This window comes from Ischnura elegans, chromosome 3 (assembly GCF_921293095.1).
Source record: "Ischnura elegans chromosome 3, ioIscEleg1.1, whole genome shotgun sequence".
Taxonomy (NCBI): Eukaryota; Metazoa; Arthropoda; class Insecta; order Odonata; family Coenagrionidae; genus Ischnura; species Ischnura elegans.
Window position 1 is genome coordinate 114,209,159 of NC_060248.1, and position 144,179 is coordinate 114,353,337.

Below are 144,179 nucleotides of genomic sequence, written 5' to 3' on the forward strand. Positions count from 1 at the left end.
CAACATTGTCAAAAAACATTACCATAGTTCGTAACAACAAAACGCGTTGTGTTAAAATAGAACCCAGTGGAATTATTGTAATTATTGCAAGTCTAATTTTACGAGTATGTGTAGTAGTAATTTATAAATTAAATTAGTAGACAATATGGCATTATTTTATATATTTTCGCGACGATTTTCAACGATATAATAAATATCACATCTTCATAGAAAGAAGCACTGCGCACATGGGAATCACTTCAATGAAGATTTTTATTTTTTAATAAACTCAGTCGGTAAAATTTCCGCTTTTCAAATGCTTCTAAAACGTCCATATTACTATATATTGCTCCCCTCCTTCTGTCTCCATTTCCTTCGCTATGCCCCCTCTCCTTCCCTCCTTCCGTATCTCCTCCTATCATATCGCCCTCACCTTTCTCGTCCGTGTATATTTATCTCAAATCGGCATTTCTCTCGAAGACTCGGCGACCGTCTTCCTGTCGTGATTTTAAGGGCCATTCGAGTGTGCGGTAAAGATAGTGCGCGTTGGACGGGAAAACAAGAGAATTAATCAGAAAAGCGAAATTCGTCAGTCGTGGTTTTCTCCCACTTTGTGTCACTTCACTCACATATTAAGAAATATTTGATTATTATTTTTTCTCTAATAAAATATACCATTTAATTATGACTGGCATACGAGAATAATGATGAGGATGAAATGGATCGACCGAGTAAGTAATGAGGAAGTCCTATTAAGAGTAATAGAGAAGAGAAGCCTTATGAAAACCTAGATAAGATGACGGAACGACCTTATAGACCAATCATGAGACATGATGGACTGATGAAAACAACGGTCGAGGGACAAGTAAAAGGAAGACCTCGAACAATATATAAGGAACACAATGGTGGATGCAGGATAGGGACAAGGGGGGGGGGGCTAAGAGGGAGGTAAAATTCCAGCAGTAGTGGGGATCGGAAAAATTACCATTCTATCTAGAGTAAATTGGATCGCCAAGGGGGGGCTATAGACCCCTTGCCCCCCCTCCCCATAGATCCGCCACTGATTGGAACATGTAAAGAAGGATGTGTAAGAGAAAGAAGATCAGAAAAGATTTCCTGATAAAAAGAACTGAGTGGAGAGCTACTTCAAAGCAATACTAGGATTGTCGACCAGTGATGATGACTAACGTAATATCTTCTTTATATATATAAAAGAAAGTCGAAAATCGTGTTAGTTAGAACACTTATAACTCGAGAACGGCTGCACCGATTTTAGTGACATTAGGCTCTTTGGATTCGTCTCAGCCCCGGATAACATATAGGACATTAAAAAAGTAGTTTTATGTCTTGCCCCGTACTTAGGTCAAGTTTACGCAACGCTACAACGATGTTTGACTGACGCTCAATATCTCGTGAAAATAGTCCCTAGAGGGCAACATTTACATGCCATGTCTTGTGGCGCGCTAGTTATCACTCGGTTCGGGAAAGTGCCCTGCGTAAACATGCCCCAGTTCCCAATGCATAAACGTGTCCCGGTCTACCCTACACCCTAATGAAAATATTTTCTTTCTCGCTGGAGCCTTGCAAGATTTCGTGAGGAAGACAAGAGGACAAGGGATTAACAATGAAACACTGTTAAACAGATACTATCCAGTATCTTCAGAAGCTTTAAAATGTGATCAGGGGATTATAAATTATAATGCACTTTAGAAATACGAACTTGGATTACTTGATACGATGAAGTGGTTCCGACCAATGTATCGTCCTTGAATCTGGGGGTAGTAAATGCGGTTATCAACTGGCTTAATAATAACTTCGGTGAAAGTCGATAGAAATGATTGTAAATCCTCAATTGCAATTAATTATTTCGTATTTTTATCATTCATGTGGATTTTTACATAAATCATCGCCTTATTTTCATGAGCAATTTATGTTTATATGTAGAAGGGGAACAAAATTGTCTCTTCGGAAGCATTAAAGACGGAATGATATTCTCCGTTAATAATGACAACTAAGGGTATGTAATGGGCCGGAAGTGAAGATATTTCAGGTTTCACAGCGGGGAAGAATTTCTATATCTCATTCATGGAAGGCTTTATTCAGTTGTTATTGTGTCTAATATCAATTTTCGAGTAAACATTTCGGTCGCAAAGTTTAGGGAGGTCATAACAGACAGGGAACTTAATTTTTGAGATCTTAGCCATAATTAATATTAGTATTATTTGTAGTTGTAGGTACACATTATTAGCGGTATCATACTGCAATCTTCGGGCTTGGTGTTTATTATTACTATCTTCTTACTTAAGAAAAGTTTTTAAAACATGCTTCTCCTTTTCGTTCCTAAAATTATTTAGGCCGATAAAATCGGGTGCTCACTGATATGTTATGATGCCAACTGATTCGCGGGAACTCTATTTTCTCAATGAAAAATTATATCAAATTGCTTACACGTATAATGATTTGAGTATAAGGGGTTATAAATTCCAGCATGTAAAATCAATGTTACAAGCATTGCGAAATTTGCTGTCACCGGAAGACGAGTTACATTAATTATCGGATTAATCATCGGGCTTAAACAACGTTCATGTTTGAGGCCAATAGTGGGGACTCGAACTTAATCTGAGCAAATGGTACATTTTTTCTGCGAGTGTCCAACTATAACCAAGTTTATGCTGTGAATGGTATAAACATAAAGGAAACAGACGAAGTGAAGTTTCTGGGAGTTACGATTACCTCGAACCTCACGTGGAGAACACATAATGAAGAATATTTGCGGCATAGCCCTAAAGAAATTCGGATTCGTAAAGCGTATTGTGGGAAGATTTTATGATGAGAAAGTGAAAGAAAGGTGCTGTTTCGCACTCGTCCGACCGCACCTTGAATATGCAGCGAGCGTATGGGATCCGGTAAGGAGAGACTTAATCCGCGAACTGAATAAAATACAAAGGAAGGCTGCGCGTTTCGTCAAAAACTGTTACGGGCGTAGCGTTACGCAGATGTTGAGCGAATTAGGCTGGGAGCCGTTGGAGACTCGGAGGCTGCGCGCTAGGCTTAGATTGTTTGAACAATTGAGAATGGATATCATTAAGAGCGACACGGAGAACGTTTTAAAGCCGCACTATATTTCCAGGTCCGAAAGAAGCGATAAATTAAGAGGGATGTTTTGCCGAATGGATAGATATGAGAATTCGTTTTCCCCCCGAACCACAAAGGAATTTAATAAATTCTAGTCATTATTTCGTTAGAGCATTTCCTTTTATGTGTAAACGGCTGGTCTCCTAGCACCTCCTGCCACACGCCTTTTTGGAGGCTTGCGGGGTAGTATTTAGATGTAGATGAACCATATGTGATTTGGTGACAAAGTTTAACCATTGTAAGAAGAAAATGACGCAGAAAGTGTTGCTTTTATGCAAAAGAAGTAGGCACTTATTGCGAATGCACGACAGTGGAAGGTTATGTACCGTACGATTTGCCACTGAAACCGCAAGCCACTGACCGCGCTTATCTGAGCGAAAGACTTCGACGATTTCCTCCTTTGACGCAGCCCAGGATTAGCATGGCTTTTGGCTCCGCATCATCATCTCTGGATTCCGCAGAGCGTAGGTAAACATTTTCCCGAAAACCCCCGAAAAGGAAAGAGCTCGGGAAATCTTTCAAGAGCAGAGAGAACAATCCGGAGGTGGGGAAGCTTTGAGGAAAGTCGATTACTTTCGGTCGGTTTATTATTCACGGGTTCGAGGAATTCGAAGAAGTTGGTTTCGAGATACGAACTATGCGTCATTCTCATGAAAATTTCAGATCATTCTCTTTTAAATGCCAGTTTTACAATGTCTAGTAAGCGTTGAAAGGAGAATGATACTGCCGTTAATTATGCATTTGAGAATTTTTCAATTTTACAGTTGAGCAAAATAGTTCCGAGTACTTACCGCTCCGTTTTACTTGGCAACCTCAAGTGTTAGAACTAGTTTACTCCGGTTTTCATTCTCGCCAAAATTTTGGCTGTACAGAAACAAACCAGACGGATTTAGTTGCTCTTCATTGACTGGCAGCCAAAAAATACTTTCCTAGCTGAATTTCTCTAGTAGTTGCTTTTAAAAAACACCATTTTTATACAGATTCTGATGTCGTATCATCCAAGTGTAAGTTTACTGTCGGTTAATGCTATTTAATACATCCAAATTCGACCAAAACCCTATATCCTGTTTGCCATGCCTTAGGTATCATGAAGAAAATCAGACTCATTTCTTTTACCTTGGTCGAGATTGGATCCGGGAAAGTGGGAGGCAAATTTGCCGTTATTTAAATTTAAAATTATTAGAGAATGTTTTCGCGAGGAATATTTTTTACGGCATTACTTTTCTTCAACTCTCTTATATCGAGTAATTTTTCTGAGTTAAAATACGGGTCTGTGTGAACTGCTCTCCTATTTCGTGTATAAGATAGCGATTTCTTCAAAAATTGAATGAGTCCCTCAACCCCTTAGCAACCGCCGCAGATCCTCCGAAGTAAACATAGCATCTACTGATGCTATAAATTTTTTATCTGAATTTTCGTGACATTTTGAAATTTAGGGCACGGGAACTAGTGTTTTATATGAGGCAAGTGTTGAATTTTCGGATGCATTGAATTCTGAAGTGACGTACACTTTATACTGAAAAGAAAACATTACTTTCATCGGAGCGTCTCATAAAGTGGCCGATTTAGCAGCTTCTTCTACTTCCCAAGATTTCAAGAGACGCTTCTTCTCTCCTAGAGGAATCCAAATACTTCCGCATCAATCACATGATGTATTCACTTGATTTTCATCATCAAAATCATTTCATCATCATTTTTATCGTAGAAGTAAAAGCAGGGTCTATAACCTTTTCTTAATCTATTTAATCTATTATTTTTCCTTGGAAAATAAAAGAGTCTCGCTTAGCAATCAGAGGATAATTGAGTTAAATTAATGAAAATGGCTTTCGCTTTCAACCATGGGCCAATCAATACTGGACTTTTAAAATAAATTTTCCCTCAAGGATAGCCTCAAGGTTGGGATTTAAGATTTGGAACAGAAATTTTTAATCGGAAATTGGCATTAGTCACATTAACTATTTACATAAATAAAAGATCGTAGCACTTATCCACAAAATTATTTCAATATGTCATATTTATATTATTTATAAAAATATTTTTATTATTTATAATTTATTTACTTATTTTTTAAAATGTTATTATTATTATTTATTCTTATACTTTATTTTATTTATAGATATTTTTAGTTTATTTAAATATGTCTAACTTCCACCAATTGAAGCCTGAATCTGTTGAACTTACACATTAACTATATTTGAAGGCTTCCAATCACATTTTATAAAGATTCCAATCCTACCTTCTCTGCTGCTGTTGTTTCCCATGGTGCAACTCAATGATATCATCGGAGTTTTGTAAAATTTCGCATCTCCGAAGGTGATATCAGCCCTCAAATTTTCCGCACAATCCGGAGAAACGTCATTTTTGGTCCCATAGTTTCGAATTCGGCTTAAAGCTCTCTTCCCTCCTACCAATCCCCGTATATTTTCCCATAAAGCCCCTAAGTGGGGGGGAATCACAAATCACAGAGTGTAGGGGAGAGGCGATGTGTCTCTCTCACGGCGCGGCCAACCTCTTCAGCCCATTTGTGTGGCCCCACTCGGGGAGGCCCCGGATGCGCCTCATGGCTAGCCGCAGAGCAGCTTCCTCTGCGTGTGCACGGGGGGAAAAAATACACACGCCCGTCGCCGTATTTACGAACCATCCACGCCGTCTTCTCACGCACAGGAGCCGTTTCTCCTCCCCATCCCACTCTCGTTGTCAGTGCGGGGAGACGAAGGCTCGAATATTTCTACATATACATCTACATAATACCCTGAAAGTACCAATTACTCGACTCGAAATTACCATTTGCAGTGTATATTTTACCATGGATATAACGCATTATCACAAAGGCAAGCCTATAACGATTTTATTCTTTATTCATTATTTTTTTTATTTATTCCTATACCACCGAAGAGAAATGGATTTTTAGATAATAGAATGGAAAGGATTAGGCCTTATTGTGATTTGAAGAGGGAAATCCATAAAGAGAGGGGGGACTGCCAGAATAATTCCTAAGTACTCCATGAAAAACTACCTTAATCGGTAGAATACTTAGTTAAATGAATAAATACTACCAAAATATCTCACACTGGTATTTTACATCAGCGTTTTCAACAAGATAACATTTACTCGTGTACGAGCAGCCATGTCCTAGGTGGTGGCAACCTACCCAGGCGGAATTCGAACCCGTGACAACTTGTTTAGTAGGCGAGGACTTTACCTCACCACCAACGAGGCCGGCAATAATGTGATCTGCTGCTTTGACGATTTTTTATCATTAAATCATTCTACCAATTAATATAGTAATATTCTGGCGGTTTCTGTTAAAATAATAGAGTTAACACAAGTGGAATAAGTTTACTCTAAGAGCTTAGTCCCGCTACAACAATACGTGAAAAAAGTAAATTCATTTCATGATACAAGTTGTCATGTAAACATAACAACAACAAAAAAAACTGGAGAAAAGATAGAATATTGAAAGTTGTTAGATTACAAATTCAACAGTTTCCCCTTCCTGCAATGATTCCCTTCTTCAATTCACAATAGGGCCTACTTACTTTCATTCCATCTAAAAAAAAGTTTTTCTTCCTTCCTCTCCCTCGTTTACTCAACATTCTACTCACTAACACTGTTTTCAGAATACTTTTCCCGCTTAGTACTCAATCTATCCATACCTTCTATCTCCTTTGTTTCTCATCTAGAAGCTGCCTCTCCTCACCCATCATGTCCAGCACTTCGTCGTTCCTCCTCCTCTCCGTCCACTTCACCTTCTCCATTCATCTCCACACCCACATCTCGAACGCCTACAGTTTTCTCTCTTCCTCCTTAAGATTCCATAAAGTGCTACACTCCAGACCAACCTTTTCTTTACATATTTCCCATAAGGATGCTCTCATAAGCTCCTTCCTATTCATGAACGCCTCCTTTGCTGACGCAATTCGCATCCAGATATCCTTACGTTCTCTTCTAATGTGCTGCCCAAATAGTTGCTCTAACTGCTCAAGTTTTTCCCTTCCTACTTTTACATTGAGTCTCACATTCCTAGCTCGCTATGCTTCACACAACCACATAGCCTTGGTCTTCTCTCTAACATAATATTTTCGAAGATGCCTATTGAGTGTTCCGAAGTGCGTTGAGATATTCAGGGAAGGGTAGGCAGACGAAATGGAATTGAGCAAGTTAGGAAGTCTGCTAAGAAAGTGATCCCTGGGAGAGTGAAAGCTGGAATTTTGGTTGGTGTGGTAGGTGATTGTTACAAATGGTGCGTGTGGGAATGTGAATGGAAAAGAAGACCCGAGGATTGGTACTTACCAAACCAGGCATGCATTGAAACTCATGTTTACTAAATAAAACGGAGAAAGACACTTCGATTTACGATTCTTTCTGCAGCCTGTATGGTATGGTATTTGGAGGCGGTGACCGGCTTTTGAGTTCATTTGCGTCAAACAGGTAGGTTAGGTAAGGAAGGGTGGAGAGAAACCCGATGAGCCCAATCTTAACGTAAGGCACCAAGGAGACCACGGCTTCATGTCCCATCCGACGGACGGAGTATTGCGCTTGAAAAGTCCCCAACACAACATTCAAGCAAGAATCGGGCAGTCCATGGAAATTCTCTGCAATCGCGGTGATTTTAACTTGGGCTCACGGACTGGGAATCCGACAAACTGCACCATCGCGATCCCCTAGGCAATCTGTGTAGGTAGAGCAACGAAAATGGGTTTATGCGGAAAATGAAACACTGCACGCTACTCTCATAATCTTCCATAATATGTATAACATTTTGCTCGCAGTTGAACATTGGCGCCGCTATAATTAGTCATATTTAGGTCGAAAATTAGTTCCGATCTATTGAGAATTTTTTTCAATTTCTCTTAATTACCTGTCGGAAGAACTCTAAGTTCTCCTCTTCCTCCAAAGAAAAAAGTCTAAAAGGCATTTTGTGTGAAAATAATGACTCTTTTCAATAAAATATATAAAAATATTGTGACTGAGCCATCTAAGATGTTGCATAAACTCCGCGTCCTAACAAATATATCATTTTGAAGAAAGGAGATACAGTTCTTGGGCCAAATTTCTCTCGCACCGTAACGGTTGCTACCATGTAGAAGAAACTGTCGTAATAAACATGTATAAATTTTTGTTCACAACCGAATGCACGAAAAAATGAGGATAGTGTAAAAAATCGCATATAATGTACCCAGTTAGCAAAAATCTCACTCCGAGCAAGCTTCAAGACATTCAATGTTTATTTTTTGCGCCTTTTTCCACAATATAGCAGTAGCTTTGGCCTGTTTCAGTATGGCTTATAACAATATTTAATAATTTATAATTTTAACTATATATGAGTTGTTTTATAAAAATGCATCGGTATGGTTTTCGTCGCTGCGGCATGAGGTACACAGAATATTTATTTTTTGACGTCAGTCGATGAGGAACATTTTGAAAGTCATAATTTGAAATTTTCATAAAAATGGCACGTACTTTGTTTCTTGCACCAACCTCCTTAACGCCTGTTCAGGGAAAGCATGTGAGCATCCCATTATCACCCCATTGTGTCACTCAGAATTCCCTTCCCCTCAATTTACCTAAAGGACACCCACCCCATTGCAAGCAACTCTGTTGGGAGAGCGGGGTGGGAGAAGTAGGGAGGGTAATGTGGAGGGGGGATATGGAGGCCCTGTTTTAATCCGAGGAAACCCCGCCTTCCGGGGGGAGATGGAGTGGCCAATTGGAAGAGAGGGAAGGAGGGGGGAGCAGGACGGGAGAAGGGGGCCCTTGTTTACTCTTTGCGCACGGGCGAGGGGAGGGAGGAGAAAAGTGGGCGTGGCCACTGTCGGCCCCTCCCCCGTGTGGGCGGAGTCTCACCCACTCCTTTTTGAAGCGGGGGACTGGGAAGCGTGTTCATAATACCTATCCTTCGAGTGGAGAAAATATTTTCGGCGATGGAGTGGGGGATCGAAGCTCTATTGCCACACCTGTCCGGATTGGCTCTTATGCTTCAACTGCCTCGTCCTCTCTGTGCTCCGCGGTGGATAAAATGTGCTGATTCTCTTTTTTTGGAAGGCGTGGGAACGATTTAATTATCTCGGTCGCATGAGATCGTCAGCTTTTCAACATTGGGACAAGTGAATAGGGTTGAGAATGTTGAGAGGTTTGAGGCTCGTGATCAGAGCATTATTAACTCCCGGCATTCAGGCACGCAGCCATAAATTCGCTTCGGGGGGAGGTTGGGTGGAATGCAGTATGCTTGCACGAATGTTTTGTTTTCAATGCGCACGCATCGGAAAACCATACATATCCTTACATCAGCAATATATTTTTCGTTTGAATAATGATAAAAGTTAAACTCATACTTTTCATTTGCACACATTATGAAATGTTACTATTTATAAAAGAATTTAAATTCCCTAATTCGGTGCTCTTTGCTGGGCAATAAAGGGGATAGGAAGGGAAGGATCAGTAGAGGTAGGGGTTTGGGAAGTTAGAAAGGATGTCAGTGAGTGAAATACAACAATTTAAACTGAAAACGCAATAAAAACACTCCTGAGTGATTGCGTGATTGATACCAACGGGGAAATTTGTTCCCTTGGCATATCTGTTGGATGAGTGAGTGAGCTTTCACGTAAGAGGGTAGTATTGCGTTTTCAGTTTAAATAGCATTGTATATCACCCCAATGACATCCTTCTTGACTAAGCAAAGCCTTAAAAGGCCCCCCTTAATCCTTGTCCTTCCTGTCCCCTCTTTTTTGTCCAGAAAAGAGTATGGCCTTGGGGAATTTATTTCTTTTAACTGTTAAACGGCCTTAGGACGCTCATTTATATGAAATTATGTAAATGTAACTATATAAAAAAATGTAGTGTCAGAGGATAGGATCTCCCAGGCTGTTGGGTAGTCGCAGCAAGGGAAAAAAACATTCGGGGGGATTAGGGTGAAGGGCTGAAGACCCCCTGGCTACGTGGCTAACAGCATGTTTCCCATTCTTCCTAAGAAATCGAAGTGGGTCCACTTCGTGACTCAATAAAACAGAACCCATTTCATCAGTAACTTATGAAACTGCCTCATTATGATGACAACAGCGGAAATGGCTCCTTCAGCAATTTTCTTATATTTTATGGTCGTGACAGTTTGGAAAATGAGGAAATATGTCTTCTCCGTTTTCGATCCGACGTCTCTTCTCGAGTTGTTCGTCACGAAATACCGAAGGTCTTTATACCCCTTTGCAGATAAGTTTATGACGTCTCGAACTCTTACCTAGCGTGCCATTGCGCCCATGCTGCGCGTAGCCCATCTACATCTACATAATACCCTGCGAGCCACCTCTAGGGTGTTTGGCAGGGGGTGAGATCAATCACCAGCATTCAGCATGCATTTGGACTCCCACATGCACACCACACCGTCCAAAAAACGTCCCGTATAATAACAAACTATACTACTATATACTGTTAGAAATAGAATATAGAATAGAAATTCAGAAACATGCATTAAGTTTTACATAGGTTAGTAGGCTACACTACAAGTCATGCAATCTATTTACGAGTTCTATTGCTGCCGTTATAATCTCTTATTGATCGTGGAAAAAATGACATTCGGAATCTGTCTGTTCTACAATCTATCTCTCTTATTTTATTTATATGATCTTATTTTCCGTAGTACGTTGGCGTCCGCAAGATATGGTTAACTTCGTCAGAAAAGACACTGCTCTTGAATTTATCTAAAAGGTTTAATCTATTTTTCAATCTGCGGTCCGACAGAGATTCCCATCCGAGTTTATCTAAGAGGTCAGTTACACTAACAAGACTATCGTAACGACCTTTCACATACCTGGCAGCTCTTCTTTGCACGAGTTCTAACTCTGTTATTAAGCCTTTTTCATGAGGGTCCCAAACACTGGCAGCGTGTTCCAAATGGGGTCCATCGAGGGAGAAGTAGCTAATTTCTCTCACTTTGTCGTCGCACTTTCTTAATATTCTTTTAACAAAACCCATTTTACGATTAGCTTGACCGGTTATTTCTCGAATATGTTTATTCCACGATAGATCATTATTGAGTCTAACGCCTAGATATTTCACGGATTCAACTGCATTTAATTGGGTGCCTCGAATGATATAGTTACGCTGTAGGGAGTTATTCTTCTTCCAGAAATTCATTACGACGCATTTTTCCAAATTTAATTCCAACTGCCAAGCATCGCACCAAGCTTGGATAGCAGCAAGGTCATTCGTTAGTTCATCCATATCTTTGCTGGAACGGATTTTGGGTCTTGGAGAAGCAGAGACTGTTCCAGGGCAAGGGTCTTGTGCGGGTTGTTGTTGTTTAAGCTCTTACTTCCAATTCCTTTTTTCATTGAAAGATACTTCCTGATCGTAAAAATGACCCAAACATAAAATATCTCGTATCATGTTTTTTTCAATTTGGAAATGGCGTAGTTTGTCGATAAATGGGTCGGTTAATAAAATTGTATGGACCATACAAACGATGGTGAGTGATTATGTTATCTGTGACGGTTACCTTTGACGCCCGCAAATTTACTACGTCCAACCCTTTCTTTGGCCAGCCTGCACTGTGTCACTACCAGCCCCTATGAAACTGTAAGCTAACGTTTTACAGTGTGAAATAGAGGCTATAGTTTTCGAGCTTCACAAAGGTATTCCAAAGGTTAAGAAAGATTTACATGGAGTATTTTCCGAATCTCGATTCCTTCATCCTCAAATTATACTTCTCTCTGCAGTTTCCAGTTGGGGATATTCCCATTCATTCTGTTTATCAATCATATTCTCTCCCCAATTTTCCTCTTATCTTACATTATTCCCTCTCACACGATTATTAACAGTTATATCCGCTTAGTATCAGCTCCATCTTAACCATCTGTTAACCATCTGTCTCCTCAGTATCCAATCTAGAGGTTTCTTCTCCTCACCCACCATGTCCAGCACTTAGTCGATCCTCTTCCCTCTCGTACACTTCACCTTCGTCATACTCCAATGCCTTCTCATCTCGAACGACTCCAGTATTCTATCGTCTTTTTTCATCAACGTCCACATTTTCCTTAAAGCTCTATAACGCGGATCAGACTCTTCAATAGCCTTTCCTTTACACTTTCGTATAACGATCCTCTCATTGTCTCTTATAAGCCTACTCCATTCCTGTTCGCTTAAGCCTACTTTTCCAGTAGTTTTCTTTCTTGTTGTACAGAGCAATTTCTCTTAATTTAAGTGCAATGTAATCGTTTGCATTTTGTTTATTTTTTGTTATTCCGTTGTTTATCTTTTTTTCTTAACGTATTGTTGAAGTGTTGATTGATGTCTTCCTTTAAGAAGGACATTCTCCATCTTGTTTCTGATTAAGAATTATTAAAATTGATCAACTTGAATATCCTGTCGTCTTATTAAACCTAAGGAAATCAAGATTTCTGCTATCCTTACTACTGTCCTCAAATTTCTCTAATGCGCCGTCAAAGTAGTTTTATTTCTCCACCTGCTCTACAGATACGAGAAAATTAGAGAAGCGCATTTTCGGGCGGGTGGGTGTGGATCAATGAAAGGCCATAATAAAGATTCGGCTATGGTCAAAACACTTCATCGTGCCTCTATAAGTTCATCATTATTTATTTACCCACTTAGGGACCTTTTTTTGGGCCTTAGGAGTCCGAGCTCCATTCAGACTTCCGCTATACACTGTACAATAGATCTGGTTGTTTGATTGCTTAATAAATATTAAATATAGTTGCTCTAGTAAGTATTTTGCTTCCAAATAGTTTTGATAAATTCCAATAGCATTCCCTTTCTAATTCTGACCTCCTTCAAATTCCTCAATCCCGCACTAATATATTTTTTAACTATTTTCAACTTAACGAATCTAGATTCTGGAATTCCCTACCACCGTATATGGCAATCGGGAGATCCGGGTTCGAATCCCGGCTAAGTCAAGTATTCTTTCATGGCGAACTTCATCCGTTGGTGATTGATTGAAGATTAAAATTTCTTTGAAAATTCATGAAGATTTCGGATATAAACGTCTTTGGAGACCAAACAATAATAAGAGCGCCCGTTTCGGTAGAAAAAATGATGATTTTAAATTTCAGCTCTAAGCAAACGTAATATATAGCTAAATCAATGGTTATCCGATGCATGCGAATCGACAAAAAATAACCAGTGTGCGCAACCCGCATATCACCCAAGCTCTCCCCGAAGGAAATTTATGTCTACGTATGAGGCCAACTTATTCGGAAGAGATACCGTAGAACAGCGTGGTGGAGAGATGCACAAATATATCTTATTGTCTACTTATTTTAATTTCAAAACTCCGCAACACGTGTATCAACTGGTTTGCAACCATCATCTGGTACAAAGATATTTTTTACCCCTGTTATCACCCAAAAAGTAGAGACTGAGACAGTTTTATAGATGGAAAATTTGGTGTATCTATAGTTTTTCCTAGGGTTTCAGATGATTTTAAGGGGGTCGATTATTAGACTTTTTGTCGTATCTCCTCTCGATCACCCCAAACATTTGTATGAGTCAGTGGTCTGAAGTGAAGTTTTATAGTCAGTTTCATAGTATACGTAGATATTTGTGTGTATCTGCTCCCGAATATGACTGCGAGCAAGTAGAAACACGAGTTTTGAAGTTAAAATAAGCAGACAGTACGATATCTTTGTGTAAGTATATATGACCTCTGGGTATTACTGTTATGTGTGAATTATGAACTCACATGAATGAATGCGGTGCTGAAAATATTTTTTATGCAAAAATATATGATAAATCATTGCTAATATTATTCAAACATTGCCTTTGCTAATCATTGCTAATTCCATTAAAAGATTCATCAAAATCTACATAGTAAAATCCTCCTGCGAGCCACCTCTAGGGTATCTAGTAGGGTACCTCTAATGTGACCAAACATCAGCATACAGCATGTAAGGCAATCGCTACTTGCACTCCAAACGGTCATGGAAACCTTACGCATAATAATTATTATTAAAGTATTCTACCGATCATTGAGTACTCAAGAAGAATTCCGGGAGCCTCCCCTTCCATCACGCAATTCCCTATTCCATTCACAATAAGATCTACTCCCTTTCATTCTATCTAAAAATCGTATTCTTTTCCTTCCTCTCGTTTACCTAACATTCTTCCCTCTAACACTATTTTCAACATCCCCTAACCGCTAAATACTCTTTCCATCCATACCTTCTGTCTCCTCAGTATCTCATCTAAAAGCTCCCTCTCCTCACCCACCATGTTCAGCACTTCGTCGTTCCTCCTCCTCTTCGTTCATTTCACCTTCTCCATCCTTCTCCATAGCCACATCTCGAATGTCTCCAGTCTTCTCTCGTCCTCCTTCCTCAGTGTCCACGTTTCTGCACCGTAAAGCGCTACACCCCAGATCAGACTCTTCACTAACCTTTTCTTTAAATTCTCACATAGCGAACCTCTCAGATGCTCCTTCCTGTTCAATTACGCATAATGTAAGAAAAAATATGCGCACATTCATGCATAGTCAAAAGGCTATTAATACTTAAGTATACAGAATCCATGCAAGGTTAGAACAATGGAAAAATATAAATGGAAATATCAATGGCTAATAAGTTCTAACAACACGTACCTCAAATTCGGCCGGTTTGAGACAGGTATCTTAAACAAAGGGTAATAAAATTAAAAAATAAAATACTAGCAAAGAACAACTCTTTATTTGCAAATGAACGCTTCTTTTTCGGTTTTATGAACTTTTGGTTTTCAATTTCAGTGTGCAAGTAAAAGAAATTAATCGTTTTTTTTGCTCTCCTGAAAAGTTGCTATTTTTGAGATAGGTGTTGCTAGAACTTAACCATCGAAATGGAAAATGATAAATGGAATGGAAACATGCAATGAGTCGTCCTAGCGTGTGATGCCATTAATATTTAGACACGAGACACCGTTGCTATTACTTACAGTACAGATAAATGGAGACGTTTTAAATCTCTCTGTTTCAAAATTCCTCTTCTCCAAGGTAGTGCGCTCCCTTAAGCTGCACCCTTTAAGGAGAGCCATAATTCCCCCACCTCATTACACCCCAAATTAGCCCATGTCGACGCCCTCCGAAGAGTCTCTTCTCTGCGGACACAATCTTAATTATGGTCGAGGATGAATTGGGCAACAGGAGAGGGTTCTTTGGGAAGGGTGGAGAGAACCCCGTCGCTAGGAAGAGGGCGAAGCGGGGAGGGGAGCTTGATGAATGGCAGTTAAGAAAGTCGCCCTACTCGACTAGAGGGCCAAAGACAGTAAAGAGAGCCACGTGCTACGTCACTGTTCTCCCGATTCTTTTTTCTCTCCCCCAATGAAAAAATTGTATAAACCTGTGTAAAATTTGTATACATTCTTATATAATTGTCATTACAATGTATATGAATGTATACAAATTTTATACAGGTTTATAAAATTTTTTCATAGGGGCCATTCCCATCCTGAGACGCGTTCTCAGCGCGCGCATTTTGTTAAAAGAATATTAGGAAAGTGCGACGACAGAGTGAGAGAAATTAGCTCCTTCTCCCTCGTTAGACCCCATTTGGAACACGCTGCCAGTGTTTGGGACCCTCATGAAAAAGGCTTAATAACAGAGATAGAACGCGTGCAAAGATGAGCTGCCAGGTATGTGAAAAGTCGTTAAGATAGTCTTGTTAGTGTAACTGACCCCTTAGATAAACTCGGATGGGAATCTCTGTCAGACCGTGGGTTGAAAAATAGACTAAACCTTTTAGATAAATTCAAGAGCAGTGTCTTTTCTAACGAAGTTAGGCGGCGTTAGAACTCATAAATAGATTAGATGACTTGTAGTGTGGCCTACTAACTTATTTATAACTGAATGCATGTTTCTGAATTTTATTATTATTTCTAACAGCATGTGGTAGTATGATTTGTTAGAATGGGTGACGTTTTTTGTACTGTGTGGTGTGCATGTTGGAGTCCAATTGCATGCTGCATGCTGGTGATTGATCACCCCTGCCAAACACCCTATAGGTGGCTCGCAGGGTATTATGTAGATGTAAGACAACAGAATGGATGTTATGGTATTTGGGGGAGGCGACCGACAGCTGAGGTCATTAGCGCCATGAGGGAAGGGTTTGGATGGAAGGATGGGGAGAAACCCGGCGTTGGCATTAGCCCGCTCCTAACGAAAGGCGCCAAGGGGACCGCGGCTTAACGCCTCATTCGACGGACGGAGTGCGGTACTTGGAGTGCCCTCCGCAAGCTACTCAAGTAGGGATCGGGCAGCCTCGGAAAAATATCTCTGCCACCGACGGGATTTGAACCCGGACCGACTGGGTGGGAAGCCAGCAATATAGCCACCCGATCCCCATCAGAATGGACTGGGAACTGGAAAGGAATAGGATCGCTTTCTATTTTGATTTCGACCAGAAAGTAATTATTGGCTACTGTCACATAGACATGAAAAAATATAAGTAACGCACATTTTGAGTTTTGTCGATAATACCGGGTAAAAAATCAGCAACAAATCTCGACAGATTCGCAAGAATTTAAATTTTTTAATAAAAATAAACTTTTTATTCATAAATATAGTCATCCATGCTGTTTAAATTCAAATTCTATTTTATGCGACGATAAAAGACTAATATTTGAGGCTAATACATGATCTTTGATCAAAATTTCAAGAATATATGTTGTAAAAATGGTGAAAAACGTTACTTTTTACTCTAATTTTCCCTCAACTGCAACCCTGAAATGACCAACTTCTCGAAATTACTACAAAAATTCATCCCTACCTTAGAAGGTAATGAAAAAATTAATTGCACCCGGGCAAAGGTAAAGGAACGAAATGGGAAATCATGATGGTCTACATAGAAACTTTACGCTGAGGTAATGAGCCCCTTTAACGACTGAGCACTGAAACGCGCTGAGAACGATTTATCCATTCCTTGCACATGTAAAAAGCCTTAACACTCGTGTGCATTTACAGAGAAAGTAATATTATTATTAAATTACTGATTTAAGTGGGCTTACTTGGAGCGTTTTACGAGTTAGTTGAGCCAGCTCAGATCGGTCCCCTCTCAGCTCACGATAAGGCCTTTAAAGAAGTTCCAGACACCTGGCTGGCAAAAGCCGAAGCTTTGGTAGGTGATCGCGTGGATGAAGCGCATGTAGTTTTTTTCTTGGTTTGTTGACTGTGTCCACGTAGATTGTGATTAATTTAATTGATATTTTATTAGATGGATATCAAGGAATATGCTTATGGAAATTAATTTTGACCGAAATAAATTTGTATCGATCAAAATTACGCCTGAATAACATTCTGTAGGTGCGTGTGCACGTCGGGATAGGATAATTGAGTTTGAAGAGTGCAGTTTAAGGACAGAGCAAGGTCGGAAGTGAAGTGATTACTTCACTTTTGACCTTGGGTTGGAAATGCTTTTTCCTTCAGCTCGCTAAGGAGGACCACTTTGCGTGATGGAATACGTATACGACTGTTCCTTGTCCTCTTCTGACCATCGACTTAGCTCTTCTTGGAGATAATTCCTCCTGGAGTAGTGAAGGCATCCTTGTGTCAGTGAATCTGAGTGTGACAATTTTTCCAGGTGATTGCGTGAGTACCTCCACCAACAATTAGGCATCCTTAGCAGGGTCTTTCTAGCCTTGCGAAGAATCCCAGGTTGGTACACCATAGCATTGATTCATTCTTGCAAGGTGGACGAGCGCTGGGAGATTGAGGTTTTCACTTCATAGTTCATTGAGTACTTATCATACCCGGAATCGTGCGAAAAATTTGGTTCGGAAGAATATTTGTAAATTATTTCATGTTTGACAGTTGCATTGACTAGTAACGATGGATGTCGTTTGAGGGTGTGCCTTTATGTTTGCGAATGGAAAAATTCCTTTTTAAATACAGTGCTTGCATGTCGAGTTTTGACGCGTAATTACAAAAAAATACTTGAGCTTTCGGATAAGCGGAAAAATGAGGGAAGCTGTGAAATCATTACCTTTTATGGCCAGAAATTCTCGTTTTACTTCTCCTTACATCGTCTTCAAATTGTTGCGGTATTGCGTGTAAGGAAATGGCTTACTGATGTTGGCAGGAATGTATCATGTCACAACTGTCGTTCTGGTATGTACGAATAGGCAAGGGAAATACACGATTATTTTTTAAACGAAGAATTGAATGCATGATCAAAGCTGATAATAAACACTTCTTTATCATTTTCGGAAATTTTTTTGGTAAACATTAGCAGCAAATGATCTTTCGCTGTTTTGCATGCGTATGAATCAATTTTCCTATCTGAATTTGCGATCCCCTGTCAATTTTATCGTTCGCTCTGGAAAATAATAGGTGAAATTAAACTGGAAGGACACATTTTTACCAAAATTTCAGACGAATGTAACTGTCATGTTGCCTTAATACGGAGATAGATTATTTGATTTTGTCGGAGATAAGGAACGTTTATTGCGGTGCGAATTCAATACGGAGAGTGTCTGGCGAATGACAAATGTGGGACGATAGTAGCCGTTGTATTTTTATTTTTAGAAATGAGACAAAATTATGAGTATATATTCGAAAAAATATATGCTTCGAAATGACACCCCTGTCCTTGGAATAATTGGTCTCGTCCGATCTCTTCCCCGGAGTTAAAGTAGTGGGTCATAAAATAATCATCGTTGGCGAAGCACAGCCATTTGAAGAAATAAAATTGATCCACCGGGAAAATATTGTTTCCCAACAAATTATTGGCCTTAAGTGGCCATTCCCACCTGCCATTAATAATCTCACTGCATCCTGTTTGATAGTGGATTATTTATTAAATTCACCGATGGAAGAGGTAATCTGTGGATAGATAGTTAATTACGCTTATCCACTCTTACTACAGAAAATGGCAGAGGAAAAGACGGATATTCGAAAGAAACTATGATATTGTGTGAGCGATAAAAATTGCTTGGTAATCAGTAGAGTCTTTAAAAGCTCTCTGGAGGGCATCGGGTTCAAATCTCTGGTGAAACCTTTTGACACACCACGAAAAAATGCTCCTAGTGACGTAGAGAAAGTAATTTTCCCCTGTATCCTGAATGCGTAAAATTCTCACCTCTGTAGCTCACTCTAGGTCATATATCCAAATGAAACATTGGGTTTACGCTTTAAGTTGTAACAATATATGCATCGGATAAAGTTATATCAGAAAATTTGTTTCATGAAACAATTATTTTGATTATGTAAATATGAATTGGATAACTAATGGGACAGTGGGGTGGAGATTTGCGTCTAATTAATTTAGTTTTGTTGACCTGTGATAAGGATAAATCTTCATTATTATTTTTTTATTATTTGATAAATTATTACTTTCTTCGTTCGATAAGGACCTGATTGTGTCTGGATCTAACACTCACTTTTGCGTTTCATTGATCTGAAACTCATTTATGTGGGGCTTCATTTAGGCCTTTAAGTGGGGTTTGATGCACTAATTTCTCCCTATAATCGCCTCTCATCACTCGCTACCACGGGGCATTCATTATCAAGGAACTATCCTTACCGGCAGATCACAACTATGAGGAAATAATGATATATTGTGCGTGTTTACATTTAAAAATACTGAATACCTCACGCCTTGGAGAAAATTAGTTGACTATTAAGAGTGAATAAATTTTAAAAATATTACCATAAAAATGCAATTTCATTGTTTGAAAATATTAAAAAAAATTGTGAGGAGTCAGCAATTTAAAAAAATGTAGCAGTGTATCCAACCTGAGGCTGAATAATTTCCCCATGTTTGAGGATCGAGAAAATTTGGCAAGACAAAATCATCGGTGGAAGCCTGTTAAAAACGTGATGCGATTAATGAACACCCTTAAAAGAAGGACCAATCTTCCGAAATTACCTCGAGGGTCGTTAACACACAGCTGGGTTATAGTCATCAGAAATCGAGAATGATTAAGATAATAAATTTTTTTGGACTCCATTGGCGGTTAACTGCAATAAACGAAGTCCACCAAAATTTTTATGAAGAGCTGTCCAACCTTTACGCCCAAAAACTGTTGTTCAAACATATCAAATAAGCATCTGAGAACGCGTCGTAAAATTGACTTCTCGAAGTGCTGACTTTTTCTGGCTACCGAAGTATTTTTGTACATTTTAATTGTTAATACCTGCAAATTAGATAGGTTATATTGATGATGGATGGGCTTTATTATTTTTAATGTATAGTGATTCAGGCACTTAATTTCATACCTAATCCTTAATTTTAGCCCATCACCAGAACATAGTTACGGTGGGAAGGCCCGCCCCGTAAGTTAACCCAATCCAGGGAATGGTCGTTTGTGATTTTAAAGTTGTTAAATGGAGATAACCGCTGGTATAAAGATAATTATGTGCCGTTTTCAGGGCTCCTAAAAATAAATAATTATCAATTGAAAATTTCTATATTTTTCATTGAGTTTTCCGCGAAAAAACTCAAGATATCCTATAATAAATTCAATACTACGTATTTTTTTCTAAGCCCGCAGTTTTTTTTAGTGTCATCACGAAAAAAAACAGATGATCAATCGCTGCAATCACATTTTGTGCGTAAGGGCCTGCTTACACGGTAGGACTCGTACGAGTCTACATGCATGAAAGCGATAATGAACGCCAAAATTCACCGTGTAATCCCACCGCAACTTGTAGGAATGTATGGTCAGGAAATGAAACCTGTGATAATGTGGCTCTTACATTCGCACGTGATCCGCTCCAGTGAAATCCTTCATGCAATCAGACCCACGAGGTGTGTATATGCAAAGTAACGGGAGTTATTTTTTTATATTTTCCACGAGTTTAGAGAACCGATTGTAAACATTTTTATTGTTTTTATTCATGCCCCTGAAGTCAGTTACGCCACTGCACGAAACCGATAATGGAGCCATGATACATCATGAAATTTTACAAGCTGTGAAATCATAACTTTAATAGCGTTTTTTCTCTTCAGGTTCGACCTGAAGACGCCGGTTGGAATACCGGAGAAACTGTCGCCACAAAGAAAATCCACGCGGTGAAACCCAGAAACATGGAGACACGATCGAATTCGAAGTCGTAATATCACGCTTGGATCGAAACTCGAATCATGACTCTATCTCGATTTACTCTATCTTTGACAGTTAAAACTCTATTTTCGATTTCAATCGAAATCTATTGCTTCGTCACTAAGGCGGTGTGGCGATCTCCAACATCACGAAATTTGCAATAAATGGATTCTCAAGTCTGCTTCATAATGTGCTGTCGCCCACCGCGCATTTAAATAGGTTTACAGAAGTCGCTACTCGCGACTCTAACGGACAAATTTATTCGAGTATCACGGGGAAATACGGTATAATTAGTTGTGTCAACCGAAATTTACATTCATGATACTGTTATTGATCAAATTCATAACTACTCCTCGCAATAGGGTGGTTTCCTGTAATTTTTTTATTGCCTAAATCGAAAGATTATTACTCCTGGAGTACGTATTTCACGCTTTTAGATTTTTAAATGACGATATCTATTTTTCGCGATTAAATGAAAAGTGAAAAATTTCAAGCGCGCGAAAACGCGACGCGTAAGTAGGAATGATGGGAAAAAGTCCGTGCGACGCATTTCTGGTACCCCTTCCCGCCTTGTGAGGTGACCTTGATCGAGGCTCTGAGCGCTGATAGGACGCAGGATGCTAGCAGGTAGCTGACTACCATGCTGGCTGGTAGCGCTTGGCTTAAAAAAGGTTTATTAATACCTTATCAAACGAAGAAAACTTTCCGACCTTAGCAAGTTTTAATAGGTGATTATTAAGACATGTTTCCCTGAGCTATGTGCCTCATGCAAGCATTGGTAATCTGAGATGATGTAAAACTCCTCTCTACTCGTATAGAAACTAGGTCCCTGTGACGTCATGTGGAGTGGCATCGTATGGGCGCCAATCTGGCCTTTTTCAAAAGGAGGTTAAAATTGACCATTACCATTCGTCTAAAATGGGATATCTAAAACGAAATAATTTGTATATTATGAATACACTAATGGTGGGTAACGAATCGCAATCAATGCCTTTCGTTTTCTTTGATGAAGGAAACTACCCTAGTACGAATTTTATACTGCAATATATGGGAAAAAAGTGGATTGCATTTGCACTCATCACCGCGTCGCGGACACTTTTGAAAACCGATTAAGGTGGGATGGAATTGGGCATCCTCTATGCAGTGCCATTATCTAAGACGTTGAGGTGTATGAGATGATTGGGCAGGTGAATAATCGGTCGACTAGCGAGGAAAAAAGTTGACGTTCTCTAAAGAGAGATCCCACGAATTCCTTCCTTATTTCACCCCCTCCCCCCCCCCCACCTCCTACCCCATCCCTGCCTTCCGCCCCGCCCCCTCCCCTCCTTCCCCCACCTACTACTTCCCCCCTCCCCTTCCGCCCTCCCTCCTCTGTGGCTTGGCACCGCCCCGTTACACGAGCGAGAGGTGGGGAAAGGATGAGGGAGGGGAAGGGACTGGCCAGCACAGTGTGCGGGGTTGGAGAGGGAATGTGGTGGGCCCTCTTGCAGTCAGTTTGGGTCCGAAGGGTGTTAGGGCTTGGAACGCTTTCTGCCGCCGTCAGACTCGATGCTGAGATCATCGCGGACAGTCAAGATTGACCCTTCCTCCCGTCGTATTTAGTTGTGCCACGAGACTTGCTCTTCCGTATCTTGAGTCGCTCCCGTCCAGGCGCGTGTTCTACGGGTGCATTATTAACCCTGAAATTGCTCGGATTGACCCATGCGGATGGCAAATGAAGACCTATTGGAATGAACGTTTGGAAGTGATTGACTTTTCGAATTGTCTTCACCGATTGGACTTGTTGACAAGCTCAGCTTTGTGTTTTGAAACCGGACTTCTAAGTGCACCTTGGACAGAAGTTTTCGGATCATTGCAATGAAGACTTGGTGGTTTTCGAGTCGCTGAAGATGATGTAGAGACGGTGTTAGCGGACTGATTTTTGGTTATCAACCTGGACTCAAGGTTTTCTACAGTGTCTTCTGAAATTTATATTCGTGCTCTATTTTTTTGTCCGTGTGTCTGATCAAATCAATCAGTCAAGATGCACCAGCAGACTCCGACACTGCTTAGCTACCCGGCCGCGTCCCTCCTCTCCTCTCACCACCACGGCCTCCTGCACCAGCACCACGGCAGCGGGCACCTCCAGCACTCGGGACAGCACCCGCCCGGGGCCCACTTGTCGCCCCTCATGTTCGACTTCCACTACGCGTGCCCGGCGGGAGTTCCGCCCTCGGCCGCCGCCGGCCTCGTCGCCGCCGCGCGGGAAACTTCCCTCTCGGCCTCCCTGCTGGCATCGTCGGGCTCGCCCCCTTCCCGCAGACGGGGCAGCTCCAGCGGGGGCAGCGGCCCTCCCTCGCCCCTCAACCCCCCACCGCCCCCGCCGCCACCGGCGCACTCCCCGCACCACCACGGCACCAACACCCGCCTGCACCACCACTTTCTCTACGGGCACCACCACAATTCGGGGGTGGTGGTCGGGCGACTTCCCCACGTGGTATCGCCCACCACGCCCCCGCCGACGCCGACGGCGGTGACCACCACGTCCGTGGTCATCCCCGGCACGAGGGGGCTGCACTTTGGTGGCGGACACGGAGGTACCGGAGGCCATCCTAGACCGGGGGTTGGTGGTGGTGGTTGCCGGAACAAGTCCTTCACGATAGACGCCATCCTGGGGCTGAGAGGGGGCAGTTCCGAGGGCGAGAAGGGGGCTGAGGAGGAGTCTGAGGCCCCCGCGGCCGTCCCCAGCGTCCACGAGGAAGAGGAGGAGGACGAGGAGGAGATGGCGGAGGTGTCTTCGGAGGAGGCCTCGGCCCACCAACAGCAACAGCAGCGTCGGAGGCTGCTCCAGCAGGCGGCGGCGGCCGCGGCGGCGTCCCAGCAACAGGCGGACAGGACCACCTCCATCCTGGCTGGCTACGTGCCATCCTCGGCAACGCCCAGGAGGTCTTCTTCTGGTGAGTCCCTCCTCATTTGCTTTCATTCGTATTCAGAGAGCGCTGCTTTGTGATAGGCACATCCTCGGTCTCCCGATGGGAGAGCCAAAGCGTGTGATGTCACGCCATACAATTTTGCGTGCCCACTTAAGCCTGAGATATTTATTGATACAGTAATTTTAAGATTCGAGCCACTTGATGCGTTACTCCATCACGCGTCTCGAAATTTATTGTGAAGTGCCGTGTGAATGAGTGCCAGAAATCTCTGAGAAAGCTCTCAGAGATTGGTCATTTATCCATTTCATGTCGTGACAAAAATGCGGTGTCGCGCCAGTCGATTGGCGTCTATGTAACGTAAAGAAATGTTTTAGTAGCTTTCTAAGATTCCAGTCGGTTGATCCAATTATACAATCCGTACATTGAAATATACTGAGTTGTGGCTTAAATCAGTACTGAATATACGGACAGGAATATTCACATAGCGATCTAAGAGTTTTGTTAGTTGATACATTGCTCCACCTCGTTAAATTAAATTTATTAAAAATTAGCTCAAATATTTGTCGATATTTTGGCTCCAGGTGTTATTTCATTCGTCCATTTTAAGTCAAATCAAGTACGTGATACACGACTGACTATTTGGAATAAGATCATTGTAAAGAATATGGCCCAATTATTCTAAAATGTCCACCAATTATTCCGCTGCTCCATCTTGGGTCTCAAAATTTATTTACCATGAAGAGTTGACTAAATGACAGACGAAAGTACAGCTGCATCTATCTGAATACTTATTTGTTTGATGCCTGATAGGAATATTACATACATATCTCTGTATGAAAGGCACACAACATTATGCTCCCTCGTCTCTCCTATTGATACAGGCTTCAAATGATGCTTCAGGTAATGAAAACAAAGGTATCAAATTTCTATTGTTATAAGAGGTGAAACGTTTCTACATGAAAATTTTCACGTAGAAACAACCAAAAATTTTCATTCAACTCCAAAGTATATATACCTATATCATGGTAGTTTAACACCACGTCTTACGACCTTGATATCCGTGAATTTACCTGCCTCTTAATTATGCATTGTTCAGCACTTATTCGTTAGTGGTCGCAACACATTTAATTTTCAATTGGAATTAATGCTCATGGTTATAATTTTCTCATCCTTCAGCTAACGACGGCTCATTGAGGTGTCAATTGTAGTAATTCGTGATGTTCTTATTTCGGGAGATATATGCATTGGCCGCAACCACTCCTCGGGTGGATATTCTCGTGGTAATGCTGTCATTCTCCTTTAGTATGATATATCTTGCGGAGATATAAATGTGTAAATAAGTCAAAATAATCATAATGATAATTATTTTGAAACTTTTGATGGAGTAATAAAATTGATAAATTTCACTGTCGAGTTTGCATCACGTAAGTATGCACAATGGATTCACGGGTTGTGTTTCCCTTCCGCGGAGTTTCAGCGGCTCTCTAAAGATGTCCGTTCCTGTAATGACTAAATTGTCTCGTATATCCTCTCGCGCACTGTCCCGTCCCGGAGAGCGTGAAGTTTTGAGTGACAGCGGCTGATTAAGCGCCCGTCCACGCCGCAGGTCACGTAATCGCGCGTCGAGGGCTCTGGGCAGACCGCCGGCCGCCGACGAAGGCCGCGGGACCGCCGGGAAATCTGCCAGGCGTAATCGGCGCGGTCTTTATGAAGCCAACCATCCGGATCATAGTACACAAACGTATGATTTTAAATATTTACACAGTGGTTGAAATTAGGAAGCGTATGAGCATATTATCGAGTTTGCAAATCTCTCTATTAGTTGTTTTCATTTGAGTTTTCAGTTTGGTTACGTAGCATGTTCGGTGACGTGAGGAACTCGCTTGTGGTAAGTTTCAAGTTTCAGTGTACATATAGGCCCGCTTTAGTTTAGTGAGTTATACGATCACTTTCTATGCTATACTGCTAATGAAATCTGCGGCTGTTATCATAAATAAACTGAACCTTTTTCTGTGATTTTCCTTTACTGTATAACAACCGGTGCCTATCGATTTCTTTCCCTTTGCAGTGCACTGTATTAGTTTTATGCACTGACGCTTTGAAAGTATTAATTTATCGGAATCTATTCAAACAAGCTTGTTTGATTTTCTTTTAGATAAGAGAACTTCGATCCATAAATGGATATTCACATGTTTTATAGCTAATTAACTACTTTAACTGATTATTAAGATTTATCAAAGATACTCAAATGCTTGATTTCACTGGAATAATTAGAGTGGATACATTTGGCTGCATATGAATAAGTTATTTAAATGAAGTTGATGAATATTTTTTACGATTTATTTTTTTACTACAATTAATGGAAATTTTACTTTCGTGCTATGACCTCAGCCTGAGTTTTAATATTACTAACCGACTTCATGATGGTTTCTGCGAACTGATGGTTCTTTGAATCACGTTATCAAATTTTTGTGGCAGTATATTTGATTGATTGGTCACGTCAAGGAATGGCTGAGTCATTCTATTTTATAGTCACTGTGACAGAGATGTCCAAGTGATTGTTAAATTAATTTACTATCGTAAGCTTGAAATCAGCCTTTCCGGAAATGGATTTAAAAAAATCAAGCTTGGCAACAGCGATTACAATCATTTCCTATTTTCTTAGAAATGGTAAACATATAATTAACATATCTTGTTAAGAAGATTATTGTACCACAACTTCTGAGTTTCCGATAGGATTGCATGAAGTCGTAATTCTTAAAATTTTCAGACCCATTTTCCTCAGCTATACCTATCTATTTTTAGCTTAATGGATAGAATCCACATAGACAGCGTAGTTAAAATAGGCAACATGGAAATAGGTGCTCCTAATTATGCCATTACGGTTGATAATGACAACCAACCTTCATTTTAGACTTCAGTTTTTCATCAAGAGGTCTCCTCGAGAGCATTGCTCGGATTGAGCAAGTACGTCTTCGTCGACGATTTTAATGCATCCACATGTATTCACTGAAATTGCATACTTATAAAAACACGCGCAAATACGAAAGAGCACTTTCTCCAGACGAAGGAATAACAATTTGGTTTTTTCTTTTTCATTTTTACGAGTCCGTATGAAGCAGCATGCGGGTGACATCATATGCGGGCTTTATTACACCCCGATGACCTTTTGTAAACTGGTCGTGCTAATGAGTTCTGCAAGGCATTGGGTTTGCTCGTTTTCGATATAGAGAGGATGGTCGTGCCTCGGTCGGAATTGTCTAAGTCAGTATTTCATGGACAGATTGGCAGTTGGTTCCCACGAGTCGCTGATTTACAACCTAATTCATGAATAAAACAACTGGAAGGCGGTGGCTCTGGTTTTTTTAAGACTGCGATTTGTGTGCTCTGCGAATTTTTTAATCGGCGGAATGGCAGGCGGGGTTATTATCGTGGGAAACGTATCATTCATCAAATATCACCCACAGTGAGGGATTCCAAGGAGTGACTAGAGAAATACTTATATTCCAGTTACATAAGTGATATCCCGCGCCAGCACTAGACATTCACATTTTTATAATTTACAAATGTTGGGCCGATTATTTTTCAAATCCAAAGACAGTGTTTAAAAATTTGAAAAATGTGGTGTAGTGTATATGCTAATGTGTAACTCAGAAGACTTCAATGCTTCTATGTTGGAGAAAGGGGATGTAGTTTTAGTGCTAGGGATGCAGAAAATTAACACTGATGCCGAAGCCCGAGTTTACCTCGGGATGTATATTATCAAATAGGAGTCTGTTTTGAATTATTAAGCCTCTGTCTTTAACTATCTGGTCTTTTTGCAAGGTAATGTCATGTAGTGGCTCTCAAACGTACTTTTTCGCATTAGGAAATGATTTAAAAACAAAAAGCCTGGGTTTCTCGCAACCTTGACACGATAATACCTCGGGCTTCAAAGTGGTAAATGTTTTATTACACGTGTAAACTTGTGAATATAAATCAATGATTCATCCTTTTGCGAGCCTTATATGCGTGGCAATGCGCGCGTTGTTTGCAAGTCGTTTTTCACTGATCTACTGTATGCGAATTTGACATAGATTGCTGCGTGCTGTATACATCTACATAATACCCTGCGAGCCACCACTAGGGAGTTTGTGTTGATGAAATTGCGTTGGGAATGTTAATTATGTGGCATTCATTATAATAAGTAATTAATATTTTAAATGATTAATTAATATAATGAATAATTAACTTTAATAAATAAAGTAAATTAGTACCAACCGGGTTAAGTGAGGTTGATAAATTTCTAGCATGTACGTTATACATCTATTACGTTCCAGAATTTCGAAAAAGGTTACTGCCTGGAGTGGATTTATCCCGGGGATTTTTTTGGAAATGAATCCAGATTAATAATTGGTTTTTATTTCCCAGAGGTCTAGTATGCTAAAAATATCGGTGTCATTGATAGTTTTCCCTGATATTTCATGTGATCAAATTGTTGAATCAACGTTAAGAAGTCCTGCTTGTGTATGAGGCTGAGGAATTTATATTAACATATTGGTTCATGCAAATGGATGCGATATGAAAAAAAACACCGCATAGTGTCCTTAGCACCAGAAGGTTCTCTCGTTTTAATTATAATTTTTTAGACCTGCAGGTGCTCATGAAACTGTTAAATATCCTATAAATGCGAGACGATACGTGAACAGGTCGATAGACTCTTATGATAGACGATGAGGTAAATGGGAGATGGAAAAATTCCACAAAAATAGGTATATCTGCGGTAGTGCGGATTTGTTCGATAAGACACATCAAATGGTTATCCGCACTGAACAGGATTTTATTGAGTAAAAATAGCTGTTATCAAATTTTGGATTTTTCCTGCCATCACGTGATTTCTTCTCTTCCGTTAGTCGCCTTATCTACATAAATTTACAAATTCACGCTTACTGAAACTACCACATTTTTCACTGACGACTTAGTAATTGTCGTCAAGGCCGACGAATGTGGATGTGGTCCGTAAGATCTTGATTTCTGTTGAATGAGTGACGGATTTCGTCAATGAGTTCGAGTAGCCTCTTTTAACCTCCTGTTTATGTACGCTGACGCGAATGCTAAATTCTTTATAATCACCGCTATTTCAAAATTTGAAGTTATTTTCACAAGTAGCCTAGATCATTCGGTAAACACGGCAATATATCGAACGAACTTTTCTCTTGGGTTTCCGCGCGGGTGAGAAAAATTAAGACAGACGACGTCTCGGATTCCGTCTCGTTACAGTTGCATGCTATTTCTGTTATATATTTTTATGGCCAAGTAGTACGCATGTGGGGAAACAATAGCAAGCGGACCACCTACTGCCAAACACCCTGGAGGTGATTCGCTGATATGTTGGAGATTTAGATCGGTGATGCACTCCGAAGTACATACGTTTTCCGCCTCATGGATATGAGGAACCGATCCTCTCATTTACCCGAACTTCGGAAGCACGAACATTACGGAAGATGATCCTTAAATCGGCCTCTAAATGTGTTGTCACCCTCCGAGAATTTAAATGTGTTTACAGAAGTCGCCACTCGCGTCGCTGACGGAAAAATTGATCGACTTTCACTGGGAAATAAGGTATAATTAGGGGTGTCTACCGAAATTTACATTCACAGTGATGTGATTTATCAAATTCATTAATCTTCAATGTTATTCCTCGCATTTTCAGAGACCATACTGTAAAATATTGGAAAAAAGTGGATCGTATAGCACTCATCACCGCGCCGCGGACATTTTTGAAAGCCGATGAAATAGCGACCGGAGTGGCAACAGAAGTTATCCTTTCAAGGGATAGAATTGGGCCTCCTCTATGCAGTCCCCTTTGTCTGAGGCCTTCATTTTTCTTACCTGCGCGGATATTCGACATAAGTTTATTCATTCTTTTCGCCGGGAAAGCGTAAAATCCTGTACGGCAATAAGTCATTTTTCAGTTACTTTCTTACTCTATTTAGATAAACCATTCTCAGTTTTCCGAAAATATTAATTACACCTGCCTTGTAAATTTGGCCAGGAATGACAATTTTATTTCACAATAATCCGCGCGTGTCCCCAGTGGTGGAGAAATTATTATTATTGAATGAAGATCAGTTTATAGGCATTTCCAATCACAAGGGGGTGTCTTTCTAAATTTACGATATTGATGTCGTTTTTCTCAGTCTATCTATTCACCCCCTTAATAAGACATTGAGTTACATTTCAAAGGCTTTATTGGAAACATGTCACAGGTGTTCTTAAATTTGTGAACCGTCCACCAGCTAGATTCTCATTATGCGCATGGTTGCAATTGTTTTATCTTTTCCTGCTCCCTACTGTTTATTTATCTTCTTGAAAAATTATCTGAGGCAACTTCACGAAATGCCGTCATTATTCACTGAAAACATGGTGGTCCACACAGCCGACCAAATGGAACAGCCATGTAAAAAAGAACGTCACACCATTTCTACCATATCACTGTGGCATTACCTAACCCATATCCGTGAGGTGGCAAACGCGTAGGCATATAGCTTTTCTTAGGAGAGTATAATCGATCTAAAACTGTTGGCATTAAAGTTCACCTTTCTACTTCTCAGGACGTTAACCATCATCCTTTTCACAGTTAACTAGTTATCTTAAATTGGGACCTGCAATCTAGCTTAATTTTGAGTAAGCACACGATTCCCCAACCCGGCAAGGGTTTGTATCGCTTCTTAGCCTTGTTAACGATCATGATCCCTTCTCTATCGTGCTTTATTACGTGCCAAGGATTTAAATTACGTACTAAACATGTAATTTGACTCTGTTTTATGCTAAACAAAGCGCAGAAAAGCAGTAACAGCTTACTTTACTTACTGAACGATTTACCATACGTTCTACAGGGAGCCATAATGATTTCATCCCTTTTGCCCCCGAGATTTGACATTGGTCGTTTTCTCGGTGTCTCGCGCGACTTCATAGTCAACTTTTTTTAATTACCGCTGTCAGGGGGGTTCAGAGGAGCTTGAGCTATCAAATCGAATTCTACCGTGCCGTGGATATTAACATTAAGACGCTTTTCCGTCTCCATGCAAGAACTCAATTTTACTGTATACCTTCGGAATGATTAGTGCTATTTGAGTTTGGTTATGAAAAAGCAATATTCTCCGAACTAGCCACCTACCTTATGCATGTCTTCTACGGTTGAGATTTTATAATCCACCGTTGGAATCGATTTAACTTTATATTTGTGAAGTAAAATTCAGTTAATGTCATGTACTGTGAATGGATGAGTCTCTCGTTCAATCTATTTTGAGGTGACAAGCACAACGAATTGTATTTGCGCAAATAAAAGCAGCTACGGTTCTGAGAAAAAAAAATTACCATAGCCATTATGCCCGTTCATGAATTGCTTCCTATCACGGTATATCCTTGTCATCACAGTCTTCCGATCTTGGGAAGAGGAACCATCGACAAATACGCATGTGACTATGGGAAAAGGAGATGACCATAACAACGCAAAGAGGTGACCAACAATGGTTTTTAGCGACACATTGTTGTATTGAATGGAGGGCGTCATTATTACGGCTTGGTCTCCAAAGGCGTTTGTTCCCGAAATCCGGCCTGTTTTTCGCAAAAAGTTTCACCTTTTGGGTAAGATTTACACTATGGCTGGATATTTAAAAAAAAGTAATTTGGCGACAGATTTGATGAAAATGATTTACAATAAAAGATGTGGCGTGGGAGGAGAGGTTCTCCTTATGTTAATGGGCTCCTTGGCAGTCGTGCGAGTGAATGAAAGTTTTATTCATGCTCTGGAAGGTAACCCATATGAGCAGAGAGAAGAAATTACTTTATAGTATTGTTCACAGAAACGATGAAATATCGTAAGTATAAGTACATAAAATATTCAATATAAGCAATAAAAAACGTTTAAGTTTTAAGTTTTTAAAGAAACCGTGAAGAACTCAGAACATATCACGGGTAGTCACCTGTAGGGTCCACATCAAATTTCGGGGGAGCTGAACTTCAGTCCTAACCGAGATTTGCAACTGCCTATTCACATTCTATTCAGCCGCTGATGGCCCATACCTCCCCCATCCTCCCGCAGCTACGTGCTTGCCTTGAAACCTCTAAACTAACTGCATCTACATTATAACCCTGCGACTGTGAACCACCTCCAGGGTGAGTGGCAGGGGATGACCTATAATTTGCATGAAGAATATCCCCATGTTCAAACTACACGGTCATTAAATATTACGTATAGTAACAAAAAATACGTACATATTCATGAAAAGCTGAGGCTTGCAAACGGTTCGTAATTCCTATGGTGAATCCATGCAAGATTAGAACAATTTTACTGCTCAATTCACTGTTGTTACCCATAGTAGTGCGACGAAGGAATGATATTTTAAATATTTGTTTAGCCATTATCAGGAATAAGAAAAATGCACCCAGGCGAAAGGTTGGGATGCCGAGAAGAGTCTAAAGGGAGGACAGGGGTGGTATTCCGCTGGAACTATGGCCTGAACTTACCCGAAAGATAGGCATCCTTCCTCCCGTTATCCACGCGTCTTTCAAACATCTTTTGTTCTCCCAAATGGGTCGCTTAATGCCATCACCACAACAGGATAGGAACCCTACTGTGCCTTCAATGGAGAGGTTACCCCCTGGTTCTTGCATCTGACCCAGGGATTCGTCTTTGGTCGCCAGACTGACTTTCCCCAAGTTTGCTGACTTAGTCAGCCTCTTTGTGTGAAACATATCCTTTTCCAATGGCCACCTGCGTATTTTTCAAAGCTACCGTTTTCCGAGAACTAAAGAGTGTGTTGACGGGGATCTATTGTTATTGGAAGCAATTGTCGAAGAGACACAGTGGGGAATGGTAAAAATAGCTTCACATTCAGATTCATGCATGTTTTCCCTGGATTTTAGTAAGATTTTAGCGGTTATTTGCCTAATCAATGCTGTAAAATGTATGGGGATTTTTTAAATCAGAAGTATATCTACTTGTAATCGTGCAAATGTTCTTTACCGTGCTAGTCACCTCAAAATAGTGTGAGCTAGTAATCCACACGTCCACAGGGATTCAACTTGGCATTAAATGCATGCTACCACACAAATATACTTAATGAATAAAATTCCTTAGCTTTGCGCGCGGGTCTTGGCAAATTAAGGCTCCCTTGATTTTTCTGACCCGCACGCAAACCTGAGAGAGGTTTATTCGATGTATTCACCGGGAAAGTCAAGCATGCAAATATGACTAGAAACGCATAATGTGTAGAATCATCATCGTTGGTCAAAAAGTCGAAGGTTGCATTGAGGAAGTCTCCTCTCGCTATTGAGCAATTATTTACACACACATGAAGTTTTTATCTATCATATTATTATTTCTTTTAATAGTCTCATTTACAGTCACCTGTTCAGAATATATTACGTGCTGTAGATATGCATTATTCATTATAAATTATTTCATATATTTTTCTCCCACCTAATTCGACCACTTCCTTAGTATATTGACGAATCTCTGTCTGTCTGTTAAGTCTGCTTGATCATTTTCTATTCGATGTGATTTCACTGCTTTTATTCGGACATAAATTCAATCTTCCACGGGCTATCCCACAGACTAATGACCATTTCAATTTATGTAACGGCATTCCGGAGTAATTAATTTCTTGGTGGATGTGCGTCAAAGATATAAAATACGGACGGCCATGCCCTAAAGATACTCAAATTTCTTCCACTTAAATGTTTTCGCAATAAATCGAACTTCACCTTGCTTATACGGGCGGGACAATTGTTTAATTGAACCTAAAAATAAAAAAATTATCACTGTTTGTTTTCGCTGCTTGGGCAATTATATCCCATTGCTGAGGAGAGTTTCATTTTTTGGAGGTAGCTGTTCGTGTGTTGCGCTCTGAATCGCTAAATTGTCCGAAGACTTGATTGAAATACTCCGAATAGCAGGAAATCCATTAAGGCCGCTATACACGGTGAATGATCATGCGAATGAACACGTGATCACTCACAGGATCATGCGAGCAAACTAGAACATATTCTAATTTTCACTGAATGATCATGCGTATGCCAGTTCATTATGGAATTTTCCGTTATGCACGGCGAATGATTTAATTCGCATGACCACTCGAATGACCATTCGCATGATCATTCATTATAGCGGCCTTTAGTGCCTGTAATATTCATGTGCAAGGATTTGCGCGTTAGGAATTACTTTTCCCCATTTACTATTACTGTCATTTTGCCTCCATTAATTTTAAAGGCAGTAGAATTGCTTAAAATACATTTTTCTGCATTGCTTGCATTATTAATTATGCTTATAATCCAAGCAGGGTTTTTTAAATATTTGAACTCGTACTTTTTGGACATTTAAGTAGATAGCATTGTGACTTATCAACTTCTCAGATCAAATTAATCTCTACATAAGGACAGTTAAAACAGAATTATTTTTGGCTTTTACCGAGTCCAATGTAAAAAAAAGGTGCCACCGTTTCATAGCCTCTGAAGGATACTACGTCAGGGCTAATAGTTTCGCATATTACACGTTAATATTCACATGGATGTGGAATTGTATTTTGAAATTCATTGGAATCCAAGTTGTACCTGTTTAATTCCGGAAATATACTGGAAAACATGTCACTGTTTTATTTCTAGATGCAACCTTCGTCAATGTGGTAACGATCAATAGAAAGTTGCGTATAATGCGCTAAGAAATATGTTACCTCTAAGTCCACCTTATTTGCGATGTACACAAATATCAATTTTGAGTGTCAAATAAAATTCCCGTCATTCCATCTTGAGTCGGACTCACATTATTACTTTTTTAGTGTAAAAACCATGAATGGGTTCATTATAAGGGCATTAATGCATCATTTAACTTCTTTTTAACGCTTGCTTACACAATGTATTAGCACAATGTCAAAATTGTACTCTTTAAATCTAAATTACTAATATTAGGGTCTGACTTCAGAGCAGTTGATGGTTTTATAATATTTTACAGGTACGCCTCTATTACTGAAAGGAAAAATTTAAAAATAATTCTTGCTATCAAAAAATTCCAAAATTGATCCTGCCTCTGTCATTTTTTTGATTACCCATTCTTTCCGCTCTCAATGTCGATGCCTTAAACTGCATGTGGGTGAATTACTGACATGGCATTGAGTTGCACTCGAAAAAAAGCGAAAGCATAGAGGCCACCTATTTAGCCCTTAAGTGATGTGGATGACGTACACTAAAAGACCAGAAACCGAATTATTGAGCACAAGTTCAGAATATAATTTAAACTGCATTTCAGTACGTTAAGGGAATAATCAGGTCACGACACGCATAAAATTTCGATAATTTCGTGAAGTGATTTATGAGAGCTTAAATCGATGTTGACGTTACTGAAGTCATGAAAAACGTGACGTAAATATTTTTATCCTTAAACAGCATTTCTATGTTCAAGTTTGTCAACCCCGAAAAAACCCTTCAATTCCCAACCTTTTTACCTCCTCCGGTTTTTTTCCACCCTCCCCTCCCCCCCCTCCCCTCCCCCCCCCCTCCCCTCCCCCCTCCCCTCCACGCCTGGCACCCCTATCCATTCCAACCAGCTCCTTGAGGACCTTCCACCCCATTTCTCCTCTCTCAGTTGTTACTTGAAAATGATGTAGTATCATCGAAACTTAAGTCGTAGTAAAAATTTTATTTTTGTGGAAAATTGCAAGTAAGTGTTTCATTAGCAATGAATAATGGCTATTTATATAGATAAATGGAACCGAATATTTTATTTGAAATTGACTTCCATTTGGTGAGGGCTCTTAGACTTGTTGCGATTAGTACAATACGCCTATTGTCAAAATGTTAGGGCTATGTAATGCCAAATTCTTTATATTATCCTGGATGATTTGACTGCTATGTTCACTCCTGAAAGATTTAGGGCCGGTTTTATAATGTCTGGTTAAACTGGAGTTTAAGCTAAGCGTCGGTTAAGTCCCAGAATTCTGTTTTATAATCGATGGTTAAGCCAAATCTGAGCGTTAAAGTGGTAGTCAAGCTAAACCATGGATTTCCCTCGGGTAAAAAGTTAACGTGAAGTTTAAATTGTTGAAAATGGCGGATGTTTTGAAATGCTGAAGAACCCTACGATAATATACGGAAGAAATAATCGACCAAGCGCAGCATCCTCCGTTTTTATCCGTATCTACGATATCAGCAATCAATTTCCAATATTTTTAGCACCACAATAGCAATGTAATAAGTGAAATATTTCCATAATACCGGTGATATATCCGGAACGGACCACTATTCTACGGTATTCGCTACGAAATCCTTACAAACATCTCAAGTTTGATAATAATCACCATCCAATAAATAATATTGTCTATTCTATGGACTGCAGTCGGAGATCGTGTGCTAAACCCCTGAAAATGTTGAAGTTATGCAATATTTGTGCCGGCGTAGGAGTTTGTTATGATTTGTGCCAGCCAAGTGAGTTGATGAAAAATACTAGAATTACATATCGGAGGGAAGGAAGGAGGTGTAACAGGAGTGTAGGTATAGAAATCTGTTATTACCTGGTTTTGCTGACTTCATCAACGATTTCAAAATGTGTCTGTGTTTACAAAGACAGTTTGAATTAGAAGAACAGCCAAGTTTCGTATTTGGCAATCGAAAGAGAGAAAAAGATCGTATCTACTGATTGCATTCTGATTTACTAGCATGTGATGTCACTATAGAATTCATAATTACTTCTGAGGATATATGTAATGAGGTGAAAGTATTTTCGTATTTCCTTTTCCAAAGGATGTTTGTCAAAGTACTACTATAAAAATTGTAGGTAAGTCCATTAACAATATTTGGTGTTCGGCTTGGTATTTCTTGGAGATAAATATATAGGAATAAGTGAGGCAAGTGAAATATTGCGTGAAAAAGAAAGTATTTAGCACGTTTCGTACGTAATGTATACAAGATACTGTTTGAGTTTTCTTTGGAAGCTGAGAAAGGCAAATTGATACAACCAATACAGCTCGTGTGGGTATAAAATTAGAATGACTGATTTGCTCATAAGATGGTATGATATATCAATGAATTTGTGAGGCAAATGAGCCTTTGGAGTGTGGAAGTTTACTAATTATTGTACGTTTTGTGACTAAAGTAATGACCTCTTATCCTTTTGATAGAAAAAGATTTGGAAAGGCACCTTAAGCAAGAAAAGTCTTCTCTTCTCTGAGCGTTCTAATGTGTAGCCTTCAACGGAAAAAATTGCGACTTTATTGCCTAAGTGCTGTTCGTAGCCAAACACAGGTTATGTACTATTAAAACCTCCTAGCAAATTATCTACCATCGAAAGTAGCTGCAGAGCTATAGAATCAGTGGTGCATCTGCCATCAAAAGTAGCTTCAGAGCCATAGAATCAGTGTTGCCCATCTAGATATCTCATGTTAAAATATAAGAGTGCCAATTTGGTTACCAATACTTATCTTATTTCAGGCTTGAATGTTTTAATATGGTGAAAATAAACAATTCGATACTTATCCTGAAAAAGTTTAATTTTATTCCATACATTTGAGCCTTAATTCAAGAGAATTTGGACCCTTGTACCTGAAGACTCATGGAAAATATGGAATATATGATATCAAAGCCAGATCAATCAAATAAATATTATTTTAAGGTTATTAAGCATTGTCTGCTAAGGGAATATATTTATTGAGGTTCTCAAGCATTGTCTGCTAAGGGAATGTTTGAAACAATCAGAGTCAGTTGTATTTCTTACAATATTGAGCCAGCTGGGCTACTCTTGCTTGCTATTGGGGAAAGCTGTTGTCTGTGTACATATGTATTTGCTCATGAGGATGAATTTACAGGAAATGACTGCATTCACCACCATTCCATTCATTATTTTCTATGCTTATCAGTGACCACTGAAATTTTTTCATCGATAAGCTCTTTCAAAGTACCTTGTATGATATTGAGCAAGATATGGTGGAAGTTCTTCATATTAGTAAAATAAAACATTGCAGTATTTCCACTGATTTTTATTATAATAAAATCAGTGGAAGTATTGCAATGTCTAATTTTACTAATGACTCTATCAAAGTCTTAAGTGGGATCCTTGGTATGGTTTCTTCCTAAAATATTAACCCTTACTACTACTTGTCGACGTTTAATTAACTAATATGTTTAATAAGTCTTCAAAGGATAAGTGAAGACATATATTCCTATAACAGCCAATTTACATCACATATCTGGTACACTCGTTAGTTTCTTGGGATTTCAATCCCATACGTAGCTTTTATTAATTTTTTCATGCTCCATCCATTGAACTGTCACTAATGAGTACATACGTTCAAAAAATCGATTAGGTATAACATCATCAACACTTATAATCATGCATGACTTGATATCTCATTCCATTCCTTACTGTTATAAGTGATTTACTCATTAAGGTTGACATATTTCTTAGTAACATACATGGTTATTCCATTTATTCCAGAACCATTGTCTCCCTGCCCTTGCTGGTTACTCAAAATCCTTACCTTAATCCCCGTTGTCGGCATTTCAAGCTTGATGAACACTTCAAATTCATCTCCTGCATTAATTCCCTTGCCTCATTTATCTTGTCTAGCACTTCCTACTTCCTTTTCCTCTGTCAATCTTATCTATACATTCCTGTATCTATACATTCTTATCCTCCTTCTGGGTCAAAAATACCAGTTCCATAGCAAACCTTACTCCATATATCTTAACCAGACTTCTATTTGCACTTTGGTCCTGTGATTTTCCCATTAATTCTCCTCTTTTTATTTATTCCAAGGATTATCTCTGTCTCATCTGTCTCGCTGCGATCTGCATCACTAAAGATATATTTTAACATGCATAGCTGCAACGTATGTAATGAGAAACAGTCTATGTTCATGTCACATAGGCAAATTTTCTTAATAGATTTATGGAAGTGGAGTGGATGTAAGGGAAATTGCTTCTATGATCACTTCATAAATAGAACATGGTACGGTAAAATTCTGTGAGGAAGTCATACTATTGCATTTATGATAGTGGAAGCACATACATTAATTATAAGTGAGTGATGTCAGTGTGGTGAATTCAGAGATGACTTGGTACAGCAATCAAAAGGATTACCCCAGAAGTAGGTAGTAAAAAAAATTACTTACTGTGACTACATGTAACAACATAATTCTATTGAAAACTCATATCCCAAAAGACAGTTGCAATGAAGGAGTCATCATGATGGAGTCCTTATGCTTTGCATTTGATACAAATAAATTCTTTAAATGCTGTATAAATAACTGTATCTTTGTACCGTGACGGATCAATGGAGGGGGGGGGGCTAAGGAGGGTATCCAATTTACTCCCCTTGGGTATCCACTTTACACTAGATAGAATGGTGGTTTATTTCCGACTCCCACTACAGCTGGAATTTTAACCTCACCTAGCCCACCCCCTTGTCCCTATCCTGGATCCACTACTGTCTTTGTATAATTTAGTAATCTGCTAAATATTTAAAACATGTTCAATGAAAGCTTCATATTTTGTGGGCTGAGAATAAAAGAAAATATCTATCACATATATAGTATAGTATTCATAAACACCACTGAGAGTTGAAAATTAATGCTTTCATTCTGATTAGATATGTTTTTTGACAGATTTTTTATAAATTGAACCCAGAAACTTTAATATCTTTGCACCCCATCTCTTTCCCTTGAATCTTAAATACAACACAAGCCTTTGCTGTTGATTAGATATGAAGTTAGTTATGTTAGCACTTAAAACTTATTCTTACACAAGGTTTGCAAAAATAGTACATATTAACATAAAGAATAGATCCCCCATCCCAAGCTATGAGCCAAAAAGAGTTGCAATATTTGTTACAGATGCATATTTTTATAACAACATGCAGCCTACTTGTAAAGTATGAAAGGTTTGCTGCAAACTATACATTTATTTAATAATTGGATAGCAGGAGCCCTTGAAGTAACTGTGGTAGGGTTATGCATAAGTTATTCAAGCTTTATTCATTCTTCTCTAATTATAATTTTTGACTGTGAAGCTATGTTCATAATCAGTGATTTCTGAACATCCATTCAATTTAAAATGGCAATGAATACATTCTCAATGGCATTACCATAAAGACTCACAGTCATCCCTATTACAATATCAACTACACTATTGACAGCCAGTATCAAAATATGTTTCACTTTATACTTCAATGGTAAGGGCTACTTGGTGTCATGCAATAGATTTTGGTATCTCTAATGAAGAAATTTAAACATAGTTCTGTCCCTTATTGAAAATTTATTTGCCAGAGATTATGGATTTCATGAAACATATTGCTTCTTAACAGTATATGTATATATATAATCATAAAAAAGATGAGATAATTTAAAGTTATGAAATATCTGCTGCCAGCTGACAATTATATGGCTCAATTCTTTTCGTGTCTGTAACACGAGTGGCACATGGCTGAATATACCTCCTCATTGTGAAAATTTTAATAAAACTGAAAATGCTCTATAAAAACACAAAAATCATCAAAGGAATTACCATGAATTGATCATAACAATGACATCATTGTGACAGAAGCCTCGTTATCGTTTTAATGAACACTGGTGAATTTTTCTATTAGACGGTGGTTGGTTATAAATTCTGTTATTTAAATTATGGCCATGGTGAGTACTTTGAAAACGGGAAAGGCTTTGATTATTCACAACTTGCAGGCTGTTCCTAATTCCGTAGGGAACGCAGAGATGATAATAAATTAGCGTAACGGCCATACTAACGCTAAGAAGATATATCTTACTGCAAAAGTATGATTAAAATTTATCGTCATTATGATTAAATTGTAGCCTCAAAATGTTCCTAAAATCGCTCTGGTGGCGTACTCAATAGAAAACCATTTCAATTGGTTTCACAATGTGTGAATGTGAATGAGAATCTTCGTTCTCGAATAATAAGCACAAACAAGGTTAATCTACCACTATTTCTTGCAAAGGGACTCCACCTTGATTCAATCCATTAACAAATAGTAATTCATTATCTCCGTGTAATTTATGGTTTACACCATTAACACTTGTACATGCCAAATATTCACAGATCGAGGCGAGTATTTTTATTTTAACGACACACTGATGATTGACCATAAGATCGTCAACGATTAAAACCGAAAATATTGGCGTCATCTTCGTTTTCAAAGCTAACCATCACTTCAAAACAAACGTAAACAATTCTTTCACCACTCTCCAACTCGATTTTTTTCAATTTTGACTTTCGTCTGTTTCACTTTTCGCGATCAATTGTTGGTATGAGAATTACAGTAGCTGCGCTTTCCTCTCGTTAAAGTTCCCATCAGCCAACCGGCGGTAGGATTTGCTTTATAAAACACAACCTCTCGTTAAACTCCACGTTATCGTAATCTCCACGTCAACTTAACGTGAGGTTTAACCAGACATTATAAAACCGGCCCTTAGATGTTTAAACTGTGGTATTTTCTCCGTTCGGCCTCCTGAAGGCTCATCTACGCGGTATATTAGCAAGTATGAATACATGTTTGAACGCATGAAGGAATTCGGTGGAACGGAAAATGTAGGAATGTACGTCCCGCATTAGAACAAGTTCTATCTTATGACCATACATTCGCACAAGTGGAGTTGTTGCGTTGCATATTTGCGTGCATTTTTGAGTCTATAAATTTTGACAATAACTCATACGTGCCAACATATATGTTTTTATAACCAGTCCTTAACCCCTGACGAAGACAAACATAAATATGATGAAAAAGCCATGCTTAACCAGATTGCTTTGAAAAAGCGACCAGTATCGGTCGGAATACGTTGGAAAAATCGCAGCGCGAAGATGAATCCCAACATTTTTATCGGTAGTGACGAACACCCGCGAAATTTTTAACGTAGGATCAGGTTGACATACCCCCACGCTGAAAATCTTCGTGTTGGACTACTTGTTTGACGTGTGTGGGGCCAATTAATTAACATAACTGCCGGGGCACAGCTAGGAATTAATGCTAGGGAGGGTTTCAGGCGCAACCAATATTGGGGTGTCTGGGGGCATGGCATACCCGGCAGGGTAACCGGGAGGTGCGGAGGCCTTCCGCCGGAAAAAAAGTCAAGATAAATGGTTCAAAATAATGAGTTTTATGGCCTTCTGAGGGATATTTTATTGATCCTCACTCTATTCTATAAGTAATGTTAATCCAATTAAGTTAAATAGATTTACCTTAGAAACATTTTTGAGCTGTTCGGGGGGGGGGGGGGTATTATATCCTTCAAAACCACCCCTCGCAACACCACTGCATAACTGAATGGGGTAATACATATTAATTCGCATGAGTTAACTTGTCGTGTAAACAGGCCTTTACAACCATTTAAAATTCAAAGCAAACATAGCGATTGTATCGATCAGCAAATTATTTTAGGTTGGTTTGAAATTTTCGCGCTTAACAGCGATTGCATTTTCTTCGGGCGTGTAGGCGGCTCGTCGATAGCTTTGTGGGATGAATATGTGGGCCACGGACGTCTCAAATGGTTTGCTTTGGTTTCCGTCTCCTTCTACTCCATCGCGAGGTCTCGAATTGCATCAAGGTCCTTGCGCAAGAGCGCAGTCCAACATAAGTGCCCTCCCCATTAACCGCGTGCCCACGTACCCCTCTTGGCGCCATTTGAATCCCTTGACTCATCACCACCCTTACTCACGTACCACCCACCCATCCACACACAAAATCCTTCTCATTTCGTCCTTCACCCAACAACCCATTCGGAATTCCCCATAGAAACCATTGTTTACATACACTACCTCATTCAATTAGTGATTTACACACCCACATTCCCAATGTCCTTCATCATGTCTCAGAGATATTCAAGAAGATTGAAAATGAACCCATCACACTACATCTCTATAGGCCCATGATATGGAGTCCCGATGTTTATTGTAGGTATGAATCTGAAGATAGCTAATTAACTAACGAATCTTCCCACTCTTTTTATGAGAAACTGATTTTAGCTGAAGAAAAAAATTAGCGATGAAAGAATCAAGCTAAGAAGTACAAATAACTCATCATAATGGTTATATAATGCAAGTTAATATATTTTTCGAGTAACAATCTTTAAATCCACATGTAAACGCAGTCTTATCAGCGAGAGCCTAGCCACAATTATTTGAGAAATATTCTATATTCAATTTAAGCTTCATCAACATCAATATATTACCTTAGAAGCCACCTACAAATGTTTTTGGTAGAGGGTGAACCTTCGCCAACTGTTGCATTCAAATAAACGGATAATTGCTGAGGGAGAAATTAACTAAATTGTTTACATTTTAGTCGACCTAAAATATATTCACCTTTTATTGCAAGAGAGGCGTTTAAGACGTCCATTGGTATTTTTCCGTATTTGAATTATGAGTTAATGAGCACGCCTTCCAGTCCCATTTCCTAGTGCTAAAGGGTTCAATCGATTACCTTGCCTGTTGGGCCAGCGCCACCCACTGGGGTTTTCCAAATTCACCCTCCAGTTCCTCGACCCTACTCTAAGAGCTTAACTCCCTCCTACGCCTCCTTCCACCCCCAACCAATAGCTCTCGTTGTCGTACGACTTTTATTGGAATTTCCCCACCTTGCTTAACACCTTCATTTCACCTTCTGTCCTTGCACCGAGGGATCATCCCCTCCCTCAACTTATTATCCCGCTCCTGCCGTGGTCGAACCTGAAAGTTGGATTTTTGTCAGAATAAAAGCCTCTCTGCAATATATACAACATGCTGTTCGAAATAATAATAAAATTCAGAAACATGCATTGAGTTGTAAATAAGTTAGTAAACAAATTTCAGTAAAAAACATGTCTACAAAAATTGACAAATTCTTCATGAAAAAGTTTTTAATTATTATTTATTTCCACGGGTATGAAAATCCGTGTCACAAGAGATGGCATTTTTAGTCTGTTGAAAAGCTTAGTCGTATGTGGAAATTATTAAAACTATTTGCGTGTCATTTGTTCAATTTGGTCGCTGCAGTTTGTGTCCCTGGTGCGCGAGACGTCCCCTTCCCCTCCTCAAGAGCTCATTTGCTGCCTCAGCCGTGGTCTCGCTCATTGTGGTCGTGCAAAACGGCTGAAAGAAAAGGGGAAGGGAGGCAAATGGCTTGTACCTAGTATACCACTCTCTCAGCGGGCGTTCGGCGAAGGGATTTTTGGTGTCCCACCAATTAGTGGTCGGTCCCTTTTCCAGGAAAAGTCACTCTCCAGTGTAAGCCAGGATATTGAGAAGATAATGGCAGGAAAAAGAGAGAGAGGGAGAAGCCCTAGGTGTAATACAATGATTTGGGAATCTTTAAGCATCCTCTTTGTTGCCTATTTTGTGCACGAGAGGATAGAAAGCAAGTATGAATCATGGCTCACCGTTTCTAGTCGTAAGTCTCGGTGTCACTGCGTTGGTGGAAGAAAAATTTGAGCTAAACGGTAGTTCTTTCTTAAGTTCTGTTCTCCACAGATCTCAGTCCTTACATTCATTAATGAATCGCTTTGGGAGTTCAATTTTTAATGGTTAAAACGCAAATTGAGAGAAATATATGAATGCATCTACTAGAATGGCAGAAACGAACATGCTACCGCACCGCTGATCGTTAGAGTGCAGCTAATTTGACAGGAAACGCTTTGATGATAATATAGTTAATAAATGTACAATGACAGCAGTAGAGAAATCAATGATAGTGGCTATATAAGTGTGAGTATCCAGAAGAAGGAGGGGGATTAAATGAATTGATTGAGTAAGTAAGATGAGTAAGAGGGAACAGAAGACTCCTCAAACTTTAAGAATTAGAGCCAAGTGGAAGGCAAGAACGGAAGACCTCGAATAAATTTAACGGGTCAGGCAAAGGAAGATGTGAAAAAGAAGAAATACGTAGAAGCGATAGCATTAGCTGATAAGAAAATTGGGTGTAGAACTGCGACAAACGAGTCTTAGGATTGTTGAACAATAATGATGATGATTAAATTATAATTGGGATATACTTCCATTTTGGGCCTAAGTGCTCTCCAAACAGGTTTTCAAATATAAGTGTGTAGTACAGGACTTAAATAAAGCCTTTATTCTCGCGAGAAAGAATTTTATATCGTGTAACTATCTACGAATAAAATGGACTCGTCCAGGGATTCGGAAGCCGTAATTATGCCATGAAATGGTTGTGAAGACGGAAAAGGCAAAGAACTCTCCTGATGAGGCGAAAGCCGAGTAAATGAAAGTCCATTTACGCCTCGGACAACAAAACTCGAGGGCATCGTATACCTGAGCTCAAGAATTAAGAGGAAAAAAAATAAATGGACGGTTTCGTGGAAACGGATGAGGTGTCTGTCGTAAAACTGTTTGGAAGAATTCCGGTGGTTGAGTAAAAAAGGCGGAAGACGGGTAGCTGGCCTGCCGGTAGGTGCCGAGGCGAAACAATTGAAAGGAGAGAACGGCTTTAAGATGCCTACGTATTCGTTGCCATGGCGAAGAAGTCTCCCAGTTGATGTTGTGATGTTTTTTTTTAATGTTCCTCGTTCGCAGCCACCGAATCTACCCCCAGGGGGCTGTAATCAACTCCTCATCGTCCAGAGTCATTTCTTTTTGCTACTCCTTCCATGTTCTGCTTGGTATTGAAAAAATAGTGTATTCCTAAGCTCCCACGTTCCTTGGAGATGGTTGGAGAGGAGATGGCAAGATGGTCCATTGTTGCTAGGATTGGAGGGTAAGAGTTGGGGGAAATTATCAGTTGACTGCCCCAAGATTCATTTGTATTCATTGGGCGGATTTTTTCGCCTTTTATCCGGAAGAGAACTGTTTTCACCCCTTATACACCTCTTTTGTTACGCCTCTCAGGAGTTGTAAAATAAGCTGTATATAATATCCGCCCCTTCCCACTGCCAACCTCCGCCTAGCTATAATCGGGCCGAAGTGACATGGCGTCAGCTTGCCTGAGTGTGATGGCTACAGGGCGAAGGACGTATTGTTCGGAGAGATTCCAGCATCACGCTCCTGAATATTAAGGCGCTATAAATGGAATGGAAGATATTAAGTCATTATCAACTGGTCCGACCGAGTCTACTGAATAAAGCATCAAATCTCTGTCAGATTTATAAAATTCTCTTAATGCATAATCAAACTGCCCCCTGTCGCAACTTAGGATTTTTTTTAATGGCTTGGGACTATTGCATAAAATCATTCAAGCTATACTATCGCCCTTAGCAGTATTATTAGCGATCATAATTATCAATGATGGCTACTCAGAAAGGATATCTATGCTGGGGTAAGAGCATTTGGATGAACCACTGGTGGTTTTATTAAAAAATGGTCAATTTAGCGCTTGAAAAAACTTAAGTTATAATTTAGCCACGTCTTAACCTCTATTTATACACCAAACCGCCTTGTATTTTTATCGCCCAGGATCAGGTGTTGAGTAAAAAAAAATATCTGTGGAATGATAAATTAAGTGTCTTCGTTAGCTATAAAAAATAGTACCCTCGGTTGATTACCAGTATTATCACCGTTTGGCTAGCACAAATTGTCATTCTTTAGTCTCAAAATTTGACTGTATGCTATTTTAGAGTTTAAATTGGACTATTTTGGTAATATGTTCAATTTTTAAAAAGTTTGTTCTTGTAAATTTCCTGGGTTTTAATGGATTTGATTTTTTCAAACATTTTGTAAGTCCAATGTAACTTAATACTATGGTAACCTTGTGGTCAATCAGAGGTTATTTTACCCTAGGCTTGATGTGACGGATGATGTTGAGTTGAGTAATGTTCTAAGGGTTTTATACTTGAATTAAAGCTTTTGGATGGCGTTACTATTAAAGGAAAACTGTGGATTTCAAATGTTCAACCTTCCACGGTTGCATAAAACAACGTTATTACCATTTTAGAGGACTACTGGTGGAGGATACGTTGAATAGTAATACTTGATTGGAACTTTTTTCTATGGGCTCATGCTCCCCTCCAGTAGCTCTTTCAACCCGTTTCATTTATAATAAACTGTAGCTCAAACTATGGAAACCCACGAGCTCACCGAAGGTCGCACTCTCACGTTAAATTAACGTACAGACTGGACGGAAAAGGACGAACTGGATGAAATGGACGAATGAATCTATAAATATTTCGAACAACGGCATTAAAAATCTGGATCGTGAAAAAGCTTTCTCGGCTTCACGAATTGCTTTCTTTTTTTTCTCTCTCTCTCCTGCCAGATATATACTTTCTTATTAAGTGAGGGAAGAACGGTAGCTGGAAGAAGCTAATTGACGCGCGGATGGCGGAGATTGAATAGGAGGAGTTTTATGGCGGCATTACAATGGTATCTTTCTGAAGAGGCCGAAGAGGAATGGTAGATGAGGCTGTTCGAATTAAGTGCCTCGGGTAGGGGTGGGGGGGGGGGGAGAATGGGGGAATAGAACGGCTGTTTAGAGGAGCAGTGGAAAAGGCATAAATACGGGGAAGGAGGTGGAATGACTTAATTTCAGACGAAGAAGCGACAGGTTATAGAAGCCATCACTGTATCTCTTTGGCCCGTCTTCATGAATTTAATTTTGATCCTACGTGGGAGATGTGTGCACAGGAATTTATATGATTGGGGTGCTTGAAATGCTTGGAGTAAAAAAAATTAAGTGTCCCAACCGGCGGAATACGTATTGGTTATTCATGTATCGACTAGTTTTACTGGTGAAGAGGATTGAAGGGTGAAAAGATGGAAGGCAGGAACTCCTCCTCAGATATTTCTTCTATTTGAGATTATATCGTGCTCGAGATTAAAATGCTGTTGGAGTATGGTGGTTTCTGGATGCTCAAATGAAGATTGGCCATTTGGCTTCGGAATGGAGCAATTTAAAAACGAGTTCACGTTACTTAATTGCGAGATTGCGTTACTATCACTATTGTTGTGATTTTCAAATTTCATTGCATTGGAGGAGATAAGAAGTAAATAGGTTAAATTTTATTCAGCTTAGGAGAATATTTTCCGCATTCACTAATCGATACAGTGCCCAATTTTAGAAAGGCGGATTACAGTGCAGGTGCTGGAATACATTCATACCATCAACTCCTTTGATCTCTATTCACGCAAAGAAATTATCAGTTAAAGTAATTCAAACTAAGCATTGGTCACGAATTACTCAATCGTGTTAGTATTTTTAATAATAAAATTGCGACTCAAACCGGGGGCAGCTGATGAAAATTATGGCTGGCAATTACTCGCAGGGTTCAACTTATATACTTCTATGAGGTCGAGGAATCAAGTAAGTCGGTTAAAAAATCCATTTAAAGAATGAGCCGCTCTGTATTGAAAAATAATAGTTTGCGTCAAATATGTCCTCCCTTACATCCACCCCCGGAATCCATAAATTTGCAGTTTCGGGTCAGGTTCAACGGCTCTATTGGTCGGAGCATTCTCTCCTCTCTTCGGCCACGGCGTCATTTTTCACCGGAATTTCCATGAAGCCTCACCCAGGTCCCCGCACAAAACGATTCCGGACTTATAAAATAGCTCTCTCTCTCCCCGGCGTAAACCGCACTCACGTTAATCCAACTCGTTCCACTCAACGAGAGCTTTTCCGTACTGGGGCGGTCGCCGCGAAATTGCAGGATGGGGTAGTCAGGGCAACAGGAATTTTCAGCAGTCGAGGGAGAGAGAGCCAGTGGATATTTCGCGTTATTTTTCCCTTAATGGATGCCTGGTTTTTTTGTTCAATCTTTATTTTCAGGAAGCCCGTAGCGCTTCAGCGGATGCGTGGGCAAACTCGGAAAGGTGCGCTTATAATTCAAAGTGGAAATGATGTACGACTCTGGCTGGGGAATGGGACTTTTTGCGGAGATCTCCGCTATAGTTTAGTGTAAACAAATGCAGTCGGGTATGTTTCTCCTTTGTGATGTTCCGCTTGCCGATGGATGGGGTCGGGGGTTTTGGGGATTTGTACGTGTTTAGCGGTTCAAAATCCGGCGTGGAAGTATGCGAAGAATCCGAGACCGCGGCGCGGTGGTGCTGCCACCATCCGGTATTATCCAAAGCTCGCAAACCCCTCTGGTTGGCTGAAGGGGTGAGGGGGTTGAAACCTTTTAGAAACTCTCATTTTGAGGTGGTTGGTTCATGCAAAAAGTAACGCCCTCTGCACCGATTTAAAGTCCTGAATTCCTCCGCCCGTCCTGTCTGGTTCGCGGCAATTTAATTGCATTATTACTGACTGGTTTTCCTCAATTTCCTCTTTACCCGCCCTGAAACTCAGGGAACAATTGGGGTGGGTTCTTTTTAGCGAAATTTGGCTATCATTCCATCTAGCATGAAATGCACTGCTATTGTTGCTAGGTAGGATCGGGCTATCACTTCATTGTGCACTACTTGGGTGCTTATTTACATTTTTCACTGTATTTAGGTATATTTTTTATACAGGGTGGGGCAGGATGGACTCCCTGCGGACCAATGGCTAAAGAAATATTCTTGTCCTAACATACGAAAAATCAATACCTCCGCTGCACAAATACTCAACAATCGCCCACCGAATAAATCCGCTCATCTAGTAGCCATAGTAGTTCTAGTTGAGTGGATTCAAATTTGGTCTCAATTCTCAAATCAGGGAGCCTATTCTGCCCCACTCTGTGTTTATCGGAATTGCCATAACTAGTCTAAAAAGGAATAGATAATTTGATGAGAGTATTGGGAAGATAAGATTATAAGAAAGGATTGAATCTTCAACAGGAACCAAGTTAAAGATGGCTATGGATGGATATTGAGGCATCATAATTTTTGCATTTATTCTTGGACATTGGACCGGACGTAGTTGTAATTACGAAGGGCAGAATCGAGTTTTTATCTATCCATTACGACTTTACTATCGGTTGAATCATTTGCTATCCTGAGTATATGTCTCTATCGTCGAGATTAGGTTGAAATCCCATCAGAGTGAAGAAGAATGTTAAATGTGGATATAGTTAGATTTACTCCATCATTATGTATAGCAATGTTATCTTTGATTTTTCGAGTGCAATGAACTTCAATAAAAATACTTGGCTTAATTCCAAACTTATTAAAAATATTTCCAGCTGTTATCAACTCCGAAATACTTACTATTCTCAAGTGTTTCCTTTGAGAATAACAATGAGTTGAAAGCACGTGGAAAATTGTAAAAAATGTGGAATATTATAAAGCGTATTTATTTAGCTACACAAGTACTTTTTACCATGCTGTAACCACAACTTCTTTCCATAATCAATCAATTCTCTGCAACGAAACAATCCTAGAAATGTTACTACTATTGTTGGAAATGATTATTTACGCATTGCGTATGTGTTTTAAGCAAAGATGGATCCGCCCGTTATGCAGTAGATCGCAAAATATGCAGCGACGGCACAAAATTGTCTTCGTAAATTCGTAGGTTCGTCCGTCCTGGTATCTCCATTAGCACCTTCACGAAACGACTGTAAATGAAATTAAGGCATCAATCAAAGTGCATATGATGAAGGGCCCGACTGGTTTTCCATGACCGGAACTCGAAATGCCTTTTGAAATTACCAGCAGCCGTCAGTCTGAGTCAAAAGAATAAAATGAGTGTCAATTAAAGATGAATTTGGAAGATTGGAGGCTAAGTGCCCTAGCATTGACATGGTGCTTGAAAATGTATGATGATATCATGGACAGGGAAATGTGACGACATAACTGGTCTTCCTTCTTCATCCTCCAAATATGGCGTTGAGTGGAATTGATGTCATTTCCATCGAATTTTGCACATTTAGTGAGGGTTGCGCAAGAATGCATTTTGTATTGCTCACCAGCATCGTCCCATTCCCTCAACGTTGCAGACTACTGCAAGGAAGTGTGTTTGGACCCATTTTATTGCTAATCAAAGTACTATTAAGCTTATCGGAACATATTACTCCTTGGTCGGAACACAAGACCAGGCAGCAAATCGTACCCCAGTAATGCTTTTTCCCTTTTAAGAATTTATGCCCCGTCATTATCAGTTGTCTCGGTTTCCAGCAAAGCTTGAAATATCTATTCCTACTCATCACATTGTTTACTTGGTAGGTTGGTGTTTACATTGTTTCCTTACTCCCAAATATTTACCGTTGTAGTGTTCACGTGAATGTAATGGGATTGAGAAAACATAGTGAGATATCGTAACTTCATTCACGTCTCTAAGAGGTTTATTACTTGTGAAAGATATTTAGAACGTGAATATAAAATGAGACCACAATTTCAATAATTTATTCATAACGTGATTAAGTGACGTTTATTAAATGCGTAATTCCTTGCTATACTGCTCTCAGAGTTGTTGCGTTTCAGCGTGCGATGTGAGAGTAAAAAAATGAAGCTAATATAGTCATAAGCGTAATTGAATCTTACCCGCACATCTATCTCATCCTGTTTTCTCCACTTATATGCTATGAACACATATAATTATTTGCGCGTCACTGAAGGAGACTTTTGTAAAAGGCCTCTGTTGAGAACCGTATTTGATGAGAGAATATTTAATTATTATTACACCTTAGTTATCGTAGTTAGACGTTTTAGCCAGTTGAAATTGTCTTGAATGTTACCATATATTGTGTCAGATGCAATTTTTACTGCTCCAAGTTCTCTTAGGTGATTTAACTTTTCTTACATCTCACAAATCGTCAATACACCCCAGTAGCCTGTTTTTTGCTTTTACTTTCCCTCATACTCTTCTTATTATGTTCCTTCAAACAAAACAACATCTCAATGAGATTTCAGCGCTGTATGCATTTAAAAATTTTTTATTTGATGTGGCTTTTCTAACTTTTGGTACTCCTAATGAGCCATGATTTATGATTTAAAAAAGTTATTTTATGCGTTATATAAAAACTGAGCCATTTGAGGATAACTCTAGACTTATTTGGGACAATTTAACTACCCCAAAGATACCTATTGTTGTTAGGAAATTAAAATTAAATCGGACATGAGGTGGAAGGGAGGGAAGGAAAAAATAAGCCAATCAAATGAAGTATCTGAGTCAAGGATACTTCATCCCCCCTATTTTTATTATTTTTTTCACGCTAGAATATTAGTCGGTGTCAAAGGTGATATTCGTCGTAAAAAGCTTCATTCCATTCGCAAGACCCTTAATTTACGATCATAAACCTTCGAATGTGCGGACGGCTGCAGCAGCAGTTCAATTTGCGAATGCAATCGACGAGTCGCATTTCTGCATCTTGTTCGTCGTTTTATGATTTTGTGTCCTCGCCGGCAATTGCCTCTCCATCTCATCAGGGCCGACCTTTTAAAAATGAAAATCCGGCCGCGTGATTGGCTGACGACCGCCGGGCGTTTACGAGATAGCAGTCGCCTCGGGCGTCGGAAATGACCGTCATTATTATAAAAAAAAACACCCGTCACCACTACTTTGTGCACTGAATTTAGAAAACCCAAAATTACTGGCAGCAAACCAAATGAACTAATGATTTTTGAGAAATCTGTGGTGAAAGCTCGCTTCCCCTCGTATTTTTTTTATTCTCTTAACAGCGAACGGCACCAATTGGTAGCTAGCGTCAATAAACCGTCATCAGCAAAGTGTTTTTTAAGTAAAAGAAAAAAAATTGATTGGTCTTAAAGTACGGCTATAATCTCAAAGATCAACTTTCCCGTCTGAATGTGACGTTCGGCGTTAATTATAGCGAGGGAACCTGTTGCTGATGGAGTGGCATTGCGCAAAATTGCATTAAGATGGATTCCGAAAATATTTTTATGGGATGTAAACTCGAAAATGTCACCGAGTTTAATTGCAGATGTGTTGAAATGAAACTAACATCATAATCTTCGTAGGTTGAGACGCATGGTAGCAAAATTTCGTGCTCTGATATGTATAAATAATCCTACTGTGGATTTTGACTATGATTACGTTGTTTAATAATTAATTATACCTCGTTGTTACACATTATCGATAATTAAGTTTAAAGTATTATATTTTCAATAAATTATGGTAAATTCATCTATTTATCTTTCCTTTTTTTTTGGGTTTATATCGTTGACGTTGATTTAAGACTGGAAGATGAGTATCTAACAAATTCATTTATCCATATTCTCAGAGACAGATTTAGAATTTCGTTTTTACACGTTCGATAAGAGACTATTATGAAAGCGTTAGGACTTGCAGAGAGGTTAGTTGGCTTTTAGAGTAGCTTACTAACTTTTGAGTGTATTACTTAATCCATGTTTCCGTAGTTTTTCTAACAGCATGTTTTGCATGTACTAGCTTCATAAGCGTATTGCCTTCTTAAGTAGGATATAGATTAATTCCATAGCAATTGTCATATGTAGCGTTCATGTTGCGCAGTGCATGTGCGTGGAAGTAATTTTAAATCTCCTGATGCATGTTGGTGTTGGTTAACTCCCTGCCAAACACCTTTGTTGGTGACTCGCGTGGTAATATGTAGATCTAGATATTTTCTTTTCCGTCATTACATGTGTTAAAAGCCCGGCCTGCTTATGACTTGCTAGCGATGCGTTTGCACTATGCGTTCAATAACCATCCATAAAAGTTTGAAATATGCGAATGAATCTTAATATATTCCCCGATTTCATGCGAGAGGTGACATTTTCCGAGTATTAGTCCACGTGAGGTCGTGCTGTCTTCGGCGATTGAATATCTCACGGAAGAGGAGGCCCGAGAATAATTCTCCATGCATATTTGAGGGGAAAAGTCTCATAATAAATGAAAAGTACGTCAAAATTTACTGAGATAGTGAAGGGGAAGTATTGTTTTTCTGCTAGTAGCTGTCAATCTTTTGAGATCACCTCTTTTATTCATGCGGTATTCCTCGGAATGAGTAAATTACTCTCATTCGTTTAAACGATGGCTTCACAATCCAAGTCTGTATGCATGTTGCCCAAATATGCCATCAAAATTCACATCCAGTTTCGTAAAATTTAAAATGAAGCCATATAACCAGTTAATACAGATGTATAACCTCAATAACCCATTTTCTCCCTGTAATTAATCCACTCCCTGTCTGTCCACGCGACCAGTTTTTGGATTGCAGAAGTTTGGATAACTTGAATATAAAAATCCCAATTCGGACACCAATTTAAGTAATTGCCAACTCCTTCCTACTCATTCTTTCCCTTCCCCCCAAGTTTGAGCAGTCAATAAGGCGGACGTGCACTTAGACTTGCTTGTTTTTTCCCCCCTATCAATGCCTTTTTCGTCGCCTTGTCCTCGGCACATCTGTCCGTAATTATCCAGTCCTCGTTTGGATAATTTTGTTTGGGTAACTTTCTACATTTTATACTCATATAAGATTGACTCGACGAGGTGGAATGCTTCAGAAGAGGCGAGGGAAATTAATTTTCTTGCCGGGAAAATCGCATGCTGGCCTCAAAATAGGTTTATGCGTTCTTCGCGAGAAATTTTTATCCCTTGCCCCGCGCCCAAATAATTTATCGAACTGTCCAGCCAAACCTGCCGGTGGCACCGGATGTGGAGAAATTGCCCAGACAGGCCAGTTCCAAACATGTTAAGTTACTAATTTCTTGTCTGTAAGTAGAGCGTGAGGCGAGAGAATTCTTTGGAATTGTAAACTGTCATACTCTGTAAAGACAATCTAGTGATATGGATATTTAGTTCTAATTTGACTGCATTTACATCTGCATAATACCCTGCGAGCCACCTCCAGGGTTTTTGGCAGGGGGTGATCAATCATCAGCATGCAGCATGCAATTGGATTCCCACATGCACACCACACGGTCCAAAAAACGTCGCCCATACTAACAAATTATACTACCGCATTCATGCAAAGGCAAAATTTGCCAATTACTTATTTAGGTTATCTGACAATAAAGATAAAACACACAAAAAATGGTGTTAGAAATAACGAGAAAATTCTGAAACATAACACAGAAAGTTTTACATAAGTTAACACACCAAAGGATGAAGTTCGCCATGAAAAACTTTGCTCCCGTGCGCGTGACTGCGTGCAAAGTCACTTGTTCCTGCTGTGCTTTATATAAGTAAGTAGGCTATACTACAAGTCATGTAATCTATTTATGAGTTCTAACGCTGCCGTTATAATCTCTTATTGATGATGGAAAAAAGACATTCCGAATCGGTCTGTTCTACAGTCTTTCTCGATTATTTTACTTATATGATCTGATCTACCGTAGTATGTTGGCGCTCGTAGGATATGCCTAGCTTCGTTAGAAAATACACTGCTCTTGAATTTATCTAATAGGTTTTGCCTATTATTCAGTCTACGGTCTGACAGAGATTCCCTTCCGAGTTTTTCTAAGAGGTCAGTTACACTAAGAAGACTATCGTATTTTAATTTCAAGTGCAGCTTGACAGTGTATTCCTCAGTAAATATTTAATGTATGATAAGGGGTTAGATGGAGGGTTGGACTTTCTAGTCCCTATCTCGCCCAATAAATTGAAACATAACCACAGAGTCACTAATATTGTGCACCCTTTAGAATGGCGTGGTGTACAGTGTCGAACACTGGGTCAGACTAATGAAAACATTTTGGAACATACAATTTTTGTGCACATGTGATTATATTCCATGGAAGACGGTTCCACCAAATATCGCCATGCAACCATAATTTGATCACCCAATAAATATGAATTATCATCATCATCATAAGTATTATATTTTTGTTTGTTCGAAGAAAGATTTTTCGTAAATCTGCATTGTCGTTTATATTTAGTTTGGATTCCAATTTGTTTCATAAATGAAAATCACGAGTAACTTTAGCTTCCAATCGAATATTTTATGGAATTTTTCCGTTAATTTTCGATTTTTTTAAAATAAAAGAGATGTACTATTTGGTTCGAGCCGCCGTGAAAATCCCTAATTTTCATCGTGCTCCCGACATATTTTTTTGGCTATCCTAAGGGGGAACAGATGACTTCACCGGCCTTATTTCGCGCAACTGTGGTAAATAGTCACAATGTCACGGTGCTTGACTTGCTGGGGCGATTAAAACCTTTTGTGCCATTCTCCGTCACGAGGAAGGAAATGGAAAATTCACGAAACGGTCTTATCGCCACCATCGCGCGAATGTTTAATTTTGCGGATCACGAGTGATGTGGCCCGCGTGATGCGGAGTAATAGAGGCGGTTGAGTTGGCGAGGACAGGAAGACAACGCGGGCCGTTCCTCTGTCACTTAAACTACGCATCGGACACGAGTCATTCGTTTAAAAAGCCTCTCGCGGATGTTTGCGGCTTGTAATTCCCCCGACTATCAACCCGGGAGCTCACGGGACCCAGATGAACAAATAGCGCTCTCCCGTGACGAAGCCCGAACTAATTTTAGAGCACAGCCCAGCCTTCGAAACGATCAACAGTAATAATATATATCGCAATGCTCACATATTAATATGGTATTCATTAGCTCTGCGTAATAACCCTAAGGGCAACAAAATTTACAATTAAGTGTGCAACGTAATTCATTTGTACCTATTAACTCCAAGTGTCAAATATAAACGATAAAATAAATTTAGGTGAATATAAACTACAAATAAAATAGTTGACGTCAATTTTTTTTGTGAACTCAAATTAAAAAGCTGAAGCTCAAGCGACTGTGGAAAATAATTTCAATACGCTCATACCAACAAATATCCAAGAAAATGACTTCATTGCTTCAAATCATGGATAGTGGATACACATAAAATCAATCGTAAAGTCTACAAAGACAACAGAGCATAGCCTTTCGGATTGTACCGGAAGTATTATTTAATAATTTTTCCAATATATTTGTAAATGTTAGGAAATTATTATAAATGTGGTTTTAATGCTCTGTTTTTTGGAACATAAGTTGGTGAGGTTTAAGGCAGTGGTGTACCCCCCCCCCCTCCCCCAAAAGAAATTCCTGGGCACGCCACTGGTTTAAAGTATTCTTTTTCGACTCTTTGACAGCGGATTGGACGAAATATGGAGTTGAATAGATTTCCCTAAGAATTCTCTGGTAAAAAGAGTCTTCCGAAAAAATAGGAGCTGAATATGAAGGAGGGGGGTTATTATGTTACTTCTGTATACGGTGCGTGTCGTCATGATCAGTCAACAATTTGAATAATGGTTTGATTAGCTCTCCACTAATTTCTGCTATATATTTTTTTATAGTTATATAATTTTTCTGCTCTTGACCTTTGAACTTTCCATATATCTAGTCAGAGGTATTCTCTGCTACTCTTTCCTTACACTTACTCTTCAATGGTTATCTTCATCAAGCCATTATGTCTCACGTTGGGGAAAATCACGTTGTCCCGTCTCTTTCTCGAGGTTTTTAAAAGACTTCTCTCCTAATTTTCTTACAACCTCTGCATTGCTCATATAATCGATCCCTTTGGTCCTCAACATTCTGGTGTTGTACCACATTGATTCCAATTCTAACTTCTCTGCTACTATCATAGTCCATAACTCACCACAATGAAGGAACATGCTTTTAATTTAAGTCCTACGGTATTGATTCCGTACTTCAACGCTTACATTCAGAACTGTGACTACAGTCCTCCTGTTGAAGATATCCTCTACGCTTCGGATTTTCTACTGATGAATTTGTCTTACTTCATGTGTCATTGATCACTCGACTACCAATTAGCAGAACTCTTTCACCTATGGTGAACGTGTATGCATCAATGACCAAAACGGTAAAATAATGCGATTACTTCACTTTAGCAGTGATCACTGGAGTCACTTCTGGAAAAAATAATTTTCTAATAAAAATGTTTTCCTCTACCGGCGGGGTTTCGTATAAGGTTGGGTGGGTTATCTGTGCTAATTCTTATGTTTTCATTTCCATTCTGCTTGGTCCTAGTTCTGATAAGTTTATTAACAAATATGTGAGATTATATTAAACTAAAAATTATTTTAGCCATGTTTCTATCCCTCAAATTGGAGATCACGGATAAAGATCATTATAAAATAATTGGGATATTGCACTGATGTTTCTTTACTTCGACCATCGCTGAAAGATTTGTTGACTTTGGTGGGAGCGGGGTCCTCGCTTGCTAAACAGAAGGTTGGGGCTACGAGTCCCGCCAGGGTGAGTTACCTCTATCCGGGGCTTGGTTGCTTTTGTAAGTTAAATTGTTGTCATGTTATTACGATAACTCCGATGAAAAAGGCTGTAAACTGTAGGTTTCTGTGGTATGGAAATAGATTAAAAAAAACTCGGATTCCTGGGCAGCAGAGCTTCTCCAGTTTTTTGTTTCCTTGTTTTATGTTAGACTCAGCCTCTTCTGCTGCAGGCAAATACAGTTCTCAAAAGTCGTATTATCCCCAATTCGTTGCATTATTGCGCGTAATTATGATTAATCCCACGAATACGTGTCATTAGTGTATGCGTTGAGAAACCAGTGATTAACGTCCCACGTACTTTATTGACGGCTGCGTTTAATTTATGCCCATATTTGAGCAGTTACTACGAACGAGACACTCGCGCTTGAAAAAAATTCACGAGAAATCTTTGATGCCGAGAAAATTACTTAGCCTTTTAGCCTCTACCAGTCAGTCACTTGATTATTAACTATGGCGTCATGGTCAAAAGGTCTCGTATCTTCAAACGGTCAAAGGTTTGGTGCATCCTGTTTGTATTGGTCTTGAAAAATTTAACGAAAAATTGTAAGCGTGAGTTGGGAGAAATTTTGGTTCCTTCGGAGCCTACCTTATTCATTGAAATGCATTATTTATCAGAATTAATACTAATATTAATTATTAATTTAATAACACTTTAATTTGAAGTATTCATATTCCTGGGAAGGTGTCCGATTGTAAAGCAGAATTATTTTTTGTTTCTCTCCTAAATTCTAAGAACGGCCAGCGTTTCGCCACCTCTACCGGCGACCCAGTCAGGGCTATTCATCTCGCCCATGTTGCACGACAATATCTCTGATTGTAAGGGTGGATTTAGAATATTCCGGACAGTATTCCTTTTCTGGTAATTACTGAGATCCGCGTGTCGTTGCTCATTTTTCCGTTGTTAACACAAGTTAAAATAGATTTATTTGTCTTTATCGATGGTGCTTATCTGAAAATTCTTGTTGGTTAATATTTCTCTTATACGAAGTAGGGCTCTCGATGTCTACATTGTGTCTTTGGGCAGCGTGCTCTGTGACGGCCAGATTTTCTGTGCAGCCCAATCGGATGGTGGCGTCGTAGTCTATTACTCCGGTTCTGATTGTTCCCCCTGTATCTCCAACGTAGCATTTTCTGCATGTACTGCATTTAATACTTATGGTATATCCAACAACTCATTCAGTCTCAAATTAAATTCCAAGTTCGACTAAGAGGTTTCGATGGAAGGAGAATGAAAGACGGTAGAAAAAGTTCACATAATTCGACACTATTTGTCATTATAATTTTTTGTCCATTGTCATATTATACCTTGATAATGACAAAGTGTCGATACCGGGTCGATCAACATTAAAATTGTCGGAAATTTTCTAATGTCTCTCATTCTCATCCCGTGGGGAAAGATATTTCCACCAAGTTTCGCTGGATAATCTTACATTCGGCAAACAGCTCCAACTGCAGGCAATACTAGCAGGAATGCGAAATCAAGTGCGTTCAGGCCGTTTTACATGAGGCACGGAATTGCGCAGGTTAGAACCGCACTCATTTCTAAAATGGCTTGGAATTGCGCGAATGAATGAACGAAATTAGAAAAGGGGCTATTTTGCCATCTCACGTCCACGCATTCTCGCATGTGTTGTAGCAATTCGCTGCTTTACACGACGCAATTTTGACTGCGCATTCGTGCACCCGACAGATTGTGAAAGTACGTGCCCCGTATAAAACGGCCTTGACATTCGGTCTTATCAGTTCCAACTGCAGACAATACCAGCGTGAATGCGAAAGTAAGGGAAGCAATAAGGTGCGTGTACACTGTGTAACATGTTGTATAAATAAGTGAAATATAACATGTTTTTACGAAAAAGATACAAATCGGTGCAAAAAGTTACATGTAACATTGTGTTACAAAGCAAAAATTCGTGTTATAAAAGAAGTTTTTGGTTTCCCACACGAAGTGGGAAAAATGTGTAACGTGTTACAGAGAAGAGGTGAGGCGCATAATGGGGATAGCCAGTCGACGGGTGACCTGCGACTGAATCTGTAACATGTTATTTGTGCATTATTGGCTCTGCTGGACTCGTTTTATAAAAATGTTTTATAAAACAAATGTTACAAGTAACTTTTTACATGTAACTTGTTTATATAACATGTTACACAGTGTAAACGCACCTATAGAGGGATATATAAAAAAGGAAAGGTGAGGTAGTGGAGAAACTGGGATGGAACTACGCCATCACACCACCCCTGGAGTGGAGACTGCATGCAGTGTAAGGATTGAAGGTTGAGGTGTTAAAAAGAAGGGAACGATACGCAACACCGCAGTGCATGCAGTTCGGAGGGGAATTGGATTGAAGGGGGAGGGAGGAGAGGGAGCAATTGAATGGAGCCAGCGGTTTGGATAATTGACCGACGGACAGGCGGGGGGAGGGAGGGGTGAACAAGGGGGAGGGGCGAATGTGGAAAAGGGGGAGAGGTGCGCCGGGTTAACTGCATTGGGGGGGGGGGAGAGGAGGGGAAAGGAAGTAGAGTGGTGTTTGCGACGAAAACTGGACGTGTATTGCGCGTGTAATGGGATTGTCCGAGAGTCGTGACTCCCTCTGTCTGCCCGTCGGAGTGTGCGAGCCGTAGCAGAGAGGGAGGGTGGCTAGTTACGGAGAGAGTGGGGGGGGGGGGGGAAGTTGAAATTTGAGACTGGTGGCAGATATTGGGGGATGAGGGGAATTGGGATCAGACAGCGGGAATCACCCTTCACTGAGTGCGTACCGATGCGCTGTTGTAGGGAAGACAAAAAATATGTCAGACATAAAAAGTAAAAAAAAAACATCGTAAATAATGATTTGAGCAGGGCTGGGCACAGTTAAATCGAAACTTAACTTCGTTAATCGTATGAAAGTTACTTGAAATTATAACTCCTTTGATAGTTACCTTGATACAAATTTAAATCAAGTTAAAGGTTTCCGTCAATAATAAAGACGAGAAAGATAATGTGCATAATTTTTAGTATTATTTCTCAAGTTAAAACTGTTCAAATTATTACTGAGCCGAGTAAGGATCTCTTGGTCGAAAATACTTGCTTCATAAACAATGTGGCTAAGTTATGGAGAATTTATTATATTTGTTTCTTGAATGTAGATGTAGAGTTTTCCAAATGAAATAATGTTATTGTTCATTATGACATAGGCCAATTAACTTTCGAAGTTCATTGTACTGGTAAAATGTAGGTAAAATGTAGAGTTCCGAATCAACATGGTAGTGTGGGATGTTACGAGAAATAACAAAAATTGAGAGCACATGGAATTAGGTTTTATTCATAAACTATTATTAACTCGTGTCTTCTGCACCATATTGAACATAATTTCGGTGATCATTTCACGAATTTCGAAAGCAAACGATAGCATGGTACACCTTGCGGATGCCATATCGAAGGTTTAAGTTTTGCTTACTTTTGGTTTCATTGAGGAAAAATTAGGACGTCTACATGTTAAAAAGGAGACATCATGACATCATTCACTAACGCGCAAATAAGTGCCATTCTATTGAAGTAAACATAGGATTTTACCCATTATCATCTCAATGACATCCGAAACATATTTGTTTTGATTTCCTCAAGCAACGTGGGCATGACGTGACACCTTCGAGTCAAAATTGATCCCATCCTAACCTCTCCAAAAAACATAAAAATCTTATATAACCCTTTTACTCTTCAATTTGTCTATTTATCAAACTTATTTCGGTAACGAGTTTGAAATGGAGTTTATTTGAGATATCATCTTTTCATCTTTCTACCCTTGCACTGTTTCATCCCCAAGCATTCTTAATACATATCTGAATGCTATATAAATATTATTTTTAGCACAATTTCGATAACGTATTATACTTACAGCTCTCTTACAGTATTCCTCACTGCTGTACAGTTCGTTGGAGTGGATTTAAAATTTTAAAATAGGATATTAGATGCAAACCGAGTACCTCTTCTTGGAGGGGAATAGGATTCGTAAAAAATAGGGGTAGGTATTAACAGACAGACAGAGTAATAAATATGTGAAGTTAGGGTACTGGGTTCAGCGGACATTTTAATTTACGACGCACGCCGGCAGTCTGCAGGATGGGGTCGAACAATGAAGAAGTCGCGCTGACAGGAATGGAATCAAAAGAATCGCAAGTGGTTCGATAATAATCGTCTCGATTTGCCACTACGACTATCTGTTATAACGATATCTGCCGTCCGAGCCAGGAAAGTAGACAAGGTGATTAATTCATGTGGGCATATATGCGTGTAATTACATTCAAATCCACGCGTGTGTGGCTAACTAAGCGGTGACAGCTTGCGGTGGACACATGAAATATAGATATACCACGCTGAAATTTTACCTTACGCTACGTGGCTGCTGTGCGGATTGAAACAGTTTTAAATGTCGTCTCCCTCGCACGGTTTGGGCGACTGCACGCGCGGGGATTTGCTGTGGACAACTCGTGCGGCGGCACCCCCTGATCAGCACCCTCTCGAGTGCGCCGTAGACAGTGGCGTGGCCAGGGGGGGGGGTGCTCCAAGGGGTCCGGACCTCCCCACCCCCCCCGAAACATAAAAACATAATTATTATCCTTCATAAAAGAAAACGAAAAATTGAAAAATCGCAGGAATTAAAAAAACGTTTCTTTAACAGATTAAGTTTTTTCGATGATTAAAAGTGTTAAAATTAGTTCAAAACCCATTACTTAGTGCCAGGTTTTTCAAAATATTCCCCCCTGGTATTGGACCCTCCCTCCCGAACGAAATTCCTGGTTACGCCACTGGCCGTAGATCTGTGCGCCGATCTTAGGATTCGGTAGGTAGACTCTTCACTAAATTTTTTCTCTGTTCCCATAGATAATGATGATTCACTCATCAGGCGCGCAGCTAGGAATTGAGGCAGGGGGGTCTTTAGGAGCAACTAATACTGGGGAGTAGGGAATACGGGAGGCGCGGGCCCCCTCTCCGTGAAATTTTTTGAGATAAATGGTTCAAAATGGTGAGTTTTTCTTAGGGATATTTTATTAATCCACACACTATTCTATTAGTAGGTAATATTTATCGAATTAAGTAAAATTTATTAAATTTAAAAATTTCTCTGAGCTCTGGGTGTGAGGTTTATCCCCCAAAACCCTCCCTAGCTGCGCCACTGGCTCTCATCGGGTTTTCCTTTTCATAAATTCCATATTATCTAATTCGATCTATCGATTTTCTTCCCGGTGTCGTCACTGCTCTATCCGCTATCCTCCGAAGTGCTGCCCTAATATATATAAATTTATCTAGCGACTCGCATTCCTATATTGAAATGCTCCGCATAACTTTGTTCTTCTTGTGTCTAATCCTCATACCGTATTCCTTGCAACACTCTTATGTAGCTTCCAGTCGTTATGGAGTCGTTATGGTCATGATAAAGATTATATAAAGAGTGTACACTGATTATGTATTTGTTTCCAGGTTAATTCCGCGTCGACTTATTTTTCGTCGACAGTTTCGGGTCCAACCACTCAACAATTTAGTCCCCGCGGAAGCCTCCGTGATAAGAGTATACGCTTATTAAAATAAGACATTGCAATATTTCCACTGACAATGAGTTTTATTATGACACTACGCGTTTCGTCGTTACAAACAACATTATCAAGTGTTTGTAACGATGAAACGCATAGTGTCATAATAAAACTCAGTGGAAATATTGCAATGTCTTATTCTAATAATATTAAGAACTTCCACCATATCGTGCCCAACATCATGCAAGATAGAGTATATGCTCTTGACCAGATACATTATACAGGATAAAATTTTGAGTTCTACACAAGATGTTTCTGCGAAGGATTAAATTGGAAACTAGAATATTTTAGTTTTAAAATAGTAACTATTGCTGACCTAAAGCTTAAAATGCATTAAAATTGACGACGCCTACACCGGACGCTTTTTATAGGAAAATCGTGAGATACTGGACGATCACGCATCGCAAACACAGTAGCGGCAGATACGGCAAATGACTTTTAAACGAAGTCCATTATTGAAGCTAAACTGGATACCTGGCACACAAAGATATCTCAGGAGCGGAGCTCCCGCGCTTACGAAGCGAATATTCGACAAAGGCTAAATGTGCGAATAATAATCTGGATGACGTAATTGCTCCTGTGCTCCGCGATCTGTATAAACTGCTTAAGAAATGCGATTATCCCTTGAGACAAATTCGGAATGTATAAATAATATTCTCTCTCTCTATCTCCCTTGGGAGTGTAAGCCTGCAGTAAATTAAGACTTCACTGATTTGCTAAGCGGGAAAATCTATACGATGCCCACTGCGCATTCTCCTGTATTCCAAACGGGAAAAAAACCGGACGCGGCGGCGTTCATGTATATATTCATATTCAAATCCACTGTGCACGGATGTTTTTTTTATATTTATGGTGGTCCACGGATCGGCTTCTGGATCGTCGTTGATCGAGGCGAATCTATGAACCGAGACGAATTTTGCATTTAATGAATATGTTTTTTTTTCTGAGTATCAAGAAAGGCCGTGGATGATGACCGGCGGAGAGAAATTTAAATCGAAACGCTTTTTTCGGGGATGGGTGCAATAAAAATGGAATACATTACACGTGCAGAATACACTCAACGGGTCATTGTTGAAGCAGGAGGAGGGGAGGAAAGGGAGGGGGGCTGGAATTATTTAGAGCTTCCGGACGCTTCCCAACTCCATACCCGATTGATAGAGGAATGGTTGGAGTATTTTTCGGAGGAGAGGAGGGATAAAGAAAGAAAAGTTGAAGAAGTCGGTTTATTATCACCATTATGTATCATTTTTTTCTCCCTCAATCTTGAGGGCAATCTCCCCATCTTATAAAATTACGACGGGTCTTCATCCTTTCTACGTCTTAAGACTCCATCTTCCGCCTTATTCCCTCATTCTCTCGTCTTCCAAATCAAAACCCATTACTTACCTTTCCCCCTCTCCCTCACGTACGGAAGCCAATGAAAAGCCAAACACTCCGTCTCTGAATTAGTCCATCCACGTCATTACCGAGCCCGCCCGAGGACTTTTATGATTTAGTGGACTTCGCCGAAACGGACGGAAGAAGAAGGTTCGGAGCTCGAAACGGGATCATCATCGATAGCAGCGGGGAATTTAGGGGTCGGAGGAGGTGGTTGGATGATTATTTTATGGTTCCTTCCAAAAGTATCAATGCTCATATCCGCTATACGTTTGGAGGAAGACGCTCCCTTCGTGGAGGATAATTCAGGCATCGGAAAGCGATTTGGGTAATGGCGTTAGGGGAGGAGGGTATTTACCTTCAATAAACCTTTGAAGTTCACGGCAGTGTACGAAAAATATTCAATGATACAAGTAGGTTTTTACAAATTGTCTAAATTATTTATCTTGACATTTACTATTTCAGTAATCTTTTATCTCATTCAGTTCCACTGTGAATATTTTAATGCAAGTAATGTAAATTGGCGAAAACTCCACAGAGACAAGAATCGTTCGACTTGACCGGGATTCGAACTCGGATTTTGGGTAGAGTGTTTTAGCCAGTTAAATTACCGAGGCATTATTTCCCTGAGTGGTAATTTTTTTTTCTTCTCTGAATTTTTGGCACAATTTGTGCAATGCGGGTGAAGTTATCACCGCGGCTAATCCCGGTATACTTAAATAAGTAGGTATTATTGTAAATTTTACTGTGTGGGAATGATGTAGTAATACATACATTTCAGGCAATATTTCAATCTTCAATACTATAAATTCGACGTATGAATGCTCCCACGAACAAACCTTGCGTGGGAAACGTTCAGTTGTGGGTAGGTCCTGCAGTCGTGATCACAAATTAGGTTAGGATCGCTGTTTCGCACGCGTGACTGGCCCTCTATACATATTGTCTGGTTCTGAACGGGGCGTTTCCTTGAAAGTCGGGGTTCGAATGACCGTTCCGGATTTGCATCAAAATAAGACCATAAATAAAAGACTGGGATAAGAAAAATATTATTCATTCTCGTTAAATATTGCCTTATTTTTTCTTATTTGTGTTTTTTAATCAAGATATTTCGTAATTGACAAAAAGCGAAATGCATATGAAGTTCTGCTTCCAAGTTACGCCCATTATAATGCACTAATGCTTGTAAATTTCCAAGTGAATATGCAAAGGGGGAAAAGTGGCGCCGAGCGATTAGTTTTTTTTTCAAATCGAAAGCGTGGGAATGGTTTCAAGCGGAGCTTGGCCACTCAAGGAGACAAAAGATATTATACTACGAAGGCAGGGAAAACAAAAAGTACTATAAAGTGTAATTAGTGGAAAACTTCGAAGAAATAAATGCATAATCTGGCGTTTATAGTCACGAATTATTCTCTATGTATATTATTCAAAGTACTCTTTATCTTGCAAATGATGGAATTGTTTTCTGATTCATTCACCTTTTAAATTAGCATTACTGTTGGATGTGGGGTATTGAAAATCCGCTCTTGGATTATTTGAATTTTGTTTTTGCTGAGTAAACCTCAGGAGCCGTGGTATAAAAGAGCATTTCACTGACTACGGCTGAAAAACTATCCTATTTTACACCCAGAAAAAGGATAAAAGAGCTCGGTGAGTTGATGGATAAAACTTTTTTCCTCATAAATAGTTTCGTATATTTAAAGGGTACACGCAGGTGCGTTGAATTATTTTTCAGAAACGATTTCATAACATTTGAATATTCATAATTGTGACGATTTTCTCGTAATTATTAGCCTACGTCACCATTCTACAATTTTTAGGATAAAGAAAATAGTTCCTTGGCAGCATATTTCTTTTACTCTAATCTTACCAGTTTTCAAGTTTCCTCAAATTTTAATTGCGCTTGTAGACATGTTGTAAACTGTTAGCAAGGGTGTAATCTGCATACTTTGTCAATTTCAAGACGGAAGAGTAAGTTTAAAACCAGTCAAAGTCACGAAAAGGAATTCTACCGGCGGAGTGGGGAAATGCATCCTCCCAACCTCATTCTGCGTTATCTTCAACTTCATCTGCTTTATTACTGCCTGGTATATTTACGAATAAAACGTGATAATTCGCAAATGATAAATGTAGTATCTCTTAATTAAATAGATTTTTCTGGCGTGCGTGGTTACGACTATCGAATAAAGAATACGCATTAACTTACTTAACACTAGCACCTACACACTAACACTTAACACTAACATAATGGGTTTGAAAATGACAAAGTTTCCATCTTGCATCTACCATACGTAATGAATAATATCTACCGGGAAAGTATAAAACCAGATGTCATTTTTCTTCGTCTCGGTGTAAAGCCCACGCCTGCCAAACCCTAGGCCGCGGGTTCGATTCCCGCTTGGATAGGTAGCCCTTATTCAGGGCAAGGTTTTATGTGGTCGTTTATTGCCAATTCTTGAAAATCCCCTGTCGTATAGGCCACGGGTTTGTTGTTTTCGGGGGAAATGGATGTAAATAAAAATCATAGGCAAGCATGTAGTCTCATGTGGTTCCCAGTCTAAGCTGTGTAGCGCTCTTTGTTCGCTATTAGCTGTTTTTGTCGAGTGGGAGGGATCATTAATCTTTAGCTTCGCGCGGAAATAAACCCTCATACCAGTGGTGAAGTGTGGCATAAGTAATACGGATGAATATATTGAGGTTTTTAATCGCTAGGACTTTTTGATGCTCCATCTCCGTCATTCACAGTTCGGTTGCGAACGAGAAAGTCGTGCGGATATCTTTCCCACCCTATACTTTCACCCCATTAGCGCGAAATGAAACACTTTAAACACTTCCTCGACGCGTATTAGTCTCGTTTCATAAGCCTTTGTCCTCGCGACCGCGATCATAAGACGTGTCTTTCTGACGCGACCACCATTTTGCACACTCCGCTGGACACTCATATACATGAATTATTATTATTTTTTTTGCTTCCGTCTACCGCGTCGCCATAAGCTACGATGGTCGATTGTGAACACTATAAATCGACCTCTCCCCCTCTCTTGCCCCTCGTTCCCCCCCCCCTTCTCACAGCTGCGCTCAAAATTCAACCCTTTTAATACCCTCGTAGTGTGCCACCCCTTCCCGCAACCCTCCTCTCCCATGCCACACAGGTGAAGCAAAGCGGCTAATTCTTCCTTTATTCCCTCCCCCTCCAGTCAGCCTTACCCTTTTTCGGCGGGAGCCTTTTAAAAAAGGCAGCCGGGCAGCCATGTTATAACCCCCACCTCCTTCCCCCTCGTTACAAAATGGCCCGACAAACAACGCCCTCGTTCAGCAGCGCTGGTGCGTGCCTTTCTCGGAAAAAAGGACACCCAACCCAAACCTTTTAACCCTTCGCGAAAAATCCCCGGCGACATTTATTAGCTCTCTCTGTCCGCGTCCCCCACTTTTGTGGATCCCTTCCCTTCCCCACCCCCCCCCTTCCGCCTTTCTGGTCACTTAAATAAAACCATTACCCGCGTCATCTACCACCCCCCCTTCCCCATCCTTTCCCGCTCAATCTTTACTAACCGTATGCTATGTCGGAACGTTTTCATCCCCCTTATATATACATACCCTCTAATCCGGTCTTTAATCCCGCTTCTAATTGTGACTGAATTTTCTCTTGTCTTAACCTCTTTGGATTTTAACCACCCACGTTTTCTTTTCGAAGTGTTTACCGTCTTTTCTCAACGCAATCTGCCTCGAATTTGATTTAACCGCCTTCGATTTTCCCAGGTATTTACCGTTGTTTCTCCATACAATAAGCCCCAAATTTATGGAATTTCATCATTGCCGTTCAAGGACACGCCTACTTCGTAATGCTATTGTGATTTTTTTGTTTTCCTGACGAAAAATATAGAATGTTAAAATAGTAGATAGTAACCACCATGCATTGGTATACTCTTAAGGCCAGTTTACACGATACATTAACTCGTACAAGTCAACGTCTGATTGCATGAACCATTTTTGTGGACCAGAACGTAACACGTCACACCTATGAATGAACCAAATTAGAACAGGCTCTATTTCCTGTTCGCGCATTGGCACCAGTTGGGAGATTACAATGTGCCTTTCGGCGTTAATTCTCGCGTTCATTGAGATATTTATTATTTATTGAAAGTATATACAAATCCAACGTTTCGTAAACTTATTTTTCCACTATCAAGCCTTTCATATTTTGAGTAACCACAAACAGCCAAGTGCGTCTTGAAAATGGAAAAACATTCCGAAACGTCGACTATGAAGTTGTTCATTTCCGGTTACTACCGCGTTGGTTGCTGTGGCGATGACAAAAGTTTTTCTGGCATTAGAGCTAGCGGAAGTGTTGTCTTCGCCACAGCAACCGAGGCGGTAGTTATGGGAAATGAAAAACTTAATCGCACACTGCGGAAATTTCCCATTATGTGCAGTTTTGATGGATAAAAATAATAGAGATAGATACTTCTAGAACGAGTTTACATCTAGAATTATTACATGATAAAAATCGCCCCAGTTAAGTATTTACATGACAGGAATAGTAGGAGCGGAAAGGTATGAAGCATAGCAGGGTTGGCATTTTCCCGTCCCCAATCCCATTCGCATGACTTAAAGTGGTCGACCAATTTTTTTCGGACTCCTGCATGAGTAAAAAAGTGTCCTCTTTCCGCCATTTAGTCCCCTACTATTCCCCCCTCCTTCTCCTCCCACCCCTCAATCCCCCTCCCCTCCCTTCGTCCACATGGCAACCCTCAGATCATGGTCTCCGAGACCCCTCCCTCCATGCCCTAGCAGGCGCTCTGGAAATTGCTTCTGTCCCCTCAATTACGTCGGTTCTCCCGCGCCCTCGGATTGGTGGGGGCACTTAAAGAGGGGAGGGGGTAGGAGAGGGCACGTGGCGCGGTAATTTTTACCTCTTGTGTGTACATCTCACTTGAAATCGGTGTTAATCGGAAACGTCATTTTGATCGAGGTCAGTAATTACAAATTCTTCCTCAATCAATATCGTTTTTCAAAAATTCCATATAAATATGCATCGTCCTATAGTGATTCACCCAGCACGGAAATAGTAATAATTATATTAAAGAAATCGGCCGGTGTGAGGGGATGATAATTTACGACGAAGAATTAATGCAACCTGTTTATCAATTCTTTCTGAGTTTTTGACAGGGCTATTATTTTCGCCCAGTTTTTTAAAAGAATTTTTTAAGGAGGATTTAATTTCGCGGGTGTCCGAAGGCCTCATTCGGGATTTGAAACCGGCACCCTTCGATCAATAGCTAGGCCACTAGCTACCCACTGGGTTACCTTACTTCCCCTGCAATTCCTTGCGATTGTAAATATTATACACGATCTTTTTCAATGCACTTTGCAGTTACCGTGAAAACAGTTTTTCTTGGGTGACCAGCATTTTAGACATTTTATTTAACACTTTGGATTGTTAAGGACATTCAATAATTAAGGTTGGACGAAATTGTGCGATTATAATTGACTGAAACGATTAAGTACTCTATGAGTTTAAATAAACGACAGCTTTGGGCTAGTATCAACAATACGGTTACGCAATCTCATCCATTTTGAGATTAATGACAGCAAAAAAAAAAAAAATGTTTGCGTTGCATAGCTCAGTATCTAAGGGGTTTCGGACCCATGTTTATTGGACAAAAGATTCTTAAAATTAACTCCCCCATCACCTCCTGAAGTATTTCAGATTCCTGCTGAAACACCATGTATAGTTCATTACGGAATCGAACTTCACTCATCGCCACCTTGCGGTCATTTTTGTGAACGTATTTAACTGCGCCAAAACAAAAATCAAGCTTCTGCGGGACCGCCTGGTGTATGCAAGGACGTTGTAAATATCTGGAGGGGGCACCACTGGTTTCGAGCGTGGAGCGAAGTGTGGCCGGAATGGGGGTGCTTGGGTAGGACAAGCCACGCCCACTTTGACCAAAACATTGACAATCCCATAAGGGTCAATGCTTACTATTTGGAGAAATTTTTGGTCATAACCTGTTAATTCATTAAAATAAACTATGGAACGTATAATGTAAACCTTTTTTTTTACTTCGTTGGTAGGCTTCGCGAATCTAATACTCAAAGATCTTTTCCCAGGGAAAAATTATTATCAATCACCACGGTTACGTTCTACAAACAGCTCATCTAAAAATAAAATTTTACGAGAGTAAACTAGTCTTTTACCAAGTCTTTAGTTATCCAAGAATATCACAAAAGAGGATCAAATCAAGTCGGGCTCCAAATGTGTTGTCACCTTCCGCGCATTTAAATGTGTTTACAAAAGTCGTCACTGACGTCGCTGACGGACAAATTGATCCGAGTTTCACGAGATAATAAGGTATAATTAAGGGTGTTAGCCAAAATTTATATACATGATGATGTTCTCTATCAATTTCATAACTTTTGATTGCTGTTCCCATAGGCGGATCCAGGGGGGGGGGGCACGGGGGCACGTGACCCCCCCCAGACTCTTAAAAATATGCTAGATTTTTAATACGGTCCCATTATCTTTTCGTTCGTTTTGTATGACGAGGTATCCTTGTGCCCCCCCCCTGAACAAAATCCTGGATACGGCCTTGCTTGTGCCCCCCCAGAAAGAAATCCTGGATCCGCCCCTGGCTGTTCCTCGTAATTACAAACATTATAATGCAAAATATTGAAAAAAAAGTGGATCGCATTGCACTCAACACCGCGCCGCAGACATTTTTGAAAATCGGTTATAATGCGACCGAAATGGCAACATAATTCAGCCTTCTATGAGATGGTATTGTGCAGTCCCCAAGGTAATCCTTGGAATGTGTCTATTTCAGTCACCTTCGGCCACTAAATCCACCTTTTTCTCTGGCCCATTTTCGAGTGTGAATCCTCGCCAGTTAAACGAGGGTCTGAAGAGGTGTAGAAATCCCCAGGGACACGTTGACCTGTGGTTTGAGAGGGTATGAGGGTGTGAGTTGGGATGCGGTCAGCGGACCAGAGGAGTCTGAGTGAGCGCTCAATGCGTTCGAGAGCCCCAGACCACTTGAGAATCGCACTGTTCGTTCGACGCGAATACATTCGAATGGGAGAATAGCTCATGCTCTATAATGGAGGTCAACCATTGGAAACGGCACCCCAAAAACTCGTCGTAAATGAACTTTTTTTTCTACCCCAACTTCGTGAACCACCGTCCAGATGCCCGGCTGGCTGGTTGCCTCTGGACTAGATGACATCCCATTGTTGAAGGTCCCAACCGGTTCTTCGCTTCCACAATGAGCTCCGCTGGTTAAGCCACTAATGAGCTCATAAAAGGACGCGAATCTAAGATTTCAAACGGACACTTAACCTAGTAAGCGTGACTCGGAAGTATTCAGGAGGCTATTAGATCGCTGGAAGGTGTTAAACGAGCGAATAAAACTTTGTTGTCAGAGGATGTTAAAAAGGTATTGACGCCGTTTATGGCTAAGGTCAAACGGTGGACTTCCCTCCATCAACGAGCCGAGGGAGAAAATATCATGGTATCAGGTACTATTATCATCATAACTCAGCAATTCGGAGATTCATTTGACGCTGCCTTCATTTCCGTTATTTTATCTACTAGTCTTTTCATATTTGCGTATTTATTCTCTGTTACATATTTTATAACCTTTTCTATGTAATTCATTTTAGGCCTTTCTTCCCTTTCACATTTCCTTCCATGATTGTCTTCATCTGTGCCTACATATGTTGCCAATTGAGTAGTCCCGTCCTGGGGCGCAGCCAGGAATTAATGCTGGGGGGGGGGGTGGTTAAGGTGCAATTAATACCGGGGTTTGTGGGGGTATGGAGTACCCACCAGGATAAGCAGTAGGTGCGAGATTAATAAATTGCGGAATTTTAACATAAATGGTTCAAAATGGTGAAATTTACGGCTTTCTGAGGTATATTTTATTAATCCTTACGCTATTCTATCAGTAATATCAATCTTATTAAGTAAAATGGATTAAATTTAAAATTTTCTCTGGGGGGGGGGTTATCCCCCAAAAACCCCCCCTCGCTGCGCCAGTGGTCCAGTCTTCTTCTTGGGGTTTTAGGAGGCTTCTCTTTTCTCTTCTGCTTTTCTTACGACCTCTGCATTGCTCACTCGGACGATGATTTTATCATCATCATTATTCCTTAGCACCATGTTTCGAATGCAACCAATCTAAGCTTTTCTGCTACAGGTATCACCATCCATGCCGTGCTATCATGAGGAATATAGAAAAACTATACGACCTGCAAATTCACTGTAAAATATGGCATTTACAAAATTCTCCTGTGGAATAAAAAGAAAATGCTTATATGCCGATGGCCTGCGTTGAAGTTGCTCAATGGATTTATTTTGTTGTACGCTTTGAATTTATACTTTTTACTATTAAATTTTATTATTTTATTTCTGTCGTACGAGAACTCTTACAACTTACTTGTTAGTCTTTTTTTCTTTTTTCGATGAAAAATTAGGTATGCGTTGTATTTCGAGGCACCTCAGTGTTAGAACTAGTTCTCAGTATATCTTGTTTGTTTTAATAAAATTACTATTTTGATCGGAGATCAATCCAGAAATTGGGGCCATTTTATACAGTCCGTTTAGAGGATAAAATTTACAATAAATCAGATAAACGGCGCATGTTGGAAAGAAATCTCCTATTGAAATCAACCGTATGTACTTGAAAACTAGCTATGCCCGCTTTTTCACTGAAAATGAATTTGGAATACCATAGGTAGTTGTCACGTGAAAATAGGCTTTAAGGGAACAGTTAAGAAGTACCTCACATGCCGCAGAAATGCTTAATAAATGAATATTTGTTATATTATTTCATAATAAGATGCTTTTCAATCTAAATAAAACTCAATATTGAAATGCCATGGATAATTGTCACTTGAAAAAAAGGCTTCAAGGGAAGAGTTAATTAAGTACCTAACATACTTATACCGCTTATATGTTTCAATTGATATTTGTAATTGTATTTCATAATCAGATGTATTGAAATTCAATATTTGATAGAACTCAATAGAGTACCATCATATTTATTCGGAAGTACTTAAAGAATTGCGATCAAATGTTAAATTAAATTTCGGGCGGGAATTTGAGGAATGTTTGGGAGAGGGCATAACAGAATTTTAGTTCCTCATCGATTCTCGGAAAATTATTAGGATTTATAACTTTAATTAAGCATCCATAATCATCATTTACCGGGCGCAGAAATGCTCAGAATTATATTAGAAGCATAAATCAACTCCTTGACACTCATTCATTTATTCTCGGAATTAAAACAGCATGCATGACTGATAACGAATTTTCATTTAAAATCTTTCGTGGCCTCTGATATTATTGCTAAATTACGTCGTGCATCCCAGCTATTTATTAGAATGTTTTCGCAATAATTGCCAAACGTATGGCATAATTTATTCCATACATCCATCTTGACCTATATAAATGGACGTTCAACTGTCCGTTATAATTGTCACTCCGCCGTAATTGGGGATAAAATATTTTCCCCGTCCAAAATACCTCAACGGTCCTTTTCCAGCGGTGGAAAATCTTTTCACCGAATAATTAATGAATTTGTGAGTTCATGCGTAATGCCCTGGCTCTATATTCCGAAAACGCCTATTTCATGGTCTAAATCATGCTTGTATTTTAGAGAAATTCCCGTATCTTAGTATAGTTTTATTTATTGTCATAATATTTAGCTACTAAGCCACACTCTTAGTCATCTCAGGTTTTGAATCTACGAGAGGAGGATTTATCTGGAATTATTTTAATTATATGGGGATTATAAGTGTACTAAACTTTGTAATTTCTCTGAATTGGGATTTAAAGATACCATTTAGCAAGGTACTTAGTCGCGGGCATCATTTTCCAAGCAATGTCACTGAGACTGCATTGTTCTTCTATAATATCTGAATATAATGACTGATGTTCATTCATCGAAGGATAAATGACTATTGAGATTCTCAATGACTCAGCAGACTATACATATTAGAATATATTTATGTAGCTATATTAATACTTAACCGATCTCATTTTGTATTTTTTCGTAAAATGTAGCTCGCTTAAATCTGCATTCATCTAAAAAACTTCCGCGTATTCATGCAAGTTACATAGTAAACCCTTGACAATATTGGCCGGTATTCAAATTATAAAAATTTTACTTTTGAGAAAATCATGAGGCAACATAATTAAATTTTGAGATTGTGATAAGTAGTAACGAGGAAGTCCTAAGAAGGTTAGGAGAGAAGAGAAGCCTCATGAAAACCTTAATAAGAAGACGGAACAACCTTATAGGCCACATCTTGAGACATGATGGCCTGATGAAGACAATCGTCGAAGGACAAGTGGAAGGCAAAAATGGAAAAGGAAGACCTCGAACAAAATATATGGAACAAGTAAAGAGAGATGTGAAAGAGAAGAAATACGTAGGTGTGAAAAGATTAGCTGATAGGAGAACTGAGTGGAGAGCTGCGTCAAACCAATCCTAGGATTGTTGACCAGTGATGATGATAAAGGCTTGTTGACATAGGTTATTTGATCCTATTTGAGATAAGGACAATATTAACTGTGGTTTTCGCTGTATACTCTGAACGTTTAACATGCTAGTTTTAGACAATCATCGAGTAAAAAACCGAAAAACCGGTCGTCTACGATGGAAAAGCAATTTTTATCAACATATGGGATAAATATTTGTTTTCAGACCGTTCTGACGCGATTCTATCTCCTTAAAGAAGGAAAGAGCAGTGTTTCCACGTATTTTTGAGGTGTGAGCTCTTAATTGAGTATTGATTATTAGATGAGGCAGGCTGTTGTAGTGAATGCTTCCAAGGACGTACCCATGATCATAACTAGGGATGGCAAGCCATGGTCTAGGGTGAGGGCAGGCCAAGTTGTGACATTTTAGCATGGAAAAGGTGAATGAAACCAACACTTTAAGAAAATTATAACAGCGCTATATTAGTTTATGAGATCATTTCCTCGAAAAAAATAGTTTTATTTTAGTTACATACTTATCTTATAAAATACATAAGATTTTTCGTGGGTTTAAAGAAATTTGTCGAATACTTTCGTTTCAATTCAGTACTGATTTTGCTTAAAGACTTTTGCCATGTTTGCTTCTGGGGGGGGGGGGGGGGCAGCTCTCCCCCCTCCTGCCCCACGCTGGGTACGCCCATGAATGCTTGGATCTTTCTAATCGAATCTTTGTTTTCTTCTCCCGACGGCAGGTGAGAAGTCATCGGACGGCGGCGGTGGTGGAGGCGGTGGGGGCGGCAAGGGGAGCGGGGGCAAGGGGGGCAGCGGCCAGTCGTCTGGGGGCGGAGGCAGCAGCGGGGGCTCGGCCAAGACGAAGCGTGTGCGCACCATCTTCACTCCGGAGCAGTTGGAGCGGTTGGAGGCGGAGTTTGAGCGTCAGCAGTACATGGTGGGACCGGAGAGGCTCTACCTCGCATCCGCACTCCAACTCACAGAAGCACAGGTGAGGCGATACTACTTACCATATCCCCACACACACTATTGTTATTAATATAATGATCAAACATTCCTGGAGTATAGGTCATATAATGCAACAAGTTTTTTCGGTTTATTTTAAAACCTTCCTCAGGGCTATGAATGAAAAAATGAGAGTAAAATAAAACTTAATAATATACAATACGAGCGTGCTGCGCCCGCTCCCAGCGGGCTTCCCCCGCTCTTTTCAATGCAGGTCCACAGAGGGATAGGCGCGTTTCTAATTTTAAAATGTAGAAAAAAGGAGGGTCTTATGTACAAATTTAATTGGAATGTTCATGTACACATTGAGGTCAGAGGACCTCTTTAAGCACAACATTGGAAGTAATAACTCTATCCTCTGTTAAACGCACATGATGACGCATACTTACGTATCAACAGGAGACTTGAATGTGGAATCAGCCCCATTTTGATAAAAGTTATTTAAAGAATGCGAGATATTGTTGCAAATGAACAAATGTATCAGTTTGTGCGCCGTTAACGTCAGGAATATTTACAGTTTTTTTTTGTATTTTTTTATTATTTAAAAACCAATTTTAGGAAACAATAGCAATATTTAGGAAGTAAGATATGCCGTCGCATGTTCTCTGAAAAATTCCGTGCATTTTGGTACCTCACTTGCAGAGTTTGGTTGCGTGTAAGTTGAGAAAAAGGTATCTATACGGTAGAAATAATATAGAAGATTGATGCCGAGTTAGAGTCATAGAGAGGATAGAGTTAGACTCGTGCCTGTTAGCTTCGGCACGTGTATATTTTATGCTGCTCATTTTTTTTTCTTCTCGATTGAGCCATGTAACCTACATGTAGAAGTACATTCAATGATCTGTAATATTACTGCTTAGGGGGTGTGTTAGACACTGTTCGGAATTATTCCGATCGGTTTTCATTCCGAACGTTTGATTCCGATTGGTTGCAACGCGATCGTAATTCGTTTTGTTTGAAAATTTTCGCTGCAAAGACTCATTACGAGGTTACGAGGTTTAATATCGTCGTCCGAATAAAAAATTCCAAACAAAAAAATCCAATTTCGTTGACAACAAATCGGAATAAACTGCTCGGAATAAAAACCGGTCGGAATAATTTTCAAGTGTCAAGCACATCACTAAGCGATATTATTATGGAGGATATTTAAAAGTACCTCTAGATGGAAATTAAAATAGATCAATCAAATAGAACGAAATACACGCGTCCCGTAACTATTATGGCAATATCATCTAGGGGAAAAACGCATTACAACGATAGCTTCGACAAAAATATTTTTACACCCAATAAATAACATCATTCTATGAAGCCTCAATTCAATGGAAGTCAAATCTTATCTTCATAATGAAGTGGAATTGTAAAATCCACTTATGCTAATGCAGGTCCTAGAAAGTGGTACTCAGCTGCAATCAACATGTGTTGAATTAAAATGAAATAAGTGAGACGTTTGAATTGTGTTTTTAGTAGGATGATTAACAGTGGCATAACTAGGAATATGCTTTGGGGGGGTGAGGGATGGGGGGGGAGGGGGGATGAGGGGTGGGTGGGGACCCCAACACCAGGCAATGGGGATTCAGGGAAAATTTTTGAAAAATGACAAGCCAAAATTTAACATAATTTTGGTACTTAAAATTTAGCTTTAAGCAGATGCAGTTATTATACGTCAAAACTCGTCGATATTTTTAAATATTATTTTTATCTCTCTGAGGCTTTGGGGTGGGGATCTATCCTCATGGCGATGGGGTGGGGATATCTATTAGGGTGGGTGGGTGGGGAGGGACAGTGGGAATCTATTGTCACGCCAGGGGCGTAGCCAGAAATTTCGTTCGGGGGGTATCCAAAAGCAGAGGGGAAAATATTTGAAAATCGGGGTACTAGGTATTGGGTTTTAAACCAATTTTAACACTTTTCATTATCGAAAAAACTTCATTTGTTAAAGAAAATTTTGTGAACTCATGATTTTTCAATATTTTGTTTCCTTTTATGAAGAAAAATTATTGAGTTTATTGAGGTTTTATATTTAGTGGGGATCTTGACTCCCAGGACCTCCCCCCTGGCTACGCCACTGATGATTAACAACTTCCATCGCCTGAGAAGATTTCTTATACGTATTTCTTTTCTTGCCATTTTCCAGGTGAAGGTGTGGTTCCAGAACCGTCGCATCAAGTGGCGCAAGCAGCATTTGGAGCTCCAGCAACAGCGACTCGCGGCCATGAAGCACCAGGAGCAGCAACAGCAGAGGCTGAGGGACTTGGCGGCCGTCGCCGCGGCTGCCACCTCCCCCCTCACGCCCCCCCATCCCCCCTCCCCGACCATGTCCTCCTCACCCTCCCCTACCTCCCCTTCGCCACCCATCATCGTGCACCATCAGCAAGCACCATCACAGCACCACCACCACCTGCTGCAGCACCACCATCACATGCAGCAACAGCACCAGCAACACCACTTGTCTTCCTCGTCCTCCTCCCCGGCGGCGGGACTCGCGACCACCCCCCAGCTCGCGCAGGCGCACAAACAGCAGCATCACAACCACCAACATGGCGCCCAGCCGCAACCCTCCTCGTCGGAGCAGGAGGAGACGTCGATGGAGGAGGGCGAGGAGGAGGGGGCGGAGACAGAGGGGGAGGAGGGGGGCGGGGGGGCGGTGCCCGAATGATCCAGCGCCGTGGACCTCTCGTCGAGGGGCCTGATGCCCGCCACCGCCGCCGCAGCCATGTTCTTCGCCGCCTTCCTGCCCCCGCCGCACGGAGCTGGCGCCACCTGACGGAATTGAGCGGAACCGAATGCATCGCGAATATTTGGGGTGGAAAAAATTCTATCCGACCAGTTCTTTTTTTTTAATTTTTTATTCTTCTTCTCCCTCCTCCTTATCGCCATGTGTGGTGACGTCCCCAACGCGAAACGTGATTTTAATGCGTGCCCCAGAGACAGGAAGAACGGGTCAATCAGGGTGGATAGCGGCTCTCGTATATCTCTTTGGAGGAATCGCGTCAATTTTTCTCCAGCAGAGTGATAATAGCCCAGCTATGCTAAATTTTTTTGTGCTGGTGTCCAACCTGAACTTGGCTCTTCTTTTCTACGAGAGCAAACAATTCCTATTGGGTATATTCTCGGATGTACGTGATGAACAATTTTGTGTACTTCGTCAAAAATATCTCACCTATCATGCATGTGTGGTACGATCACGTGATCAGAGAAGACTGTGTACATAAGAATCAGTGATCCGAAGGTGGTGGCGTACTCTTCAATTAGCAGACAAAATTTAGTGCATTAGCGAGGGTGTGCGCTCGCCAATCCAGCAGTGAAAACAATATTATAAGAGCTTCAGAAGTACGTACTATGCGAAGGCTGACCTCACTGTTCTACTTAGGAGGCGACTTTCAAATATTTTACGGTCTTCAAAGTAACTTTGTGGCGTTGCTGTCGTGATGAAAGTAAGCAGGCGATGGCATGCGCTGTTGGTATCTGAAAGTCAACAATCGAAGGATTCAATACAAAAACATTAGATATAATTTCCTTGGTGACTCCTCTATAAATAGGAAATCGTCGCTGTAGCTGTAAGCACGTGGGGGATAGAATTTGGTGTGATACCGGAAGTGAAAATTGCCATATTATTCCCTAAAAATTCCTCGAGGGAAACGATTGGAAACTAATGACAATCTGTATTCCCTTTGGGCTGTACGAAGTGCCGGATAACTTTATCGGGAAATAGGAGAACTGAAGCGTGGTTTCTGTCGTGTACATTACTTGCTGTTTTCCCCGTGATCCCATGATGTATCGGAGGTGCAGGGTGAACCATCATTAGAGCCGGCTACGCCTAAAAAAATATTATCCTGGAATTTCAGTGGTTCGACGTAACGGTTTTCACCTTGTTAGACATTCATATGATGATAGTTTATATTTTGCTGTTTGCACATCGGCAGACTGGTTTTTGGACATTACTTTTGAACTGCCATTTTAACTATCACTTCATACGAGACCTGATGGTAATCTCCGTGATCGTGACTATCTTGTACCGAATATTGGTGACAAAAATTCACGACAAGTAGCATACCCCTATCCGAGTGTTACAAAATTGTGGTCCAAAATTACGCATTTTTTCATGATGCGTATAGAGTAGCAAGAGTTGTGGAAATTTAAAGAATCCCCAAGTAGAGAGAGAAACACACTTTGGTTAACAAAGACTAAAATGAACCTTCAGATAAGTGTTCCGGCGGATCGCTGATTTTTATTGTGACGGCGAGTATGGTGAATAGGTGTTAGAAAAATACCATTGCCGCACATATTCTATTGGCCCTGAGTCACTCTTTGTGCGGTGAAGGTAATCTTTTTTCATTTTATATTTTGTTTTTGAATGAACGAACTGTCAAATTTCGCTGCTGAAAGCTCATTAGATTTTGGGATAAATGTAGTATGCATTATTTGATGAAACGGAAGATTGTGACAAATATGAATTTCATAGTTTAACGCGGACCAAATATCAGTTGATCATCGTGAAGGATTAGTAAAAAAAAGAGAATCAAAAAATCATTTTTTATTAAACTAAAAAAAAAACAATTGATATATGTTGCCATAGCTGGCTGGGTGTATATGTGAAAAATCGTTGTTTACACCTAATATTGAGGATATATGAAGGTGTTCAACTCCATTATCGACTGAAAACAGGCCATATTGTGACGTTCGGGTGTTCTCTTTGAGAAAGTGGGAAGAAGATAGTATTTATTGCACAACTTGAGGGTCAAACTGTCATTAAATCCTTGTTGTCCCAGTGCTGACAAGATGGTGGTTTAAGTGTAAATAGCTAATTGCCAGCTCTGTTTTAAGAGCGGCACCTCTCATACTGTTGTAAATAATGATTTGCTTTGTTGTACTGTTATTATGACGAAAGTATCGTACTCTAGTCTTGTAGAAAGCTATGTCATATGTGAACTAGAATCATTAAAACATAAATAAAGATCTTATTCTTTCTAATTAACTCCCGACTTTCTTCATTTTCTCCTCGGTTGGATCCAATTGAAAGTGAATCTAGGTTCCGGCGCATCTATTTATTCGATGGTATTGCCTCATTGACAGATAAGGGAAACCGAAGTGTTTTTCAAGGGCAGCGGGAAACCACTGCGTACTTCCTCCATCAAGAAGCCATGCGCCGGATTCAACCGTTGACACAATGATGAGTCATTGTTGTGCTCTCAGGCTTCTGCTCCAAGTGCAGCGATAAAATGACGCTAATTCGATCGACCAACTTAGATACTGAAGTATATTCTATGGAATGACGATCGCTCTACGCCATGCATGGGATTAAGTAAAAGTCATTATGCTACCTCCAAAAATAGCCGATGAAAAATAAATTTAGCAATAATACTTTACTGTTTTCAATGTAAAGATATATTTGAAACAGTAAAGTGGAATAAAAGTACCGCGTAGGTTAACCTGCATTGGGGTTATCATCATATGTTTGCTTAAAGAAGCGACTGGTGTAGATTTATTAACATCAGATTTATTAACAAGTCAGATTTTTTCTTATGACAGAAAAACGACTTAGATATTGAAATATAAATTGTGTGATTTACAAGAGTGGAATTAAGAAAGTAATTTTAAGAATTATAAATTACAACAATGCAAATATAAAATAAAGAATGAATTCGAAGAAGAAAAGAAAGAATGAGAAAAACTTGTACGAATACTTCTAGAAGAAAGGAAAGGATAAAAAAACTTGTACGAATACCTGCTTGAAAAAGGCATCTATTGAACTTCACGGTTAATGAGGACTTAAATATTGCCTAACAAATGTTGAAGCATTAATTTGACTTTTAGAGTTGATTAATGCAAAAACATTTCGATTTTCTATAATGCTTTGAATGCACGACGCTATGGTTAATTTCTATTGCTAAAATGGAGGAAAAAATCGATGAATTTGGATTCATCAATTTAATGATCGGAATAAAACGTGAGGCGTTGAAAATTGCAAAAACAATTAATTAAATATCCGTTTTTCCGCTTTACGATAGGAATTATTTATCAATAAATTGTAAGTGTGAGTAACATAAAAAAGCTAAAGATATCGTGCCAGGATAGAATTCAATGACTTAACAATTATCAGTTAACTAACTTATCAGTTAACATTAATGCGTTAAAAGCAAACAAAATATTTTTTTCGCTAAAAAATTACCCTTAATTAGGGCATCTCTGAATTACACGCGGAGTACATTCTGATAATTCCATAGCTCTATCGTCACTTGCTTGGGCCATGAGTTGATAAGTGATTAAATCGATCTATCAGTGATTGATCACCCCCTGCCAAACACCTTAGAGGTGGCTCGCAGGGTATTATGTAGATGTACCAAGTTGGAGTACAGTCGCCCGGGGGGTATAGGTCAAGGTGCTGCTCTTCCTCGAAAAAGATTTTAAGCTGTGATTGCGTTTTCACTCAAAAATTAGAACTAACTTCAAAAATTGAATGCTGACCTTCAGAGTGGAAAGGAAAAACACTGGTCATCACAGGGCCGGAACAGTGAGTTTCGTCAGGGGGGAGGGAGATAATTTTGCTGCCTCTATCTCCTGATACCCCCTCGCTTCTTCCCTCCCTCTACCATTAATAAAGTATAAAGTAGGTATAATATATATCCGTTAGTTATTTTTATTATTATTTGAGCTGTTAAAATTAGACATTGTCACGTATATCAAATGTTGCTTGTAGCAATGAAACGCGTCGTGTTAAAATAAAACCCAGAGGAATTATTGCAATGTCTAACTTTACCAGTGGCGGATACAGATGGGGGGCGCAGAGGGCGCGCGTCCCCAATTCCCGCCTTGTGGGGCTGCCCGTATTTCCAAACATTGCAGAACCACAATTGTAACTTTCTTATACCGTAAAATGGCATTGTCTTGTACTTTTGCATAATCACTTTAGTTAAAAACTTCTTAAACTTTGCATGTGACTTGATTATTTTTTATTACGATAAAAGTTAAGGTAACTCAAGGTATCTTTTGCGCCCACCCTTGAGTTTTTTCTGAATCCACTACTAAAATTTACTAGTATTAAGAACTTCCACTAAATCGTGCCTAACATCTAGATATTTTCTCAAGATTCGTCGGTTGAAATTGCACACTGTATGTTTGCTGCCAGGAAGTTTTATTTTATAATAATATTGTTTATGAAACTATTAATTAATAATTATTTTTGAATAATTTAATAAGAACAATTTATTAAATTTTTAAATAAACTTTTCAAAATTTGCCGCCGCCTGATATCTGCCGCCCGGGGCACGTGCCCCGTACTGCCTCGCCCTTATTCCGGGCTTGAGTCACCATGAAAAATTTGCAGACTCACTCACTCCGAGGGTATCGGTAGGACAGCTTGGCGGGTGGCGTAATCCTCCGCCACAGTACCGGGCCAGACACCAGTCAATAGGGGCAAACGATACCCGAGGCAAATGGGTCCAAGGTATAAAAAGAGGCGTTGTCCCGCGAGCAATGTGCATTTTTGTTTCGGTGAGGCTCTCGTCGAGTGTTCGACGCTGAAAGAGCAGCTCCCGAGAGAGGAACCCACGGCACCTTCTTGAAGAGCACCGTCCCCTCCGCATCCAAGGTAACGACGCACCCAAACTCCATATCTTTTTTATATGAATTTGTCCCTTCCCGGCGTATGATACTGATGAAATCTTATCGGGGTTTCCACCGGGAGAGTTGCTTGTCGGCCGACGTTTCGATAGCTGACACTGCGATCTGCCTTGAGGACGATGGCAGGGGCAGCCATCGTACGTCGCCCTTCAAGCAACTCACCCGGTCGAAAACCCGAGAAGATTTCATCAGTCCCTATCTTCTCTTACGTCTTGACTCTGGTTGCTTTCCTTGGGACGGTCACAATTTGTCATGATCCATTAAGGAGCGTTCTTTTTTGTCAATGAATTATGTTTGTTTTTAAATCGTTTTAACCTACCTTTTTAAACGCCACCGCACTCCCCGGGCCTCCACAAATATTTCATCGGAGCTTCCGTTCTAACTTAAATGCACAATGAGATAAATTTAAACGAAATGGGAAATCTTTTGCCATTAAATGAGGGCAACTTAACCTAACATGATATACATCCTAAGTTATACCCTTATCCACAGATAAATTCAAGAGCAGTGTCTTTTATAACGAAGTTAACAATAACTTACGAACGCCAACGTACTACGGAAGATCAGATCAAATAAATAATATAAGAGATACAGACTGAGGAACAGACAGATTCAGAATGTCTTTTTTTCCATGATCGATAAGAGATTATAACGCCAGCGTTAGAACTCACAAATAGATTAGATGACTTGTAGTGTAGCCTACTAACTTATGTATAGCTTAATGCAAGTGTCTGAGTTTTATTATAATTTCTAACAGCAATTGGTAGTATAATTTCTTAGTATGCGTAACGCTTTTTGGACCGTGTGGTGTGCATGTGGGAGTCAAATTGCATGCTGCATGCTGGTGATTGATCACCCCCTTCGAAGGTGGCTCGCAGGGTATTATGTAGATGTATTGTAGTGGTTAGTATTCCCTCCTGTCACGCGGGAGACCGGGATTTAATTCTCCGCTGGGGACATATTTTGTTCCAGGAGGTGTTCAAAGATATGAAGTACGAGGCATGCTCAGAAAATAAGGGTAATTGTAAAATTTCGCCAGTCTGGAGAGAGATCGATTTTCAAAATCTTTTCTACATGTTGGCATATATATATTCCTGAAGTATGATAAATAATTAGCTGTATTAATAGTTAACTTTATCTGTGGCAGCCGCTAAGGTTTGACGTGTTTTTATGAGCTCGGTGATTTTCTGCTGGCACTTTATTGCTTGTTCGTGGATTTTTGGCCAAAAACAGTATTGTAAGATGCCTCAGCCTTCATGTCAGAAGTGAAATTACAGGACCACCTTGCATCGAACTCCATTTCTGACCTGAAAGTGCAGGCGGGATAGCCGACGAAGCCAGAGTCCTCTGGATTGTCGATAATACACTACAAAGTTAGACCCTATGAGGGAGTAGTGTAGGGAACCACCATCCAGAGGATTCTGGTCGAAGCTACCCTCATAAGGCATTAAACAACGCGGTGGTTACCCGGAAAACATGAATCATACTTTCCAGTCATGGTATTGCATGGTATTTGGTGGAGGTGAGCGACATCTGAGGTCATTTGCGCCATGAGGGAAGGGTATTGAAGGAAGGGTGGAGAGAAACCCGGTGTCGGCATTAAGCTGCTCTTAACGAAAGGCGCCTAGGGGACCACGGCTTAACGTCCCATCCGACGGACGGAGTGTTGCGCTTGAAATGTCCACCACACAACACACCACACCACTCAAGCAGGGATCGGGTAGTCTCTGAAAATTATCTACCGCTGCCGGGATTTGAACCCGAGCCCGCCGGGTGGGAAGCCAACACTCTAGCCACCACACCAACCCGATCCCCAGGAAACCATAGAATAACAAATGAAGAAAGCGAACTTTTGATAAAATGTCTAAAAAGAATTATTGTTAACACAACGGAAATTTTCCTATACTCAACAGTTTTTCATTAACAGTTTCCCTGTTGAAATCCTATTGGGAAAAAGCCTTCTTCTTGCAAAGATATTTTATCAAGGGAGTAAGGAGGCGTTAAGTTATCTAACATTCGTGCGTGGATTCATAAGTCACATCAAGCACCTACGTCAAAGTTAACCTTGCCACGCTTTTATGCAGACAAAACACATCTTTGATATAGTCCAATAATGAGAATTAGCAAAGGCTAAATAAGTTTACCATTTAAAAACATTAGTTTATCAACACATCCATATCTTCGTCAGATTACGTATCAGAGGAAATAAATATTCTCATCCAACGCCTTCTTTGCATCCTTTCCCTCAGATAACCAAATACCACTGTCGTCGACCGTGTAGAGAGTGCATCGTGGTGGAGTGACCCAATCGCCTATTTTTCGAGCAATGTACCAAATGGTTTTCCTGTTAGCATTTAAGTGAGTGGAGGCATCCGCTCTAGTTCAAAGCGTTCCTTTTTCCCGATTCGAGTTCATTTTCCCCCGCCAACTCGCTCACTCCAATCCCGCTTCCGGGATCATTAACAAAACACGACGTCCTTGCGGTCGTCTTGCTTTCGTCACCCCTTGCTATTCACTCCTCACCAGTCACGTCTGGATGTGGTCGAGTTTTGAATCATTCCTTTCTCATGCCATTTTTAGATCGAAGCTATCAAATGGGTACAAAGCAAGGTCCAAGCCAAAAAGTGTTTCATCTGGGGAGGGTGTACATTTACGGCCTTGGTAAAAAAATGTTGAAAATTTTGCTTTCCTTAGGACTTATTTATCAAGACTGATGCTGTGGAGGTAGAAATAGAAACACCAGGATCAACTTATTTATTTATTTCAGTACTGTATCGATCAATGTAGGTTGCAATGGAGTACTTAGGCAGCATTCTGGCAGTCTCCTTTTCCTTCAAGCAATGTACTCTTCAATACACTGTAAGGCATACTCCCTTTCATTCTATCTGAAAATCCTATTCTCTTTTTTCCTCTGCCTCGTTTACATAACAATCAGCCCTCTAATTTCAAAATCCCCTCCCTACTAAGTAGTCCCTCCATCCATACCTTCTGTCTCCTCTGTATCTCATGTAGAAGCTGCCTCTCCTCACCTACCGTGTCCAGCACTTCATCGTTACACCTCCGTCCACACAGCCTTTTCCAATACGATTCAATATCCTTGTATATATACAAACTGTTGTTTAGGACTTAATCTAGTGCAATTATGACATAATTATCAATTAAAATTTACAGGCAATTTTCCCCATCACTTCAATTTAATAACAATTTTCGAGGCATTTTGTAGTGTTCTCAATATTTTGACCCAAAGGTAATGCATAATGCATTGAAATCAGTTGCGAAAATTGACATAAACGTGGAAAATTGGCAGTAAATTTAAATTCATGAACCCAAATAATCTTTTTTAATCATGTATTTATTTTCGGGTGTGTCCGCGTCTGTTTGTGTTTTTAAGCTGCGCGCGCACGCACATAAAAAATGTGGACTTCATCTAGTCCACGCCACGGAAACCTATGAGCTTTATAATTTAATGCACTACCCGGGCTTCACCTGAGCCATTATCAGTTTGGTGTCGTTGTTATCAGCTTAGAGATATTGATACACGCGGAAACTTCTCTTTTTTTTCAATTCATTCCAAATTGGCAATAACGAAAATAATACGAAACGAGCGAAAAGAAACGAGCGCAGAGAAACGAGCGAAAAGACTGAGCTCCGCTGTGGCGGGAAGAACTTTGTGGTCTACTCGTCTTATTTATGAATACCACTACTTATTTATACGATATTATTATAATAATTTTTTCTCATTGTTTACTTGTAAGGGGAAGTGTTCATTGTATGTACGTAGGTATCATTCACGGTTCGTTTGTCCACATCTATGTTTAATTGAAGTGGCTGATAAAATTTACTATTTTAAATTATTTTTCCGCGGGATGTGTTAATTTTTCTTTATTGTATAGACCTTGTCATTGGATGAACAATAATATTGCATTATCATTGCTATTGTGGCTGGTGGATTACCTCTAAGGAAAGAATGGAGCGGCTAAATGCCGAAAAGGAATCGATTCATCGAATCAAAATATACTAGCTCCTTCTTTCGAATGTACGAATCCGAACGGCCGCAAGGATTCCGTGTTACGCACCGCGATTGTCGACTGGTCGGCAATCAACAACGCCGCAGGCGCGCGGCGGTGCGGCGCCTCCGGGTAATAATAGCGGGCATTGTTTCCCGAAGAGTTTATTACATTACCTGAAGATAGGAATATTTTAGAGTGTTTTGCGGAGGATCCTTTTGTCCGAAGTCATTTAGCAGGCGTGAATTTCAGGAAGAGGGAGAGCCATCCCATTCGATCTCACTGTTCGGTTTTTATTGCCCTCCGGAAAAAATTAGCATTTTCACAGTTATGTATTTAACAGCTCACTTCCTTAAGCTGGAATATATTTTCAAACGGTCTATTCTTTCCACGCGGTCAATTTTAATCATTGACCTCTGGAACTGGAATTCTCTTCCCATCACGTCAATGGAACTCCGTCTTTTTATGTTTAGCGCGAAAAAGTTAATTAAAAAAAAAGTGGGAACTTACATCAATAACAATCAATCACTAGCAATCAAACCTTGAAAATAAGTAAAATTGAGAATGATTATAATTATATTGGAAGTTTCCCTATATTTGTGATATTACATATGTTTGATTATAATTTTGAATATCCATATGAGGCAGACCTATTCATTATATATCTCGTAGTAGTGTTGTATAGAAAAGACAAACTCGCTGAGGCCACTTGCATAACTTTATAATGTTGTAAATTGTTAATATGTTACTTAAAAACTAATGTAGTATCGCTGGCATTGCTATTAAGTTCATTACGTGCGCAAAGCTTGTTTTTGAACCATTAACGAAGCACCAATAGAATATTTCACAAGTTTCAAGGTCAACAACACTGGTCAACAATAGTAAATTTGGTTGGACCCAGCTCTCCTCTAAATTCTCCTATCAGCTAATCTTTTCACGCCGACAAATTTCTTTTCATAAATACCAATTACTGCGGTGTGAGTTTGCTCTGTAAATGAATTTGGAAAAGTGATCGTCTCACTAAAACTGTTTAAATGGAGTTGTTTTTCATAGTGTTTTGACTGTTTCCGTGAATATTGCAAATAATATTATCAATATTTCATGAAACGGTTTCCAATAAATACGCTCTCATAAATTCATTTCGACTGAAATAAATATATATAGTCTAAAATTACGTATAAATGCCATTCGATGTTCCTACACTTTCGACGACCGTTCGAAGTAATCGAAAATCTGTTCATACCTTCTTCTCGAACCGGACTTACCTACACATGATGCTGCATTGGGTACTGCATGGATACCGTAATGATGAGCTGAAAAAATTGGAAATTTAACCTCATTCTGTTTCCTGAAGTACTTTATCAGTGTGGAGCACATATTCGTCGATAAAGACTCGAAAACGAGCTATGCTTATACCGCATTAAAATAATTGCATGAATTGAGTTTTTTCTTTCTTTCCCTTGACCTCTATGTTTAACGCATATTTGTGTCTCGGAGCCTTGAAGAATTCAAATGCTAATTTTTGCCAACGTTTCCGTATATTTATACACTTTCGTCAAGGCTATGAATGAGTATGAGAACATAAATTTGATAAATAAAGGCGTTAAAGGTTATCACAATGATTTTACAATAATCAAATTTAAAAAATAAAAATAATTATGATGTAAGTTAATTAAACAGAAGAGGCAAGAATTTTGAGGTAATTTTTTTCGCAGTGAATTGGACTTTTTTATTGATGTAGCTAAGCTATTATCTGCAGTTCATTGCTATTTTTCAATTTTGATTTATCAAAGAAAATTAGATTTTGCTGAAATTAATGACTTTATCGGAATTGAACGATTTTTGCCTTCATTTAAAGGGCCAACATAAATGTATTATCATACATGCTGAAATGTTTCAATTGTCGAGGAAGTCGTAAAATTAAGGCAAAAAAAAAACCAATCGTCAATACATAATAGTTAGGGATGTGCGGGTAGCATTTTTTGATCTCACGGCGAGCTGAAAACTACACGTGAATCGAGTCGAGTCGAGTATGGTAATTTCTGGAGCACGCAATACAGCAATGATATTATCATTTCCGGGGGGGATGAGGAAGGCTGAATCTTTAACCCCACCTTCTGAAGTCGATACGGCCTTGGTAAAAATATTGAAAATTTGGGTACTTATTTACCAAGACTGATGCTATTGAGGAGAAACACCAGGATCAACTTATTCATTTATTAAAGTATTCTACCGATTAAGGTAGGTTTCAATGGAGTACTTAATTCTGGCAGCCTCCCTTTCCTTCAAGCAGTTCCCTCCTCGATACACTGTAAGGCCTACTTCCTTTCATCATATCTGAAAATTCTATTCTCTTTCTTTCTCTGCCACGTTTATCTTAACATCCAACCCTCTAATTTCAAAAACCCCTCCAACATATTATCATTTTTCAAATCCCCTAGTGAATTTTCTATTCTGAATGCCTAGCTTGATGTAAAAAGATAATGAAGAGCGTTCATGGTGATTGTGTCAAAATGGCCGCCAAAACCTTAAAGTTACATATTTTTCTTTCTTTCGAAAATCTTTAGAATTTTTGCCAACTCTCTCGGCGTTTGAATAAACGAAGTAGGGTTGGGTACAAAAGTATTTCATGAGAAAGTATGAGCGATGCAGCGGTCCACTCCCATTATTCCGAATAGTACGCCGGATCGGAAGACCGGCCGCTTAGCCCGGCGCGGCTGACGAAAAGGTATTCGGCGCCCCCGTCGACGACTAAAGTGGTTGACTGCCACGCATACAGCAAGCTGAAATTCCCAGAACAAGACATGAGAACGATGTATTTACTTTAAAAACGAGATTATTTCATGAATTTCATGACAGTGCTTCCTGTCGTCAAATTTTGGAAATTGCTGGCCTCGACGGCTCTGTAACCGATACTATTCGACTCGACATTCGTAGTTATTATTATTACTATTACACATTGCTGCAAGTAGACTATTGCCTGGTGGCAGCATTAGATGTATACACATGAATAACAAATGTACCTATGTAATACAACGTTTAGAAACAGAAAAGACATCCATGGTAACAAATAATACATTAATTCTTATCTCATACTACTAAGAATTTGACATTGTCCCAATAAACCAATTTCAAACAATCCATTAAATACATTAATTATAATATGATACAACTAAAAAAATGAGCATTTACCCAACTAACCCAATTTCACTCTCCCTTTGTAATTAACCAATAAGGGATGATCACTTCTTTCTAAAAATTTTCGCTTTTGCAGGGAAGATCTTAAACATAACTTCAGGTAGGTCTTTCCACTCCTTTATTCCTCTAAGTAGGAGGGATTTTTTCGAAATGTCTGTTTTCTGTTTTTTTAACTTAATTTTGAATTTATGATCTTTCCTTCCTATGTAGCAGGGTGAGTCCAGCTTCAGACCTATTTCTTTCCAACCCCGCTCATTTGTTAAGGCTTTGTGCACCCCGCATAGCCTGTTCATGGTTCTTCTCACTTTTAGAGGTTTCCATCCTAAGCACCCCAGCATAGCTCATACACTTTCCCCCCTTCTATATTTCCCCCGAGTATACCTGGCTGCCTTTCGCTGAACTTTTTCAATCTTTAAAGATTCATTTTTACATTAGGGATCCCGTAGTTGCATATTCAAGGTAATGCAACTGGAAACACTCGAGTCGAGTCGATCTTCTCCTCTCGAATTTTCGAGTACTCGCACATCCCTAGTAATGGATGTAATTACCCATTTGGTCCCGGTCACCTCTCGGTCGTTGATCGTGTTGCCACCATCGGCTATTGGATTTGCGAGAAGGAAGAAAAAGAGTTGCAATGCAAAAAAATGGCTGGATAGACTTCGTGATGCATGGAAATAGACGGGGGATCGGGTTGGTGTGGTGGCTTGAGAGTTGGCTTCCCACTCTGTTGGACAGGGTTCAATTCCCGGCGGTGGCGAAGATTTTTCATAGAATGCCCGATCCTTGCTTCAGTGGTTTTCGAAGGGTACTTTACGCACAGCTCTCGGTCCATCGGATGGGACGTTAAGCCGTGGTCCCATAAGCGCCTTTCGCTGAGAGCAGGTTAACGCTGACGCCGGGTTTTTCTCCATCCTGCCATCCCTACCTCATGGCGCAAATGACCTCAGCTGTCGATGAAAGCATTCCATGAAAATGGTCGGTCTTTCATTTCATCGTAGCCATTGGATGAGGAGGATCTTCAATATTAGATTTTGCCCCGTTATAATTGCAATGACTTGTAGCACTCAACGAGTCCCTCCATTGTACCCCCACGGAGGATATGATCATCCGATTCATTGTTTCTTATGAAAAGCAGACTCTATTTATGATGTAGTTTATGGCATCTTTAAGGCGATAAGTTACGAGGAAATGCGCTTAGGGCATTCATAAATGAATGGAGCAGTAAAACTGATGACCAGGAAAATGCTTTCTAGACGTTCGTCCAGTTAACTTATCTTTCCCATCTCTCAACACCTCATCGAGTTCGGACCTGCAAGCAGTGGCGGATATATATGGGGGCTGTGGGGGGCGTTCGCCCCCCCTTGCGGGGCCACCCACATTGCCGAACATTGCAGAACCACAACTGTAATTGTATATACCACAATATAAAATTGTCTTGTATATGCGTAAAATCAGTTTAAATAAAACTATCTTAAACTTAGCATGTAACTTGATTATTTTTCATCACGATTAAAGTATAGGTAGCTCAAAATATCTTTTGCGCCCCCTCCTTGAGTTTTTTCTGTGTCCGTTGTCCGTGACTGCCTCCAAGACAGTCTTCACCTTCAAGTTCAAACATTATTTACGTTTTTTGGCGCCTTTTATTACATGGCATAAACGCTTGTTTGTGGCTTTTTAAACCGGCAATCAGTAAGGTAACCATTTGGACAAATATCGCGGTCATTTTGGGCGTTTTGCATAGTGCGAGCACACTTATCTACCGTATTGGATGAAGTTTGCGCACTATCTTCATCTACATAATACCCTGCGAGCCACCTCTAGGGTGTATGGCAGGGGGTGATCAATCACCAGCATGCAGCATGAAAATGGACTTCCACATGCACACCACAAAGTCCAAAAAATGTCACGCATATCAACAAATTATACCACCACAGCAATTAAAAATAATAATAAAATTTAGAAACTGGATACGATAAGCCGATATGGTGTATGCTAGGCAAGTGTTTCTTTCCCTAAGATCCTAGCATCAACTCTATTTGGCGCTACATTCACAAACTTGCTGCCCAGCGGCATTATTTGTCTGGCAGCACAAAACCATCTAGTCCAGTATGGCCAACAAAAATTTGCCAGGAAAAGCCTTGGCGGATCAAGTTGTTTTTCACCTGGCGTAGTGCGGAAGATCTAGGTTCGAATCCCGGTCAAGGTAAATGATTTCTCTTTCCATGGAATTTTCAAACTTGGAGGGAAAATGGGTCTTGTGATCCGATAAATGGCATGGTAACTAAGAAGAGCTGGTGATTGGCTTAAGTGAAAATTTGCGAATACAGGAAATTCCGCATTAAAATTTTAATAGATAAAAAATATCTCCGAGTAAGGATTTTCGATTGCCTCGACAAACATGATCGATGGATTTTTATCCTCATAGAAAAATCTGCCAATTTCGTTGGCAAATCAAGTATGTAATGGCTTCGCTAGACAATGTTATCGCTAAATTACCATTTAATATTCCCTTCATTTACAAATTTGTTGATGATTTATATCTAGCATTGCCCAGTGATATACACGAGAACACAATTTTAAATTATATCAATTGCTTCCATCCTAAATTACAATTCACAATTGAATTTGAAAATAAATCACACACTCCCATTCCTTGATATGTTGACAATAAGAAATCAAGATGGATCCATAAGTGTGGATTGGTGGAAGAAACCGCATAAATCAGACAGATATCTAAATTTTCAGTCTCATCATCCTCTACGACATAAAATAAATATAGCCAATGCACTAAAATTTAGAGCGCTAAATCTGAGTGATAAAATTTTTCACAAAAAAACTTAAAAATAATCGAGGACATTCTAATAAAAAACAATTTTCCAAAAAGACTCATTCAATGTATACTACAAAAAAACAACGCTCTATGTCCACAAACACAGAATTCACCAAATAAATTAGCTTTAACAAACACAATAACGTCCCCATTCCGTGGAATCATTTATATAAAAAAATTATCTGAACAACTTACTAGAGTTTTCAAAAAATAAGATTATAAAATTGCACACAAAATTTCTAACACGCAAAGCAGACTTCTGTACAGAAAAATAAAATCAGGAACCCCAAAAAAACTAAAAAGTAACATAATATACCACATACCATGCCTCGATTGTAATAGTTGTTACATTGGTCAAACTTCTCAATATTTAAAAAACCGAATATCCCAGCACAAATCATCAATAAAAAATAAAATCACTCTTTCTGCTCTTGCAAATCACAGTCTAGACTATAGCCATCATTTTGATTTCGAGAACACCAAAATTTTAGACATAGAAACCAATTTTAAGAAAAGATTATTTAAAGAAATGTTTTACATATCAAAATCAAATAACAGTTGCAAAAAAAGATCGGACATCGAACACCTAAGTAAAATTTATTATTATTTAATTCATCGAAATTAAAATTGTTTAGTATAATTTAGATACCATTTGTTAACAAATGAATCAATATTTATAAGTAACCATGATTAGCCTAGTAACGAAACTTTTCTATCACAGGTATGTTGTTTAATTCTGTTCACAATTTTTAATTTACCAATGAATTTGTACTGCACAATTGTATTCAAAATTTTTGTAACCACTTAATTAATTTATTTTCTTTATTTTCTTTGTAAACATTCATTATAATTAAGAGCCCTGAGGAAGGAGAATAAATCTCCGAAACGTTGGCCAAATGTGTATTTTATTTATCATGACCTATACTCCAAGATCATAAACACTACATTGTTCGCTAGTAGAGGGCCCCCTTGTCCCCATGGCAACGCGGGTTTGTCCCTATACCCTATCTACCATACCTATCCTCTCCGCGGAGGCTTCGACGGGCTCCTGGTGCGGTGGCGCCCCCATCCTTTTTTTCCTTCCCACTCCAACCCCTCCCCGGTTGACTGGGCGTATCAATTGAATTATTGAGTACCGGCCCTTGTGCCCTTCAAAGGGCCCTCATTCAATGCCTAGACAAAAATCTGAGGTTGGGGTTCCCAAACAGGGGGGGCACGCATAAAACCATCATGGGGGCGCGAGTGCGGGACCAGTTGAAAATAAAATTCTCTAGGTAAATTAAATCCATAGAATAACTAACTTTTCGTTGTAGATTTTTAAAATCCACCATGATGTTTAAGAAAACATATTCCACATGCATAAAACATGTTCCATAATAGCAGGAATGTGATCTGAGAACATACGTGTCTAAGGTTTACTTGTGAAGAAAATGCCTCCCTTCTCGCTTGCTTTTGTCCTTGTTTGCCGATGTTTTTCCTCAAACAGCATCTCTTAAAATTGAAACTCTTAAAACTTTTATTTTGTGATTTTAATTTTTTTTTATTAAATACTAGTTTTTTTACTTGCCCCCAAAATTTACTGTGAAGGGGTGTAAGATTTTCATTTTAACAGAAGCTGGCGTATTAAAAAAAGATTGAGAACCCCTGATCTAAGGGGAGGGACATAAATTAAAACCCGTCTAGGGTTTGGCTAGTAGTGGGCGCGACCGCAGCTGAAAATGAGATATGTAACCCCCATAATATACTCTGTACTAGGACAGATATTTAATATTGAATCTTATTTTTGCACTTCTCAATCCTTGTGACTTTTTAATCGTTTCACACCATTTAAGATGCCGTGAACACGGAACGCGGAACAAGTCGTCTTTTACGCCAATATGAGATTCAAGACTAATCGAGACGATCTTTCAAGAGAGATTGCTAAACATATCTTGAGTTTGAAGGCCGTTCACACTGTTGTAGGAAGCTTGAATTGACTTGGATAAAGATAGTCAACACGATCGACGAAGGAATAATGTAAATGGAGACAGAGTGAGGATTATTAGTGAAGATTATAATCATAATATTATTTAAGGGCGACAAATTTTCATCAATTTCTCTAGTAGTTTGCATCAAGTATCAAACCCCTCATCTTCTTCATTTAGTAGTTCACTTCATGTAAGCACCTTTGATCCTCAAAAAAATTAAGAGGGCCTCCACAGAGTTTCACTCCCAAGCTGGCATGATTTCAACATTCATCCCATCTTCAATGGGGCGCTGGGAATGCTGGAAAACCTTCTCTGATTGGTCGAAACACTTCGAGATTCAATAGAAATTAGAACCGTTGAAGAAAAGACAAATTTCATTGAAACGAAGGGATTGAAAAGTATTCAAGACAAGATGTCTGTAGTCATGACGATTAGAATGATGTCATATAGAAAACCTTCTCTCATTGTTCGAGACACTTCGAGATTCAATAGCAATTAGAACCGTTGAAGGAAAGACGAATTTCATGGAAACGAAGGGATTTAAAAGTATTCAAGACAAGATGTCTGTAGTCATGACGATTAGAATGATGTCATATAGAAAACCTTCTCTGATTGTTCGAGACACTTTGAGATTCAATAGCAATTAGAACCGTTGAAGGAAAGACGAATTTCATGGAAACGAAGGGGTTCAAGAGCATTCAAGACAAGATGTCCGCAGTCTTGACGATCTTGACGTCGTATCTATTCTAGAAATCTTGTTCAACGAGTCTGAAACGGAATTAAACGTGAATTTGACAGTGTGACACCGCCTTTAGTTACTAATTGGTGCCGTAGAGATTATCGGCGCGGGCAACGGTGCTCGCTGTCCTCCAAATAAATATAATATAACCTTCGCGCCGAATATAACATACCGCACCACCGCCTTCGAATTTTCATCATCGGCGCCCATGTCTTGGCTGGGCAAATACTCTCTCACTCACTCCTGTGGCTACGAAATCCAAGTCGATTTTTGGCCTCACCAACAACTTGTGTCCAGACTCCTTCCTTCGTCATGTCAACCTCTCTCCCAAGCCTTCTCATGTCTTCAATCGCTCAGTCATTTCATTTTAGTCACAGTCTTCCCCTTGGGCGCCTTTCTTCTGGTTGACTTCTCCACACTCTCCTCATCATTGCGTCCTCTTCCCTCCTTCTTACAAGACCAAGCCTCCTAATTTTCCTTATCACAACAAAAATTACTGGTCTTATGTACAAGCTCCTGAGCATGGGCGTACCCAGCGAGGGGCAGAGGGGCAGCTGCCCCCCCTAAAAGCAAAAATCGCAAATGTCTTAAAGCAAAATCAGTACTGAATTGAAATGAAAGTATTAAACAAATTTTCTTTTAACCCACGATAAATGATATGTATTAGTATAAGATATGTAACTAAAATAAAACTATTTTTTCAAATGCCACAATTTGGCTTGCCCCCCCCCCCCCCTAGTTATGATCCTGGGTACGCCCTTGTTCCTGACCTATGTTTTTCAGTATTCTTCATACGTCTGTTCAAATTGTTCCATACATCCTTCTTACTATTTTTTTTCAAATGTAAATGACTTTTTCTGGGTCTGGTTTTGTCAGGGACCATGCATAGGGTCCAAAGGCTGGGCAAATATTGTCAGTTAAATGATAGAGCTGTAATTTTTTAGCCTCCGAAAAAAAACACCCCTGAAACGGATATGAGGAGAATGATCGGTTGATTGAGGCATTAAGGTCGTTTTACACGGGGCACGTACCTACTTGCACAATCTGATGTGCGTACGAAGGCGCAGTCAAAATTGCGTCGTTTAAAGCGGTGAATTACCTACTATAGAACGCCTGCGAAGATACAAGGGCGTACCCAGGATCAAAAATAGGGGGGGAAACCATGGTCGTTCAAGTTGTTACATTTTAACATGGAAAAGGTGAATGAAACCAACGTTTTAAGAAAATTATAACAGCGCTTTATTAGTTTTTGAAAATATTTGCTCGAAAAAAATATTTTAGTTACTTGTATTATACTAATATCATTTTTCTTAGGTTTAAAGAATTTTTTTTAATACTTTCGTTTCAATTCATTCCTCATTTTCCTAAAAACGTATGGAATTTTGGCTTCTAGAGCGTATTCTCGCATGGGCGTACCCGGTGGGGGCCAGGAGGGAGCAGCTGCCCCCAACTGGGTACGCCCATGCGAGAATGCACGGACGTGAGATGGCAATATAACCCCTGTTATAGTTTCCTGCGCAATGACACACCAGATTGAGAAATAAATGCAGTTTGACCCTGCGAAATCACGTGCCCCGTGTAAAACGGGCTTAGGAAACTCCACGCTTGTCTCCACCCAAAAAGAAAGCCCGCTAACGCATCAATGAGCCACTGCTTCTTCCACCGTTCACATTCCCTTGCCTTGCGATTCTCCGCCATCGCTTTAATACACGGACATCATCTCTCGCCCGCTTCATCTACTGCGTATGAGATGGATGGATGGAGTTTTTTCAGCCTCTCGCGCCAACCAACCCTCTCCCACTGCACACGCCCGAAATACGCGGAAGGGACTAAGGGCTCGGTCCCGCCCCCTCCGTAAACGTAATAAGACTCGGGCTGATATTGAAAATGGCGGTATCTGCGCGGGAAGAATGTCGTGCTGGGAGAAGTGTGGGGGAAAGAGAGCAAGACTTTTGTGGGAGTGTACGAGGAGGTCCATGGCGAGGGAAAGACTATACTCATACTCAGTGGCGCAGCGAGGGGGGATTTGGGGGATAAAACCCCCGCTAAGATCTCAGAGAAAACTTTAAGTTAAATGTATTTTAGTTAATTGCATAATTATTACTTATAAAATAGTGTGAGGATTAATAAAATATCCCTCAGAAGGCCGTAAAACTCACCAGTTTGAACCATTTATCTTACATTTTTTCCTGGCGGAGGGCCCCCGTACTTCTCGCTTACCCGGGCGGGTATGCCATACACCCAGATCCCCAGTATTAGTTGCACCCGCAACCTCCCCCTAGCCTTTATTCCTAGCTGCGTCCCTGCTCATACCCATGATAAAATATTAATAAAAAATGTAATCCCCCACTTTAATATATGAATTTTAAATTTTATGATTAGTATAAATAAGCTTGCTATAAATGTTACAATTTTTGTGTGCATTTATACAACCTATTTTTTTAGTACTTTCGTAATTTGTTCAGATAATTTATTCATACAGATCATCTAGCGGTATGGGGATGCTGTTGCGGACTATGAACCCTTTTTATTTAGTGAATATTAATATGTAAACAGTTAGCGTTGTTTGTGAGAAATATAGAGTGGTAGAATCTTTTTGGGAAGTGTTTTTTTTTCCAGAAAATATCCTCGATTATTTTACGTTTTCATTTGTGAAAAGCTTAATCGCTCCAATCTAGAGCTCTATATTTTAGTGCAGTAGCTATATTTATTTTATGTTTTAGAGTGTAATGAGATTGAAAACGGAAATACCTGTCCGATTTGAGTGATTAATTTCAATAATCTCCACTATTGGAGCCATCGTGATTTATTATCGTTAACATATTAGGAATGGACGTGTATTTTGTTATCACATTCCATTAAAATATTCTGTAAATTATAATTTTTGGTGGAAACTATTGAAATAATATAAAAAATTGTGCCTTCATGGATGTCATTGGGACTTCCTAAAGTGTTTATAAAGTGATTATAGACGATTGGTTGCCACTCTTTGAGCGTGGAGAAAGAAGTCGTGGCGTGGGTGGAATGATCGGAGGGAGGAAGGGGATTGACTCCGACGAGGAGACAGGGATTAAAAAAAAAAGAAGGAAGATGGTTAGAAGGGGGTGGAGGGGAAGAGAGACCCTTATATTCCTCACAAGTGACTGTAATAGGGCTCAAAATTGCGGTTTCCCTCCACCGGCGGCGCCACGGTCGACAGATGAGAGATCCTCTTTGAATCCCACGCTTCAGGGGTCTCGCCTCTCTCCAGCCCCCCACCTCCCTTCAGATCTCGCAGCATACACTATCGTACTCCTCTCACCCCATTTCGGCCACAAACCCCCCTTCCTTCCCACCCAACAAGACTCCATCTTCTCCTCGTCATATTGCAGCTTCCTTCTTCCTCTAACCCTCAAGAAAGCCGAATACCCATCATTTCCTATTTTTCCGACCTAAATCCTACCTTATCCAATGCGAAACAAGAAAAGTGTCAAATATTAAAGTACTTATAGTACCGATTAAGGTCGGTTTCCATGGAGTACTCTTGAGAATCATTCTGGGAGCCTCCCCTTCTTCATGTACTAGCCTCTTTAGTTCACAATTAGGGTAATCCCATTCATCCTATCTAAAAAGTATCCTCTTTCCTCCTCTCCCATGTTTACCCAACATTCTACCCTCTACCGCTGTTTTCAACACTCTCTCTCCTTTATGTACTCCATCGATGCCTTGTGTTTCCTCCGCATCTCATCCAGAAGCTGCCTCTCCTCATACGTTCAATGATTTCCGGCTCAACTTTGTGGAATTTGAAGTTCACAAATGACAAAACGACTTCCTTTTGCCATTTTTGCCTCTCCTCACTCACTATTTCCAGCATTTCGTTGTTCCTCCATCTCACCCACCTCACCTTTTCCAATCTACGTCACACCTACACCTCGAACGCCTCCGGTCTTCTCTCATCCTCCTTCCCCAGAGTCCAAGTTTCCGCATATTACAAAAGAGTTCCATTATACAAAGCTCAAAAAAAAGAAAGAAAAACATATAATACACAGTGTTCCGTCGACAAATCACAGAGAGCAGAACCATTGAGGAAGTAGTTTTAGGAATAGCATTAAGTTACATGATGAAAAGAACAAACAACCAAAGAAATATAAGAGATACTTATACACTTTTCTTCACGTAACCAATAAGTTATAAAGAGACAGTAAGTAATAAGCAGTAAACTTTTGCCTTAAACGATTTCAAAAACCGAGTATTTTTAACTTCATCTGGTAGATTATTCCAGAGATTGGATCCTACAACCTGGAGTGAATTTTGGAATGAAGTTGTGCGGTGAGAATCAATAACGATCGTTTACAAAAAATAATTCAAGTCTTCGCCGCTGAAAAATAAATAAACTGGTGAATTTATAAATAAAAGTAGATAACTTCCTGTAAAGTCCCCTAATACAATGATTTTCTGTTTTAGGTTCAGCGACTCTTATGTCGTAGCCTAATGAAGATGGGTAAAAAAGAATAACACACCTTGTATTGCTACACCAGGTGTAAATGTAGGCAAGAGAATTTGCAATTAGTAGTTTGTATGACTCAAGTATTCCAAATTTATACTGCAGTATTCGACGGTCGAATCACAGCGAAATCAGTCATCATGGAAGACGTGGAAATTAAGTATGGTGTGGAAATATAACTGGGAAGCATAAATAGTCATAAATTTCATATTTCTACTTTTTCTCTGTGTGAGACTTTTCGCATCCAAGGAACGACAAAATTGTGAATTTTGAATTGATATTTATTTATCGTTTTCTATTGAACAACATTGACATGCATGTTATGCATGTATACTGATTATTTTTGGTAATATTCTTGCTTGTTATTTCGTATGTCATGCGCCAGCCTTTTTGAAACCAGTTATACATTACTGGTTACAGGATACAGTATCGCCGATAGTCGATTGTTAAGGTGGACCGGAACGTGGAATGGTCGAAAACATGATAGAAATTGGAATAAGTTCCATTCCCTGTTAAGTAATTCGTACACATTTGATGGCCTCACGGAGCATTTAAACGTAGGTCCTCTCATTTTAGCATTCTATATGTAAGCTCTTTATCAAAATATTCGCTTTTCCTCGACTTTCCACTTCGTCTTTCTCGCCTCGGCTTACCGCTTCGTCTGTTGTCTGTTCCATCGATGGAAGCTTGTAATTGATTTATAACCCTTTTCCCAATGTCGGATCGGTTTAATATTTTGCACACTAATAATATTCAATAATCAGACATTTTGCTCTAATTATTTAATTAATTAAATTTCCATTTGGAAAAAATGTTTTAAATTTTCTCAACGGATGATGTTAGTTGTAAATGTTTTGGCTAGAATTTCTTTCAACAACTGCGGTCTTATGGGTTGCATGATTCACCACAAAAATTAGAAAATAAAAGTATAAAAAATTTTATTTTGCAAAAATATTACAAAATGCACTAAAAAAATGACTTTTCATCACTTTGTGCTGGTTTGGTTTCGCTATGAATATTGCATGCCAATTTTTACTCACTAACCTGGCTCTTCCGCACACATTTATCATAAACCTGACCAGCATCCACGCTTTATTTTTCACTTTTTGGTGTATTTTTTACTGCTATGTAAAAGAGCGTGTATTTTTTTTATATGTTATTTTATTTTTATCTTCTCCTTAGATATTCGAATGATTCGCACTGCAGGGTATCGAAATAGCGAGTGAGATAAATGCTTGGGGAGTGAAAGAAGAGGGAGGGGAAGGGGGTTTAAGGATTGGGGGAGGGAGAAGTGGAATGAGGGATGGAATTGGGGTGGGTGGATGGGGAGATTAAAAAAAGGAAAAGGAGGCCTGATGATATTGGGTCCTCCGCACGCTCGAGTTTAATAAATAATAAGAATCCCGGCGAAGGCGGAGGAAAGCATCTTATACTCAACACAGCCCCTCCATCCCTTCCGGTGGCTTCTCTGAATCTGATTATAGGCGGCGCTCTCTCTCTCTCCAGGGAGTTGACGGTAGTCGTTGGGAACACCGCAAAGGGGTTTGGATGTGGGGTTAGTCGAGTGGATTTTCTCTTTTTTATCCCGTGGAGAAAAAAGAAGGAGCACAGGAAGGAACAGGGATCGGTAAGGAAGGTATCGCGGTGGAAATTTAATAAATTAGGAAAACGGTCTTATGCGGGTGGGTTTGTGGGGAGTGGAGAAATAGGGTGGCTTTCTCGGGAGACGCGCGGTGCAAAAAAATAAAAACGTTTTTTGGGGGGGTGCTGGCAAAAAAGGAAGGAAAAAGGATCGGCAGGTTATTTCCCTCTTTGCGTCGCGTAAAGGGGAGTGGGTTTTAAGGTTAAGGAATGGGAAACGGGAAGAGAATAAAGAGAGGGGTTTGAGTAGGTGGGGGAGAGTTTTTTCTGGGAGAAAATAATAATAAGAAAAGAAAAGACGAAGAATCGGATCCCGTTGGCGTCTTAAGTGGGATCGGAGGAAATGAATGGGGCTGAAGTGTTCACTTGGGTGGCTGGGATGAGGACGAGGATGAGGTAGGGGAGCAAAGCGTGGTGACTGGGGGGATGGGGAGGCAATAGGGCGCCGAGGCGCACTCACTAAGGATTAAGGGAGGAGTTGAGGAAATCTTGGAGGAACATGGAGAGGAAAGCCACCTCACAGAATCGCCCGCCATGTTGGCGATCATTAAAATGTCTCCATTTGCCACTTTTTCACAGAATATATCGTAATAACCGAAAGCGTTTACTTACCTGTATTCATGCTTCATATCTAAAATACATAATGACTTGAAATGAATTAAAATTTTTATGTTGTGCACTTTTTAGTATCGAAAATTGGTCAATTTCAGGAAGTTTCGACGCATAACGTCATCATGAGGTGAAATCAAAATATTTTCATCAAAATTACTGATTTATTCCCAAAAATATTGATATCTTTTTGCTAATGCTAAAATGTGAAATTTCGGATGTTAAATGTTGAAGAGACAATATTTTTCGTCCAATGTGTCCACTTTTTGCTAAAATGGTTATCATAAGAAATTGAAGAGACAGCAGAAACATAGATAAAGAGACAACGTTTATAAAGAAATAAAGTTTACTCGTGCCAAATTGAGGGTAAAGTTAAAAAACTGTTTTTACCAAATATTCTATACTTCGTAAATGAACAGTTTGTCATAAATATTACATACTAAAAAAATCCAAGAACCGTTCATCAGGAATTAAGTATATATCGCAAGAGAATGGAGATACACGATCACCATTTGATCCTATCATCATGTATCGCTGCGCAGAGCGGCAAGATGGGGAGATTTTGGGGAAGAAAGATGGGTGTTCCGGCCTCATTCTTTGCACACGGAGGGTGATAAGAAATTAGAATAAGGGAGGGGAAAGAGGAATATTCTTTGCGGCGCGTTGGAAAAGGGAAAAATGAAACGGGAGGAGACTATAAAGGCACCAAGAAGCCACCGCTTCCTACATCTCATTTCCCCACTTGAACACGCGGGTGGGGAGGAGGGGATCGGAAAATTTACCTTAATTGGAATTTGAAGAAGCGGAAATTCCATCGAGGAAATAAAGAAGGTTATTCGTGGAGAAGGCGCGCCGTATCATCCGGCTAAAACACAGCCACATGCACGCATACCACCGCGGCAAAATTGCTCACCCAGTTATTCTCCAATCCCCACACCCCACCTCCACCGCCATCTCTTCTCACAGATCTACCATTGGAAGGGGAAAATTCTTTCGTTCTCTTTCTCGTATCACTTATTATTTATTTTTTTCCTATTGCCGAGCTGCTCTCTCCTTTTTTTTCTCTCAAAACCCCTCTTCTCTCTTCGCGGGGCGGGAAAAATGTTCCATTTCGCAGAAATATGTGATCCACCCCGGGAATCATATCTTGACAATGAAATTCAGAACCGACTCTCCTATCCCTCTTTCTTTCTTAATCGTCACCATGGTGGGTAATCTGCCCGCTCCGCATACTATGCCTCGTAATGCCTTGTTGATGAAAGTTCTATTTATGGAACTGCGATCAGAAAAAACCTGCGTTTCTCTGAAATAATTAAGTTGAGCTAAAATAACGAAATGCCGTTTTTGAACTACAATTAAATCAATCATCTTCGACGTGTAAGTCTATCTTTGGGACTTGTACCTGATATAACACCTACTTATGCACTGCGGGTTTGCATCAGAGGAGCGGATGGTAAGTAGGTTGGGGAATGCTTGAGGATAGCAGCACAAGAGCCAGAGGAATAAGCCATGGGTAGGGAGACTAAAGTGAAGTGTCATATGGAAGTGTATCCATTCGTGGAGGGTTTAGCGAAGACTATATCGCGCGGAACTGAAGGGGTTCAGGGGGAATCCGACACTTGCACACGGGCTTTCGAGTCTCCAAGAGGGCGTCTCCTTGCGGTGGGCCAAGAGGGCGCCTTCAGAGTGAGGGGACTACGTCTGAGAGCCTCCCACTTACCATACTCCTATCCAGTCTGGCAGAAGGCGGTACGTTACCACGGTTGCCGCACCATTTATCTTCACGAACTTTTGTACTTATAGGGGACCAGTGGCTCAACATTCCCATTACCAGATCAGCCGATCAACTAACATATTCTCATTAATTTATTTCAGTTTCAACCGCGGAAAATCAACGTTACACCCTCACGAAGTTACTTGCGTGACTAAATATATCTTTCGAGGTATTTTGGTTCGAGACCAGGTCAAGACGGGTGATTTCACCTTCACGGTCGGTCGCGAAAACGTATGCATGTCATTCCACATCAATTCAGATAGCGATTGGCCAATAGGGTCCTTTTTTATATTTTGTATGTTAAGATGATGAAAAGAGTCCCCAGATATTTTGAAAAGTAAAAAATATACACTTAAAGTGCATTTAAAATTATGTTTCCCCAAAGCTTCGGGCCTTAACAATGTAAAATAACCCCACTAAAAATTGAAACACGATTTTTAGTTTTTTAACCATATCTCCAGTTTTTATTTTTGTAAAATCGTTTTCTAGATTTTAAAATGTATATTCTATTACATTCTAACATCCTGCTTTTTTTTCAAAATATTTTGATCGGAATCTGAACTTTGACATAAAGTTTGAAAATGTAGAAATACAATTTAAAAAACTAGGAAACAATAGACACGCCGAAAAAATATGTTGTTAACCCTACCTTAAGGTATAATTCTAATTTTTTTCAGATTTCAGACACGAATAACTGCTTTGCATCTATATATTTCAGGAGGATATTTGATTTGATTGTCGAGAGCAACGACTACGATTACGATTTACTCAATGATTTTATAGCCATTTAAAACTAAATGTCTCATACAGTTTTACAATAAAATTGCGCGATTCATGTGCATTTTAATTTTTTGCCATGTTTTAGCCAAAAAGGTTCTTTCAATTATATAGTTCTGCAAATACCATCAGTTCTTCATCAAATTGTCTACAAGTCATGGTTATATATATACCCACCATTTTATATTCATCCTGTCATATCAGGATCGAGTAAAGTGGTGATATCATTCAAAACGTGGTGGGATCTGCATTGCTTTAACCCGCTGATAAAAATATATGTTAAAAATAGTTAGTTGAAAATAATCCGATATTTTCATAACGCTTGTTTAGTAATCAAAACCCGCGGTGCAATTTTAAATTTACCTATTCATGTATCTCCCACTAAGTAGCTTACCGAAACAGAGGGTGTAGAAATACTAACATTTTTTTTTAGCCTGAGCATATCTTAGCAAAGGTTGATTTCGGGCACCAATATAAGAGAAACGGTAGAGAAGAGCTTGGTAAAGAGGAGAAGAACAATATGAAAGGGATGGAGAGAGACAAAAGAAATGCAAAAAATAGACAGGAGTGAGGGGTGGAGGGACAGAAGGATAAAATATATATCGCGGCGTTATTTTTCTTCATAAATTTGGAAGCGCGAAAAAAAGAGGGAAGTTTCGTCGGGGAGCTAGTCTCTTTCTCCCACCCCTCACCCCCTTGTGCCTCCCCCAACCGTTTGCTTTCCCCCCTCCTCTAACAGGGGCCGCAACCCCGTCCCAACCTGCCCCGCACCCCTAACTTCTCCCCGTCTTTCGTTCCCGTTCAATTGTTATTAAAATGGGCGTGGTGGGGTCGGGGATTTTTCCACCCCCTTAGGCATAGGTATAACCGTGCAGACTCTCCTATTCGTACGAGGGTGGAGGAGGATGAAAAAATACGCTCAAACACACACCGTTTTTTTTATGTATTCCCTCCCCTGTGAGAAAAAAAAATCTTTCATCCCCCGTCTCCTCCCTCGCAACTTCGGAGACCGGAGAAGGAAGACCTCATAACTGCATATATTGGTATTGCAAGCGGAGCCAGCCATTCTGCGTTCGTGTTTTATTACTGTTTCCTCTTATATATATATTTTCCAAAAACTGTATTTTTCGAGGAGCCGAAAGCCTATTTATTTTATTTTCCCGGAAAGCCGTAAAAGGCAGAGGCAAGGGTTGATGGGAAAAAAATGAATGCGTTCATCGTACTCCGAAGGGTTAACGTATTCATTCTTGTTTGTACAAAATAACATGTTCAGCGTGCCCATTCAGGAAGAAGTTTTGGTGCGCATACTAGACTTTCAATTGCGTCATCGTAATATGCAAGCGGGCACAATCTGCTGCATGCGATATTTCCACCGAGATGATTCCATTTATATGGGAGATGATTATGCCCACGCTTCTATTTTGAGGTGGTTGATATCCAGGGAAAATGTGGGCTCTTTCATCAAAGGTTTCCTTAAGTCCTGGAAAAATGCTCTCATATCATTCTCATGTGCCGACTCCCTTGTCTCACCAAATTATGCGATGACATCTCACTTGAGTCTGCGCCTTGAGACGATGACGGATTAAAAATAAATGCGATTGATAAATGTCTAAAATGCGTTTCTAGTAAAACAAAATGACAGCATTGATGAGCGTTCGGAGAAGAATGACCAAGGTCTAATGGTTAGATCGTGTTTTTAATGTTGAATTTATTATAAGAACAGGAGAGATAGAGATTTAATTCATATCCCAAAAAAATATACAGACCTTGAAAATCTAAGTAAAATTTATTTAATCCAAATTGATGATATTTGAAAGTATGATATTTTGCTAGCTTAGTACAATAGGTAAATAAATCTTTGTAAAAAAGGTATGTCAAAAGTTTTTACTTTTCTTTTTAATTTATGTACAGTTAAATTGCTTTTATTTTTTATTTTATTATTGTAAAATAACATTGTAATAAATTTTCATACCTTAATGTATCAATTTAATGTAACCATTATCATCCATAGCCCTGAAGAAAATATAAAGTGTATCGATACGTTGGCAAATAATTATGAATATCATTCTTAGACATACAGGTACACTCCGAGACGTTAATCAACATTTTAAAAAATTGAGGTCAAAAAGTAACAATAGAAATTGAATATGAGAGAAGCCTCCAGAAAACTTGTGGAAGAAGATGGGACAACTTAATCGGCCACTTTATGAGGCATGATGGCATGATGACAAAAATCGTTGAAGGTCAGGTGGACGTGAAGAATGGCAGAAGTGAAGTGGGCCTCGAATGAGGTACAAAGAGAAGGCGATGTAGGACGTAAAACTGAAGAATTCATCTACATCTACACAATACCCCGCAAGCCGCCTAAAAGGCGTGTAGCAGGGGGTGTTAGGACAGGAGCCGTTTACACATGGAAAGGAAATGCGAAATTACGATTAGCATTTATTAAAGTCCTTTATACCCCGGGGGAAAAACGAAATCCCATATCTATCCGTTCGGCTAAACATCTCTCTTAAAGCACTGCAGGAACAAGTGACTTTGTACGCAGTCACGCGCACGGGTGCAAAGTTAAATACACCAACGGATGAAGTTCGCCTTGAAAAAATATTTGCCTTAGCCGGGATTCAAACTCGGATCTCCCGATTGCAGGCCAGGTGAGTTAGCCAGTTACACCACTAAGCCATTTTCTCAGAGCAAACTTCGGGATGGGTTTACCGAAGATTCGGAGAGGAATTTTTCCATATTGAAGTAAATACTTGCAATTTTCCACGATTATAAAATTTATTACGACCTAGTTCTCAATGTTACTACATCAGTTCATGTTTGGTAAAACTCGTCCCGAAGTTTGCTCTGAGAAAATAGTATGGTGGTGTAACTGGCTAATATACCTGACCGGCAATCGGGAGATCCGGGTTCGAATCCCGGCTAAGGCAAATATTATTTCATGGCGAACTTCATCCGTTGGTGTATTTATCTCTCTTAATTTATCGCTTCTGCCGGACCTGGAAATTCAGTTGGGCCCCAATATTATGTTCTCAGTGTCGATCTTAATGTATGTATTATCGATTGTTCAAGCAATCTGGTACTAGCGCGCAGCCTCCGAATCTTCAGCGTCTCCCAGCCTCACTGGAACTGAGTGTAAAGCAGCGTCAAAGCAATATTCAAATTGATGGCTCACAATGATGATGGGCCTTTGAATTTATGGGATACAGTTACTCAAGGTTTAGATTTTAAATCGGAAAAATTGTTTAGTTGTCAGTTTAAGGAGGTAAGAGACGAAGGAATAGGATGAGCATTGATGAAGGACGATAAAATAGAAGAACATACTTGGTAGATTCAGGCTTGATGGAGAGGAATTTTTCCATGCTGAAGTAAATACTCGCAATTTTCCATGATTATAAAATTTATTACGCCCAAGTTTTCAATGTTATTACATCATCTTCAAGGTCTAGTAGTGACATTGAAACCAAGGTCGTAATAAATTTAATAATTGTGGAAAATTGCAAGTATTTGATGCAATATAAAACAGACGAATTCTGCGATGTTGAGAAGATACTTAATGGTTACAATTATTTAATATTTTTAATTTTAAGGTTAAATATTTAAGATTTAGATTTTACACAGGCAAAGAGGTTTATTTGTCAGTTTAAGGTGGAGAGACGCGGAGGATTAGAATGAACATGTAGATAGTTATTGCCCAAGGAAAGAAGAACGTAGTCAGAATATTCGAGGTTTCTTCTTGGATGTCATGATTGAGTCACGTAAACGTAATGGGAGTCGAAACCAAATGTAATTCTTAATTTCTATCGATCCTGAAGATTTCCAGGATTTTCATCCGGTCAAATGCTTTGTATGCTCATTCGAAATTTCAATTTGCTAGCAGTCATATAAGTGATTGAACGAACTACGGCCGTTAAACAGTTGAAAGAAAATTAATTCCCCAGGGCCGTACTCTTTACGTGGGCAGAGGGGGGGGGGGTGATAAGTTACAATGCTAACAAGGGGAGTAATAAGCGAAAACAAAATAAAGCACTAAGAGATTAAACAAACGCGCAGCTCACTCACGCACCTCGCGGATTTGCTCAAAGGAACAAATGTCCGCGTAGGACACACGCACTCACTCACACAGGTTTGTGAAGATCTCGCTTACGACAGTGACCCACGCACACACAAGAATAGTAAAACAAAAAGAATTTTATCTATTCTTGTGTGTGAGTGGGTCACTGTCGTAAGCGAGATCTTCACAAACCTGTGTGAGTGAAGGCGTGTGTCCTACGCGGACATTTGTTCCTTTGAGCAAATCCGCGAGGTGCGTGAGTGAGCTGCGCGTTTGTATAATCTCTTAGTGTTTAATCTTGTTTTCGTTTATTACTCCCTTGTACGCATTGTAACTTCTCACTCCCCTCTGCCCACCAAAGAGTATGGCCCTGGGGAATTAATTTTCTTTCAATTGCTAGCATTCCATTATCCTGGGGCCGAATTCCCGATGCTTCGGTCGAACTGACTTAAATAGTCATTTGCCACAACCAAACTAAGAAATCTGCTCAATACTTCTCTATAATATATGCATTTCTCTTTGTGTGTCTTATGTGAAAAAATATCTGTAAATAATCTCGGCCAATTCTAACGAAACGTAAAGAGACGTGAATGTTAACTAATAAGCGATCTTCTGCATTTCTCACCAACCCTGATTCCAATCTGAATTATCTACATCAATGAATCAAATTCATTTTGACAATCGTTCTAATTATTGGACGATTATATTTTCCTCCTTAACCGGGTGGTTAAAATTGAAGCGAAAAAATTATTGCCCCAAATATTGGGACGGACGATAAATTTTAAAATTATGACCGATCGCATTAATTGCATGCATTAATTTTTTTTCCCAATTCTTCCTCCAGAAGGAACATTTCCGTCCAACCCTCATTTCTCTCACGTGCCTACTTCGCATGAAATGAGGCGGATTTCACTCGCGCGTCCCGCCAATATGCTCGATCATTCGACCCGAAGCGGGGCCGAATTATTATTGCGCACGAAGGATCGAAGGAAAAAAAAAGGACTATCGCGAGGCCAATCTCTTTCCGACCCAGGAGAGGTGGTGGCGCTCGCACTAAACTATCATCTCGCTTCTCTTGTTTCTTTCCTCCTCTCCTTCCATCGCTCTCCCTCTTCAAATTAATCTCCTCTCATAGTATTTCGATGATGAAAACGACACGCATGATTGCCTTTTTCCAGCGTTTTCGGTCGCGGACGCCTTGATTCGTTCGCTCGAGGTTCTCGCTTGATTTATACGTATATTTCTATTATATTTTCCATGAATCCATTTCCAGACTTATAATTCTGGAAGGAAATTTAATACTATAGCGGAAAATAAATTCATCGAGGGGCGGAGGACAAGATTTTTTATTTCTCCCAATAAAACCATTTTCCGGAGGACTCAACTTGAAAACGACATTGGAGATAAATGTGAGAAATATCATGGCCCGAACCGCTTTTCTCGACTTTGAAATTATTTTGATAATTATAACTTAAAAAATTATTAGTTGAACATTACACTCTCCTTTTTTCATTACCATCGATTTATTTAACCCCACATGTTCTCAAAAAAGTTGAGGCTTTGAGGCAGATGGCAACAATACTGAAATTGATTCTCGACTTTGAAATTATTTTGATAATTATAACATAAAAAATTATTAGTTGAACATTACACTCTCCTTTTTTCATTAAATAAAGAAAATGCTTTCACTCCCTTATCTGTCTTCAAATTTCTTACGCGCCGTCGCTCGGCATGAGGCCTTTTTAATGATTACTCTGCTAGTTTTTACAATTTTTGTTAGCCGCTTCTTCCTTAACACTTAAAGTGCAGACCTTAGTGTTATAGGCCTGTACTCCCAGTGCTGGTAATTTTCAATTCCTTTTTTTGTCATTTCTTAACAACCAAACTTTGATGCGAGAAATAGGTGTTTGTTATCATTTTAAAGAATGAATTTTGCATTTATTATTTATTTTAAATCATAGAACCTTTTCGTTAAAAAATGTTAATGCCACTTTGGTAAAAAAGTGGCTAACTGCGATTTTCCAAAAGACGGATGGTGCAATATTAATCCCCATATCAAAAATCGAAGGTTTTTACGTGGAGTAGCATTTCACCCATAGCAGGCAAAGTGTTGAGGATCGTTTTTTCGGTGATACCTAACCTAATTAAACTGAATCATAGGAATACCAAACAGTTCTTGGATTCCAGGCTTTCTGACTGTTGCAGGGTCTGGACTATTAGCTGCCACAATGACTTTGGTGCCATTGACAAGATTCTCCGCGATGTTCAAATTACTCATTACCATCGATTTATTTAACCCCACATGTCCTCAAAAAAGTTGAATCTTTGAGGCAGATGGCAATACTAAAATTGATAGAAAACCTAGTGTTTCGACAATTTTTCCTTGAGTTTCGGACGATTTTAGAGGGGGTCGATGCTATGAATTTTTGTCGTATACCGTCTCGTTCACACCAAGAATTTGAATGAATCAGTGCGCGGAAGTGGATTTTATAGGTATTTGGCGAATGGCATTCTTAGCTTTCCAAAATACTTAAAGAGGACGCATGCCTCGCGCTCAAACGGTTTTTTATGATGGCGGATTATTTGCGTAAAACTTAAACAATTAGGTACGTTGAAAATTTCAGGGTACAATAAGAAAACCCCTGGCTGACATTTTCCTCCGTCTCAAAACTGAAAATTTACTTCATTGTTTTATCCGGTGCAATTTTTTTAATGCATGAGACACAGTGAAATGCTTACATAGGTCAACTCCATATGCTCAAAAACTTTCTGTGTGAGATCAAAATTTGTAAGGGAGTTACCAGTCACAAAAACATTAGACCGCTCGAGAGAGAGGTATGGCTACTATTAAGAATGCACTTGAATAAGGAGAAACCTGCAAACAAGAAATACAAAATAGATTCATATCCTAAAAAAAGAATAGTAAGACCTCGTATTCGTATTAAATACTTCGTTGATTCATTTTAAATGTTGATTTGTAAGGAAATTTTTATACTCGGTCATAATGAATGGCAAATTGTTAGCTGATTGCTCATTGTTTTAATGAAAGGTATATCATTGGACAGTTAATGTAATGAACTTTGACAAATCACAATAATTTTAATTTGAAGCACGGAATCAATTACGATGTTTCACTCCTCCCACTGCGTTATTTCTCTTGTCAGTTAATGAGCAGACGTTCTTAATTAATGGCCATTGAGTTCTTATCAGACTGGATTCATTTAAGAAAGCTGCAGTCACTACATCTGTTTCTCATAAAGGAAGAGGAAGCTGGCTGCGAAAACAGCGAGCAATAGATTTCATTAAGTCATGGAAATAAATTACACGCCAAACCCTTTGATAATAAAATATTTACTGAGATAATCTTACGGACCTTCTGTAGAGAGGAAAAATGGATGTTTCCTGGATGTTTTTCATCTGTTCAGAGTTTTAACGGAGCTTTTACGAACTACACTTGAATCAACATAGCCATTACCTTGATTAAAAACATCGTTTTTGGCTTATTATTAATGTTGACTATCATTGCATATTGCACTAGACACTTGCTTTACGGTTTAATCCGTTCTTAAGGGCGTGATTGGAAACTATCCAGCACATCGAAACGCGCTATGAAAATTTGGCGTTGCGATTTTTCTCGAAAAGGGGATATTTTACATAGATGTAATGATTAACATTATTTAAATAAGGAATAAATTCCAACATGTATCAAATGTTCATTTTTTGTCATAATATTTATTTAGCATTATAGATGCAATTCAAAACCTGAAAATAACCAGTTAGCTTGGCGAGGATGTCAGCTAGGATATCCCAATTGGTAGTCGGGCGTGCTTCCAGTTTCTATACCGAGCTATCTTCCTTCAAGAAGGTATACAGAGTAGTTTCTCCGAACAAGATGCTGACCTCTCTCGTGAACATTGTAACCCAAAAAACTGAGACTATGATCACCAAGACAATTTCGTAAAAAAAACTCTATAAAGGCCTGTATTTACGGCATATTAACCCGAACGCGTTAATGTCTAAATGAACGCGAAAATGAACACTGAAATGCACCGTGTAACAACCCAATTTGTGCAAACGCATGAACCTGTCCTATTTAGTTCATGCATTCGCACATGTTCCGTTCCGGTCCACGAAAATCATTCACGCAAACAGACATAAACTCGTATGTGTCAATGTATCGTGTAAAAAAGCCTTAACTTTCGACGATGGAAGTTTTCAATAGTGCTGCATGTAAAATTTTGCAGGTAGTCGTGCATACCAGTGCCAAGTTATTTACCCCAAGAATGAAATTCGCCACGTGTTTGGAAGATCGATTTCTTATTCTGCTTGTATTCTGTTCTTATATGTATTACTTTGTCGAAAGCTTCCTCCGCTGCTGTCATCGTCCATACCTCTCTACAACCGTGAAGCGTATTCCAAATGTAAGACCTAATAAATTTCATTATTAATTCAATGCTTATACTCCCAAAAGTTCAGAGACCTCAGCGCTTAAATTATATTTCTAGAGAAAAATTATATTACAAGTTTTAAACCAGTGATAAGATAAGATAGGTGAAGTGATGAGTGCTCTTCAAACGGTCAGTTCTCCTATCGCGATAATCAACCGGAGTTAATTTCTCGAAGATTAATATGTTGTTCATGCGATACGCACGACGAAGGAATATCCATATTTTTCATTGTTTATCCAACGAATAGTAACCCTTTGTACGAGTTTAATACGATTAATACGAGTACAAACACTTTACAGCAATCAATCTTTAATGAAGGGGTATTTTAAAGATAACTTTCCAGCCACTACCCTATTCAGGTTCCTCGACCTTCTTGTAATTTACTTACATTGCCTAGTGGTCGCGGCAGTACCCTAAAGATCTGTGGCTTAAAGAACAATTAAATTTGCCAACTGATTTTTATTATTTTTTGGCGTATCCTATATATTTACTACTAATGAAGAGATTTTATGAAAGAAAACCCGAGCAAAAACTTTAAAATACATTTTCAAGTAAGTTCCCCAATGGTGACACGTAAAAAATTCTGCTACCGCCTGAAAAATAAACATATACTTGACCAAAAAACTTAAGTTTAACAATGTAATATAAATTGATATTTTGAATAAATCAGCATTTGTTATTGGAGAGCGAGCGTAAGGAAAAATATCGAATAAACCGCATACTCACTACAGAGGTGATGAAAATAACCAATTTTTAAAAGGTACAATTAACGACCGATGTATACACAAGTCATGCGATTCATTATAAAATATACCTTATTTACTTAACAAAAGCCATAGAAGTAATCACAGATACGAAATATAATTTTCATGAATTTTTGTAAATCCGTTCCTAATTGGGAACATTTGACTGTAAACGGTTAATGTGGGGGATTATCTTCCGACACCCACCGTGCACTTACATGGTTTTGCAAAAGTCGTAGTCTCGCGTCGTTGACGTAAGAGCGTTCCGAGTGTCACGGTCTATAAAATTTAACATGGGTGATTGAAAAGCTATGACTTCGTAATTCCGCTTAATTTATTTTACCGAGCATGAGCTCGACGCGGAACGGTAACAACACGTACAAGAACACAGTCATGCACGGTGTCCAAATTATTGCCGAAGGCAACTTATTCTACATACTTAACTAGCTGACCCGGCGAACTTCGTACCGCCTAACAATCAATGAACTTACAGTTTAGTTACACCATTTATAAATCAAGATCGGCTGTATCGTTTTTAATCATGCTTAATTTATTATACTAGAATAAGGATACAAATTCAATAAAACTAAGTAAATGAGTATCTAGAAATATAAAATTGCTTGCCAGAAAGACATTTTCTCTATTGAATTTTATTGTGGTTTTATATAGCAGTTAATGAAATAAAAATTATACGCATTCAGTTGTTGCCTATTTGTGTTATTAACCGTAAAAAAATGTTTTTAGGTCCAAGTCCGTTGCGTAAACTTGGCCCGTTCACGGGGCAGGTTAGCACAACGCCAGGCCGACGCTTGACTGATGCTCAAAATTGTGTAAGAAAAGCCCCTATGAAGCAGCATTCGCAGCCAGGTACGTCCAAGGACTTTAAATATTCAGATAGATAGTTGGTGACTTCGTCTTCGTTTGTTACACAGTTAAAAGATTCGAATTCGTGCAGAGTACCAACTATTTGATCCTGATTTACCTCGTTTGAATCATCAACATCTTCGTTCTAGGCCGTCAAAATTGTTCGCTCAATCAACCATTTTTGATTTTTGTGGAGATCAATCATATTCTGGAACACTTTGTTGATGAGCTCACCTTCCGATGAAACTAATTTTCAAATTTCAGCTTATTAAAACCACTTGTCTGTTTCCACACACTTTTATTTACACCGACCATGGTTTCGGCAACTTGTGCCATTATGAAAGCTGGCCCAACTTGACTTTATAATGGCACAAGTTGCCGAAACCATGGTCGGTGTAAATGAAAGTGTGTGGAAACAGACAAGTGGTTTTAATAAGCTGAATATCAAAGATTTCCACCGTATCATGCCGGAAACTGTATCTTTTAATTTTCATACATTCCGAGGAAGTGAAATCAAACTGCTCGATTCGTATACAGGAACACGGACATTACCGTTTGTCAACAATTGCTTGGAGATTTGTTTACAAACACGGTGGTGAAGTGTCAACTCGAGCTGGGCTTACAATAGGGAAGTGCACTAATTTTTTTTTATTGCTGAATTTGAAAGTTTAGCCTAAAAAAGAAACATTAGTATAGTCACTTTTTTTCCTGCATCTCGGGTATGCACTTTAAAACGTTTTGAAAGTCGGAAAATTTCATGTTGCGCTGAAACACAGTGCCTACATCTTGATTGAGATGTGACGTCACAAGGCAGTAGTCACCAGTGGAGTAACGCGGTATTCCGTCGCCTTCTTTAGCGCGGCGAGAGTTTCCGGGAATCGGTGGAGTTTGCTTCCTAAAAATGTCGGCTAGTACGGAAAATATGAATTCAAAAAAGAATCATAAATGATTTTTTGTTCCAAATTTCATCTCGACGTCGAAACAAAAGCCTGGAGAAGATATTCATTCCCGTGCCTTAAGCACAAGCCATACGGAATAAATGGTTCAAGGCTGCTCCTAACTCTTACCTATCGATGATATTCTGTTTTGAAGATCATTTGAAGGTACTGTAAGATCAAATTGATATTTACATTATAATAATATACTTAATAGGTACCTCAGTCATATCAGAAAGTGTGTTGAGTCAAAATACAGCATCTTCCGCGTAGACCTATGAAATGTATAAACTGAAAGTAGTTTGGTTTAAAAATCATGGCGCGACTGTTATGTTACACGACCGGGCAAAATGCGTACTTTGCCCATGATATGTGCATATATGATAACAAACGATTTTGTTAAAGTTAATCTTTATTTGTTGAAATTAGTACATTTATAGGTGATACAGATATAAAGGTACACGGCAGGTCGCGCGGCGTAATTTATACTCCACTGGTGACGGGTTCATCTTGCTGATCCTAAAAATTAGCTCCAATACCTCGAACTTTGAAAACTCGCAATATAGGCAGTCAAAGTACATTGTAGGAATACACGAGACCATTCTAGCCCAGAATGTACGTACAATGTTGAAATCCTTAGTTTTCAAAGATTGACGTATTTTATACGCCAGCTCGCCCGGTCCAGGGTTATCAACTTTTATTTCATCCTATTTGTTAATTGAAATTATATTTCGGAATGGTTCTTTTAGCACTGCTACTGAGGTAAACTGATAGGTACTCAGTACCTAGTACTGAGATAGGTACTAAGTAAGTAAACTCCCTTTGGAGTAATGTGAATTACAAGTGTTCGAGAATTATGGCATTTTATATTCGTTTTGTGTTCTTATTAATTATGACTGTACGCATATTGTTGCTTGCCGCGAGCCTTTAATGGTATGTGCTCGTGCAAGAGTGGTTTTCATTTTTAATGTGGAAGTTGGTCAGTATAAGCAAAGAAAAATTTAAAATTTTAGCGAACACCAACCCTTGTAGTCGTCGCATCTCTGCGTTTGTAATGACACTGCTAAAATACCTAAACGCCATTATGATGATAAAAAAATTGTCTCATGTCTCTGATTGCTGCAATTAAAAATAATGATAAACTTAACGCCGTATGATCATAATGAAGGCAAAATATACTGCCGTGACGAAGTCTTGAACCCGATTCCTCAGGGTGACACGCTAGACGTTAATCAGACACGCTACCACTAACCCAATTGACCCATTCTGTGTTGATAGATATTTTAAATTTATATATGACTTGTGAAAAGTACCGCATGAAAATTAATTAATTACAGCCTAACTAAGGCCCTAATTGAAAAAGACGGAGCAAGGTACGTGGTCTCCCCTTGTAAGCTTTAACGCCTCGCATTTCTATGAAGCATTGAACCTGTCCTCCTTTTTCAAAAATTCAGTGACCATAAAAACATCAAAGTTTGGTATACCATTTATAAATCGTTGGAATTTTCCTTCTCCCTACCAATATTAACTTTTCTTGAACCCATCCTGGACAGCAATCCATTGAAAAAATCAGCCTGCACGGAAATAAGGCTAACATCCCATGATTCTAGTTGCGAAGGGCGAACGTTCCGGCCGGCGTGAATACATACGCAGCGAATAAGTCTTGCAGCAAACGTCTGAAATAGGTGTATTAGTTTGACTCAGTTCTTACAAAAAAGGTTTTGGCATGATAAACGGCATTGTGCCAAAATATACCCAGCGAAAAATAAATACCATCATCTATTTATTAAAGATTCAATGTGCTATTCGCACTACTCTTTCCAAACTTGAAGTTGACACGTAAATGACTATTAATATATTACGCAATGATGAAGTCATGTACTCAAAAGAGAAGCATCCACATATATATTCTGAAGATATTTTATGACAGCAAAAAACGGATACCCTCAAATTCAGTAATTTTTCTATGCAATAATAGTGGTAGAACTAAACGGCGTAGAAGCTGCCTTCTGCTACTGCCTTGTGACGTCACGGCCAATATTCAACATGGACACCCGTTTTAGCGGCCTTTGAATTTTTCCATATTTCGGACGGTTATCTCGAATCAAGTATTCACTATTAGGATTTAAAATGTGGTTTCACGACATTATGTTATTCTAAACTCTAATTTAAAACATGTGTTTGGTGCATTTGAAACACTAGTTTACTTCCCTATTATCTCGAATTAATTTTTTAAAATTACATTTCATTATTTAGAATATATTTAATAATTAAAATGTAATATTGTAACGTAGTTCAGTTATTAAATTGCTAAAAACAAAATATATAATTTAATTTGTAGTTTTGGCCGACTTATCAATTGTTGTTGTGTTACTAACTCCTAAAAACATATCACTAAGAAAGAGATGAATTTTTTGTGAAATTATCCTTTTTTAATGTCATATATGTTATCCGGGGCTGAGACGAATCCAAAGAACCTAATTTCATTAAAATCGGTGCAGCCGTTCTCGATTAATAAGTGTTCTAACTAACACGATTTTCGACTTTCTTTTATATACATGCATATGGACTTTTGACCGAAAATTATACTCATGATGATAGAAAACGATTGATTTCATAAATTTTCATGTACAATATGGAAATTGATCGAGAATAACTGGGTCGCTCTGCGCACAATGTCGTGCTGCAATCATTTTTGATACTGGTGCCTTAATGGCTAACCTTGGCCGATCCTGCGAGCTCCAGTAAACAGCTGCGGATCATCAAGGTTCCCCAGACAAAAGAGTGTATCTGAGACGCTCAATCAGCCAAGGATTAGTGGGTTTCGAGGCTGTGGAATAACTCAAGGGCGGGTGTTTAAGGTTACAGGGGTTCGAGTGAAGGAAGGGGGATTTTTTTTTTGATTGAGTGTAATTAGCACATCGCGTCTTTATAAGATAAGAAAGAGGGAGCTTTTCCAAGGGAAGTTGATGCTCGGATGTTTTTAATTACTGCAGTTCCTTCTCTTCCTTGAAATTGCGAAGAGAGGGGGCTTGAAGGAGGGAAGGGATGGAATTAAAATGAGCGATTAAGAATCGCACTCCCAAATTATCTCTTCCACGCCGAGTCATGACGTCTAATTTCCCCGCTGGTTTCAACTGACGACCGCGTGGGTCTACTCAATCTCTGCGGTTTCAGCTCGATGGTTAAAAATTTCCGTTGCTTCGCAACAGTATTTTCTGCGCATGATTTAACACTTTCCCGGCAAATAGAATGAATAAACTTCTGGGGCTATTGAATTAGAGTTATGTTCGCCAGAGCTAAGTCTTCACTGGTCCACGGTCCTCCGCCACAACAATTTGGAATCGATCTACTGATGCCGAGCTTAATCGGTCACTTCAAATGGCCTCTCTTTTTTTCACAAAAAAATCACTTCAAACCAGTAGCCTTGAGAATGGATAACGAGACGATACGCAAAACGTCGGTTGCCTCAGATTCCTTACCCGCGCGCAAACCTGAGAGAAGTTCATTACGCATTTCCCTGTCAGGAAATCCCACTGTTAATTCAATTTTTTTCCTCCGCGGGCTAGCCTAGTGCAATACGTTCTCCTCCCTGTTCATGATCGCCTCCGACAATCGAAAAAAACCTGTTTCGGAGATACTTTTATTTCCATCTTGCATGGAAATTTGGATTTTTTGTTGCTCATGCTAATTGGTAGCTCAACTAAATTATTCCGTCAATTTTCTGAACACTCACAATTTTCGGTACTCACCTCTGACATTTCGATCATCATTATAAGTCAACAATATAATGGTTACGCACACCAAAAATGATATTCGCCGTAAGCTGCTTAAGCCAAATATTTTTTCTTGGCGAATTTTATCCTTTGGTGTATTTAACTTTGCACTCATGCGCGTGACTGCGTACAAAGTCACTTGTTACATGCAGTGCTTTGGACTCCTATGATTCGTATTGCAGCTCTCCACTACGCTCATCTAAGTACTATACTTTAATGCGAACCTTATTCTTCTGTTTAACGATCTTAATAACCTTTGGTTTAAAATTATTATGTAGTATACTTTACGGACTTCCTTCGCGTACACTTGTCCTTCGGGGATTGTCTTCATCAGGCCACTGTACCTCCTTATGTGACCGATTTACTTACCCCCTCTCCTTAATGTTATCGGAGGCTTCTCTTTTTTCGTTCATCTATTTTATTGATAGAAATACATTTTTTATCAGAAGTTATTAGAATTTGATGCCGTCCTCCGGATAAGAACAAAAGTTTGCAAATTAACATTTTTTTCAATGATGATATTTTTTTACTATTTACTTTGACATTTTTTCCAGTGGTGTAAGACTCATCTACGTTGGAGATACTGTTGAGACTTTGTTTTCCTAGTATTGTATTACCTAAAAAATATCAAAGTGATAATTTGATACTTTTCCATAATATTTAAAATGCTACTACTCTAATTAATTCAAAATAGCATTCTATTATATTCATCATCATTAGTCAACAATCCTAGGATTGGTTTGACGCAGCTCTCCATTTCTCTCTCCTATCCGCTAACCTTTTCATAGCTATATATTTCTTCCCTTTTACATCCTTTATAACCTGTCCTATGCAACTCATTCGGGGCCGTCCCTTGCCCTTCATCCCTTCCACCTGTCCATCTACCTGATTTTCTTCATCAGACCAACATGTCTCATAATGTGGCCAAATAAGTTGTCACGTCTTCTGCTTAAGGTTTTCAGGAGGTTTCTCTTTTCTCCCACTCTTCTTAGCACTTCCTCGTTACTTACACGGTCAATCCATTTTATCATCATCATTCTTCGGTGGTACCACATTTCTAATGCTTATGTTATAAATTATATTATATTATATTAAGTGAAAATGAACTTTGGTTTCAGGCGCGAGTTCATATACTTATATTTTTCAATCAAAAAGCAAAAACATTGAATTTAAATAAAAAAAACTTTATTTTTAATCTATTGCAAGATAAAACAAATTTTTATTGACGCTTTTTTGACTTCATGTAACTGTTTTTTTTTTTACTTTAATACAAGCTTTCAAACTCGATTCGCGTTAATATTGAAACAGTGTGGACTCAATATTCAGTTCATATCCCTCTATTCCTGGCAGGTACCCCTTAATCGTTGTTTATAAGTTATGAATTGATGACACAGCAGTACTTACTATCAATTAAAATGTATATTGCTTTAATTTTATGGAAACCTTCAAAACATGCTATGGAATTTTTATTTCATAAAATTCCATAGGGGGAAGAAGGAGATGTAATGAACCTAAGGAACGAAACGGAGTTCCAAAGGCACATAAGCCTTTGAATGAAGGATTATTACAAACAATGGCTGAAGAGAAATAACTTGGGGCATTCTTCACTTACCTACCTTGGCAAATTGTTATAACGATAAAGAACAGAAATATGCTAAAGTACTACCCTGTTATCCATTTGAGTAATAAAGTGTCTGATGGATATTTCGAAGCCAAGAATTTTGTGAGATTTATTATGAGAATAACTCTGGCGGGAAGAGCTAAATATGCAGCTAAACTTCTATTTGCATTAGAAAAGGATAGAGTATGGTGAAGTATTTCCAAACATAATTGATTCTAATTTCCCAATTTTATGGGAAGCATGAGTTTTGTTTGCTATATTATCAAAGAAAATTTTTCCGTCTGCATTTGGCAAAATAACTATTTCAATTTTCATCATTTTCTAAAAAATACGTAAAAATTAAATGCGAAAAATTGGCAACTTTTATATACTTCAAATAACAACTTCATAGGGTCGTTAATGAGTCCGAATTTTAGATAATTTTTCTGCGCCTGTGGTGTCTGTGGTAAAAAAATTATATAAAATAAAAGAACAGACATTACTTACCTTAGCAAAATAAAATATTATGTGATGCTAGTTGATCCTTTAAATGCCTCTGATTATAAATGTTTGTCCCAATTAACGCAAGCAATTTTTTAAATTACTTATCGCCTTATGAAATGAAATCACTAACTTTTTTGGGCAGTTTGCTTCATACTTTTTCTCTGTGTCAACGTAGACATCATACCTCTAGTAATTGCGTGAACTATCTATCGAATGAAAAAAAACAAATGGACACACCGTGGCCCTCAAACACGAGGTGCACCACTCAAATTAAAACCTTGTGGGAGTCGAATGGGAAAGTATACGCTTAATTTATTCTCCATTTTGTCCCATACACTAAAGGATTTTGCATAGAAATCTTTAGAGGACCTTCAGGGGAAAAATGTCATATCAGTGCATTTATTTAAAAATAGCCCAAAATTATAAATATTTTGATAATAATCATTATTAGTCAACAATCCTAAGATTTGTTTAACACAGATCTCCATTCCCATCTCCTATCCGCTATCTTTTTGATAGTAACGTATTTTGATTACATTTATTCTGTTTTATATCCTTTATAACCTGTCCTATGTAACTCATTCGGGGCCGTCTTGCCCCTCTTCCCTTCGACCTGTAGTGCTTCTACGATTGTTTTAATCAGGCCATCATACCTCAGAAATGTGGCAAACTAAGTTGTCGCGTCTTCTGCTTATGGTTTTAAGACGACTTCTTTTTTCTCCCACTCTTCTCACCACTATCTCGTTACTTACACGGTCGATCCATTTTTATCTTCATCATTCTTCGGAAGCTTCCACCCTTGACTTCTGAACTGCGGCCAACGTCTTTCAACGGCCAAAGTAAATATTCTGATATTGTTTAAAACAGGTAAAACGTTTTGGTATATTAAGCATGCTTGACTCATAAAAATCTAAAAATGTATCCCATGACAGTAAAACAGCCATATATTACGGTGTATCTCCATGAAAACAACCATTTTTACGCGACGGGCGTTTTGCTCTCCGAATTTCCACGTTTTACGGGTTAAACAGGTCAACATAATCAAAGGGGAATATCATACTTAAAATATTTTAGGCCATAGAATGTGAAACACGAATACTTTTTGTTAAACTCTGTTGTTGAAAGTCAAAAATTTGACTTTTGGCTAGCATCATTCGATTTGGGATCCCAAAGAAGATATGAATGAAATTGAGCCAGTTTCCCATGCAAATTACGACGAAAAAAAATCCCGAGATCGGTGGGGAATTCACTCCAATATATAGCGACATGTTCCGAGGCGTTTACGGCACTCGAGAAAAACCAATTTTATTTATTAATGCCCGTTTAAATGGGGAAGCACGTGCTTCGGGCGCGTATCCCAGGGCAACGTCCGACGGAGATGATGTGATTGTCGGCGACTAAAAGGGTGGGCCGACCCTGCGATGCGATCACCCTCTCTCTCTCTCTCTGCGCAAGGACGAACCCTAATTCTCCCCTCCTACACCCCGAGTATGCAACGACACAAGGGCCACTTTGTCGTGCCGCCTAATCGCCCTTCTAACCCTCTTCTCTCGACCCCTTCCCCCACCCCACTGCGCCCCCTGTCCCCATACGTGAACCCCTTTTATAGCCAGGGTGCGCCGCTTGTTCGCGCTAAGGGGACCCCTGCGAAGCGGTCGAGCGGGGTTCTGTGGTCCCTTTATTTTATTTATTTTTTTTTTCGTGGACAAATAAAAATTCGAGGAAATTATTATTACTTATAATACCCTCTCTTTGTTGACACTAGACTCGTTTACATCCCGTTATTTAAGGGAGCCAAATAAGGTCTTTAAAATTTTAATTATTATCAGTGTTCTTTCATCTTGACGGCGATGAATAAATTAAGCTTGCACAAACTCTTTGATTTTACCTTATGTAAGTGTATGTACCTTTTGGTGATATGAAATGATTTTCAGAAGACATCTCCTGAAAATATAATGTTTAACTATTACTTGCACGCCCTATGTGACCTCTTTTGGTGCATGAATGTGGCTGAGTGATTGCACTAAATTTTTTATACATTCTAGCTGTGTATAGAAGTTTAATGAAAAATATACCAAGAAATATTTTGATGTTTTAGGCGAACAGGTAGTAGATACAGAAATAAAGACCATTTGGTATTACCCCCGGGCAGGGCTATAGCATAATACCAACCTCGCCTTTTGAACACAGTAATTCTCCGCTCACTTAACTCGATATGTATCTGTTTTCTGTACCTCTAGAGTTTTTTCCCTGGCTATAGTCTTATGTATCTTATATTTCCATGACTTTACTGGCTGGTGCGAAATCTGAGGAAGACATAGTGATATTAGAATTCTAATGAATGATTAAATACTAATGAAGAAAAATAAAAATAAATCAAAATTTATTAATTGTGACTCCATCGTGCTCCATCAAAGAGTTAATCATACACAGGTGTACTTATAACGCAAGTAGCTTACAAGTCTAGTGATTTGAGCTCTTGGCTCCCGATCGAGGAGTCCTGGGTTCAAAATCGGAATGAAGCCTTCGGACACAACCAAACTTCACTGTGACGCAGAGAAAGGAAGTCCCTCCCTTCCCTGAATGCGTGTAATTAGTGCACGTGTAGGATAGTCGATGCTAAAATCTACTTTCACCTATCTAATCTAGCATTCAGGTTGAATCACTGAGGCCTCCAAAAGGAGACTGGAGAAGATGTTTGGAGTGCTCCGCTGCTTTCACCTATTCAATCTCCAGATGCTGGAATAATGTAACATTTTAGATGTGTTAGGTTCCATTCCGTAATGAAAGGTGCCTCTTACCGGATGAATTGTAGGTAGGGGTCACAGTGAAAGGTCAAAGAAAGCACTGAAGAAACTCCCCTTTCCCGTCAAATTCTTTTAGTCCAGACTGAAAAGCGGCATCATGTTAACATTTCATTCATGTTTCACGGAATACTGCAATTTCCAGTTTCATTCAAGAAATGCAAATGAGAGAGGAAATATCAGAGTAAAAAATTGCATTCCCGAATCTAAGCCTGTCCCTCTGCTCGCGGTCTGCCAAAAATGGAGTGAACGGAATATTTAGACTGCTGAAGGTAATTTTCAATAAATTTTCTAGCAAATATGAAGCCTTTTAGATCTTCAAAGTGATTTTTATCATCTTTATTTTATATTAGCCGTATATATTTAAAATAATTAATTTTTTTATCAGAAAAACTTTTTTCCCGAATATTTTCAGATTTTATTTTAGCCGTAAAAAATGCACCCCATCCAAGCTATTTATTTTCTAAAATCTCTCATAATATTTTTTGCGTCGCTTTTTCCCCTCTCCCGTCCAATGTGGGACCTCTTTTGCGAACATTTCACGAGGCAAGCGTTGCCCCGTGCCCACAAACGAAGCCATCCCTCCATATCCGATCGCCAGCGCCATTAATGAGCTGAGCGGAGAGGGACCGAACTGCAAGGGTCCTTTTGTGGATGGAATTTTAATATTTTTTTACCTTTACGCTCAAGTTTTTTTTGATCTTGTCATTCCACTCTTCGCTCCACTCCCTACAGGGTTACATTAAAGGTTTTTGCCTTTTAATCTCGTTGCATGGGTATCGTAAACGATCGGAAGGGATTTGTGTCGTGGTCGACGAGTGTCTAAAGAGTACATGGAGGGAAATGGTTGTTGGTATGAGGGATGGGGTGGAATGGGGTGAGCCCACAAATGCTGGAGAAATAATCCACTGTCCAAGGAGCTTACGGCGTCGATCATGACCTGTCCGTCGTATGCGCTTAATTTTGTCTCGTTATCTGGGCAGTAAACGAGATATGTGTTGCACTATGGCTGCGGGGAGAATGTGCGGTGTTACGTTACGCTCAGTGCACAGATTTGCGTTCGGTCAGACACGAAACCGCAAAATAAAAATAATAAATAATGCATTCCTCACACGCAGGACCCGATTTAGATTAAAATAGATCATATCCACTTATGATGCCCTTTCACTTCCCATTTTTAAGTTTGTAAATTACATGAGAGGTGCGAAAAATCCACAGAGAAAAAAGCATTCGCCTTGACCGGGACTCGAACCCGGACCTCCCGATTTTTGTTAGCCAGTTTAGCCACAATTAGTACTTCTGTGGAACTATGAGGATACTGCTGGAGGAAACCGCCTTGTTCTGTATAGTCTTCAAAGTTCCACAGAGAAGAATGACGCCTCGGTAGCTTAACTGGCTAAAGCACTCAACCGTTTATCGGGAGGTCGGGGCTCGAATTCCGGTAAAGGCGAATGATTTTTTACTCTGAGGATTTTTCGCACAATTTGTGCCCTGTGGGGGGCTCCGTAAAGTTATCACCGTGGCTCGTCCCGGTACACTAAAATTACATGAGAGATAATACAATGGGTCATTAATATGATAAACATAAATATGTTAAATGAAACTTGTTGTGATTGGTACTAACATTTATAAAAAAGTGGCACGGATAATAAATAAATACAAGTACAGAACACTCATTTGGATATTTATCAGTACCATTTATTTCTCCTTGTTTCCGGTGCATTGTTTTAGTGATCACTGTTTTTAGAATAGTGTAATTGTAATTTTGCTAACAAGTTGAATACCTCTTGATCTTGAGGTCCTTGGCAAAAGCCTATTTTCCAGCCCTGCTCACATGGTACATTATACTATTCAATAAATCGGAATTTTTTTGAGGAATATAAGTATTCTTAGACTTTCCTTCTCGGAGTTGCCGATTCTTTCAAGTATGATATAATGCATTCATAAATGCCTATCTAATGTAACGCAATGCACAGCGAATTTATCTCATTGCATATAATACAAAATATAGCCTACCAAATACGTATATCCATTGAGTACTCTGTGGTATATCTCATCGTCAAAATTTTTCCATATTGCAAAAAGCATACATTTTCATCAAGTAGTTATATCATTATAACATTTTTAAAAACATTATCCGTCAGGCATTTTACTCAAGGAAACTCATCACGTAACAGTTGCGGAATTAACTGAAAGTCGCAGGAGGGATGCAATGGACGAGTGTCTTTTTATGCATGACGCCTTTCTCACATTTCTCACATTCGACTGAGCGTGCTCTGTACCCACTTCATCGCAGCGAAGTACTCGCTCAAAACTTGGGACATCGTCTTAAAATTTTCAACTTATGTGGAGCTGAAATTTAAAAAAATTAAATAGCATCTCAATGATAAAAATTTTTCGACTTAGAACTTGAAGAAGAAAAATGAAGCAAAAGTTTCAAATGTTATAGGCGTAGAAATGCAGAAAGAGGTCTTCTTTACATTCCCTGAAAATTCTATACACATCGTAAGATTCAGGTAAGTAATTCGTCACAAAATAAGAATGGTCGTGAGAGAGTGTTTCGTCTGCGATTCGGCCATCAGAAATGGTGATCGAAGACTTCTGTCAAGCCTATAAGTTGGAAGTTTCGTGGATGAATTGCCTTGACACAGAGTTATTGGTAATGCCTTAAGCGACTTCATTCAGTGTGGCTGATCAATCTTACTTATTCCTAGTTGCGTGTGCCTAACTTTTTCGTGCGTGTATTTGAAAAGAGTTTGTATACGGGTTGTTTTAAGTGAAGTTTACGTGCTAGTGTCTTTTTCCGCCGCCGAAGTACCGCAAGAAACCTCTCTTTAAATTATGGGAAGGAAAAAAATCATTTAAGCGCAAACCAGGTCTTGCATCATCATCGCTTGCGATTGTTTATTTTTTTTCACCGGAGAGAAACAATCTTGGCCACGCTTCTTATACCCGCTCATGAATAATAATAATAATAATGATAACAACAGCAGTAGAGGAAAAAAACGGCGTCGTCCTCCTGGTCGTCACTTTGAAAAAAGGCTCTCGGCCATACACGTATGCCATCATCCCCACCGCCATCGCCCGAACCCTCGAGGTTTTTCGCGAAATAAAAAAAAGAAATTACGGGGCATCAAATTAAGGCCTGTAACCTACTTTACACACGCGCCGTAAATATGAAAAAAAATTGAGAGAGAAGAAAATTCGCCGAGAATTCCGCGGGCACGGCGTGGAAATAAAAAAAACAAAAATGACGCGGGAATGAAGGGAGGGATCTCTTTTTTATTTATTTTTTTGCCCGCGGAGGAAATAAAAAATGAAGACGGGAAGGGAGATGAAGGAGAGTTTAGCGAGAGAGGATGGGTTGATGCTGCAGAGGAGATTCATTTCATAAAAAAAAATTTCGAAGTTGAACGCGTATGAAAAAAATCAAAAAAAGATCATCATCCTCTCTGCTGGAAGAGGAAGTAAGGGAATAAAAAAAACGGTGGAGAGAGAAGAGGGGAACACTAAGTACATCTTTTTTTCTAATTCCCCCTGCAATAAACAGTGGATGTAGGTAGGTAGCATTTTTCCATCCATTTTTTTGCCAACGAGGAAGCAAACGAGGTGTGCATAAGGGCGGAGGGCAAATAACGAGGAATGAGGGAGATGAGAGAGCATTTTGAACATCATGGAGCTAATTTCATTTTGCCCAAAAATTATTTCAGTGCTCACTGTGTATAACATTTTTGATAGATATTGTTCATAGATCTTTTAGATAATGCTCCATATCGGAATGAAAGAAAGATGTCCACGGTTACCAGGTTGAGAGATGAGAAAGGTGGCGTAGTTGGTTTTCACCGATGATAGTAATAAGAGTGAAGATGCTTTCAATTTCGTAAAAACCTAGGAATACAAAATTGATTAAGCAATAATAAAGTGGAATTAGGAACCAAACGAAGATACGTAAATAAGTGGACAAAATATTCTTATTTCATAGCTTCCCAACATTGCATGAAGGTATCAAAAGTTAGGCATCATCTATCATGAGTCAACAATCTTAAGATTGGCTTGACGCAGCTCTCCATTCCGCTATCCTGTCCGCAATTTACATCTTATTCGCATGTGATTGTTAAAAAATGTGTCGGAAACTACTAATTTGTGCTCTGTGCAGAATTTCAAGAGCCTTTCTTCCCATTCAATTCGATTTCCTAGTCCGTATTTACAAGTTATTCTTCCATCTTGGCCTTCGCCGACGACAGCGTTCCAAACACCTAAAAGATATGGCATTTATACCTCTCACCTGTTTAATCACCCTTGTGATATCTTTGAAGACCTCCTCAACTTCTTCATCCTTGTTTTTTTGTAGAGGTCATGTAAACATGTACCGCTATGGTACCTATATTTTTGCTCTCTAACTATATAATAAATATCCTTTTCATTATACTGGAAGAATTTAGGCATAATTGGCAAATTTACAGTTCCTTGAGTTTAGTCAGATCATAAAATACGTTTTTATGGTGCAATTTAAAAAGAAAACATTGCAAAAACTAAAAGAAAGCAAAGCACATCAATAAATTACAATGAAACGTCATAGCAAGAACAAGCAAGCAATAAATGAAGATTGATTCATAAATTTATAATAAGAAGGAAAAGTAAGGAGTGCTATTCCATCCAAGTTGAGACCTTCGCCGAGTGGAGAACATGGTAGGGATAGGAGACGAGCGTAAATAGGTGGCGTAGGTGGCTTTAGCAATGGTTCAGAGACTTCCGTTCAGAGGGTATAGAGAGTGGAACCTTATACAGTGTGGAGCCCGTGGCATAGAGAGTTTTTGGTGGGAGAGCGAGGGAAAAGGGTTTGGAGCCAGGGTTTTTAATTTAAAGCTTCCGGGGAACCATGACGTGACGATGACGACGAAGGCCTCTCAGTGAGAGTTATGTGGAAGCGAGGAAGTGCCCGAAAGAATCAAGAGAGGGGAGTCATGGGTGGAAAGAGTGTTGATTGAGGGCGTTTTAGGGTTTTTGGAGATCACATACTTGCAGGGAAATATTGCAAAAAGGATAACGTTTCCATGTAAGACAAGATGACATTTCGAGGGTAAGTTTTCATGCAATGTTTCAGATTAATTTCCATGGGAATAAAATCCTGTACACTGGGAATTAAGACACAGACCTTTTGGGTACTGCCCTGACCACTGCACAATCCGGGTAAAATCCAGAGGATGTCGAGGAACCTGAATAGGGTAGTGCCCGGAAAGTTATCTTTAAAATATCCCCTCATTTAGGATTAAATTCTGAATAGTAAAGTTTGTTTAGATCTCGGATTAATCTTTCGGGGATTCTTGTTCGGTGCCGCCTTTGATCTTGTCAATGAAATCATGCGCTCCTTCGCACTCTTCAATGTTGAAGCAGTTGGTCCGAAATATCAACCGTGATCACTGACGTCAGGCTGTTTATATTTTTTCCTGAGAAGCCCTTTCTGGATATGATTGTAAGCTGTTTGTTTCGGGTGCAGCATGAGCGACTCATGCATCGTGTTACACATACCCCACCGACGTAATACCCTGCCAGCCACCTCTTGGGTTTTTGGCAGGAGGTGATCAATCACCAGCATGAAACATGCTAGAGGACCTCCTCAGGCACACCGCACGGTTATAGTAATATTTAGCAGAATAGCAAAATGCACGTGCATATTCATGCAAAGATAAAACTTGTCAATGATTAGAAATTCCTACAGCAAATCCATGCAAGGTGAGAACAATCGAAGGAAAAAAAAACATGCAATGAATCGTCCTAGCTAGTGACGCCATTAATTCTTTTAATTGAGGCACCGTTGCTATCTTTAATAGTATGAAAGAATGACATTATAAGTCTCTTATTTGCTGTGTACTTCTTTAATTTTCTTCCCGTGATCACGTACGATATTACTCGTGATCACGTACTACCATAGTACGACGGTGAACGTAGGGTGTTCCACGTCGTCTGAGAAAATATCTTCTCCGAGTTTACTAAGTAAATTTAGCCTATACTTCGATCTACGCTCCTGTAAAGATTTCTGTCCTAACTAGCGTAACATATTGGAAACGCTGCACTCGTGGTTCACAAAAATAAACGCCCATGCCGGCTTCTCTTGAAAATTGTAGTTGTTGAAACCAATATTTTTGGGCGCATCAGCCGTTCACATCGTGGAAGGTTGTTGATGCCTTTTTTACAGTCTTTATATCAACTCACCAACCTGTCTGTTTGTCTGGTACAAATCTTGTAACTGAAATTTGACTCACTTCCTGTGAAGCAAAAACGCTGAAATTTTGCACACTTCTTCATTTCCGATGACAATACATGAAAATATAACTTTTTCTCTCCAACCCCCCTTTAACCACCCCCCAGTCAACCTATAGCCCCCCAAAACATGTTTTTGATCAAAGAAGTTCCAAATGGTCGATTTTCGTGTTTTGCGACCACAGTAAAAGTTATCCACCATAAAATTTCCCATCGACTCAGCCCTAGCTTGGGGGATTCGTCTTGCTTTACTCGGCGAGACCCCCGCTTTCGAAAAATTTTCAAAGTCCCTCCGTCGCGTCGTCTCGGGTCCGGCTTCGGACTTGGAAAAATTTCGTCCGAATTCCGTCGTCCCAGGTCCGGACTCTGGACTGAAATTTTTCGGCACTTAGATTTTTTTCGAAAATCGTCAAAAAAATTTTCTTCCCTTCGAGCGCCTGCAGATTCGTAGTAATAAATATAGTGACTTTTTTAATACGTCACTTTTGGTTTTTCGGGGTCACTGAGTTTTTTTGCTTTGTGTCATATATAAACGTTGCTCATCCCCTGTAATCTAAATATAAAGGCTGGTTTAAAAAAAAAAATTTTTTATAAGAGCTTATTACTTTAGGAAAATACTGATGATTTTCCCATAGATTGCATTCGTCAAGGTGCCGTCGTATTTTCTTACTACGCTCTAGAACCCGCGTGGTATGAAAGCTGGAGTGCTGACTCATTCCTTGCGTTTCAAATGTGTCTAGATCCGCATTTACGTGCCTTGAAGTTAGTGCCCCGTTCAAAGGAAACTGTCGACTGCGGTAGCATTCCTTTTCTCATTCTATTTAGAGGGCGTTATTTTGCGCCTATCAACAAAACGCGCCAGGAAGGTAACTTGTGTTCAGAGGTACAGTTCGCCTCTTAATAGCGTTCTGATTCCCGTAAGAAGTTGTGGCAAGCTGAATAATCTCAGGAAAGTGGTGAGATTTTTTTTTCATTCTTATGTTACACTCACGTAATTTCATCCAAGGCTATCATAAAAAGTGTGTGTGTTGTCTTAACGCGATGGTGGAAATAAATTTCACGTGCAAATTAATATTTCTTCCCTACATTTCCATGTTTTACCCATGTTCATAAACTTTCATCGTCATCTTATTTTTATTTCATGTTGTTGCTCTGATTACAGAACTTCGGATGCAAATATTGCCGAAGTGATTTTATCTCGAACGTCAAAGTTTACATTGGGGGCAGAATTTTGGTTTTTGGATGATAAGTCAAACATTCGCATTTCATTCTACGCAGATTTTATAATAACAAGCTAAAATCAAATGCCTCATTAAATGAGGCGGCTTAAGTGTTTTCTGAGTACCTGAATCTTGGTATATCATTAAGGATTTTCCTATAATATTGTCAACAAATTTCCTCATTAAATGCATATTGCTTCTCGCCAACACTTGCCTTCCTCATCTCGGTCTTAACTTTTTAATAGCTTAAGGAGCAATTACCACTCTGACCAAATTAATGTCATTTCAGTGGATTTTTTACGTTACAAGCAAAATCTTCTACTTTATTTAAGTCGACGGCGACGGGGTTAAGTCCTCACCTGCCAAACCGAAGGTCGCGGGTTCGAGTCCCGCTTGGGTAGGTTGCCCCTACCCAGGGAATGGTTGTGTGTGATAGTAGTTGTTCCATGTTATTTCCTCCGATGTCAAAGGCCTTAATTGACCTGTTTTCGGGGCGATGAAAATAAACAAATAATTAATAAAAATATATGTCTAAACACAGTGCTTGAAGTCCCTCTAAATGCATTACGATACGAGAATCTTAATTATTCACATTATCTTTTGTTCTGAAATGACAACTTCAGTTGACCAATGTTAGAACGTAGGTTTCCGCGGCGATGGTTTGATCTCTGCTTTTCTTCCGGGTTTCCTTCCGCGTCAGCTTGTTTGTAGACAACAGTTTCGCCGGCTATCCTGCCAGCGTCTTCAGGTCGAAGGTGTCGGCTGTCGGTTTCTGCCTCGCTTATATACCGTAGGCTGGATGGGAGCTGCACTGTGATTGGCTGTTTGACTGGGCACTTCTGGGCATTCGGTTTTATTTTACAATATTTAGGTATGCTGTGGTGAATTGAAGATCATCCGATAGGTACCATACCTAAGAAGAAGAGGATTGGGCGTAACTCTAAATCTTGCGTCGTTGGCGACTCTTAATGGTGAATCAAGCGTGGGCTCTTCGTTCCGCGTGGGAAATGTATTTCAAGGCTAGCCTTAGGATGAAGAAATGCCTCATCAAAAAATCGGTGAGTTATGAAAGTCAATTAGATAGCTGTAACCCGCTGCTTTATCAAAGCTCAGATTTGAAGAAAGCATGTCAGCGAAGTATTACTCATTCTTAGGGCCTCAGTCCAGGATATTCAATACTCCCGATCTATTGCTCACATTTTGTCTTTTTCTGTGCCTCAAATATGAAAATTTTGCATTTGACATAACGCTGCGATGAAACTGAAAAAATGGTCATGGTTTCGAGTCCCGCCTGCGTAGATTGCCCCTATCTATAGCATGGTTGTTCGTGCATTAGTAATTCGTAACTTGTCGAAAAACCCCGATGTAAGACGCCAATGTGTATTTATTTGTGTGGCATGGGAATACAAAAAGAATCTGTGAACTCGTGCATGAACATGTTTTGCGATGAGCAATATTTTCTGCTGTTCTATTCAATCAACGCATCTACAACTTCGATCAACAAGTTCCGTAATTAACGTAATTGTGAGTAATTATTTCCTTAACCCTCCTTCAGGCGCGTCACATTTTGGATCGCTATTAGTCGCACGGCGTCTCAGAGATACCAATTTGGAATGGTTAAACAAAATGCATTAAAGTAGAAATAACTTTAACTACAATAAATCATTCATTGAATACTTAATTTCTTAAGAAGACAACATTTTTGGGCATAATAATGATGGAGATATTTGTGTTAGTGCAAGAGTGAACACTAATTATTTTGACGTTTTTTACAGTTTTTCTTTCATCGAAATTTTATCAACATGTTTTATTTGGACAGTAAACGCAAATATATTTTTCACAGTTACACAGTACGGATTTTTCTGGTACCCCAACGAATATGACAAATTTAACTACGGGGGGAAATATTGATTTTTTGAGACTTTTTGTATTGATAGCACGTTCAGTTGAACTTGAAGCAAAATATCTCCTATCAGATCGGAAAGATATTATAAGAAATAGCCTCAAAATTGTTATGAGTATGTTTACGGTTAGTGTTATGCATCCAAATCAATATAGTAAGCCACCATAAACGTATGGAACAGAGGGAAAAACGGTGTATTATACGCCAAAGTTCACTCGAATAATGTGAGAACCATAGTAAATTCTTCGTAATAATTGTTTTATTCAAGTGTTAAATTAATTACAATAAAAAAATTGGAGCAATAAGACGCATATACGAAATGCTTTAAACAGTTGTTATTTTAACTTATAAATGTATTTAAAAAATTTGTGATGAATATCACGAAGCTATTAATTAGCATGTAACGTATTTTAACCCTCTATGCCCCAATTTTTTACATGTGCATGTGCAGAGATCTGACAGAGAACGCCCTCAGGAGGGGAAAAAACAAACTAAAAGTAATACATGAGAGGGGATTGGGTAGGCTAACTGTTACTTTGAAGTCACAATGGTATACAGAGGCCAAGAAATGAAAAAATAACTAAAAGTGCATAAATGCGGTATGTTACCTCAAAGTCACCCTGGGGCATAGAGGGTTAACTCAATTTGTCGCGTCTCGTCTACCAGACTCCAAAAACAACAAAATATCAAGAATTTTCCTATAAATGTGACAAAACATATTATCATATAGGTGACTATTTCAGAAACATAAAATGATAAGATAAGGAATACTAGTTTCCTAACTATGAAAATACGATGTGGGCAAAGATAAGAAAATAGCATGGCGTCTGGTAGACGCCACGCGACCAACGGAGGGTGATAGTTCAACATATAGAATGAATAAAGTTACGAACTTCGATCGATTACATCACCTCAAATATAAATACTACTCTACTAGCAGCCCTTAGTATAGCTTGAAATGTCTCGTAAAACTAGGATCGCTCCACCGTAAGGGACATGAGCGGTGACTTTTTAAAATTCCATTAAAATGCACGGAGGGTGACAATACGTCAAGCTGCCGACTGGAGAATCTTCTCTTGCGATAATCGTTGTGGTGAGGAGGAGGAAACGTAAAATCTGTGAAAAAAATCTCGCGCTCAATCACCCCCGCCACCTATCTCTCTGTCGTCGTAACACACTGTCGATGCTCTTTTCCGTCGGGCCGTTATTAAAGTGGCCGTAGGGGGGCGGGGAGGGAGGCGGTTAAATGACACATAACGCGGTGTGTTTTTTCCCTTCTCCGCTGATATTCTGCGGGATTATTGCTCCGTGAAAATACCTGTTCGAGGGTTTTTTTGGGACGGGAACCGATGTGTTATTTTTTTTAAAGGCTTCATGACATTGACGGTGATAACTTGGGGAGCGAGTTCTTGGTCGAACGCTATTTTTTTGGGGGGTGGATTCTAAAAGAGGAGCCTTTGAAAATTTTCAAATCATCGGAACAGGTCTTTCGGTTTTCCGGACCCATATTATTGCCTTCGATACATAATGGCGCGCAAGTTGACGTGTTTCATCAAATAAGTCGAAAAACGGGGAGAGGTTGACAACCTATTTGACAGCGATGTCAAATCAAGTGTTCAATTAAACCTTTGTGATGGTAGCAAACTATCAGAGGGGCTAAATGGAACGTATTTATGGAAACCGCGCAATTGCGAGAGAAGCAAGATTTACCACTATAAAAAGGCTACTTAACCTGCAGTAACTGGCTCTTCATTATCCTGAAGGCATTCTTCTATAAAGGAAGTTTGACGTTGTGAATTTAATTAGCCTGGTGGTCAAAATCCTTGAGATTATTTATGAAATAGAAAAAAAAATTCCTATGATCCTTTACGTAGATACATACAATAATATTTAAACTTAGCATGCTATTAGTTTGCAAAGAAGGATTTTATTTTATTCGACGCAAATGAAGTAAAATCCGCTGGATGTTTTTTTATAATCATGGGAAAGCTCCCGTGCACTCCAGTTATTGCATTATTGACCTCGCAATATATATTATGGCGGAGTAGTGTTATTTTTGTCTTCAATACAATTCCGCTGCATTCATTTATCTCTACGTGTCACGATAGCTAACGCGCTAAAGTTAGCTAATACTGCATAGATATCCAAATTCTGGAGCCTTAGGCCTCTTCTGTAGTTATACCCTAACACCCAATACTTACCCAAGTACTCATCATCACAGGTCAAAAAATCCTAAGATTGGTTAGACGCAGCTCTCCGCTCGAACCTCCTATCAGCTAATCTTTTCACACATACACATTTCTTCTTTTCACATGCTTCTTTACCTATTCCATGTACTTTGTTCGAGGTCTTCCTTTTCTTTTTGCCATTGCCATTTTATTCTTGCCATACACTTGTCCCTCAAGGATTGTCTTTATCAGGCCATCATGTCTCAAGATATGGCCTATATAGTTGTTCCGTTTTCATATTAAGGTTTTCATGAGGCTTCTCTTCTCTCCTACTCTTCTTAGGACTTCCGCATTAATAACTCGGTCAATTCATTTAATCTCATCATTCTTCTATAGCACCACATTTCGAAAGCATCTATCCTTTCTCCACTGCTGTCTACTGCTGTCATTGTACAATGTCCATGCTTCACTTCCGTATAGAAGCATACTCCAAACGTAGGTTCTTATAAATCGTTTCTTTTCTTCTGTGCTTAAGTTACCCGCTGTAAGCAAGTCTCTCTTTTGGTAGAATGCTATCTTCGCTTGGGCTATTCTGCTGATAATTTCTTTCTTGCTTCTCCCGTCGGGTCGCTAGTTATCCTGCTTCCCAAATAACAGAATTCATCCACCTCTACCCTTAATAATTATAATAAGAAAAAAAATCTTAATAATTGTTACATGGCTCAACCATATGACTAGCGTACTTGAGACTGTGCGTACTGGGCGAAACAATCCTCCGAATTAATAGTCAGTTTACAAAAGGGCATATTTTTGCGGCAAGTTTGAATGACGGCCATTCTGAGGCATGAATATACCAAATGGCTGATTGTGCCGCCTATAAACCGTAACTAATGGAAAGACCGACCGAGACGAATGAAAAGCAAAAATACAATCTTTCCTGCTTTCCCCTGTCCCTCAACTGCCCCCCCCCCGCCCGTCTGGCCTTCATCATTGTCCTGAGTTCCCTGTTCTCTCGTTCAAAGTTTGATCCCAGAGTGAAAGAGGCATTCGGAATGAGCCAATATATGTCGTCATGAACCCATGCTCAACCTAGTCTCCCAAACGTTCCATTATATGCCTTCCCTCGACCCATTCTTTCTCAAATGCGTGGCCAAGTGATTTATTTGAGCGAGAAGGGAAGAAGGCATTGGTGTATGGCACCAGTGAAGGATGAGCAGTCAGGGTAGATCGAGGGGACTCCCAAAGGGACTGCATAGAGTAGACCCAATTCCATCTTAAAGAAAGCAGATTTCTGTTGGTTTTCAAATCGGTTTGCAAAAATGTCTGCGGCGCGGTGATGACTGCAACGTGATCCACTCTTTTCCAATATTTTGCAATACAATGTTTGTAATTGCCAGGAAGAGCATAGAGCTATTACGTATTTCTTAGATCACATCATCATGTGTTTAATATTCGGTTAATACCCCTCATTATATCTTATTTCCCCGCGAAACTCGGATCAATTTGTCCGTCAGCGACGAGAGTGGCGACTTTTGTAAACCAAATGAAATGCGCGGTGGTTGCCAGCACATTTATAGGCCTACTTGGGGATACTCTTTTGAAATATTCGTGAGTGTAGGACACCAGTGAATGATGAGGAGTCAGGGTAAAGCAAGGGGACAGCACAAAAGAGACTGCAGTGGCGTAGCCGGGTGGGGCAGGTCCGGCCCCCTCTCCCCGAAATATAAAAACACAATTATTTTCCTTCACAAAAGAAAACAGAATATTAAAAAATCATGAATTTGAAAATTATTTTTTTTAACAAAGGAAGTTTTTCGATTATGAAAAGTGTTAAAATTAGTTTAAAATCCGTTACTTAGTACCCTGTTTTTCAAAACTTTCCCCCCTGGTTTTGGATCCCCCCCTGAACGAAATCCCTGGCTACGCCACTGAAAGGTCTCAATCCGTCCCGATGAACCTTTATATTGTTTTGCAATATTTCCCTGTTGACTGAATGACAGTGAAATTTAGATGAATTGTTGTGAGGAAAAAATACCCTGGATTGAAACCACGGTCTACTCTGCCGAGTGACAAGGCTTTACCGGCAGGTACGTAGACCACTACGCTATCAAGGTTCCTGAATTCCCCTGGCCATTGTGCATTAAAAACAAAACAACATTAAAATTTAAATCTAAGAACAAATTAATTATGTTAACCGTCTCTATAAGAGACATCGTGCGTAAGGAATTTAAAAGATAACGTGTATCACGAATAAAATGCCGTGTTGAAAGTATTCAATTTCATTAATGTTTGTATTAAAGAATCTCATAACCAAAAAGTTATAGACGAAAACATTGTTACTTCTAATATTTTCTCTAAAGAAATTTTGTAAATTTTGTGCTATCATTCAGTAACAGACGTCACGATTGCTCCAACTAGTAACAGACTCTCTTCCCTGTATCCAGGGATGGCAAGTGAAACGAAACGAAAATGTTTCGCTTCGACCGGAAGGGAAACGAAAATACGAGGCCTGGGTTTAGTTGCGCTCCCGTAGGAAACTAAAGTCACCAAGGTGTTAAGATCCAACCCGGGACGGAACTTTACTCACGGGAACGGAACTAAATCAATTGGAACTCCGCTGCTCATACTAGTTAAGTTTCGATCCCAGAAGTTGAGTGGCGGGGGTTAAGAAGGAATAGTTTCGACCCATTTCATGACAAAATATAGAGGAGTTAAAAATTGAGCTTAAAATCGAATGGCCAGTTTGCGTCCACCGTCCTCCTGTCTGTGGTAAAAATATGAGTGCCCCATGCATCTAATGCCGATAGGCGGAGCCTCAACTTCATTCAACCATACTTCGTACTCGGTGTATGGGTCGAAACTGAACTGTTCGAAGGTGAAGCACGTGGTCTCTCCGGTGCGAAAAATAATCTGCGTTTTGTTTCGTCTCAAAGTTTTGGTTTGGTTTCGATCCGTAGTAGTTTTGACTCCGATTTCGTTTCGACCCTGAGTTTAGTTCCCCGGGTTTAAATCCATTTCGTTTCTACATTTCGCCCTTGGGAACAAAACTTGAAATTTCACTGGTTTTGACTTTTGTTTAGTTTCGATTGCCATCCCTCCATGTATTGCATGTATAGTCCTGTATGCTTTGCATATTTTTGCAAGGAAACAGGTATAAAGAAAGTACTTCATGATACACCTTCTTCTCTATTTAAAACACAATTACACCATTTCCTTAACATTCTTATTCCCCGATAGTGTAGCGTGAAAGTGGGACATTTTCCCACGGGTCACCTAGTTTAATTTATAGTAAAAATATTTCTGCGTTATGATTAAAAACCTTTGGGCTATGTCGCCGCGTCAATGCTTTGGGTGGCCCCAACGTTTCCCGACCGATGCTGGTCGCTTTTTTAAGGGATTCAGGGTCGATTTTCAAGGGAAAAGCGACCAGCATCGGTCGGGAAACGTTGGGGCCACCCAAAGCATTGACGCGGCGACATAGCCCAAAAGTTTTTAATCATAATGACGATTACCCGCGAAAGTTTTAACGAAGAATATTTCTGCGGTTTTTAATAGGATCTTTCAGGAGGTTTTCTCGATTGATATGGACCAATTTTTGTTGATAAAGCATTCGAGTGAAAGGGGAAATATAGGGAGGGTTAGGGATGAGTCGTAAATGGCATTAATATCAACCGGGACGATAGACGTGCGTAATTAACCTTTCCAAGAATACTCGTTTACGAATATCGATCGCAATATTGCGTAGCTCGGTGGAGAGCCGTGAATTAAATTGGACAGTGAATTGAGGGCTTTTACCCTTCAAATTATGCTTTAGCCTTTGTATCGTAATGACGTCGTATCACGCCGCTCTCCAGCAACGCAGCGTTCATTAGCGTAGACATTATCATAGGGATGCAGGAGGCGGATAAATAGTAAGTCCTGCGCAGAATCTATGAATCCATTTTAATTCACTAGGGTGTTTGAACTAACTACATGAGCCTTGAACAAATTTGAGCCTTATGTAGTATCAAGAGAGACAAGAATACTCCAAGGATATTCTGAAAACCCAACTGGCCTAGATGAAGATGCCCAAGCGTAATCATCAATCGGAGGGTGCCAATTTGCTGATCAAAATCTTAAATATTCGTAATCTATAACATTGATAGCCAAAGTTTTGCCAGAAAGGATTCATGAGATTTTTTCATCAGATTTGCTGATGCGATTAAAGCAGCTCTCTTAAGAAAGTGACGATGACAAAGTTTTGAGGGTGAATGTGTGAATATACTCGCAACTCAGCACAGTTACCACATTCAAAACCATTAAAGTGGTTGATTAACAATGAATAGTTCACTAATTTAAATATAAATTCATAAAATGTTTATGTCACACAAAATAAAAAAAAGTGGGGGTTAGGTACAAAGTATTATTTTTACAGAAGTTACCGTTATATTTAGAAAAAAAATAATTAATAATTTCATATTAAATTTTTACTTATGAAGCTGTGAATAACACTATAAAAACCATTGCTATATAATTTTTACATAGCGACGAACATGGTAAGAATTGAACGCTTATTATGTTATTACTATAAGTCATATACGTTAATTACGCGTTGAAGCTGCATAGCTGAGAGAAAAAACCTGACATGCTTTAAGGATGCAGTGAAATAATTTGCTCTGTATGAATGGAAGGAAGAATGCAAAAATATTCTTCCAGAAGTCATCGATTATATTAACTTAAGGCAATCAAGTCTCTTGAGGCAATAAAGAAGAATATCATACCACCATTTAACCGTACTCACTCTAAGTAGCTAAAAAATAATATCTGATCTTCCTTGTAGGGTTGTGAGTAGTAGAAGCCATATTTTTTACCTGAGGAGAGGCAGCTTTTAGATGAGGTACGGAGAAGACAGAATGTATGGATGGAGAGAGTGCTAAGCGGGGAGGGGATGTTGAAAATGGTATTAGAGGGTAGAATGTTAGGGAAACGATGGAGGGAAAGAAAAGAATAGGAATTTGAGATAGATTGAAAGGGAGTCGGCCTAACAGTGCATTGAAGAAGGCAGTACTGGAAGGAAAGGGAGGCTCCCAAATCACTTCTTTAGTATTCGATGGAAACTTACCTTAATCGGTAGAATACTATAATAATAATAAATATCCAATATTAGGGCAATTAGTTTCGTGCAAGGACAGCGTCGATTTATCTGTGCGGTAGGGTAAGAGCGAAGAAGATCAGCAGCCGGGTCTTGGGAGGGCGTAATTGGAATCGGGAACCGCACGTGGATTGGAGTCGTGGATTGCGCAATCCTTGTGGCGTGGGTGCGGTCTTCGTAAGTGAGGGGGTGGGTATTTGGATGGAGAGGGGAAGTGGAGGGGGAGGACGGGAGGGTCTCCGTGGAGGGGAGAGAGCATTATTATTGGCGGAGAGGCGCGAGGGGGTGGGCGTAGGGGAGAGGAGTACGGTTGGGGGAAGGGAAAGGTGAGGCGTTTGGGGGTGAGGGGGAGAAATAGGGGTGGTTCGTGGCGCAAAAGGCTTTGGAGGGTGGTTTATGAGGTTTTCGGGCGATCAAGGAAAGGGCAGCCGAGAGAAATCATGGGTTTATTTCTCCGCTGATAGCTTAATAGACGATAAGATGAGAGTTTCTTATTGACCGCATGAGGATATTCCGTGTTCCCCTTCATCCAACCCCCTTTATTCTTGCGCCGCGGAAGGATAGTCGTAGCGGCGACCTGTCTTAGTGTTCGTATGGCTTCGTTATAAGTTCCTGAGGTCCAAATAGGAGCCGACGGGGTCGTTAACTCGACCTAAAATAACGGTTTAATCCCAGAAATTGGTGTGTTATCATCGAAGTATTTTACCGGTTAAGTTAGAAATAGAGGCGGGCGTGACTAGGAGGGAATCTTTTATCGTAGGAGTTGATAGAATAACAACTTTGCTTTTTCTACGTGGTGATTTATTTTTTCCGACCATGGTTTCGTTACAGGGTAACATTTTATGCTGTAATAAAAATGCAAGTAAGTTATTTATATTTTCTCTCTCTGTTTTGTTGTATTGTCACTTATGATTTTTATCTTGAGACGTATGCGTTTGTCAGGCCATTAAAATGTCAATAAATTTATCGGATGAGCTCAAGATTTAAATTCAGCCTGAACCAAACCTCTGAAAGATTCATATAATGTAAAGGTGGTTGAGAAGAATATATAACTGTTATATATATATTTTTCTGGGTTGGCAAGTGAAACAAAACGAAAGTCAAAACCAGTAAAATTTCAATAGTTTCGTAGGGCGAAATGTAGACACGAAACGAAATGGATTTAAACTTGGGGAACAAAATTCAGGGTCGAAACGAAATCGGAGTCAAAACTACTTCGGGTCGAAACCAAACTAAAACTTTGTGACGAAACAAAACGCAGATTATTTTTCGCACCGCAGGGACCACGTGCTTCACCTTCGAACAGTTTAGTTTCGATCCAAACGCCGAGTACGGAGTATGGTTGAATGAAGTGGAGGTTTTTCCTACCGGAATTATATGCATGGGACACTCATATTTTACCATATGAGAACGGTGAACGCAAACTGGCTATTCGATTTTTAAGCTCAATTCTTTAACACCTTTGTATTCTGTCATGAAATGGGTCGAAAGTATTCCCTCTTAAACCCCGCCACTCAACTTCTGGGATCGAAACTTAACTAGTGTAAGCAGCGGAGTTCCGATTGATTTACCTTCGTTCCCGTGAGTAAAGTTCCG

The 144,179-nt window shown here is 39.5% G+C and overlaps 1 protein-coding gene across 1 annotated transcript; it reads left to right on the plus strand.

Moving 5' to 3' along the window:
• Positions 1–23,152: 23,152 nt before the first annotated feature.
• Positions 23,153–79,180, plus strand: LOC124155249 (homeobox protein HMX3-like). Its single transcript, XM_046528968.1, has 3 exons — positions 23,153–24,065; positions 76,260–76,510; positions 78,659–79,180. Exons 1-3 carry the CDS (start codon positions 23,153–23,155, stop codon positions 79,178–79,180), a joined length of 1,686 nt encoding a protein of 561 aa, XP_046384924.1.
• The last annotated feature ends 64,999 nt before the right edge of the window (positions 79,181–144,179 follow it).

What these genes read in the sequence shown, in the direction of transcription:
- LOC124155249 (XM_046528968.1), top strand. Translation starts at nt 23,153, where the DNA reads ATGCACCAGCAGACTCCGACACTGCTTAGCTACCCGGCCGCGTCCCTC. An exon ending in GCCCAGGAGGTCTTCTTCTG is followed by an intron (nt 24,066 to 76,259) that starts GTGAGTCCCTCC and finishes TCCCGACGGCAG; the next exon opens with GTGAGAAGTCATCGGACGGC. An exon ending in TCCAACTCACAGAAGCACAG is followed by an intron (nt 76,511 to 78,658) that starts GTGAGGCGATAC and finishes GCCATTTTCCAG; the next exon opens with GTGAAGGTGTGGTTCCAGAA.